Source organism: Pogoniulus pusillus, chromosome 16, assembly GCF_015220805.1.
Source record: "Pogoniulus pusillus isolate bPogPus1 chromosome 16, bPogPus1.pri, whole genome shotgun sequence".
Taxonomy (NCBI): Eukaryota; Metazoa; Chordata; class Aves; order Piciformes; family Lybiidae; genus Pogoniulus; species Pogoniulus pusillus.
The window spans coordinates 584,407-691,616 of NC_087279.1; the positions used below are offsets into that span (position 1 = coordinate 584,407).

Consider the following 107,210-nt stretch of genomic DNA (forward strand, 5'->3'; position numbering starts at 1 on the left):
AGCCTCTGCTGCCTCTGACGGAGCAAACATTGCCTCCTTTTTATCTAATTAACAAACAGTGACAATATTGAGGCGCAGCTCTGTCTGGGGCCAGAGCACTCCTGGGGATCGGGCCCTTTTCTGCTGCGGGGTCTCTGCCCTGCGCCCCATCCCCACTGCCTGGTCCCAGGGGCGCTGCGGTGTCTGTTTGCTGTCACTCTCCTTTCCCTGTCTGCTGGGCCTGCTCCCGGGGTTGTGAGTGCAGAAGCAAACTCCCCTTTGGTGCTCTGAGCAGCAGCTCTGGGTGCTGGGGCCCTGCAGATCTCCTCTGCAGCTCTAACAGAGGGTGCCAGGCAGAAGGCGTTAGGGCTCGAGCTGAGCAGCCTGGGAGCTCAGTGTGCCTTGCGCCCCTCCTGCCCTGTGATTGCGTTCAGACACCTCTTTGGCTGGCAAATTGCCTTTGTCTTGGTGAATCCGCTCCGGATGGAGTTAGGGACCAGAGGTGGGCAGGTGACGAGGACACAGGTGCCACAGAGTGAGGACATGCTGGGACATGGCCTGAAAGCTCCTTTCTCTTCCCTCAGGGGCTCCTCGCCTGGGTACCACAGGTGCCAGCTGCTTTATTGCCAATCTCAGGAGCACTGCGGTCGGAAGAGACCTTTCCGACCTCTCGTCCAAGCCTCATCCCAGCACTGCCAGGTCGCCACCCACCCACGTCCCTCAAAACAGGTCGGTGTGCCCCCGAAGGTGGCGCTCGGGACAGTGGCTGTTGGGGGTGAGGCTCTGCAGCCGTGGGGTGCCAGGGGCTACAGCCGCCAGGTTCTGCCAGCACCGTAGGCCGGGGACACGGCGGCTGGACTGCCGTTAGCGCGCCGGGGAGCGCGGACGGCCGTGCGCGGAGCTCAGCAGACCGGCTTCAGCAGACAGAGCCGCGGGGCACAGGACAGGCGAACGGCGAGGGCCGGGGGCTCCCTGCCTGCGCCTCCTTCCCGCCCTCCGCGGCACCGACCCCGCCCGCAGGGGCCCCGCCGGGGGCGGGACGGGGGAGGAGGGGCAGGGGCGCGAGGCGCTCGCCCCGCCCCTCACGGCGGCCCCGCCCCGCGCGCAACCTGAGCGCGGGAGCGGCGCCAGGGCCCCGCCTCGGCTGGCGGCAGGCAGCGGCTCGGCTGCGTTCGGCTCCGCTCGGCTGGGCTCGGTTCGGCGGCTCCCGCCGGGGCCCGGCCGCTGCGCCGTGCTCCCAGCGCCGCCAATGAAGGCAGACGCGAGCGGTGGCGGGGCCGTGGCCGGGTGAGACTGAGGCGGCGGGCCGGCGGTGCGGAGCGGCTGTCCCGTCCCGGCGCAGTCCGCGCCCTCCCGCACGATGTCATCGCAGGGCAAGTTCAAGAAGGACAAAGAGATCATCGCCGACTACGAGGCGCAGGTCAAAGGTGCGCAGCGGGGCCGCTGCAGTGCGGGCGAGCGGTGGGGCACAGCGGCGGTGCCGCCTTTGTGTGCGGGGCGCGGCGGGGCGGGGGCCGCGGCGGGGCCGCCGCTGGCTGCGGGAACTTGCGGCAGCCGCGGCCCCCAGCACCGACCCCTCCCCGCGGGCGCTGCGGCGGCGCCGGGTGTAAGCACCTCCCGGCCCTGAGTCTGCCGGAGGGACCGGCCGCGGCAGCCCCGGCTCTGCCCGCCCGGGCGTGGCGTGCGGACCCGCGGTAACCGCCAGCTGCCGATAACGACTGAAAAAATCCTTGAGAAACAGCTCCCTGCTGACGGGAGAAAGTGGTCCGTGACCCCCCGGGCTCCCGCGGCTCCGTGCCAGGCAGCCGTGGCTCCTGGAGCGTTCCCCGCCCGCACGGATGCAGGCTGGGGCTTGGGGGACCCGAGGCGAAACCCGGGTTTATTGCGGCGTTTTGGTAAAGAGCTGCCCGAGGCCTCCCCGGCAAGGAGGGACGTGGAGCTTGCAGGGCTTTATGTAAGGAACTTTGCCGTGCATCAGGCCCGGCGCTTTCAGGGGACATCATCATCATCATTATGCAAGTCCTGGTGTTACAGGATGGAAGCCTTTGGAGCAGGCTGCTCCGTTGGGAAGTAGAGGAGAAGAAGGTGATCAAAGGTGGTGTCTGCTGAAGCACCAAGCATCACACGCCGGGCTCCACCGGCATTTCCGCTGCAGTTAGACCTGGCACGGGAAAGTTGGTACCTGCGAAGGACTACAGATGGCTGCGGGCTGCCGAGGGTGTGTGGTCAAGAGAATGCAGAGCCTCTGCAGCCATCTCCCTCTGGCAGACGCGGGGCTTTTGGTGTCAGTAGCAGAACGCAGATTTCTTTGGATAACCTCAGTTTGTAAACCTGCTTGTTGCAGCCATTCCTAGTTCTGGTAGCTGATGGCAGCTCCTTCTCCCCTCTGCAGCCTAAGGACACTGAGCTCCTTGCCTTATGCCTTTGCACGAAGCTGCCCCCTTCCAGCCGCCTCTCACCTCAGAGGCACTCAGCTCTGCCTTTGGATGGGTGTTCGACGGAGGGATGTGGTCACCATTTTGTGATCTGCAAGTCTCTGGCTAAGGCAGAGCTGATTAAAAAGATAAACCAGCTTTGCTGCCAATTAACCCTGAGCGTGCTAACCAGCTCTCCTGCTGTCTCTGGAGGTCACTGTGCCTGGTGAGTCTTGAGCCCAGCTGAGTGCTGTCCCCTCTCCGCATCAGTGCATAGAGCAGAGGCTGCTGAGCTGCTGCAGCGTGGTGCCAGCTGGAGGGGGTTTGGGGTAGGGGCTGTCTCAGTTTCCTGCCATTGTTTACTTTCTTGCTTCTCAATCTTTTGTAGTTGGCTCCGAAGAGTGATGCAACAGTCACAACAAGCTCTGCTCAGTGCCAATTACCTTTCTGCTTGTGTGTAATTTGGGCAAATTGATGTTATTGCACCCTGCAGTTAAGCAGATGAAATCCTCCTCTAGCCTGTGTTATTGTTCTGTTCCACGGGAGGGGATTTGTGTTCCTTCGGAGCTTCTACCCCGTGCTGCTGTGGTCTTCTGGAAGGTGGCCTGGCCTAAGTGGCTTCTTCTTGAAGACTTGGGGCTGCAGAGGGGTACCTGGGAGCTGGCCCCATCAGGGCTGGGCTGTTCCAAAAGCTCTGCTGCAGGCATCTCCAGTGTTTGCTCTTGTTGCTGTTTGTAACTGCAATGTTGGTGTGCCGTGGTGGCTCCTGGCCTGGCCTCTCTAGCCTCATGGATTCCATATGTCAGCCAGTTAGTGCTGGGCGCTGCAGGAGGGGTTCGATTGCACCACGGCCATCGGGGCTGGGCTGCTGGGCTGGGCAGCTGTAATGCAGATGGAGCTGCCTGATGGGCTGGAATCGTTTCCCTGGGTCTGCTCTGCGCCCGATGTCACCTCCAGAAGTGGCAGATTCAGAGCACCCAGTCTGGGGTTTTGTCTCAGTAAAGGTGAATTTGGATGCGCCCGAAGCTGGGGCGAGGCAGCAAGAGCCAGAGCCCAGTATCCATGTGTGCTGCCTGCCTGCTGCCTTTGAGGTGGAGGCAGCTCCATCAGGTCCCTTACAGGACCAGTGTGGTCTCAGGCTGACCTCGGTAAGCTGAAGGGGCTCTTGAGCTCATGGCTGTGTCCCATCAGCTGTCCCTCTCACTGTCACCTGCCTGCAGGGACCTGGGTGGCTCTGTCCTTCTCACCTTGCTATCAAAAGAGAAACATCCAGCTCCAGAGGAATGATGTCAGAGGTGTCCTGTAGCCCATGTTGCCCCGTTCAGCAGGGGCAGTGGAAGGAGATGGAGCAGAACAGGAGGGTTTAGTGCAGAGTTGGTCCTTGGCCTGGGTGTCTGCAAGGCCCCAGGAGGACAGGGTGTAAGGATTCTCTGTGGAAGGAATGAGGCTTCTTTCTTGGGTAGCTGTGTGCCATGAGTGTGGGCACAACAGGTCTGTGTCGTTGGTGTCACAGCCCTGACACCAGCGAGGGTTTGCATCATCTAACCCTCCTCCGGCGGCTGTGACAGTGACCACAAGTGCCACTGCCGCTTCTGCTCCCCTCCCGCGAGGCCTCTTGGCTCTGCCTCGGGTTTCATGTGGGCCACCTCATTATCCCAGTTACCCCATTTGCTTCCCTCGGGGATTCAGTCATTGTGCTATTCATATCTAAACCCTGCTGCCCTGGGCAAGATGGATGCCCAGATCTCCAGAGACTGGAGTGGGAAGGAGACAAGCAGAAAGGGAGGCGTGGATGAGCTGCTGGCATGGCAGAGCTGCCACGGGAAGGTGGTAGAGGAGGAACCTCGAGAGAGGGGATGGCTTGCTTGGGAGGGTGAGGTCGACTGAACACAGCACAGGGCTGGTGTCCACTGCATGGTCAGTAAGGCAGCGGGAAGAAGGGTGGAAAGCCCTGCTTGAGAGCTCCAGGGAGTACACTGGCATGAGTGGAAGTGAAAGGGAGTCCACGGCACAGGGGCCTTTGGAAGAGCGGTGGCAGGGCTGGAAAAGCGGCTGGGCAGTGCTGAGGTGTCACCTGGGCTCTGCAAGGCAGTGGCCATCCAGCAGCGCCCGGGCTGTGGAAGCATCCTCGGCTGCTGGCGTGAGGGGCCCGGCAGGGGTGAGGCAGTGCGAGCAGCACGTTGCTGGGGCTGGCTTCTGGGCAAGGCTCGCTGAAAGCCCTCACGCTGGGTGCTGGGAAGCAGAGCAGAGGCCTTGGAGGGGCCAGCCTGTCAGTAATGGCAGCGAGGGACCCTGCCCTCTGGTCCTGGGAGGAGAGGAGGAATGGCTGAGGCCAGGCACTGCGTGGGGAGCAGGAGCGGCTGCGCGGGGTCTGGCTGGGCAGTAATCAGCCTGCGCAGGGCTCCCTATCTTCTGTCCCTCCCCGGAGACTCTGCCTGCTGCTCTCGGGTGCTCTGAAGAGATAGAAGGTGTGGGGGGCGTGCTGGGCTGTGAGAGTCCATCTGGTGCTGTGGAGGGGGCTGTGGGGTGCCCGAAGCTTTGGGGTGGGGCTGGCTGCCCTCGCAGCTCTGCAGCGTTTGCCATCTGCCCGTGCATGGGGACCTCTGTCTGTGACCTCCTCGGAGCACACAGCGCTGACAGCACCCTGCCATGCTGTGGCCTCTCCTGTCAGTCATCGCGCCTTGAGTCCGTCCTGTCCTGCTGCTGCTGCTGCTGTGCTGGGTCCTCCCTCAGCTGCCGGCAGAGAGGCTCAGGACCGGCGGTGCATGCCTGAGTGATGTTACTAGAAAGAGAATCCTCAGGACACTTTTTAGGAGGCAGATTTTCTTCTGTGCCTGCCTTCGCTCTGCAGGCAGGAGTGGCTGCAGTCAAAACAAACGCCAGCCAAGGCAGGCTGCACGCTCGCAGCTGCCTCAGCAGAGGTGCTGGCGGAATGCAGAGCCAGGAGAGAGACCCCTGAAGGCACAGCTGGAGCTGGGGCTTTCAGACCTGCCACCTGAACTGATCCGTCTGGCCAGAGAGACAAAGGAGCGTCCTGTGCTCACTGCTGCCGGGAGCGCGGTCTGTGGCTCTGAAGCAGCAGAAGGGACAGGTGTGCCCCCAGCTGTGCTGCAGCACTCTGGGCCCTGCAGCAGGATGGGCAGCGTCCCCGTGGGCTGCTGAAGTTCACCGGGCGTCCTGAAGCACTTCTTTAACCCTAGCAAGACTCGGGTCACTCTGGCCAGGGCTGGCAGTAAGGCTGCTGTGGGTCATTGGCATCTTAGCCTGGAGAAGAGGAGGCTCGGGGGGACCTTACTGCTCTCTACAACTACCTGAAAGGAGGTCTTGGTCGGGTGTGGTTGGTCTCTTCACCCGGGCAATCAGTGACAGAACAAGAGGACACAGCCTCATGCTGCACCTGAGCAAGTTCAGGGTGGATGTTAGGAAGCAGCTCTTTGCAGAAAGAATGATTGGCTCTGGAATGGGCTACCCAGTGAGGTGGTGGAGTTGCCGTCCCTGGAAGTGTTTAAAAAGAGACCTAATGTGGCACTTGGTGCCATGGTTTAGTTGATTAGATGGTGCTGGGGTGATGAGTTGGACTCGGCGATCTCAAAGTTCCAACCTGATTAATTCTGTGATCTTCTGCAGTCATGCAGCTGGCAGGTGAAGGGCATCCCTGATGATCCTCAGGAGCATGGCCTTCAAAGAGTGCACCTGGCTGCAGGATGGCAGAGGCAGGATTTCTTGTGCTGTTAGGACTTTGCTGCTGTGTAAATTGATACCAGAACTGGATCTTTGGTGGAGTGAGCATAGCAAAGCGTCATAAAGGCTTGCAAAGATGCTTGCAAAGCTGAGGCCAAAGGAAGCCTCTGCTGTTGGCTCACCCTGTGCAGGAGCTCTGCAGCTTAAGTTAATCTACTATTGCTTGTTAGCTTCACTTTACTGTTGTAGTCATTGCATCTCTTCTCTGTCTGTCCTTCCCTCCCTCTTGCTCTGTTTCCACTTTGCTCAAAGCATTGTGGAAGGTTCCCACAGCAGTTTGCTTTCTGAGATTATGGCTTGCTCAAGAGGGAATCTGGTTCCCAGCTGGAGGAGGCATCGAGACTTGAACCTCAACAGCCCATTGAACAAAACGGTGCTGTGCAGGAGGAGGAGAGTTCCAGCCCTCTGGGTGGGCTGCTAGGACACTGCTGAGCGTTCATCAGAGTCAGACGGAGTCTCCCCTGGTTACATTGTCTGGCTTGACAGGACGTGGGAAGGTGACCCGAGGGCAGCTGGCGAGCCCTGGCGTAGCTCTGGTGGCGTTGGTAGAGCTGTCTGCAGCAGGTTCTGATCAGTCTGGTTGAGTGTCTGCTGCGAGGCTGCAGAAGTGCACTGCTCGGATTCGCCGACGGGCACCTCCCAGGGACCTGCTGCTGGGCGGCTGGCAGACCTGCTACGGGGTGTCCCTGGCAGAGGGGCTCGGCCTGGGGGCTGGGAGGGCCAAGTGCAGAGAGCAGCAGAGAAGTGCAGATGTGGCTCCTGAGAAAGAGGAGTTGGCAGTCTGCGGTGGAAGCAGACCTGCAGAGAGGAATCCTGATAGGCTGGGGTGCTCCAGCTGAGCCAGGAGGCTCCTGCATGCTTGCCAGAGGTGCTGCTAGGCTCAGCCTCCTTGAAGAGCCTTGGCCTTGGGCCTCTGCTGCTGCTAGAAGCGTGTGTCCGTGTGTGCTTGGGGCTGTGCTGTGGGGCAGCCACAGCCAGGATGAGGCCCGGTGCTGTCGCTGCTAGCTCGGTGTGCCCGTGCACCAGGGGTGTGGGCACAGAGGCAGGCACTGCCTCGCTGGGGCTGGCTGGTTGGCCTCATAGTGCCAGTGCAGAGCAGAGAAGCAGCGTGTGCCAAGGAGCTGTGGTTGCTCGTTCTTGCCAAGACCTCGTGACACGCAGCGTGTGCATGGCCTCACTGAGGTGGGAGCTGCGTGGGCGCTGGGAGCTCTGCCTGCTGCTCTTCTGGCAGAGCCATGGGACCACAGCGTGGGGTGGGTTGGAAGGGCCCTCAGAGGGCATCTAGTTCAGCCTTAGGCAGGAACATCTGCTAGCAGGGAGGTGTCACCAGGTGTGTTTTCCTCACAAGACACAGCAGCTCCTTGGCCCCAGCAGAGTGGAGGTGCCCAGGCAGAACGTGCCGGGGCATTGCTTTCCTCCTGAGGTGCCAAGGGCAGCTGGGCTGCTCCTGCTGCCTGGGGAAGGGAAGCTGGAAGCTAGGGCTCTAGGTTAACACTCCTGAGTGGCCTGACCCTGGAACAGGGTAGGAGTCATATCCAGCATCTGCCCTTCTGCAGTGCTTGGGCTCCTGGGGGAACAGCCCTGTGGAGTGGAAGCCAACACTATTCCTGCAGCCCACAGCCCGGGCACAGCCTGTGCTTCCTATGGGAAGGGGCTTTGGGGCTGCTGCTCACACCTGGGTGACTTTCTTCTGATGCCTTACAGAAAGGAAATCCAGCTGGGACTGGAGGTGTGTGGGGGGAGGAGGCCTCCTCTGGGCATTGCTCTGCCTTGCAGGGCAGCTGGTGTCCCTGCACTCCTGCCCTGGCACTGGGCTCTGGCGTGTGTGTGGCTGGAGGGCACCAGGCTGTGTATCCTCAGTGGCTCCTCTGGTGGTGTGTGTAACAAGTGGGCTCTGCAGTGGGCAGTGCCTAGGGTCTCCAGCCTCTCCGTTCCCTTGTGCCTGTGGGCATGTGGTCAGCAGTGCTGGACAATAAGCCTGGCCCAGAGGTGCCAGCTTGTGCTCAGGAAAGGGTCTGCTGGTGTGCACGGCTGGGGGCCTGCAGGGCTCTGCCCACAGCTGATTTCAGCAGCGAAGGAGGGTTTGGGCTCTTGTAAGCCCAGCAGGTGCCGGATGCAGCCTGCCCTGGTAATGCTGCAGCCCTCTCGGGGCACAGCTGCTGGCCTGTAGCTGGCCCTGGTTCCAGCTGGGGGCTGGAGGTGCAGCAGCGCGGGGCTGCAGGCGCTCAGCAGCGCTCTAGGAGGCTCTGCGAGGTGCACTGTTTTCAGGTCTGTGTGCACAGCTGCAGCTCCTGTCGGGAGCAGGATTGACTCCCTGCTCTGGTGGCCTGCTGCGGGGGGGGGGGGAAGTCCTCCCCCTTCAGCTCTTAAATTTTCTGGTGCCTGACCTTGGCTTTGTTTCAGTGGCTGTTTGTCAAGCTCCCACCTATGGCAGTGGCCACTTCCTGAGATGCTTTTAGGACTTCAGAGGCACTGGTACTGCTGACAGGCACCTGGGCATGGAGGGCTGTGTGCAGGCAGTGCTGAGCTTGGTGCTGGGGCTGGAGAAGGGCATGGCGATGTGTGCAGTCATGTCCTTTGTACCACCCTCCAGCACCTCCCCCGTCTTGTAGCCTGGGTGACTCCTTAATCCCCAGAGTTGATTCATCCCAGGAGGCTCTCGCCCAGCTGCCAGTGAATCCTCCTCCTCAGAAGAGGCATTTCCTACTGGTGGCTGCCGTGTGCCCCACCTCTGTGCCCTGCTGGGTTGGAGGAGGACATGGCAGCCAGTGAGCAGCTAAGCCCAGGCAGTCACACTGCTGATGGTGGCTCCCTGGGACTCCCAGTGCTCACTGGTGCCCTGGCTCTGTGCTGCAGCTGTGCTCGAAGCTCTTCCCAGCTCCAGGAGCCTCGGCTGCACGCTGCTCTGAGCAGTGCCCCGAGACGCCTTCTTCTGGTGCCTCTTTCCTTACCTCCAGCAGCCAGCTGCGGTGGTTCGGGAGCAGGCAGCTGGCAGACAGCCTGGCACGGGGCAAGCACTGGGGAGGGGAAGGGGAGTGCTGGAATAGAACCACCGAGGGCTTTGCGTGCGCCTGGGCAGCCCTGGGCTGGCAGCGGGGGCTGCTCTGGGGCTGGCTCTGTGGGACTCTGACGAGTGGTCAGCAGCTTGGCTCCAGAGCTCGTGTGACAAATGGCACCAGCCACAGCCTGGCAGCCCCTGCCCGTCAGCTGGGGATGGATGGGCGCATTCTGCACCCAGTGCCGCCCTTACTCATGGCCGAGGGGGCAGCTGCTGGGATGCCACCCGTGGTGGGAGGCAGAGCTTTTCAAGAGCAGCCCCAGAGGGCAGCTGAGCAATGCTCAGCAAGAGACAAAAGAGCTGTGGGGGGCAAGAGGCTGGGGCCAGGCTCTGCTCAGTGCTGCCCAGGCACAGCACAAGGGGCAGTGGGCACAGACTGGAGCCCAGGAGGTTGCATGTGAGCAGGAGGAGAAAGTTGTTTGTTGTGAGGGTGCTGGAGGCCTGGAGCAGGCTGCCCAGAGAGGCTGTGGAGTGTCCTGGTGTGGAGAGCTGCCAAGCCCAGCTGGGCGCTGTTGGTTGTCGCAGCTGAGTAGGAAGGTGGTGCAGGAGCAGGTGCTGCCTGCTGCTGGGGACGTTGTTTGCTTATCACTGCTTGGCAGGGTCAGACTCTGCTGGGCATGGTCTGGGACCTTGTAGTGGGGTTTGGTTTGTGTTGTGGTTGTTCCTGCCTGGAGCTGGCAGACCTCAAAGGGCTGAATACTTTTACAGGCAGTCATGTGTGCAGGTGGGTATGCTGAGGGCAGCACTGTTGAATGTCGTGCTTCATGGTGGGGTGGGACTGCCAGAGAGCTCAAGCAGCTTCTGTCTCCATGCAGAGCATTGCACAGTGGCTGGGTACATTGCCCTGTCCCCTGCAGCATCACAGCAGTGCTCAGAGACAGACTGCAGTTTGAAGTGGCACTGGCACTGCTGTGAATACACCGCAAGAGCTACAGTATGGGCAAGGAATTAGTGGGTTCGTGCAGCAGCTCTCTGCTGCTCGGGCTGCTGGAGGGGTGCAGAAGCATGGAGACATAGGCAAGGGGACAGCAGTGAGGAGCAGGGGCAGGAGGCAGGTCCCTGAGCGCAGTCTGGCAGGAGGACCAAAGCCTGTGCCCTGCCCGTGTGCTGAGGGTCAGTGCCTGCTGAGCTGCCGCAGCTGGGTGCTGCGTGGCCCGGCCCTGCCCAGCTGTTGGAGGCTTGGCTCTTCGTGAGGTACGAAGTCCTCTGATCGGTGGTGGCAGGTCAGGCTGAGGTCCCTGGCAGCCTCTTGTCTGTCGGTTGGACTCGGTGCTGTGTGCAGATGAAGCTGTCGCCTCCGGCAGCTGCAGCGTTCCGCGGCGCAGGAATGGGTGCGGGGAGTGAGCAGCTCCGCGCTCCGAGATGCGCTGAGCTCGGCGGGGGAGCGAGCTGCGCTCCGAGCTCCCATCCCTCACGGGCAGCATAACGGAGCGGCGCGGGCGCTGCCGCTGCCACAGCTGCCCTCGCCCTGTGCTGGGAGCCACTTCCACATCTCGAGGGACCTGGGCTGTGTCCGCAGCAGGCAGGGGGAGCTGGGCAAGGTGTCCCTGCTGTGCAGGTTGCTGTGCCCTGGAGGGGTGGCGGTGACACAGCCTCAGCGCTGTGCCCGGCAGAAGCTGTGTGGCTGTGACACCCCAAACCTTTGGAGTGGCTGCAGGAGCCCTGTGCAGACGCTCCCCAGGACCTCCCTTTGCTCTGCCAGGTCTCCCTTAGCCACTCTTCCTCCCCGCGGAGTGCAGTCAGTGTTTTGCGGGTGCTTTTCTGTTGCCCTGTTCCTTTTTCACCTCCCAGGCGAGTGGGGGTTCTGCTGTTGTAATGACACCGAGCTGGAAAGCAGATCTCCATCAGCTGTGTCTCTTTGGGTGGCTCAGGAAGAACAGGAGGAGGGTGGCAAAATCTGAGCAGAAATAAAGAGAAGTGCTGAGCCAGTTGTAGCTTGGGGTGCACCAAGTGGGAAGCAGGTTCCCGGCAGCAGCTTCTTCCAAAGCATTCCTGCCCCTCTGGCTCCCCTGCCGCATGGCCTGCGAGTGCCTCGCGTCTGCCAGCAGCTTTTCCTGCACTGCCTCCGTGCTCTTGACCTGCTCCTGCTCGGATCCCTGCAGAAGCAAGGAGCAGACACTGAGCGAAAAGGTCACAACCTCTGGAAGGTTTAACTGTGACAAAAGTGCTGGTGGAGTGCTTGTCCTTGGAGGCTGCTTGCTGGAGACGCATGAGGCAGTTGTTGTGGCAGCAGTGGAAGAGGTCAGCTCAGAGCTGAGGGTGAGTGGGAGTAGGAAAAAAATCCAAACATGTTGTCTGCCTCCTGCTAATCACACAGTATCACACAGTATCACCAAGGTTGGAAGAGACCTCACAGATCATCAGGTCCAACCCTTTGCCACAGAGCTCAAGGCCAGACCATGGCACCAAGTGCCACGTCCAGTCCTGCCTTGAACAGCTCCAGGGACGGCGACTCCACCACCTCCCCAGGCAGCCCATTCCAGTGTCCAATGACTCTCTCAGGGAAGAACTTTCTCCTCACCTCCAGCCTAAATCTCCCCTGGCACAGCCTGAGGCTGTGTCCTCTCGTTCTGGTGCTGGCCACCTGAGAGAAGAGAGCAACCTCCTCCTGGCCACAACCACCCCTCAGGTAGCTGTAGACAGCAATAAGGTCTGCCCTGAGCCTCCTCTTCTCCAGGCTAACCAATCCCAGCTCCCTCAGCCTCTCCTCGTAGGGCTGTGCTCAAGGCCTCTCCCCAGCCTCGTCGCCCTTCTCTGGACACGCTCAAGCATCTCAATGTCCCTCCTAAACTGGGGGGCCCAGAACTGAACACAGGACTCAAGATGTGGTCTAACCAGTGCAGAGTACAGGGGCAGAATGACCTCTCTGCTCCTGCTGGCCACACCATTCCTGATGCAGGCCAGGATGCCACTGGCTCTCTTGGCCACCTGGGCACACTGCTGGCTCATGTTCAGGCAGGTATCAATCAGCACCCCCAGATCCCTCTCTGTCTGGCTGCTCTCCAGCCACTCCGACCCTAGCCTGTATCTCTCCATGGGGTTGTAGCCAAAGTGCAGCACCCTGCACTTGGAGCTATTGAACCCCATCCCATTGGACTCTGCCCATCTGTCCAGTAGCATGTCCTGCTGCATCTCCTGGGCTGGGCTGCTCTGAGGAGACCTCCTCACTCTGTAGCTCCTGGAGAGGAGGCTAGAGCCGGGGGGGAAATTCCTTTGCTGCAGGAGTGGTCAGGGACTGGCACAGGCTGCCCAGGGAGGTGGTGGAGTGCCCGTCCCTGGAGGTGTTCCAGCAATGCATGGCCATGATTTGGTCGCCATGGTTTGGTGGCCATTGTGGGGCTGTGTTGCTGGTTGAGCTGGATGATCTTGTAGGCCTTTTCCAACCCTAATGGTTCTGTGGGTCTGTGCTGCTGGCTGCTGCTCCGGGAGAGCTCTGGAATGTGGTGAGAAGCCAGCAGTGTCAGCTGGGAGAGGAGCATGCAGCAGATGGTGCAGCTGTCCTGAGGCACTGGGCAGGAGGAGGTCACTTTGCAGGTCACACAACCACAGAGCTTCTTCAGGACGAACTTCCACTGGGGATTGAAGAACACAATAACTGAAGAACCTTTCTTGGGAAGAGGTGGGTAGGCAGGGCCAGCTGTGTGCTGCTGGCCACCTGCAGAGCCAGATGTGATCCCAGGCACCTCAGCAGACAATGCTGGGGCTCTGGCAGCTCGTGGAACCTGTCCCTTTCCACTGCCGAGCTGGTGCCAGCCAGCCCTGTCTTGCTGCACCCAGACACATGGCCCTGGGTGCTGAGGCCCTGGGGGAGTGTGGGGAGCAGTGGGCATGCCTGGGGTAACTCCCTGAGCTTGGAGGATGTGACCAGGACCCAGGCCTGCACTCCTGAGCCCTGTGCCAGGCTTGAGAGCGGACTGGCACCGTTGCTGTGTGTGGTGGGGCTGCTTCTCACTGGAGCTCCTTCCCCTGGAGAGTGAGGCTGCTGCCTGCTTTGCCGTGGGTGACGCCGGGGTTGTTGTGAGGGCTGCTGAAGATGGCAGAGCAGTAGGACTGGTTCTTTGGCATGGGCCTGGTTTATCAGCCGTGGCAGGGTGTCCTTGTGGAAGGACCCAGCTGTGCTGGTGCCCAGCTCGCACAGAGCAGCAGGACAGGTGCCGTGAGAGGCCTTGGCCGTGGCAATGGTCACAGGGCTCCTTCCCAGCGCTATGAGGGCCGGGCGTGGCTCTGGGCTGCCCTGGTGCCCCCAGCACTTGGCATCTCGTTGCCATGCCAGGAACTCGTGCAGAGGCTTGGGCACGTTGTCAGCAGTGCTTGCTGCAGTGTCCTTGTGTGGAGTGCCGCATGGTGACAATGAGGACAGGGCCACCAAGCTAATTGCTGAGCCTGGGCAACGTCATGGTGGCAGTGTGCCTTTGGATGGCAGAGAGCAGTCCTGGGTGGCCTCTGCCTTTGCTTTCGAGGGGTCTTCACCAGACTGCTCGTGCCCAGAGCTCACTGCAGGAGCTCCCTTGCAGCATCTTCCTGTGAGGACTCGCAAGGCTCCCAGCAGCTGAAGTGTCCCTTGCCAGCCTGCCATGCAGCCGAGTTGCCAGGATGGAAGAACAGCTGGTCCCTGCAGGCTGCCTTCTCTGAAGGGGCTTGCAAGTGTTGGCACAGGCTGCCCAGGGCAGTGCTGGAGTCACCAATCCTGGAGGAGTTTTACTGTCATGTGGATGCGGTCCTCAGGACTGTGGTCTAGTGGTGACCTTGCAGTGCTGAACTGAAGGTTGGGTTGGATGATCTTGGAGGTCTCTTCCAACCAAAGCCATTCTGTGGTTCTGCTCTGCAGTGCCAAGGTGTTTGCTGCACCTCCAGTTGCAGCCTGAGTGGGCACCAGATGTCTAGGAGGTGAAAGAGGCTTTGCTTGCTTCTGGAGTCACCCTGACAGTGCTGCTGGGTTCTCACATTCTCCTGGGTGGCATCACTAGACTCATCTCAGGATGAAGCCATTCGTGTGCCCTTGGTAGCACTCACAGGATCCTGCCTTTGTGCCCCCCTGGTGCCCACTCGGTGCTGCCCGTCGCGGGAGCTCTGTGCTCTTTAATTGTTGCTTGGCATGGGGATTGCTTGTTCTAAACCCAATTACAGCTGACAGCAGTGAGCTGCTTATTTACAAACAGATCCATCTGCTGCTGGACTGCCTGAGATCGCTGCCAGAGAAGCACCAGGCCTGAGCTGCTGGGGGTGCCCGTGCTGGCATCCCTGGCTGCTGTGCCTGGCCTCCTCCTGGGGCTGCAGGGTTCACGTTCCTCTGGGGACACGATGGAGAGAGAACAGCAGAGGGCTGTGTGTTGGCACTGGCTGGCATGGAGCTGGGTGGGAAGCCAGGCCACTGGGAAGGGGCTGGTGGCAGACACTAAGGCCTTTGGGGAGCATTTGGTGCCTCTGGTGCCTGCAGCAGCTGCAGGGAGCAGGGCTGCTGCCCACCTGGGGAAGGGGCCGGTGGGGTCCTGGGCTTCCAGAAGCTTGTTGGATGCCTGAGGGCAGACTTTGTCCCTGTGCTCTTCTTAAGGGAGCCTGGGACCACTCAAACCATGGCAGGTGGGGTGAGATTCCTCCTGGGGAGTTGCAGCCTGCTGGTGGCCATGGTGGGCAGGAGGGGCAGGAGCAGCAGGTAGGCAGGCATCTGTGGTGCCAGGCTGCTGCTCCCCAGCGCTCCTGGGACCTTGAGCACCGGTGAGGGAGAGCTACAGGGTGAGGACATGGGCACTGGAGAGCCCTCACAGCTGCTGCAGGCTGTGGGCAGCTTTCTGTGAATGTTCAGCTGCAGCTTCCAAAAGGTCTGAGGGCAGTGAAGGAAAAGCCTCTGCTCTGTCCCTACCACGAGTGGTGTCCACAGGGAGAGAGCAGGACTCACAGGTGTGAACAAACCTGATGTGAGTGCAATGGGCACAGGGGCCCCCTCAGTTAAGCAGTTAAAATGGGCAGGGGCAGACTGCCTTGGAGGTGAGTGAATTGGTCCTGGTGGACAGCTGCAGGCCTGCTTTGGGTTGGACTCCCCCAGCACTGCTCTTTGGTGTCAGTAAATGGTCCCTGGGCTATGCAGGCTCCGGAGCTGCAGCTGTTTGGCTGGGCTGGAGGAGCAGGGCACTGCCCTGACATGGCAGCCTCTGCTTGCCCCAGGGCTTGGCTTCCCTCTTGCCACAGCAGCTGCAGCCTGCTGAGCTGGCCTGGCAGGGCAGCCTGGGCTGGGACACTTGGGGCTGAGCTGATGGAGTGGACTGTTGGGTGCCTGCCGGTGCCCTGGCATGGGCTGTGGCATCAGGGTGTGCAGTCAGGGGGGTGGAAGCACTGCACTGAGTTGAAGATCTGTTTGAAAAGCCATGTTCCTGCCACGGTGTTGTGGCAGAAATGCACTGCAGCATGCTCCAGGCTGGGCAGTGGCATCTGTGGAGCGGGTGGCTTGGCAGTTGCAGCTTCATGGTGCCCCTGGCTCTTCTCCTGGCATGGTGGCCCTGGTACACTCCATGCTCCCTGTCTTCTTAAGTAGTGGATCCTTGGTGGCTCTCCAAAGCGGTGAGAAGTGCCCTAAGCTATGAGCATCCTGGTGCTAGTCAGCAGCAGCCCGTGGCTCCAGGTCAGCAGTTCTGGTGACAGGTGTGCCCCACATGGGTAACAAGGATGAGGGACAATGGCTTTGAGCTGCAAGAGGGCAGATCTAGATTGGAGAATAAGAAGAAACCCTTGAGAGTGAGGGTGGTGAGACACTGGCACAGGCTGCCCAGGGAGGCTGTGGATGCCCCCACCCTGGAGGTGTTCAAGGCCAGCCTGGATGAGGCCTTGAGCAGCCTGTGCTGGTGGGAGGTGTCCCTGCTCATGGCAGGGGATTGGCACTGGATGATATTTGAAGTCCCTTCCAAGCCAAAGCACTCCAGGATTCCGTCAGGATGGTGCTGTCCACAGCAGAGCTCTCTGTCTTCCAGCACAGGACTGCAGCTGCAGGCAGCCGACTGGGCAGCGGTGGTGTGCAGGGGGGTGCAGGGGGCTCCTGCCGTGCTGTCTGGTGGGAGAGGGCAGAGCCTGTGCAGGTTTCGGTTCACTCGCTGCTGGCTGTGGCCGGAGTTACTGCGGTGTTTGCACATCTCAGCCTGGACAGGCACACAGGGATGGGCGACTCCCCGGGCACCTTTTGTTCTGCTTCAGGGTGGGTTTGAGTCCAAGGCTCCGAAGTTCAGGGATGTCTTCTGAGCTCCAGCGTTTGGGATTCCCCTGAATGGAATGGAGTGGCAGAACACAGGCTGGCACTGCTGCAGGGCAGTGCCCATCTGAACCCTCCCCTTCCTCAGCTGCTTTTGTCAGTTGACACTTTGAAGGCTTGCAGTGGGTGGATAAACCCTGCTCCTGAGATGAGTCCCCAGTGCTGTGAGCGGTCAGGGCTGTTTGTGGGGGTCTCAGCTGTTCCCTGTCATGCTCTCTGCCCAGCTGCACAGTCAGTCCCTGCTGCCAGCCTCAGCTCCAGCAGCTTTCCCATAATGAGTTCCCTGAAGGCCAGCTGGGGGACACCCCCGAAGGGTGGCAGCGCAAGGCCTTGAGAGCTCTGCCTGCTGGTCTGTGTGCTGGGCTGGATGAGCCCTGCCCCTCTGCCCAAGGTGCCTGCAGCTCTGGGGAGAAGCTTCACCTCTGTTCTGCTGGAATAAAGCTCTCTGCACTGACTCTTTGCAAGCTCTGTCCAGGCTTGCAGCTTCAGCTCCTTCTAGCAGTGTAGACACCCCTGTCAGATGCTCACCTGATCTGCTGCTCGGAGCCTGATGGGAGACCTGCCACCCTCCCTGCCTAGGCTGGGCACTGCTTCCTCCTGGTACTCGAGTGGCTTTTGTGAGCAGAAGCTGCCTGGAGCCGTGTGCTGCTGGATGCTGATCGAGAGCAGCCGCCCAACAGCAGCCCCTCCTGGTGGCAGGGCTGTGCCCATGGCTGCCTCCTGTCTTGCCCAGGCTGAGCAGAACGTCCCTCTGCCGAGGAAGACACCGAGCTGTGCTTCCTCCATTCCTCCTGTGCACAGCGGATCCAGGCTGAGCCTGCTGGAGCTCTCCTGTGGGTCAGGCTGGCATTTGTGCCATCCTGTGCTAGACCAAGGACCAGAGTCAGGTAGGCTGAAGTGTCCCTGCTTTGCTTAGAGGCTAGGAGGAAGCCAGCATCGCCCCTGGCACCCACTGCTGCTCTATGAATGCTTTTGCTGGCCTTGCTGGGTAGATGTTGGAGTGATGGCTGAAGGGTTCTGCACCTGCAACCTGCTCCTGGAGGTGCACAGATGGGCAGGCAGCAGTGCCAGGGCTGCCTGGCTCATGTGGTTGGCCTGGTGTCCAAGGCAGCCTCTTTGTGGCTGCTGTGGTGGCTGGGTCAGAACGGTGTGGCCTTGGGAGGCCACCTTGTGAAGGGAACCCATCAGCTCTTGGGCCAAGCCTGAGCCTGGGGGGGTGCAGCACAGGGGTACCAAGAGGAGAACTGCTCCAGGGAGGTCAAATGTTCCTTTGAGTGCAGTTGTGTGCCAGGTGAGAGGGGCAGCCACTGGCGCGGCCCTGCACCTGAAACCCCTGACCGAGGCTTTCAGGGCACTGTGGAGCGGCTGGCTGGCAGGCCAGGGGGCTGAGCTGCCCTGCAGGGGCACCTCACCAGGCTGCAGTGCTGGGCAGAAAGTCTTCCTGGAGAAGAATCACAGAATGGGTTGGGGTGGAAGGGACCTTAAAGCTCATCCAGTTCCAAGCTCCTGCCCTGGGCAGGGACACCTCCCACCAGCACAGGTTGCTGAAGGTCTCACCCAGCCTGGCTGTGGTGTCCTGCTGGGTGCTTTGGTTCTCCTTGAAGCAGTGTTCTGGCTTGGGTGGGTGTCAGCAGCCTCTGAGCAAGGTCAGCTTTGTGTCAGCAGGTAGCTGTGAGATGCTTTGATGAAGCTTGGTGTAGAGCTCGTGTTGTAAGAGGGAAACCCAAACCATCCCTCTGCTGAGAACAGCTTTTAAGATCATACAGGCAGGAACTTTAAATCTGAGCAGCTCTGAGCTGTGAGCTTGCTTGCACAGGTGATGGTGCCCAGGCAGGCTCTGCAGGCAGGCTCTGCAGGCAGGCAGCAGGCTGTGCTCCTGCCCACCACTGCCCATCAGCTGTGATTTCCTAGACAGCCACAGCCTGGGAACTGTGTGGGGTTGGTGTCCTGCTGCAGGGCCATAGCCTTTGGAGTGGGGATGCAGGTCCTGCTGCTGGGGTCCAGGCTGTGGCTCCCACCCTTGCAGGTCCGTGGCAGAAGCTATGTTTACAGGGCAGGATTTGGAAATCCATAGAATCAGAGAATGGGTTGGGTTGGGAGGGACCTCCAAAGCTCATCCAGTCCAGCCTCCTGCTATGAGCAGAGTCATCCTCCACTAGAGCAGGTTGCTCAGAGCCTTGAACAGGGCCAGGCACGGGGCCTGGAGTCGCTCCCTAGGCAGCCTGGTGAGTCAGTGGTGAGATCCTGCTGCAGGCCTGGGGCAGCAGCTCTGCTCTGTCCCCCTGCAGTGGGGATGCAGCTTCTTTGTCAGCCTTCAGTGGGTGAGCAAGAGCTGTCAGTGCTGCCAGAACCGAGCCTTGGGTGCTGCTTTGCCTTTATTAGCATGCACTAATTATTCACAGGAGTAATTACCCTGTACCAGCTCGCATCAATTGAGGTTGCTGCTGGGAGGCAGACAGGGGGAGCAGGGAATGGTGGATACCCCTCGGTGAGGCACAGCAGAACGTGGTGGGGCTGTGCAGGAGACGTCGAGCCACAGTCAGGTTTTGCCTCCATCCTGCATCTGTGTGGTTGCTGCCAAATGCCAACTGGTCAGTCTGCTGCTCACCTCAAGGGCGCATTCCTACTCTTCTTCTCAAGAAGAAACAGCCATCAGCTGAGGGGTGGAGAGGAAGATGTGCTATGTCACTGCCACCGGAGAGCTGCTGGCCTGTTCCTGCACACACAGGTTTAGATTCTCAAGTGCTTTTGTTACCAGGGAGTGCAGGAAACCTGTGAGGACAACAAGGTCTTGCTTGTCCCTGGCCACAGGGATGGGCACTGAGGTCCTCTGTCTCCATGGTTCTGATGGGGTGAAGGCTTTGATGGTACAGCTGGCCCTGGGTGCTGGCTTGGGTCACGTCTGTGCAGTGCTGCTCAGTGTTGCTGTCTCCAGATTGCCCTTGGCCTTGCCAGGCTTAGGACTCAGCAGTGGCGATGCAGAGCCTGGTGTCACATGAGGTATGTGGCCTCGGAATCCTTCCCCACTTGCTTTGCTCTGGGGTACAGCTGGGCAGAGGCTGCTCTGGAGGCCAGGCGTGATGTGATGAGATGAGAGTGCCTGGGCAGGCAAGGATCCTGAGTGAGTAATGTGTGCAGAAGGGCAGGAGAAGGCACAGTTAAGCTTAGGTCAGAGGACAGAGTGAGCAGTGGAGTGGAGATGGAGGCTTCCAGGCCACGTGCGTGTTGGAGGAGAAGAAAAGTGACCTTGTGCTGGTTTGGTGCTCGCTGAGCTTCGGCAGCTCCAGCCCCACCGTCTCGGCTTGCTGAGACAAAACTCCTCTGGCTCCCAGGGAGCGTGGAACAGCTCCGGTGCACCACTGCTGCCGGGCTGGGGCTCTGTGGGAGCAGCGCAGAACTCGGGGCAGAGCTGGCTGCGGGGAGGTGCTCTCGAGGTGCACAGTGTGGAGTTAGGTGGCTGCTCTCCTTTGGCTCCTCTGCGTAGCGATGGAAACGCAGAGCTGCTGACTCGGGCTTGGCTTCTGCAGGTGCTGGAGGGGACCTGCGGCCGGGTCCCCCCTCCGCGGGCTTCAGGGCCAGTCTGTGCTGCTGCGTTTCGGCACTGCTTGGGAGGAGAGCTCACAGCAGCAGCTGAGTCCTTAACGCAGCGGAGTTTTAAACCAGAAGATGTAGGATGAGTAGCTGTGGGTGCAGGGTTTGGGGCCTGAGCACCCTCAGGAGGCTCTCAGAGCCAGGGCAGCAGCAAGCAGCAGAGGTGCAGTTTGCTGTGGAACCAAGGAAGTGCCTGCAGGGTGGATCCCATTGAAGTCTTGCCCTAGTAAACAAAGTGGGACATGGAGTCTTGTAATGATTCCTGGCAGGCAGATGAGGGAAAACAGGAGAGGTGCTGGAGAAGACTCTGCTGGGCTCCAGTGAGTGTTGCTTGTTCAGCAGCACTCCTGCCGGGCCAGCAGTGCTTGCAGCAGGTCTGCTGGATGTTGGGAATGGGAGGGTTAAGGGCTTGCTCCCTCGATGCTGCCAGGCACAGAGCACCGGGGCTCCCGGGGGATGAAGGTGGCAGGGAGGGGTGACCGCCGCAGAGCCCCCAGCGTGCCCCGGCGGTGTGCTGCGGCTGGGCAGCCCAGTGGCACACGGGCACGGGAAGCCAAGCACCAAGGGGTGCTGAGGCAGGGAGAGGCCAGATGTGTGCAGGCAGCCTGGCCAGTGCGGCGGAGCAGAGGGAGGCAGCGTGCGGATGGGAGTATTTCTGGCCAGTCCCTCGGGCTGGGAATGTGTTTGCAGCCAGAGGCAGCGGGGGAGAAAGGAAGGGAGCTGTCTGGGCAAGCTGGGGGCTGGGGCTGAGCATGGCCCTGCCGGGCTGCGTTCTGCAGCTGCTCTGGGGGTGCAGCTGGGGAGGGACGAAGGCTGAGCTGTGCTGCGGCTGTGCTGTTCGTTAGGCTCTGCCAGCACCGCAGGGCTGCAGAGGCCAGGCAGCAGCAGGCTGCCTAGAGCTGGCTGGGATCAGGGCAGTGATGTTTCAGTGCCAGCTGCCCTGGCAAAGAGCTCGGGGGGGGGACGACGTGGAGAGTGCAGCTGGTGCAGGGGGCATGGTGTTTGTCTCCTTGGGTGCTTCCCTTCCTGAGAAGCTGCCTTTGGTGCCCCGTGGGCCTTTCTCTGTGGGCTTGGTCTTCTCTTGTTGCCTTTTCAGCAGCAAGGATGTTCACCAGAGCAGTGCCACTGGGCAGGGTGAGGGTTGGTGGCCTTGCAGGTAGGTCCTGCAAGCCCTGCCCTTGGCTGTGGAGGGGGCCTGAGGTTTGCAAGAACGTTTGACAGCTCCCCCATAGGCATGGGGTGGTGGCAGTGTCCACCTGCATGCCAACTGTGTGTCTTTGGGGAGACCTTCTAGTGGGCTTCTGCTACATGAAGGAACTCCAGGACAGCTGAGGAGGGCTTTTGACAAGGGCTGGGAGTGTCAGGACAAGGGACAATGGCTTTGAGTTGGCAGAGGGGAGACTGAGAGTGGAGAGGAGGAAGAAATTCTGGACAGTGAGGGTGGTGAGACACTGGCACAGGCTGCTCAGGGAGGCTGTAGATGTCCTCTCCCTGAGGGTGTTCAAGGCCAGGCTGGAAGTGGCCTTGAGCAGCCTGTGCTGGTGGGAGGTGTCCCTGCCCTTGGCAGGGGATGGAGCTGGATGAGCTTTCAGGTCCCTTCCAACCCATTTATGTGAACCTGTAACTTGGAAATAAAGAGTTCAGGAGCTTCACACTGGAGCTTCCCCTGCTCCCCCTGGCAGCCAGAGGGTAGCACCATGCAGTCTGGTGGGTGGGAAGGGTCCTGATCCTCCTGAACCAGGGAGCGGAGGAGCTGGTGCCAGAGCAGAGCAGGGGCAGCAGTGGTCATGGAGGGCTTGGGCTGAATGTGGGGATGGTCATGGGCACAGTGGATGGTTCAGAGACAGGAGGATGCTGAGGGGTATGGTGCAGCTCTGTGAGGAGCAAAGGCTGAGAGCCCTGGGGCTGAGAGCCTGCAGAAGAGAAGCCCAGAGGGCAGCTGAGCAATGCTGATCAATGTTTCAAGGGTGGGTGGCAGGAGACTTTGTTCAGTGGTGCCCAGGGACAGGACAAGGGGCAGTGGGCATGAACTGGACCATCAGAAGCTCATCTGAACATGAGGAGGAACTTCTTAGTTTAAGAGTGGAGTGCTGGAGGCCTGGAACAGGCTGCCCAGAGGGGCTGTGGAGACTCCATCTCTGGAGAGCTTCCAAACCCACCTGGATGTGCTCCTGTGTGACCTGCTCTAGGTGGCCCTGCCTTGGCAGGAGGGTTGGACTGGGTGATCTCCAGAGGTGTTTCCAGCACCTGCCCTGCTGCAGCTGCAGGGCGTTCTGCCGTGGAGGGTGTTCCTGGCATCGCTGAGTCTCCACACCGGGGTCACAGCTGAAGCCTGAGGGTGTGCAGTGGGGTGGCAGTGGCACGGTGAGGGCTGCCAGTGGCTGCCTTCTCCTGCATGCTCTGGGGCTGGGGCGGGCGATCCATCAGTCTGCACCATCCCCGCAGGCTGCAGCCAGAGCTTATTTTAGCAGAGCAGCAATCAGCAGCAATTAGCAATCTGCCGCGGGGGGAGGCTGCCAGGGAAGCAGGCAGCAGCCCTGCCGCATGCGCCGCGCATGGCACCCCCTGCCTGCGGCTCCCCCCTGCCTGCAGCCGGCACCACCGGGGCTGAGGGCACCCTCCTCAGCCTGGCACTAAGCTGCTGCTGCTGAAACAGAGCTGCTGCAGGTCACCAGCGTGGGGCGTCTGGGCTTCTTGTGAGGTGTCTGGGGTGCGAGGCACAGCCCCACAGGCTGGGCTGGGAGCAGGGCGATGCCAGCAGTGCTGTGCAGGGCACAGCCTGCTCAAGGATGTCCCACCATGCCCGGTGACCCTGGCCTTGGTGGGAATGCCAGAGCTGGGGTGGGCTAGGCAGTGGCTGGCACATTCCAGGTGGCACTGAGTAGGGGTTTGAATAGAGGTGAGATCTGCTATAGGAGAGTAGCAGTTCATAGACTCCAAGAATGGGTTGGAAGGGACCTCAAAGCTCATCCAGTTCCAACCTGCTGCCATAGGCAGCGACACCTCCCACTGGAGCAGGTTGCTCAAGACCTCAGATCTCGATTTGTGTCGCCCTGCCAGGGTGCTGTTGTTACTGCTTTAAACAGGTGGCTCTCTCTGGTTGGCACCTCAGCCAGCCTCCAGCCTCGTGATTTGCCCTGTCTGAAGGGGTGAGAATTCCAAGAGTCACAGTTCTCAGGTCTGAGTGGGAGCAGGAGGGGGGAAGGTGTTGGCTGTGTGAGGTGGTGCTCAGTAGCAGGATCTCTGTGCCCACCCTCCCGGCAGGCCGGCGGCAAGGCAGGGAGAGTCCTCCGGGAGCTCTGCAGGAGCTGTGGCTGTGTGCATGCCCGGGGAGTGCAGCTGGGGGCTGTGTTCTGGAGGACACCGGCAGAGAGCTGGGTTTGGGCAGAGCTGGCGCTGCAGGCAACGTTTTCTGCTCAGGTGCTTCGGGAAGAGGCCACAGCTCCTCGGTGCATATCAGCAGTGTCCCTGCTGCATCGCTTCCTCTGCAGCCCCACGGCCCTTGTGCTGGGGCGGGGCAGGGGCAGTGGCACTCGAGCAGGCTGGAGCTGTGTTTGCATTTGTGGTGTTTGTCTGTGTCTGGCCCACTGGTGAGCAGCTGTGACTGCTGGGGCAGCAGGCAGTGCCCTTTCTGGGGGCGAGGTATGCTCCGTGGCAGGGACTGGTGACTGAGGTGAGGCAAGCAGGGGGAGGGTCTGCCCCTCGTGCTGGCAGCTGCACCATCCAGTGATGGCAGCAGGATGTGTTCTGGCCTCGGCTTGAGCTGACTGCAGCCTGAAATGCGCTCCAGGTGCAGAGCAGCTGATGAGATGGGGATGGTTGTGAAGGACTTGGCTGGCTCCTGCCTGCTGCGGAAAGCCCTTCGCAGGCTGCCTCCCCTCAGCCGCTGCTTTCTTTGCCGGGTGCTGTTGACACAATCCCTCTGCAGGGCGGTGGGAAGGTGCAGCAGGCCCTGCTGCAGCCTGGCACTGAACTAGGTTAGACACAGATCAGCAAATGCTGAGGAGCTGAGCAGCTCCTGGCACCTCGCTGAGCTGTGAGACCTCTCCATGGCTGGACTAAGGAATGCAGGGTGCTGGGGAGGCCTTTTAACGATCCTCTGCTTTATCCCTGTCGGGGCTCAGGGTTGAGTCACAGTCCTGCTGCAGCCCTTTCTTCCTGCCTCTTTGAATGCCTTCTCCTTTGCATCTCAATGGTCCCAGCACGGAGCTCTGCTGACGCCAGCCAGGGGCATTCAGGGTGTCAAAGGCTTCTCCAGCGGCCCGGCAGACAAAGCCTCCTCTGAACTCCGGCCTCAAGCTGGAGGGAGCGGGGCTGGAGCCTCTGGAGCTGCTGCAGCCGGTGCCAGGAGAGCAGCCAGAGGATGGCTTTTCTCTGGGGCAGAACTCACCACCTGCTCGGGGAGGCTTCCTTTTGTCCTTCCCCGGCCGGCACACGGCAGACCTACCTGTCTCCCCCTCAGCGCTTTCATTGGCTCTTAGGGGCTGCTTTCTGCCGCCGGGGACAGAGGAGGAGCGAACCCACTGAGGCCAGCTCCTTCGCCTGCCTGTCCCTTTCCTGCCTGGAAAGCAGCCGGGGATGGAGTTCACCTGGGCAGGGTTCCTGGCTGTGAGGATGAGCTGCTGGTGCAGGCAGAGATGCCCCAAAGACATCCCCAAGGAGGATTGCCAGCAGTGTCTGGATGCTGGAGGCTTGGAATGGATCTCTTCAAAGTGTGCTTTGCTTCAAACCAGCCCAGACAGCCCCAGGTCTGTGTTGCTGTGTGCTTGGATTCCTCCCCCTCCAGTCCCCTCAGTTACCCCTCCCGGAGCATCAGCACAGTGCTGGGTGTGCTGGGCCGTGGAGATTTACAGGCAGCTGTGGGGACAGACGTGGCCAGTTCAGCCCAGGTGGAGCTTGGCCGTAGCTCAGCAGGCAGAGCTGGGCTGCTGAGGGTCCCTGGCTCACAGCATGCTTCATGCTTCTCCTCCCTTTGCTCTCAGCTGGCTGCCCAACCTCACAGAACCTAGGAAGAGGACTAAAGGACAGATTCACCCAAGCTGCTGCCCTCCCTCCTCTCTGCAGGAGGAGATACCTGTGTGCAGCCAGAGTCCAGATGTTCACCCACGCCCTCCCCAGGCGGGGAGCTGGCGATGTGGCTGACCTGCACTGCCAAGCTGTGGCTTACCGCACAGGTCACTGCTGCGGCCAGCCAAGCGCCGGGGGCTGAGATGAGGCAGCAGAAAAGCATCTTCTGATGTTTCCTTTGCTCTGCAGAGAGCAGCCAGCAGCAGTGCTGGCGTTCAGCAGGGTGCAGCAGCAAAGCTGCTGGGAGCAGACACGGCTCCAACGCCTGCCAAGCGAGGTGAGCCTACCTCTGAGCTCTGTGCCAAGGAGACAGAATAACCACCCCAGGTACAGCCACGTGTGGGGGCCTCACAGAAAAGGCCAGGGACACCCTCCAGGGCCTCCCCACCACAGCAGCCCTGTGACAGGCACAGAGAGGAAGGGAAGAGCAGCAGCTTGGGAGAACTTGTCAGGTCCCTGCAGTGCAGGGTGGGCAAAGCAAAGCTGCTGAGTGCCAGCAGTACCCCAGATGCCCGTGGGGAGGGTAGCTCAGAGAGTGCTGCTGTGTGGGCAGGGGAGCTCTGGGCTGTGCTGGGCACTGCTGTGTGCAGACAGGTTCCCGGTGCCCTCTGCCTGTGAGCTGGCTCTGGCTGGGTGCCTGCTGGCCAGGCAGGCTCCTGGGCTGGCCTGGGCACCACGTCCTGCAGTGCTGCCATCCGCACACAGCCCCGGGCTGGCTGCTGCCTCAGCTGAGCTGACTCCTTGTGGGCTTCCTGCCTGCCTGGCTCTGTCTGTAGAATCATGGAATGGCTCAGGCTGGAAGGGAGCTCAGAGCTCATCTCCAACCTCTGCCATGCCCAGGGACACCTCTCAGCCAGACTCAGCTGCTCCAGCCCTCATCCAGCATGGCCTTGAACACCCCCAGGCAAGAGACAGCCACAGCTTCCCTGGGCAGCCTGTGCCAGGCTCTCACCACCCTCACACTCAACAGCTTCTGCCTCAGCTCCACTCTCAGCCTGCTCTGCCTCAGCTCCAAACCATTGCCCTTGGCCTGGCTCAGACCCCCTCAGCACAAGTCCCTCTGCAGCCTTCCTGCAGGATCCCTTCAGCTCTTGGCAGCAGCTCTGAGATGCCTCTGGAGCCTTTTCCTCTGCAGGTTGCAGCCCCCCAGCTCCCTCAGCCTGTGCTCACAGCAGAGCTGCTCCAGCCCTGGCAGCATCTTTGTGGCTTCTCCTGGACCCAGTCTCACAGCTGTGTGTCCTCCTCCTGATGGGGCAGCAGCACTGGAGGCAGCAGCATCCCAGCTGCTGTGTGCTGCTTGCAGCCTGCTGCAGCCAGCAGTGTTTGAAGGGCTGTTACCAGGAGGTCTGGACACGTTCCTACTGCTGCACTGGCCTGGGGTCTGCCTTCAGTGGCCCTGGAGTCATCATGGGGGTGGTTTGGGGTGGACTCCATCCCTGCTTTCCTGAGCCTAGCTAAGTGGTGGGCGAGGGATTCAGGGCTCTCAACTACTCACTGTGACTTTGGGCTTCATTTTTGTTCTCCATGCTTCCTGCCCAAGCTGCTGCTGCTGGGGACCTCAGCTTTGGCACCTGGCTGCTGTGGATCTCTGCCTTCCTCATGCCCCCTCATCGCTGCTGGCCCTTGTGCTGCTGTGAGTTTTGCGTACAGCTGCTGTCTGAGGGGGGCTCTGGGGCACGGTCCCCCCTGCCTGTCCCTGCCATGTCCCAGCCCATGCCCCCGTGTGCAGCACCTGCACCTGAGGCCTGCCTTTGCTTATGGGTTTGTCTGGGTGGGGTTTGTCCACATCTGAATTCACTTCTCTGGTTGGGGAGGGACATTTTGAGTCAGTTTGGAAGTTGATTTAAGAGCTGATTTCCCTTTGCTGCTTTCCCTGGTCAGTGGGCAACATCAGAAGAGCTTTCTGGCTGTGGGAGCACAGCAGCCAAGGGTGCCTCTGCTACCTCTTGTACTCTCCAGCATGCTTCCAGGGCACAGCAGTCTCTTTTCCTGGTGGGGCTGAGCATCTCCAGCACCTTCCAGACAGGCTTAAATGGAGCAGCAGCCTTGCTGCTGGTGGAGTAGTCTCGTGATGGGCACCAGAGGCTGGTGTGGAGTTCTGCTGGGTTTGGAGGCTCCTTTCATCCTTCCAGCTGCAATGTGAAAGGGTTGGGGCAGGTCACCTCTGCTGCCAGCACCTGCTCTTCTCGGGGCAGTGCTCCTCTGCCCTGTGTTCTCACTGCACAAAAGCCACCACGGCAAACTCCGGCAAACTCTGGTTGCTTTGCTGCTCAGATTTGGTGACTTTCATTTGCATCTTGAATATTGCTGTGAAAGAGGACAAAGGGAGGAGTGCCGGAGCTACCCGAAGGGGAGGATGCCTCTGCTTGGCGACTGCTGCAAGTAGCCATCTGGAAATGGATTTTTTCTTCATGGCTTGGTTGCTTTTTTCCCTTCAGGCAGGGTGGGGAGCCCATGAGGAGCTCCAGGCTTGCAGGGGAGCCAGAGCTTGGCTACAGCCCCCAGGAGTGAGGGGTGAACGAGCAGGGATGGGGCAGGCTGCAGAAACCAGCTGGGTTAGCAGCAAGCCCAGCGTGGTGCTTTCCTGACCCTGCCTGCCCTGGTGAGTCAGGGCTTGCACAGTGCCTCCATGCGTCGCCTCCCCAGGGACGCTGCCCTCAGGGCCCCCCAGGCTTCCTCCAGGGCGGGGGGTTCTCGGGAGGGCAGGAGACACCCAGGTCAGGATCTGATCTCGTACTTGCAGTTCCCTTTCTCGTGGTTGTGAATTGAGAGGTTGTGTTACAGCCTGGGCAGCAACGACCGGGGGGGCTCTGAGGCAAAACTGGGGCTGCTTCCTGGCATTGCCTCTGGTCTGGCTGTGTTTGGGCTGGGCTGGCTCCCGAGGAGCTCCCCTGGGCTGGGATTAGAACTGAGCCCTCCTAGGCTGTGGATTAAAGGCACACAGGAGCTTCCCCTGAAAAGCAGCAGTGTCGCTGGGCTGCTCTCAGCCTGGCAGCAGCCTCCGCCTGCTCCGATGTCTCTCTTTGCCCTTGACCCCACCCCTCCCCGCGCAGAGCGGAGCTGTCCCTGTCTCTGCCTCCTGCTTGTGCCCAGGGAGGAGGACGACTCTAGAAGCTTTCATTCCGTTGCCAGAGAAACCTCTGCCTTTGTCTGTCACTGTCTGAGCAGCTGGAGCCGGGGGAGCTGGGGAGGGGGTGGTGTGCAGGACCCCCAGCGCCGTGAGGAGGGGGAGGGTTCTCATTTGTGGGGGGTCCAGCTGTGGACTAGCTGGTGGGGCTGGGCCATGTGGGGCTCCCAGCCCCACGGCTGTGCTGGCTGCAGCACTGCTGCATGCCCATTTAGGCTGTGCCCCTCCTGGCGCAGAGCTGGCTCCTGTGGTGCCTCACGCTGCAGCCTGAGCTCCGCAGGCTTCTCCCCCTGCCCTTCGGCACCGCTGGCCGGCTGGAGCGCACTGGCTTGCTCTAACAAAGCCCATCCTGAGCTCCTGGTGCCTTGTCCTTACGTGAGCTCTGCAGCCTGCCCAGGAGCTCGTCCTGCCCTGGCACAGTCACCCCTCTGCTGCGAGCTGGCTTTGCAGGGAGCCAGCTGAGCCACGTGGAGCTGCGGGGCTGGGAGCAGCCTGCTGAGGGGACAGCAGACGCAAGTGCCTCTGCTCCTCTCCGGTGCCACTTGGGCCTCGGGTGGCAGAGGCAGAAGCAGCAGCAGATGTAGTTGTGAACCATTTAGAGAGTCACAGAGTGGGCTGGGCAGAAGGGACCTTAAAGCTCATCCAGTTTTAACCCCTGCCTGGCCTGGAACACCTCCACTGCACCTTCTGCTGCTCAGCCTGGGGTTGTTCACTCTTAATGGTTCACAACTAGGCTTGGTTTAGATGTTTGCTGTTTGTAAGGAAAGGCATTTCCAGAGCAGCAGGATCGGCACTGCCCTGCTGCTGGGGGTGGTTTCCAGTGTGGCTGATGGAGCATGGCCCTTGCCAGCACCTGGGGACAGGAGCCTTGCAGCCCGGGGGTGCTGCAGAGAACTCACTTGCAGAGCAGCTCGCTCACTGCCAGAGGATGCAATCCCAGTGCCACCGGGGCTGGGGCAGTCCTGCCAGGCTCTCGGCTGGGCTGGGGCTTCCGCATGGAAATGCCTGGGATCCAGGGATTCTGCTGCCCTGCAGCATATGAACTGTGTGCAGACAGAGGGTCACAAACCCCACAGTAAGAGTGGGCAGCACAGGCAGGGCAGTCAGTACCGATCCCTGTTGGACTCTGCTGAATGCCCTCGGGCAAAGACTGTGGCACCTGTGGGTTGTCTGCCACAGCAGCTGAAGGGCCTAAAGCCTGAGGGGTGCTGTGAGCTGGAGTCTGCAAGGGCTGAAGGACCATAGAAGCCTTTGAGCCAAAGGCGAGTTTGATTTGCAGTTAGCCCAGCAGCGCTGGGGGTGACAGGAGTTGGCATTTCCAGGGCAGCTTCCCTCAGGTCATGGTCAGCCCTCGGTGAGTGCTCAGATGGCTGCTTGTCAGGGAAGGAGAGGCTGGGGGAACCCGAGGCAGCCAGGAGCTCCGTGCCAGGGTGGTAGCAGCAGCATTCTCCAGTTCCAGGAGGCAGTGGCACGGCTCCCAGGGCTGCTGTCTGTGCACTTATGCTGTGTGACCAAGAACCGGCTCCCGAGGTGAGTCAGGGCAGGAAATCCCCCGGCTCTGGTCTGGGGGAGGCATCCATCGGCTCTAGGCAGCCCGGGATGCCCCTGTGGGGCACGGGAGCCCACTCTGGTCGTGCCTGCCTGGAGGCCGGGAGGGGACAGCCCCCGTTGGGCACCGCCGCTGACCCTGTCCTTCCTGTGTGTGCCCGCAGAGATCCGCAGCCAGCTGGTGGAGCAGTTCAAATGCCTGGAGCAGCAGTCGGAGTCGCGGCTGCAGCTGCTGCAGGACCTGCAGGAGTTCTTCCGCAGGAAGGCGGAGATCGAGCTGGAGTACTCGCGCAGCCTGGAGAAGCTGGCCGAGCGCTTCTCCTCCAAGGTCCGCGGCTCCCGGGAGCACCACTTCAGGTGAGCTGCTGCCGCCAGCCGGGGCACACGGGCCTCCCTCGCCATGGGTGCCCCCTCCCTGCAGCTCTTAGCACCAGCCTGGAGGAGGCCCTGAGCAGCCTGAGCTGGTGGAGCTGTCCCTGCCCATGGCAGAGATTGGCACCGGATCACAGCTCACAGGATGTCAGGGATGGAAGGGACCCAAAGGGATCATCCTGCCCAACCCCCCTGCCAGAGCAGGACCTTACAGTCTGGCTCAGGGCACACAGGAACACATCCAGACAGGCCTGGAAAGGCTCCAGAGAAGGAGACTCCACAACCTCTCTGGGCAGCCTGTGCCAGGGCTCTGGGACCCTTCCAGTCAAGAAGTTCCCTCTTGTATTGAGCTGAACCTCCTGTGCTGCAGCTTCCATCCACTGATGCTTGTGCTATGCCAGGGAGCAGTGAGCAGAGCCTGTCCCCTCCTGACCCCCAGCCCTCAGATAGTTACAGACATTGATTCAATCCCCTCTCAGTCTTTAATAAATGGATGATCTTCAAGGTACCTTCCAACCCACTCCAGGAGTCTGTGAACCACCTGGCAATGCCTTATCCCAGGACTTCCACCCCACCAGCACTGACCTGTGCTGCCCAAATCAAGTGACCTCTCTGAGCAGTGCAAGCTGGACAGGAATCAGGGGCTGGAAAGGGGGCAGGCTCCCTGGGTCTATTTGAAGAGCCTCAACTCAGGCCCTGCCTCAGTGGCCCAGACAATGCTGGGTCCAGCTACAGGCCCTGGCTGCTTTAGGCAGCCCTGCCCTAAGCTCTCAGGGACTGCACACAGAGGCAGCCTGGGGCTTGGAAGCAGCCCCTGGAGGCCTCCTGGGCTGTAGGGTTTGCAGGGCTGTCTGTCTGCTTTCTCTGCACACAGCCCAGGGGTGCTGGAGCTTGGCACACACAGAGGGCAAATACTATGAAACAAAGCTTAGCAGGAGGCAGCAGGAGCTGGGTGGGGGAGCTGTGTGCAGCTCTGCCTGCTGCGGGCAGCTGTACAGCCCTGGCTGTGCGCAGGTGCTCCAGGGCAGCCTCTCTCCAGCCCAGCTGCGCTGCCAAGCAGGAGCAGTGGCAGGGAGCCGCCAGCTCCCTCTGGGTGCTGAGATGAGCATCCAGGGTAGCTGAGTTCCAACCAGCCGTGAAGTGTTTGCTGAAGCTTCCCTCAGAAGAGTTGCTCTGCTCAGCCTTGGCTTTCAGGCGAGTCAGGGGCTCGGGATGCCCCTTGATGGGGTGTCAATGGGCATGAGCTGGATCTGAGGATGCCCTGAGTCTTCTGGGGACTCTCCAAGTCACTCACCCCAGTGCCTGCTGCCTCTGCAGTGGGACTTGGGGGAAGGCTGTAGTGAGTGCCCATGGTGCACAGGGTGTCTGTGCTGTGCACAAGGCACCTCCTGGCCACTGTGGAACATGTTGTGCAGCACTCTTTGGTGGCACAGCAGTTGGCATGGCTCCTGAAAGGGGAGTGCAGCTCTTTGAGCAGTGCAGAGCTGGGAAAGCAGCAGAGCTGGCTGCCTGGGGAGCGTTGGGAGGGGTTGCCAGGGATGTAGAATTATTGAATCAGTCAGGGCTGGAAGGCACCACAAGGATCAGCCAGTTCCAACCCCCATGCCATGGCCAGGGACACTCTACCCTAGAGCAGGCTGCCCACAGCCTCATCCAGCCTGGCCTTAAACAGCTCCAGGGATGGGAACTCAACCACCTCCCTGGGCAACCCCTGCCAGGCTCTCACCACTCATGCTCAACAACTTCCTCCTCACCTCCAGGTTGACTCTCCCCACCTCCAGCTTTGCTCCATCCTCCCAGCCCTGTCACTCCCTGAGAGCCTAAAAAGTCCCTCCCAGCTTTTTTGTAGCCCCCTTCAGCTCCTGGAAGGATCTCTCTTCTCCTGTGCCATCTGCCAGTGGTCTGGGAGGGGTCCGGCTGGGGGTCCGCAGCAGCTGGCAGCGCGGAGGTGCTGCGGTGCCCTGCCCCGTGGACTCGCTGCCCTGACCTGCCCGCTTGCTGTCCCCCGTGCCCAGGAAGGAGCAGCAGCTGCTGTCCCCTGTCAACTGCTGGTACCTGGTGCTGACGCAGACGCGGCGCGAGAGCCGCGACCATGCCACGCTCAATGACATCCTGCTCAACAACGTCAGCGTGCGCCTGGCGCAGGTGGCCGACGACGTCGTCAGGCTCTTCAAGAAGGTGGGCAGGGGCCGGGGTCTGCTCCAGGCGGGGCACAGCCCTCCTGCTGGGCTTCGCATTAGTGTGCCCCCGGGGGCTTCACAGGCGCGCTAAAAGGCAGCGCTGGGACGTGGAGGAGGGGAGCAGGATGCCCTCTGGGCTTCCCCCACCACCCAGGGAGAGAAGAGAGGGCTCTGGGCTCTGGGCAGGGAGTGACACAGTAGGGCAGGCCGAGCTGCTCCCTGTGATTGCAGTCCTGCAGGGCCTGAGACCCACTTGGCAGACCCTACCTTGCATCACTCGGGTTATGGGCACACCTCGGGGGCAGCCTGCGTTTGGTAGCTCCTCTGTGCTGCCTTAGGGAGCTTTGGAGCCCAGCTTGTGAGTGCTGCTGCCTCCGGGAAGGGCGAGGGACTGGGGCTGCAGGTACTTGGCATCTTCTGCTAATTGGCATCTTCTTGGCACCTCACCCATGTAAGAATGGGAGCAGCACATCAGGTGGGGCTTTGGAATCATGGAGTCCTAGAATGGTTTGGGTTGGAAGGGACCCTAAAGCTCATCCAGTGCTAACCCCTGCCAAGGGCAGGGACACCTCCCACTAGCCCAGGCTGATCAAGGCCTCATCCAGCCTGGCATTGAACACCTCCAGGGAGGGAGCATCCAAGCCTCCCTGGGCAGCCTGTGCCAGTGTCTCCCCACCCTTCCTCTCAAGAATTTCTCCAGTCTAAGCTGGGCTCTTGCAGAGTGCCTGAGCCTGGCTCCCAGCTGACCCCTAGCCACTGGTGCTCGCTGGGCACAAGGTGCTGCTGCCCTGCGGTCCTGCTGCCCCCCCTGGCCTTTCACCTCTGACTTGTTCTGAGGCCGAACTTCAAGGCTGTGGTGCAGCTGCGCTGAGCAGAGTTGCCCGTGTGGTGCGCTGCTGCAGGCAGCCAGCCCAGCAGCTGCGGGACGTTGCCTTGCCTGTGTGCACGACCCGGGGAGCTATTTGTGGCAATGGGCAGGAAGTGCCCTGGGGTTGGTCTGGGGTTGCTGGCAGGGGGTGGTGCCTATACTTAGCTCAAAGGCTCCTCAGGCTGTAATCAGCACTTGCTGGGCCGGAGAGATTTGGGCTGTAGTTAGGGAGGCAGTGGCTGCACAGCTGCAGCAGCAGGCAGCTGCTGGGCTCCTGCAGGAGGTGATCGGTCTGCAGCCAGCCTCAGCTCTTAGCAGCTGCCCGAGACCTGCCGTGAGAGGTGGGCACCTGCCCTGGCTTCCTCCTGCCTGTCATCAGAAGAGGAAGCACCGAGTGGTGATGAGGGAGAGCAGGCAGGGTGCAGGGGGAGGGTGCCACGAGCTCCTGTGCTGGCAGAGCTTCCTCCTCGGGTGGGCAGCTGTGTTATGTAAGCAGTGAGGCTGTTTCGTAACCAGACCCTCCCTGGGGAGATGCTGCAGACCCCCGGGCCAGGGGGGTGAAACAGCTTCCATGGGGCAGTGTGGTGTCAGTAGAGCTCCTGGGGCACCTCTCGTCTCGGGGCTGTTCTGCTTTGAAAAACACCACCTGGGATGAATGTGTGCCTGGGGTTGGTCACTGCAGGGCACAGCAGTGCCAGTGTCCCACTTGGCAGCGGGCAAAGCTCTCAGGGGATGGAGGTGTTTGAGGTGGAGCCAGTTGGGCTATCAAGGTCCTCCTGCTCCACTGGCAGGAGAAGAACCCTGCAGGCAGGAGAGGGCTGGATTTGCTCTCAGGGAGGTGGGTGGGAAAGACTCCGTTGGGGGTCAGCAGCATTTGTGTGGGCACAGGGCTGGAGGGGCTGGGGCAAGGACTTTGCTTTGTCAGCATCAGGTTGGTCACTTGGGCTAAGGAAAGAGAAGACCTCTCTGCTTCCCTGTCCTACCACCTGCCCAGTGCCCCCAGACTGTGCCTTCTGCTGGTGCCATGCACTCTGGCAGCACTGGAGAGCTTCCATGGACCTTTGGTCAGCCACTTGGGAAGAATCTCATCACCTCTTCTGCTACCTGCAGTGCATGGAGGTGCTGCACTGTGACAGTCCCCACTCTGCTGCTTTTGTCTTGCAGAGCAAGGAGATTGGCCTGCAGATGCATGAAGAGCTCCTGAAGGTCACCAATGAGCTCTACACGGTGAGTAGGGAGCTGCCTCTGCCCAGCCTGCCAGGCCTTGGCTGCAGCAAAGTGTCTGCTGGGCTTGGGGGGCTCTGCTCCTCCTGCCTTTGCTGAGTGTCCCACTCCTCACCAATGTGCTGGCAGCAGAGGAGGAGCTCCCAGGGGCCTGCTGTGGACACCATGCCCTGGCAGTGCCTTGTGGCACAGAGCTGTACCACTTGGGTGTGAGTGGAGGTGGCTGAGGCATGGCCCAGGGCGTTCCCTGCTGTCCGTAATGCTCTCACCTGCTGGGCCTTCAGCACCACCTTGTCTTCAGACCCAGCTCAGCCTTCCCATGATTGCTGCTTTCTCCTAGGTGCTAAAAGCTCCAAAGTCATTCTTGCAGTTGGCAGTGCCAGTCTGTGAGTGAAACCTGGCTGGCTCACCTGAGCCTGGTGGCCTGGAGACAGTGGCAGAGCATGGCCCTGCTGGGGAGCACATTAAGCTTTTGGCTCTGGTGTGCTCAGCTGCTCCTGCCTGCTCCAAGGGCACCGTGGCTGGGGGCTGTTAGCAGGGCACAGGCTTTGCCAGCAGGGCAGCAGCAGCCTCTGCTCCTCCTGCCTTGGTTTAGCAGTCTGGGGTCTGTCCCGTGGTGGGGCACAGAGCCCAGGCAATTGCTCTGCTGCTGTCTCCTGCTGGTCAGGAAGGCTGCAGTGGGCTCAGCACCCCCAGCAGAGCAGCAGGGATACTGCTGGAAGATTCTGCCAGGCACCTTTCTCTGCCAGCTTTGGTTTGTGTGGGAGCTGCCCTGTGGGTGGACAGCCAGGGCGGGGCAAAGGGCCTGGGTGAGGTTTGGGTGTGCATCGCTGCTGGCTGAAGGTCACAGGCCGTGGGGGTGACTAATGAAGATTAATTACAGCAGCATGGGAGGTGCAAGACCAGAGAGCACTACCTGTGTGCTCCCAGGCCAGGCACAGCACCTCAGGGACACCTTAGGCCAGGCTGAGGATCAGAAGGGTGCTGAGGTCTCAAGTGCCTGTGGTGCCAAGCAGGAACATGCAGAGTAATTCTGCTCCCCACTGTGGGGGTGGGTGCTGGGGGAGCCTCTCTCGCTGCAGCCCAGCTGAACTGCATGACCTCTGCACCTTCTCTGAGGTGTTCACAACAAGATGGAGCAGGTGAGGATGAGGAGGGCTCAGCCAAGCCCTCTAGTGTCGTCTCCTTGGGGACCCCCCAGAAGCTGTCTGTTCTCTCTCTGTGTCCTGTGATGCTGGCTGCAGGAGCTGTAGGCTGAGCTGTGTGGCTCCAGCCTGTGCTGGATGTGCAGGGTGGTGAAGTGGAGCAGCTCAGAAGCCAGACTCCAGCCCCTGCTGTTCCCTGCAGTTGCCTCAGACTGTAGCTGCCAGGCTGGCACCTTGGTGCAGGCTGGTGGCACTGGGCTGCAGCTGACACTGGTGCCCGACAGGAGCAGGGGTCAGAGGTTCAGCCCAGCCTCATCCAGCTGAAGCACAGCCAGGAAAACTGCACTGCCTTCAGCAGGCTTGTGCAGAGCCTCTGCTCCCCGGGGCCCTGCTCTTCTAACTACTTGAGGCATGAACCCCCCCAGCCTGGCCTGGCCCCATTGCTGTGGTGCCAGAAGCTCTGCCTGAGACCTTCAGGTCTTCCTCAGGAGCTCTGCCTGAGATCTTCAGCATGATGTCAGGCATCTCCTGCCTTGTCAAGACAATGTGAAAGCAAACATCCAGAGCCTGAGGGCATATGATAGGAGGGGACAAGGTGACTAAAGGCATCAAGGGAGAAGAGCAGATGTGCTCTTCTTGCCAGCTCCCTCGAAGCCATCAGTGTGCCCTGGGGGTGTTGTATCTGAAGAGGAAGGCTGTGGCAGAAGCTGTGCCTGTGGAGGCTTTCCTGGCCCTGGCTCAGCATCCATTCAGAGCTTGGCTTTAAAGGCCGAGGTGTTGCTGCAGCCCACCCTGGCAGTGCCCGTGCCTGCCACAGCAGCAGGAGGAGCAGTGAGTGGTGGCAGGAGACAAACTCCCGCCTGGCAACCATAGCTCTCCTGCCGTCAAGATGGGCGCACTGCCAGGGTGGCAGAGCAGGGGTTAAGTTGCTGGGTCGGCTTAGCAAGTGCAAGCTTAAGGCTGGGTCAAAAGGGGCTTCGGGTTGCCTTTGGCCTCCTCCCAGTCTCTTGTCCTGCAGCCTCTTACCCCAGCTGCAGAGCACTGGGAGCCGTTTCTCATTTCTCTCACACATGGAGCTCTTTGGCCAGGGCATGCCAGAGGAGCCTCTCTGCCTGGCACTGGGTGAAAGGACAGCTCTAGAGCAGCCCTGTGCCAGGTGAGAACAGGGCCAGCGATGAGATCAGATTTATGGGCTCTAGTTTCTCCCTCTGTTGTCCCGAACGCCACCGTGGCCTCGGCCAGCCCTGGAGGGCTGCGGCTGCTGCAGGCTGCCACAGCGTAGCGCTGCTGCCCGAGCTGCCCGCGGGGCAGGCGACTCAGAGGCTGCTCCTTCCTCAGGTGATGAAGACCTACCACATGTACCATGCCGAGAGCATCAGCGCCGAGAGCAAGCTGAAGGAGGCGGAGAAGCAGGAGGAGAAGCAGTTCAACAAGGCAGGGGACATCAGCGTCAACCTGCTGCGGCACGAGGAGCGGCCCCAGCGCAGGAGCTCCGTCAAGAAGATTGAGAAGATGAAGGAGAAGGTGAGGGCAGGGCAGGGCAGCCAGGCTGGGGTCAAGCTCGGGAGGCTCTCTGTGTTCTGGGCCCTGCTGTTTGCCACCAGCTGCCGATTTGGCCAGAAGGGCACTTGGAGCACTGTGGCTGTCCTGAGGTCCCTGCCAGGGGCAGGCAAAGGGCTGGGTCTGCAGAGCAGCAGAGCTGCTGCCTGCACAGCCTGGTGGCTCCAGCCAGATGAAACACTCCAGTCCAGCTCCAGCACACCCTCCAGAGCTCTCCTCTTCGTTTTGGAGAGCAAGCAATAGCTTCCCCAGGCAGGACCTGCCTGCCGTGCTAAGCCAGCCTGGGCTAGCAGCAGCAGGAGTGGAAAGGGTTAACCTCCTGTGCTCACCCTTCGGGCCAAAGGCCCCAGGCCCCAGCACATCTGTTCTGCTGAAGCCTTCTGTGAGCCAGGTCCTGCTCTCCAGTTCACAGCCTGGGCCCCTGGGCCAGTTCTGCTTGGGTCCAGCTGTGTGGATCTGGTTCAGATCCAAATGTGTGTCAGCATTCCTGGGGGAGCATCTGGCCCTCTGAGGGGTGCCAGAACCTCCCAGGTGCACAGCTGGAGAGGGTGCAGCTGTGCACAACGATGGCTGATGGTCCCAGGAATGCTCTGATATCATCTCCAGCCTGGCGCAGGTACCCACAGCGATTTCACCACCACTGTGGTGCTGTGGGGCCCTGCTGCAAGGGCAGCTGTGAGAACAGCATCCCATCTTCTCCGGGGAGGAAGCCCTGTGCTTGGAGAGAGCTGAGCACTGGAACAGGTTGCCCAGGGAGGCTGTGGATGGCCCCTCCCTGGAGGTGTTCAAGGCCTTGAGCAAGCCGTGCTGGTGGGAGGTGTCCCTGCCCATCGCAGGGGTTGGCACTGGATGAGCTTTCAGTTCTCTTCCAGTCCAACCCATTCTGTGATTCTCTCAGTCTCTGAACCTTTGAAGGTCCCTTCCAGCCCCCTGTGGTCCCTTCAGCCTCTGCCCTGTGCCCCGACGCTGTGTTTTGCTTCCTCAGAGGCAGGCCAAGTACTCTGAGAACAAGCTGAAGTGCACCAAGGCCAGGAATGACTACCTGCTGAACCTGGCCGCTGCCAACGCCGCCGTCAGCAAGTACTACATCCACGACGTCTCCGACCTCATCGACGTGAGTGCCGCTGCCCTCCCCCGCTGCCCACCCCTGCTGCCCACCCCGCTGCCCTCCCCACTGCCCTCCCCGCTGAAGCTGTCTGTCTGTCCCTCCTGCTGGCACTTCTGCTAGTCCTGAGGGGAGGGAGCAGCTCTGCCCACTTCTGGGCAATGCCTGAAGGTCACTGCTGGAGTGTGGAGTGGTTTGAGCTCCTCTCTCTTCCACCTGGCTTTGTGTTAAACGTTTTCTGTCTCAGCCCACTGCTGTCCCCAAGTTGGGGTCACTGCGGTGGGTCACTGCGATGTGCTGGGGTCACTGCGGTGCGCTGGGGTCACTGTGCTGGGGTCACTGCGGTGCACTGGAGTCACTGTGATGTGCTGGGGTCACTGCAGTGTGCTGGGGTCGCTGTGCTGGGGTCACTGTGATGTGCTGGGGTCACTGCAGTGCACTGGGGTCAATACACTGGGGTCGCTGTGGTGTGCTGGGGTCACTGCAGTGCACTGGGGTCAATACACTGGAGTCGCTGTGGTGTGCTGGGGTCGCTGCGCTGGGGTCACTGCAGTGCACTGGGGTCAATACACTGGGGTCACTGTGGTGTGCTGGGGTCACTGCAGTGCACTGGAGTCGCTGTGCTGGGGTCACTGCAGTGCACTGGGGTCGCTGCGCTGGGGTCACTGCACTGGGTGTCCTGGCCAGCAGTGAGCTGCTGCAGCCCCAGCCCCTCCTCTGGGGCCGCCCTGCGGTGGGTGCTGTGCTGCAGACACGTCTGTGGCTGCCTGCATGGCGTTCTTGTGCCCAGCAGCCTGCTGGAGCTGCAGGGTGTGGGGCTGCTGCTGCAGCTGCCTGCAGCCCTTGCAGGGTGTTCCTAGCCCTGCCGAACTGACATCCAAGGCTTTGGCTCACCGGATGAAAGGGCAGGGGGGGCTGAGTGGGAGCTCTGATTTATTTGCCATCAAAGGGATGAGAGGGGTGAGAAAATGCCCTTGGGGCTGGAGCTGGCAGCAGGGGGGTGAAGGCTTTTGAGGTTTTGCTTTCTCTCGTTGCGTTTTCTTTTCCTCTCCTCCTTGTGTGTTCCTTATGGAATTTCATGGAGGTCTCTGTAGGTTTTGTAGTCAAGTGGCAATAATGGCCTGGAACTGTGCCAGGGGAGGCTTAGGCTGGAGGTCGCGAACAATTTCTGTGCTGCAGGAGTGGTCAAGGACTGGCACAGGCTGCCCAGGGAGGTGGTGGAGTCCCCATCCCTGGAGGTGTGCGAGGCTTTGGTTCCTGGAGCTGCAGGAGGAGGTTTTGTGTCCTGGCACAGCCCCACAGCTCTAGGGGGAGGTTTTGTGCCCTGGCACAGCCCCACAGCTCTAGGGGGAGGTTTTGCGCCCTGGCACAGCTCCATAGCTCTAGGGGGAGGTTTTGTGCCCTGGCACAGCCCCACAGCTCTGTGCCAGGCCCTGCTGCCTGCGTTTCCAGCAGGGCACCTGGTGGGCTGTGCCCATTCCATGGCTCCTGCAGAACCCCTCAGTGCTCCCTGGGTGCTTTCACTGCTGCAGAAGACAGGAGCAGGGGGCTCGGCTCTGTATCTGCCAGAGCAGAGCCTGTGGCAGGGTCACTGCTGCGTGCAGCCCAGCCCCAGCACAGCTCCCAGCCTGACTTGATCCGAGCTGAGAGTTGTCTCTTCAGGTTGGCAGGGAGCAGGAGATGGCTTCTGTGGTTGGGGCTCTCGTGGCAGTGGCTGAGGTTCCATCTTTCACCTCGAGTCCACCAGCACAGGGTCTGATGCAGATCCCTTCCCGTGCCCTGCTGCCTCAGCGTGGCGGTGCCTGGGGTGCTGCGGAGCCGCTGGAGGTGCCTCTGAAACGCCAGCCAGGCGTTCTGTTTGGGGCCCTCCAAGTGCCACCAGCAATCTTCTCTGCAGCTCTGTGCTGTGCTGCTGGTCCTGGCGGTGGTGCTGGTGGGACAGCACCGGGGTGGAAGCTGCCCCTGTGGTGTGGCTTTGGTTGCAGCTCAGGCGCTGGAGATTTCCCGCTCCCTCCTCCATCTGCGTGGCAGCAAAGCATCCAAAGGTGTGCGGTGTGAGATGAGTTCTGTGCCAGGCAGGGGTCTCACATGGTCCCTCTGGTTCTCCCCTGGAGGTATCCCTGTGACCCCCAGCCCTCTTTGCCTGGGACATCTCTGCCCATGATGTCTGAAGCCTTCAGACAGTGAGCTGGTGCAGGCCAGGGTGTGCCATGGCATGTCCATCCCCCAGCTGTACCCATGCTGCCTGGAGGGAGTGCCCTGGGGCTGTGGAGCTCCTCATAGAGGGTAAAGCCAGAGTCACAGAACCAGACAATCACTCTGATTGGAGGAGATCTTTGAGATCAGACATCCCTTACCCAGTGCTGCCAAGTCACCTCTAAGCATGGCCCTCAGCACCACATCACAGTTGTGACACCCCTCCAGGGATGGGGACCCCAGCACTGCCCTGGGCAGGGACACCTCCAGCTGGATCAGGCTGCCCAGGTGCCTTGGTGCCTCTCCTCCCTCGGCCCTCTTTCTCGTTGCCTTGAATGGCTCTGCCGAGCAGCGTCAGCTGCCCCTGGTGCTGCTCTGGACGCACAGCTCCTTGGGGTGCCTCTCGCCCCCCCTGCAGAACAAGGAAGGGCATGACCAGGCCCTTCCTCGGTGTCCCTCAGTGCTGTGACCTGGGCTTCCATGCCAGCCTGGCTCGGACCTTCCGGACCTACCTGTCGGCCGAGTACAACCTGGAGACATCTCGGCACGAGGGGCTGGACCTGCTGGAGAGCGCCGTGGACAGCCTGGACGCGCGCAGCGACAAGCACACGCTGATGGACCTCTGCAACCAGGTCTTCTGCCCCCCGCTCAAGTTCGAGTTCCAGCCCCACATGGGCGATGAGGTACTGGCTCACAGCCCCCTCGTGCCAGCCTGCCAGGTACCCCCGGGCTGCGCCGCCCCCAGCTCTCTAGGGCGTGCTGGCCTGGCACCCTGGCAAGGCATCGGTGACTGCAGCGTGGGGCACTCCACCACTGCCCCACGAGAGGATGCCATTGTATTGTACCCACCTTGGGGGGCTCCAGAGGTGCCTGGGCAGGCTCCCTCCTGCTCTTCAGCCCAGCCAAAGCAATTCTGAGCCCTTCCCCCTGTGCTGCCCTAGGCTGCTGGTGGCATTTCCTCTTTTAAGGGGGCACTGGGCTTGTGAGGGCTTCTCCCAGTCTGCCCTGCATCCCTCCCAGTCATGGATGCTGTGCCCTGGCTCTCAGGAGCTGTCCAGCAGGTCCGTGCTGTGGAGCTGGGGGGCTTCAGAGGGCAGCTGTCAGATGCTGGGTGGGGAAGGCCCTGTGCTGGCCTGGCTCCAGGGCTCTGCTCGTGGGAACCTGGGTGATGGAGCCTCCCTGGGGGCCGTGAGGGGCTCCTGGGTGCTGGAGGAGTCACTGAGGTGTTCCAGTGTGCCTGCGGTCAGTGCACAATCCACTGAGTCTCTCCTGTCTGCCCTGTGCCAGGTGTGCCAGGTCAGTGCCCAGCAGCCGGTGCAGACCGAACTGCTGATGCGGTACCACCAGCTGCAGTCGCGCCTCGCCACCCTCAAGATCGAGAATGAGGAGGTAAGAGGTGCCCTGGGCCTCATGTGTGGCCTCCTGGGCAGCGCTGCTGAGCCTGGCATCCATCACACATGGTCTCTGCCACTCTGCTCCTCAGGTGTGGAGTCATAGAATGGTTCAGAGAGTGGGTTGGGTTGGAAGGGACCTCACAGCTCATCCAGTGCCAACGCCCTGCCATGGGTAGGGACACCTCCCACCAGCCCAGCTTGCTCCAGGCCTCATCCAGCCTGGCCTTGGGCATCTGCACAGCCTCCCCGGGCAAGCTGCTCCAGTGTCCCCCCACCCTGTCTGTCAAGAATTTCTTCCTCATACCCAGCTTTTTCCTGCCCTCCTCCAGCTTCCTCTGCTGCCTCTGCCTCTCCTCGCTCCGCTGGCAGGCAGGCAGGCAGCGGCGCCGGTGCACGGGCAGCGCCCGCGGGCAGCATGGGGCAGGCTGGTGGCAGGGTGCGTGTGCCCGGCAGGTGCGGAAGACGCTGGACGCGACGCTGCAGACGCTGCAGGACATGCTGACCGTGGAGGACTTCGACGTGTCCGACGCCTTCCAGCACAGCCGCTCCACCGAGTCCCTGCGCGCCGCCGCCGACGCCTACATGAGCAAGGGCAGCCTGGCCAAGAGGAGAGCCAATCAGCAGGAGACGGAGGTCTTCTACTTCACCGTGAGTCTCACCCTGCCCGGCGGGGGCAGGAGCCAGCTCAGTCTCTGAGGGGGGCCGCAGGGCATTTCCTGGTGGCAGGACACTGCCAGTCCGGTGTCTGCCCTGCCCTTCTGTGGAAGGAGCAACTGTGGTGACAGCTGTGACCGGCGCACTGCCTTGGAGTGGGGCAGCAGACCCCTGCCAGCCTCGCAGCATGGCACCACCTTCTGGTGACCCAGGGAGTGTCACAATTAGAGCCACCAGCCAAGCTCAGACCTGCCCCTGCAACCTAAAAGGTCTGTCCCTCATGCATGGTGTTACTGGAGCCTGTGACACCTGGGCTTTGCCATGCTGGGCCTGGGCTTTGCCACGTTGGACTTTGTTGTGCCCGGCTGTTGTGTGCCTGGGGGCAGAGGCAGCTGTGCTGTGTTTGCCACCTTGGTCCCAGCCTTGACGCCCAGACAGGTTTAAGGTCCTCTGCAGCCCTTGCAGGCATCTGCAGCGGCCCCTGTGAAGCATGGCTGGCAGGCTGAGGTTGGCAGCATCCTGTGCCACATCCATGTGCACAGCACAGCTCCTGCTCTCCCTTGCAGTCACTCTGATGGTCCCTGCCAAGGGGACCTGGCATCTTTCGTTCTGAGGCGTGCTTGGGGATTTATTGAATGCTTCTTGCAAGAGCCTGATCTGTGCCATGCCTCTGCCTGACTCTGCAGAACTGCTTCCTCTGGACTGTTGCTGGTGCCAGGCAGCCCCAGGGTAACCGGGAGCTGTGCCGCACAGTCGTGTGCCCAGTGCACGTGGCCAGTCCCTGCCCTGGGCAGGTCTGAGATGCTGGGAGCTCTGGCACCGCTCTGGCACAGCTCCTGCCGGGCAGAGAGGGCCTCTTGGATGTGCCAGGCTGTTGCCAGCAGCCCCACACGGCGGCCCTGCTGTCAGCTCCTGCCCTTGCAGCTGTGCACTCCCAGGCAGGAGAGGCAGCACCAAGGAGAGCGCAGGGGCAGCCAAGCTCGGCCCTGCTCGGTCCCGCAGCACAGCTTAGGTGGGCTCTGTGCAGCCTGCCAGCCTCTGAGCCGCTCCAGCAGCCCCCCAGCTGGCAGCTGCCTTAACCTTCCTCATTTGCTTTGGTTTCACTGCCAGAAATTCAAGGAGTACCTGAACGGCAGCAACCTGATCACCAAGCTGCAGGCCAAGCACGACCTGCTGAAGCAGACCCTGGGAGAAGGTGAGTACTGGAACTGAGGGCTGGTTCCACAGTGGGCTCAGCTCTCAGCCCCAGCTGTGTCTGAGTGTCCCTGTGTGCTGGGCATTGTTTCCCTGCCGTGCTGCTCTTGTGCCACCTTTCTTTGGCACTGCACGCAGAGGAAGGTGTTTGGATCTTAGCATGCCCAAGTGCTGCACAGCAGCTCCAGCAGCAGAGACTCCTCCAGCTGCAACCTGCTGTCTTCTCCCTTCCTACCCCCTCCCTCCCCCCTAGTACAGCCCTGAGCACACAGATTCTCCTGTCCCTGGTGCTGTGCTCCAGGTTTGCCAGCAGCTTTTTGGGCACTGTAGCCGCCTTGTGCCCCTAAGCTGCACGTTTGTGACTTGCCCTGAGGCAGCTCTGTCAAGTTTGTTTAGCCTTCAAAATCTACCTCCTGGGCTGCAGCTGCCTTAACCTCTTCACACCCTGCAAAGAGGCCAGGGGTGGTGGGAGACTTGGTGGGGACTGGCAGGCAGTGCCCCCAGCTCCTGGCTCTGCTTCAGGCTTCAATGGAGTGTGAGTGGCACAGAGCTGGACCCTTGGAGGCTCTGCCCAGAGATCCTGGTGCAGCAGAGCTCTGCGCACTGCTAAGGCTCCCCTGGATCAGTGCAACAAGTGGCGAATCCCTTGCAGAGGAGTGGGCAGCACTCGGTGGCATGCTTAGGAAGAAGAGCCCAGGGTCAGGCATTTTAACTCTCTGGAGTGGTGCAGGAACAGCTGTGGAAGGTTTTCAGATGCCACCTCCTGCTCTGTAGGAGCCAGATGCTGCCTTCATGGTGAGCTGCTGCTCCCTGGGCAGGAGGCTGGGTGTGCCCCAGAGTGCTTCTCTTTGGCAGGGAGGAGCTGGCTGCCAGCTTTGCCTTCTGCAGGCACTGCAGCCGAAGCTCTCCTTCGTGTGCCTTAGAGAAAGGAGGCAAGAGCTCTGCTGGCTTGAGGGCACTGGCAGCAGGGGCAATGGCCTGAGGCTCCCCAGTGACTGATGGGTTAAAAACTGAGCAGGTCTCAGTGCTGAGATCCAAAACCACACGGAGGGAATGAGGATCCTGGCAGGCAGAGCAGAGGCTGCCAGAGGGTGCAGAGAGGGGCTGCCCCTGTCCTGCTGACTGTGGCCAGTCCTCAGCTAGAGAAGCACTCACTGCAGGGCCCTTGGAGTGCCTGGGGATGGACCTCATCTGCCCAGCCCTCGGTGGCAACTGGGGATGCCTTTCCTCTCCCTTGGCTTGGACTTGTAATGTCTTCTAGTGTTGGGGGCTGGTCTGGCAGCCAGCTCAGCACCGGCCCAGCTGCTGGGCGTGTCCAGCTTCCTTTTGCCAGCAGGCAGGAGCTGGGGCCTGGCAGCCCTGTGTGAGCGTGCTGGCTGGCGTGGAGAGGTGCTGCAGCCTTCTGTTTCTCCACAGGTGAAAGAGCCGAATGCGGAACAACCAGGTGAGCTGCTCCCTCTCTGCCCCTGGCAGCAGGGCCCGGCCCTGGCAGGCTGCTTGGTTTAACTATGGACACAGCTCACCGGGCTGCACATCTGCCCAGCTCCCAGCTGCCCGTGGTGGCAGGGGTAGTGCCCCCAGCTCCACATCGCTGCCCTGCTCCTGAAGTGTTAATCAGGGTGGTGACAGAGGAGCCCTTGGCTTGCTTTGCCACCTCCAGCACCCACTCCCTGCCACCTCCAGAACCCACCTCCGTTCTGAGGTGCGGTGCTAGCACCCACTCCCTGCCATCCCTGCTCGTCTGAGGACTCTGATGTGTCCCCACCAGCCCCCAGCCTCTGGATGGGAGTGCAGAGCAAGCCTGGGCTCTGCTTTCATCCCTCTGCAGCAGGAGATGGTGCTGGGGGGATGTCACAGGCAGGAGGCTTTGATCTGTGTCCAGTCCATAAAGCATCTCCAGAGTGCTGGTGGCTTGCTCTGAGCCTGCTGCTTCCTCAGCAGGGCCAGCAGAGCCTCCAGACATCTCCCAGGATCACAGAGTGCTGCAATGGTCTGAGTGGGAAGGGATCCCCAAAGCTCATCCACTTCAACCCCTGTCCCCAGCAGGGACAGCCCCAGCCAGAGCAGCTGCTCACAGCCCCAGGCACCCTGACCTGCAGTGCTGCCAGCTGAGGGGCAGCTCCCACCTCTCTGGGCAGCCTGGCACAGGCTCTCCCCACCCTCACTGCCAAACACTTCTCTCTTCTCAGAGTCCAAACCATCCCCCCCTGTCCTGTCACCACAGGCCCTGCTCACAACTCTGTCCCTGCATTTCTGCCTGTCCCCTTGGAGCACTGCAAGGCCACCAGAGGGTCTCTCTGGAGCTTCTCTCCTCCAGGGTGCACACTCCCAAGTCTCACAGCAGAGCCCTTTCAGCCCTGCCAGCACTGCTGTGGCCTGCTCTGGCCCTGCTCCACCAGGTCCCTGTCTGTGCTGTGCTAAGCAGGACTGGGCCATGTCAAGCTCCTCTCTATGCCCCCCTCTCCAGCCCTGCCTCAGTGGAGGATTTGCCATCCCAACAAAGCCTTTGTTCACTGCAGGAGATGCAGGAGCAGATGGTGGGGCCTGGGCTGCCTTCCCAGGCAGGAAGGAGGCTCCTGAGCAGAGGGCACAGGAGGGCAGGGTCCCTTCTCCCTCTCCTTCTGGTTAGAGGGGCTGTGCTGCTGGCACCAGGCTGGCTGGCATCAGGGCTGGGCATCCTCAGGACTGCAGCACGGGCAGTCAGGTGCCCTCTGTGTAAGGACAGGCTATGATCTTCACCTGGGCTTGCAGCCAGGGGTGCAGGGACCAGCTCTGGTGTGCTTCTGGGAGCTGCCTACACCTGGGCTCTGCTGCCTGCTCCTACCCTGGCCAGCTGCACCTGGGCTCAGCCTAGCCTCGGGCCCTGCAGCAGCGAGGCCACCACTGGCCCAGACTGACCTGGCTCCCCCTTGGCTGCTGGGGTGGGCAGCAGCAGGTCCCCAGGAGCCACAGGCCCTGTGCGTGGGCATGGAAGCACGGAACAGGGGTTGGAAAGGCTCTCTGAGGTCTAGCCCAGCACCACCACGGCCACTAGAACACGTCCCCGGGGGCCATCTGACACCTCTCTTGTGGAGGCTGTGGAGCTCTTGGCAGTCCCTGGGTGCTGGGGAGTGGAGTCCGTGGTGAGGATGCTGAGGCCGCAGCAGCTGCAGGTGCGAGGCCCTGGCAGAGGCTTGTCTGGTTGTGCCCTGCTCCCAGCCACCACCCTGCGAGCTGCCCTCTGCCATTGCATTGCTGCTGCTGACTGATTTTGTTCCGTTTTCTCCCAGGCCCCCCTGCCTGCCCCCTAAGCCACAGAAAATGAGGAGACCTAGGCCCCTCTCAGTCTATAACCATAAGCTCTTTAACGGCAATATGGAAGTCTTCATTCAGGTACTCGTGCCTGGAGGACCTGGTGAGCGCTCAGGGTGCAATGGTGGCCTGCTTCCCCTGCCCTGCCCTGCCCCTCCATTCCCTGCCCCTCCATTCCCTGCCCTGCCCTGCTGGTCGTCCCCGGGGAGCTCTGTGCTCCACCTGCACCCAGCCACTGTGAGCAGCAGAGGTTTACCTCGGTGAGGATTTCTCTCTCTGGCTCCTGGGTGCCTTGGAGCTGGGCTGAGCTCAGAGCAGCTCGGCACCAGTGCACCCCAGTGGAAGGAGGCACTTGGCCCTGCTCATCCCAGGGCATTACCCAGGAGGAGAAGGAAGAGCTGTGGGATTTGTCTCAGAGGAGACCTCCAGCTCTGGTGCTCCAGAAGGCAGCACTTGGGCTGCTGGAGGGCTTGCCAGAGGAGGTGCAGCTCTCCCAGCTGCTCAGGGAAATGAACCCTGAGTGGGAAAGCTGCAGTGAAAGCCTTGCGGTGACAAACCCTCGGATTAGATGCAGTGAGAGGCCCTGCCCAGCCCTGAGGCTCCTTGAGGGCAGTCCTGAGCCCCAGGGCAGGCATCAAGCAGCTGCTGCCGCAGGGACAGGCTGGGCAAAGCTGCTCAGGGCGTTAATTCTGGTGATTACTCCTCACTTAAATGGGGTTTAAGCAGGCAAAGCTCATTAGAGTGCAGCCTGAGCAGCTCTGCGCAGGGCAGTGATCTGCTGTGGGAATGCATCCAGCAGAAGGCTGCCTGTGCTGGGGGGAGCTCCTCAGGGGTGCTGCGGGGGCTGCCCCTCAGGCTGCAGACCCTGCACTGCCATGGGCAGCTCTCTCTGGAGCTGCACCAGCATGGAATCATAGAATGCTAGGGGATGGAAGGGACCTCTGGAGATAGCTACTCCAGCCCCCAGCAAGAGTAGCTGACCCAGAACAGGCTGCACAGGAGTGTGTCCAGTTGGGGTTTGAAATCTCCAGGCCTCCAGCACCCTCACAACAAACAACTTTCTCCTCCTGCTCACATGGAACCTCCTGGGCTCCAGTCTGTGCCCAGTGCCCCTTGTGCTGTGCCTGGGCAGCACTGAGCAGAGCCTGGCCCCAGCCTCTTGCCCCCCTCAGCTCCTTTCCCTCTTGCTGAGCATTGCTCAGCTGCCCTCTGGGGCTGCTCTTGTGCAGGCTCTCAGCCCCAGGGCTCTCAGCCTGTGCTGCTCCCAGAGCTGCTCCAGGCCCCTCAGCAGCTCTGCAGCCTGCCCTGGCCTCTCCAGCAGTTCCCTGCCTCTCTTGAGCTGGGCAGCCCAGAGCTGGGCACAACACTCTGGTGTGGTCTCACCAGGGAGTAGAGGGGGTGGAGACCCTCCCTTGACCTGCTGCCCACATTCCTGCTCCATGCACCTCCAGACACCATTGGTCCTGTCCACGAGGGCACGCTGCTGGCTCCTGGAGAACTTGTCCACCCGGGCAGGGTCTGGCCTTGTCCTCATGCTCCTGCAGGGGCAGGGAGAGGAGAAACCCAAGAGGCTCCTTCCGAAGTCACAGAGGCTGGGGTGCAGTGTGGCAGGGGGGCACACACTCCCTGCTGAGCTGCCATTGCACTTGAGCGTTCACGGCCTCCAGAAGGGCTCTCACCTCTGACTGGGCCTGTCCCTGCTTAACCTTCTCCTTTCTTCCCACTGCTGCTTTTCTGTGCCTCAGAGGAAGGAGGAATGCGCGCACCAGGAATCAGGTACCGGGGACCTGTCTGCTCGGGCTCGGGCAGCCAGAGAGTGCCACTGTGCTCTGCCAGGGCGAGCAACCACAGCCCCCGAGGGCAGCCAGCCACTGACTCCTTGGGCTGGACAAGCCATCTCAGGTCACTGAGCCCACCTGGTGACCTAACGCCGCCATGGCCACTAAAGCATGCCCCAGAGTGCCATGGCCACACGCTTGGGCAGCTGGGCACAGCTCCTGCTCCCCCCGGGGCTCCTTCCACGAGGGGCCTGCAGAGCAGCAGCTTTGACACGAGAGCCAAAGCTCCTCAGGGGTTCAGGCAGCTCATTCGTGTGCTGGGCTTGGGGTTCCAGCACGACTGCCAACAGCTCGTGCTGCTTGTGGTGAGCCATGGCACCGGGAGCTCATCTGCCAGACTGGCAGAGCACAGGCTTTGTCCTGGCTCAGCATGGCACCTGCCAGGCGCAGGAGCTGTCATCCCCTGGCTCCAGCAGACAGCAGTGGCCCTCACACCCCAGGGAGGCTGTTGGTGCCCAGCTGCTTGCACCACGTGTGCTCAGCTCCTGATGCCCTGCTGTGTGCAGCACCTCCTCCTGCCTCTGCTCTCACTAAACCTGGTGGCACTGATGTCCTGGCTCTGGGCTCACAGCCTCTAACCTCTGCTGGTTCACACTCTGCAGTCTCTGGGTCCTGCTCTCTGGTGCAGTCCCTTTCTGTGTCACCACACACCAGTAATTGCTGTGCTTCTCCCCTCTGTCCCACGAAGGACTCTGGCCAGGCCATTCCTCTGGTGGTGGAGAGCTGCATTCGTTACATCAACCTCTACGGTGAGTTGGCTTGCTGGCACCAGCAGGGGCTGTCTGCACAGGGCATGCCCACAGGTGCTCTTGCTGGGTGGGCTCCCTGGATGGGTGGTGAACGCTGAGGTCTTGTTAGCATTCCTCAGGTGAAGTAGTTTGCACAGACCCCAGGCCAGCAGGAGCCCTTTGCCTGGGGAAGATGAGCAGAAATGGCTTGTGGCAGCCTGGCCCCTTCCTGCCCTGGGGCTCTGCACCTGCTCCCAGTCCCTGCTGTTCTCCAGCAGACAGGGCTCTGACACCTTGTTTTCTTGCAGGCCTTCAGCAGCAGGGCATTTTCAGGGTCCCTGGCTCCCAGGTCGAAGTCAATGACATCAAGAATTCCTTCGAGAGAGGTAAGCAGCCAGGGCTGTGCAGCTGGGTCCCAGCACAGCTCCCGGCTGGACTGCCAGGCTGTGCTGCCTGCATCAGGCAGGGCAACGCCTGTGCTGAAGCTCTGCCTTCTGTGAGAGACACCATGGGTAGGTGGGTGGGGTCAGCCCTCTGCAACTGGCTCAGGCCTGCATCTCCAGCAGTGGTGAAGGGAACAGGATGAGAAGCAGGGGTGGATGCAGAGCTCTACCACAGTCGCTATGAGCATGAAAGCATCAAATGAGGCACAAACCAGTTTTCTGGGGGATCCATTTTCCTCCTTGCAGCCGTGTGCCAGGGCAGGAGCAGCATGGCCAGGGGTCCCTGGTGCAGTGGTGGTGGTGGAGCCAGCAGTGGTTCTGACCACACCGATGGTGCAAGGCAGTCTGCTGTCACCGAGTGAAGGGGAAGCTCTGGGACACTGAGCTCTGAGCAGCATCAGAAGGCTCAGGCAGCGAAGGAGGCAGAGGCTGGAGGATTTGCACACCCAGTTTAAGGGGAACCAGCCTCCAAATCCCTTCAGCACTGGCAACCTCTCATAGCTGCCAGCTTGTGCAGTGCCCTCCAGAGCCATGCCTGTGTCGTCCAGCCAAGCCCCTCTCTGGCTTTCACCCACCAGTGCCTGGATCTGCTCAGCTCCAAGCTGCTGCTGTCAGTGCAGAGCTGCGGAGGGCTGGAGGCTGTGGAGGAGCACCAGCTCCGACTAATAGCACCTTCAGGAGGTGTAAGATCTGCCCAGTAGCCTGGGCTTGTGCAGGGAGGGCTGGACCATGCCTCAGCAGGCTGCTGTGTCAGTTACCTCCTGCAAGTCCTCTCCTGCTGGCTCGGCATCACCAGGGCACACAGAGGAGATGCTGGGAGCTGTGGGGAGCTTTGGGTTCCCACTGAGCTGGGGAAAGCCTGCTGTGCTGGTCCAGCCTGCCAGCAGTGCTGCAGATGAGGCCTGTCCCCGGCAGGTGAAGACCCCCTGGCTGACGACCAGAATGAGAGGGACATCAATTCCGTGGCTGGGGTGCTGAAGCTGTACTTCCGGGGGCTGGAGAACCCTCTCTTCCCTAAGGAGAGGTTTCAGGATTTGCTCTCTACAATAAGTGAGTACCTGGGCAGAGCTGGGGGCACTGCAGCAGCAGTAAGTGGGGCAGGTGCCCCTCCGAGTTGCCCTGCTGTAAGAAGGGCTGTGGGGCTGCGGGGCAAGGTGTTGGGAAAGGATGTGAAGAGCATGGATGCAGGGCTGGAGGTGAGGGAGGGGTCGAACACTCTGCCATGGCTCCTTGGGGGTGCTGAGGATCGCCAGAGGGTCACCTCCAAGCTTAGGCTGCTGGGCTGCACACGCTGTGCCCTGCATGCAGCCCTGGCTTCTGGGACCTGCCGGGGGTCGCACTTCAGCTCAGTGTCTTCTGCTGACCGCACCGAAGGTCAGAAGCTTGGCTGCTGACAGAGCTACTCCAGCCCTTGATCTGCAGATGGGTTCAGCTTCACTCCTCAGCCAAGTTCTTGCTCTGCATTCCCATCCCAAAGAGAAGCAGAAGTGCTCTGGGATGTGAGTGGAGCCGAAGGGTTCTGCTTGCAGGCTCTGGACTTACATCGGGGAAAGGTTTTTGCTGTGTCCTGCACTCTGCTGCCAGCTCCTGCCAGCCCCAGGTGCCCCAGCTGGGCTGATTTCAAAGTGATTGTAGTGCTGCCATTGATTTATTGGCAAGGCCTAGAAATGCCTCCCCAGGGGGAGGGCAGAGGCCAGGCTGAGCGTGCTGCTGAGAGCTGGTGGGGCCCTGCTGCACGCTCGGCTGTAGGAGAGGTGTTAGGATCCTGTGGGCTTCAGGCTCTTGGCACCTGGGGAGCTCCAGCGGGACTGGCTGGTGAAGTCCTTCGTGTGGCTTTCACTGCTAATGGCTCCTTCCCCTCCTGTGTCGGTGGCCGGAGAGGCTTAGCAGTGTCAGGAGAGCCAGCTGATGCCCAGAGGGCAGTGGCACAGGGCTTGCTGTGAGGCAGCTCGGGGACAACTCCTCGGTCCTGCTCTGTGAAGCAGCACGGCACACCTGGAGCAGCAAACAGGAAGCATCCTGCCTGACTCTGGCTGCACCTTCAGTGCCAAGCCAGTGAAACACCTCTCTTCTCCTTGCTCAGCGGCTGCTAGCCCTGGAGCAAGACCCCCTGGTACCGTGTTGCCTGCTGCTGAGAAGGTTCAAAGGTCTGCTCTGTGTTCCAGAGATTGAGAATCCCACTGAGAGGGTGCACCAGATCCAGCAGATCATCATCACTCTGCCCCGGGCTGTCATCGTGGTCATGAGATACCTTTTTGCCTTCCTTAACCAGTGAGTCCTTTGGGTTTCCTCCATCCCCTCCTCTTTTGCCCTGTCTTTGTTGTAGGATCCTTTGTGGTGCTGCCATGGGGAGCTGAACTTTGCCATGGCTGTGTGCTCAGGGCTGTCCAGCAGTGGAGGCTGCTCCCTGGGTGCTGGGGGTCTCCTCCCTGAGCCTGCCCAGCCGCGGCTGTGTGCTCAGGGCTGTCCAGCAGTGGCTGCTCCCTGGGGCTAGGATGGTTGCTGGGACAGCTCTGAGTAGCCTGAGGGCGGCTGCCTCTGCTTGTGCCCGCAGCTTGTCGCAGTACAGCGATGAGAACATGATGGATCCCTACAACCTGGCCATCTGCTTCGGGCCCACTCTGATGCACATTCCAGACGGGCAGGATCCCGTGTCCTGCCAAGCCCATGTCAATGAGGTCATCAAAACCATCATCATTAACCACGAGGGCATCTTCCCCAGCCCCCGCGAGCTGGAGGGGCCTGTCTACGAGAAGTGCATGGCTGGAGGGGAGGAGTACTGGTGAGTGCTGCTGAGCACCGGGGCGGGGCTGCTCTGCCGCAGGCCCTCCAGCCTCATCCCCTCCTTGTCTTCTGGGTTCCCCAGCATTATCCTCTGGCACTGCCCACGAACCTGTGACAAAAGGCAGAGCTTTGGCTTGATTCCTGGCAGGCAGAGAGGTGGGCCCAGCTCACACCAGTGCCCCAGAAGGGATCAGAAGCAGACCCCCAAGAGGATGGGATTTGAGGAGAGCTTTAAAGAGGCTCAGCCTTAGCACTGAGGGCAGCTGAGCCCCGGCTGAGCAGGGGGCTGGGTGAGTCTGCCTTCTGCAGAAGGGGTTTTGCCTTTGTTCTAGTGAGAGGCGCTAAGCTAGCTGTGGCCTGGTGTGCAGCTGACCTGCTGGTGCCCTCACGCTGGCTCACAGTCCTGCTGCATGCCAGGCTGCATGGGTCTTGGGTCTCAGCACCTTCAGGAGAGCAGGAGAGCCTGCAGGGCTGCCTCATCAGTCCCTCCTTACATTGGTCATGTTTGCTGCAGCTCCTCTGAGCTCTTCTTCTCTCATGCTGTCTCAGCAGCACAGCCCTTAGTAGGAGCCTCAGGAGCCCTTTCCCAGTGTCGAGATTAATGTTGCTGCAGCTTCTTCCAGCTGCAGATTCACAGGAATGTGTTTGGAGCAGCCCAGGTCAAATCTAAGCAAGCAGCTCCTGGGCTGCAGTTCGTGAACAGAGTCCTGTAGCTCCTTCAGCATGTGCTGGGTGGGTGAACTCCCTTAGTTTGGAGTCAGCCTGGACCTTCCAGTTCCTTTTCTTTTGTCAGTGCTGGATACCAGAGGAGTTTGTCATGGGTGGGATCAGTGACTGCAGCTGGTGCACAGTGACCCTCCTTCATGTGCCCAGGATGGCAAACCTCCACAGCCCAGCTGCCAGAAATGTGAAGCTGTCACAAACTCATCTGGAGGGTGGTGGCATTCTGGAGCTCTGCTCAGCTCTGGGCTTTGCCAAAGCAGTGCTGGTAACAGGTCGCAGCTGGTGTGTGCCTGAGTCCTGAGCACTTCCGAGACCTGATCTTCCCTGGTGCTGGTCACCTGCCACCACCCTCATTGGCAGAGGCAGAGGACAAAGTGCTGAAGCTGGCTGTGGAGGAGGGACTGGAATGTTCTCGCTGAGCCTCACCTTGTGCTTGTGTTGCCAAGTACAGGTGAGACTCTTGGGGACAGCACAGGAGCTGGTGGGCTGGGCAGGGCGGTGGCAGTGTCTGCTGCTCTTGGAGCAGGTTCAGAGCCCTGCTGTGGCTTCAGGTGACCATCTCAGCCCCACCAGAGCCACAGGCCCGATGCTTTCTGGTGGCGCTGTGGCCAGTGCTTCCCAGCGGGTCCCGTGTGCCGGGCGCCGCGGAGCAGCCCCGCCTGTGACCTGACTGCTGCGCTCTGTTGCAGCGACAGCCCACACAGCGAGCCGGGCGCCATCGACGAGGGTGACCATGACAACGGCACGGAGCCACACACCAGTGACGATGGTGAGCAGCAGGCAGCTGGCCCCGTGTCTGAGGAGCTGTGCCCGCAGGGGAGCAGCGTGCTGGGGCTGCCTTTTGGGTGCTGAGTGCTGAACACCTCTAGTAACGAGTGCTGCGTGTGGTTAGGCACCGTGGGGTGTCCGTGCAGCTTCAGTGTCTCACTTGGTGGCCAGACACAGGATGGATGCTTGGAGCTGTTCTGTAAGGTTCCACTGATCCCAGGCAGGACTTCTCCTTCCATCTCCTTGCCCCCTGTGAGCATGCAGGGGCAGGTGGGGGCTGTTGCTGTGTGTGCTCTGGGTGCCTTGCTGGGGAAGCAGTGAATGGCTCCCTGTGAGGCCAGGGGGTCTTTAGCTGATCTCAGACCACCCCCCCTCTTACAGGAGATGTTTCTGCCCTCCAGGCAGGAACTAAAGTGCATGGTGTTCAAGTGAGCTGCAGCCTGGATTCCTCCACGGTCAGCTTTGTTTCAGTCCCTTTGGGCTGCTGCCAGGTCCATGGAGCTGGTTGGCTTCAGAGGGCAAAGCAGGAAGTGTTGGGAGTCAGGCCCCTGTGGATGGGTGCAGCTGGGGGCATCGCCAGCATTCGCTAAGGTTCTGGAGGAGGCTCAGCCCCAGATCTCTCTGAGCTGCCAAGGTCCCAGTCTGGAGAGTGCTAGGATGCTGTAGGGAGTGGGAGCGTGGGTGATAATGCCCACCCGGGGCAATGCCACTGCTCCCCAGCTGGGTGGTGGCTTTGTGTAAGTGCTGTCAGAAGCTCCGGGAGCGCAGACGAGCGAAGGCAGGGGACCGGCCCGAGAAGCAGGTGGTGTGAGAAGCGCTGCGGAGGGCTGGGCCAGTGCTGCTGTGCTGCGGCGCTGCCTCCAGCCGTGCCGGCGCCGTGCCCTGCCCGGCGCTGTGCCCTGCCTCTGCTTCTCCCCCTGCAGAAGTGGAGCAGATCGAGGCCATAGCCAAGTTCGACTACGTGGGGAGGTCCCCCCGAGAGCTGTCCTTCAAGAAAGGGGCCTCGCTGCTCCTCTACCACCGGGCATCGGAGGACTGGTGGGAGGGGAGGCACAACGGCGTGGATGGCCTCATCCCCCACCAGTACATCGTGGTGCAGGACATGTGAGTGCCGTGCTGCTGTCGGGCCGGGGGCAGTGCCACTCCAGCCACCTGCAGTGGGCGCTTGGATTCTCCCGGGTTTAGCGACCTGGGTGACAAACCTGCCCCTGTTCGCAGCTCTCTCTCCACCTGCTGGCTGAGATTGTTTCTCCTTCAGGCCAATAAAGCCAAGCACAAAGTCTTGTCCTTCAGGGTGCCCAGCCCCAGCTGTCACTGACCCCTCAGTGCCATGACTCAGCTTTAATCCTGGCCTTGCCTCCTTGTCTGGTGTTGGTCAGTGCCCACCTGGCCCCTAGGCAGACCGCAGGGTCCTTTGCAGGTGCCACTTCTGTTAGTGTGCCTGGATCAGAGCAGGTCCAGAGGAGGACACAAAGGTGATCCAAGGGCTGGAGCACCTCTGCCATAGGGACAGACTGAGAGTTGGGGCTGCTTAGCCTGGAGAAGGCTCCCGGGAGACCTCAGAGCAGCCTTCCAGTACCCAAAGGGGCTACAGGAGAGCTGAGGAGGGACTTGTGACAAGGGCTGGCAGTGCCAGGATGAGGGGTGGTAGCTCCAAACTGGAAGGAGCTGGGTTGAGATGAGACATGAGGAGGAAATTCTTCCCTGTGAGGGTGGTGAGGTGCCACAAAAGATTGCCCACAGAGGCTGTGGAGCTCTAAGCCTGGAGTTCTAGGCCAGGCTGGATGAGGCCTTGAGCAACCTTGAGCTAGCAGGAGGTGCCCCTACCCGTGGCAGGGGTTGGCACTGGATGATCTTCAAGGTCATCCACAACCCAGGCCACTCTGTGATTCGTTAGTGTGGCAGCTGCAGCACAGGGCAGGTGCAGAGGGGATGTTTTGCTTTGCCCAAGCTCCAGGTGCTGCTGGCAGTGGTGGCTTTGGTCCAGCCCTAAGGCAGCAAAGTCTGGAGCTGCTGGGGTGGTAATGCTCAGCTGCACCGTGTGGCAGGGCTCCTCTCTGCTGGGCAGGGCTCCGTGCCTGATGAGGGTCTGCTCTCCCTAGGGATGATGCCTTCTCTGACAGCCTGAGCCAGAAGGCGGACAGCGAGGCCAGCAGTGGGCCCCTGCTGGATGACAAAGGCTCCTCCAAGAACGACATCCAGTCCCCAACAGATCACCTCCTGGACTACAGCTTCGGGGGAGTGCTGGGCCGGTAAGGAGCCCTCGCTACTGCCAGGCGAGGGACAGACCAGGCTCAGGCAGCACCACAGGGCTGTGGGGACACGCAGGGGACTCCGTGTGCCTTGCTCGGGGAGGCCTTCACCCTTCCTGGCACCGCCTTGGCTCTCTGCCTGCCCTCTTGTCTTCTGAGCCGGGAGCTGCTCTGTCTGCACCCCTGAGCCGGGAGCTGCTCTATCTGCACCCCTGGGCTGGGAGCTGCTCTGTCTGCACCCCTGGGCTGGGAGCTGCTCTGTCTGCACCCCGGAGCCGGGAGCTGCTCTATCTGCACCCCTGGGCTGGGAGCTGCTCTGTCTGCACCCCTGAGCCGGGAGCTGCTCTATCTGCACCCCTGAGCCGGGAGCTGCTCTGTCTGCACCCCTGGGCTGGGAGCTGCTCTGTCTGCACCCCTGGGCTGGGAGCTGCTCTGTCTGCACCCCGGAGCCGGGAGCTGCTCTGTCTGCACCCCGGAGCCGGGAGCTGCTCTGTCTGCACCCCGGAGCCGGGAGCTGCTCTGTCTGCACCCCGAGCCAGGCGCTGCCCCGCAGCAGCAGCCGTGCCCCAGCCCGCGGAGGGTGACTGGCGCTGTGCTGCCTTCCCCGCAGGGTGCGGCTGCGCTCGGACGGCGCTGCCATCCCTCGGCGCCGCAGCGGGGGCGACACCCACAGCCCTCCCCGCGGGCTGGGCCCTGCCATCGACACTCCGCCGCGGGCCGCCGCCTGCCCCAGCAGCCCCCACAAGCTGCCCCTGGGCAGGGCCCGGCTGGAGAGCCCCGAGAAGCGCCGGCTGGGCACCTTCGGCAGCGCCGGCAGCATCAACTACCCCGACAGGAAGGCGCTGGGCGACGGGCACCCGCTGCGGCCTGCCTGCGCCGCCACCAGGCACAGCAGCCTCGGCGACCACAAATCCCTCGAGGCAGAGGCGCTGGCGGAGGTAAGAGGGCTGGAGGTGGCTCCTGCTGCCCAGCCCTGCGGAGGCTGAGCTGAGGGCAGTGGGGCAGTGCCACACAGCCCATCCCTCTCAGCACCCCCCGGAGGGACAGAGCTGCAGTGGCTGCTAAAGGCAGCCTGCGGCTTGCCTGCCTGCTCCTAGCTGCCAGCTGGGCCAGAGCCATGGCAGCATTAAGGCTGGAGAAACCCTCCAAGGTCATCCAGTCCCACCAGCACCCCGGCCCCACCACGGCACTCTGTGACATGGTCTGGTGGCCGTGTCCACACCTCTCTGGAGCACCTCCAGGCATGGGCATTCCACCACCTCCCTGAGCAGCCCCTGCCAGTCCCTGACCACTCGTGCAGCTCAGACATTTTTGCTACCCCTCCCCCCGGGGCAGTTCCAGGCCCCTTCCTCTCGTTCTCTAGCCATGCTTTCTCCTCTGCAGCACGCTGCCAGCTTCTCTGTCCACCGGGAGCTCGCCTTGGTGCAATCCGTGGGGCTGTAGTGCGGTGCCTGCCCTGAGCCACTGCTCCTGCTGGGGCACCACGACCATCTCTGGGTGGCACCGCAGCAGGAACAATGTCTCTGGGCCTGGCTGAGGGGCAGGAGTGTGGCACCGTGCAGTGGTGTCCAGGGACATTGTGGGGTGTGGGATGGGCAACTGCTGGGGATGGAGCTCGATGTGTACAACCCAACTTTGCTGGGGTTTGGGTTGGTTTTGATTCCCACCCAGCTGATGGGGATCAGTAGTGGCCTTGAGGGCTGCACGGCTGCTGGACTTGGTCGTGTGGAGGGACCCTGACCTGTCAGAGGTGTGGGCAGGCTGCTGCTCACCCCATCCCTCCTGGTGCTTGGGGTTGGCTTCCCCTGCAGCTAGTGACCCAGTCCTGCTGACCTGGCCGGCAGCACCTTTGTGCGGCCAGAGCCTGGGTCTTGCACCCCCTCCCCGGGCTCCTGCTTTGCCTGGAGGTCCTGTCTGAAGTCAGAGACGCAGGGGCTGGGGGCCTCTCCCTGGGGTGGGCGGCAGGGCAGTGCGGCAGGGCGCTGACACCGCCGTGTGGTGTTGGCAGGACATCGAGAAGACCATGAGCACGGCGCTGAACGAGCTGCGGGAGCTGGAGCGGCAGAACACGGCCAAGCAGGCCCCAGACGTGGTCCTGGACACGCTGGAGCCCATGAAGAACCCCCCGCTGGGCGCTGCCAACTCGGAGCCCGCCAGCCCCCTGCACACCATCCTGATCCGGGACCCCGAGGCGGCTCTGCGCCGCAGCAGCAGCTCCACGGCCGAGATGCTGACCACCTTCAAGCCGGCGCTGTCGGCTCGCCTGGCGGGCACCCAGCTGCGGCCCCCGCCCATGCGTCCGCTGCGCCCGGTGGTGCAGCACCGCTCCAGCAGCAGCAGCAGCTCGGGGGTGGGCAGCCCTGCCGTCACCCCCACCGAGAAGCTCTTCCCCGGCGGCTCGGCGGACAAATCGGGCACCATGTAGGGCCGGGCCGCGGGCAGTGCGGCGCCCGGGGCCGGGCCCGGCCGGCGGAGGGGCAAGCCCTGCCCCGCGGAACCTCTCCGGAAGGAGCCCAGGCTGTGCCCACCCGTGGGCGCCTCCCCAGCCTGCAGACACTGGCGGCGCAGCCCTGGCAGCAGCGGGGCCGGGGCGCTGGCACTGGCGGGCAGCTGCCCCAAGTGTACAGAACCCAGAGACTCCTCAAGCAGCAGATTTACCTCGGAACCTGGCTCTGCAGCGTCCTCTGGAGAGTGGCCTTGCTGTAGGGCTTGTTTGCAGGCACTCCGTGTGCTGTCAGGCAATAGGAGCCCACCCTTGCAGGTCGCCCTCTGCACTCCTTGGCATCTGACGTGAAGGAGAGGGGGAGATAGGGCTCGGTCACTGCTGGGCTGTGAAGAGCTGGAAGCTCAGTGGGTGCCAGCTGGCTGGGCTGTCTGCTCAAGCTGAGTCCTGAGATGCTGTAGCATGCACGGTGATGCCCAACCAGCAGCAGCTGGCAGCAGAACTGAGCTGTGCTCCATCAGCAGCAGGCAAGGAGAAGGACACAGCTGCTCCCCGGGGCATGGCACACCCTGCCTGCTGCACAGGGCCCAGGGCACGCCACGAAGATCTCCGATGGAAGGAGGAGCAGTGACCAAGCTCGGCAGAGCATGAGGACAGTAACCTGCACGGCTCTGAGAAGCTTCCTGTCCCTTCCCCACACACTTCTGGGTCTCTAACCCCAGCCTACGGACAGAGGAGACCGATGGGACGCAGAGGGCATGGCACAGCAGCGTCCCCTGGCTGGGGTCACCCAGCAGGGTGGCAGGGGCTCAGCTGGGGTCGTGCTGCCTTGCATGAGAGGCCTGAGCTGTACTTGCCATAGCAGACGCGGAGCTGGCCTGGGGGGACACTTTGAACTTTGTCCTGCACCCTGTGGTGCAGCAGCTCTGAGCTTATGCAACAGAACCTGTGCTGGGTTTGGCTCTGAGCGCTGACCCCAGAGGTAACCAACTTGCAGGAAGGGCTGGGGCATCTCTGCTCCCTGACTGCTCTCTGCTCACTCTGCTTCTCTGTTCCTTGACTGCTCTCTGCTTCTCTGTTCCTTGAGTGCTCTCTGCTCCCTCTGCTTCTCTGCTCCCTGACTGCTCTTTGCTCTCTCTGCTTCTCCTGCAGTTGCTTCCTTCTTGTGCGTATCTCCACGCAGTGACCCATGGCTTCATCTGGTCACTGTGGCCACCGACAGCCCCAGTGTGAGCCCCAAGCTCAGCTGCCCCAAAGAGCTGTGCTGATGATTCCCTGATGCCCACCCTTCTGCCAGCTCTGCTCCCTCTCTGGCCCTGCCTCATCCAGCAGCCTCCTGCCCCTGCCCATGGCTTGTCTTTGTTCCCCACTTCATTTTCCTCATCTCTGCAGTGCCACCGTAGGCCCCAGCTTGTATGCGGCCAGAGGAGCAGCTGGACTTCAGGAGGTCCTGTCTGCCCCCTGGTCCTGCCGTAGCTCCCACCTCATCCAGGAGCTCACCTGTGCTGTGCCACAGCCATGGGTACTTGCAGGTGCTAGGCATAGCTGCAGCGCCACACACCTAGGGGCCCAGCCTGGTGCTGGCCCTGTGCCCATGCATGTCCCTGTGCCCCTGCCCCTGTGTGTGGTGCTTGCCCTGCTCCAGCACTGGGCAGTGGCTGACGACATGTCCCCCGTAGAGGCCAGGCTGGGTCAGCTGGGAGCTGCTCCCCAGCCCCTGCACCTGGCTGGCAGCTGTACAAGTAAAGCCCAAAGCCATGGCGGCAGCCAGAGTGGCCAGGCCATGGGGAGCAGTTGTGTCCATGGTGGTACTGGCAGCATCCCTCTGGGCAGTGCTGGGGGGCAGTGGCTTTGTGCTGGTCTGCTGACACCGCTGCCATCTGTACTTGCCCCAGCTGCTGCCTCTGGCTGCTTGTTTCTCTAACATGGCTCTGTGTCACCTTCCCTACCCTGGGCAAACCCTGCGGGCTCGGCGTGATGGGCAGCAGATGTTCACCAGTCTGCCAGCCTGGGCTGGAGAGGAACCAGCACACGAGGGGCGGGGGGGAGGGGGGAAACCCATTTGGCACCAGAGCTGGGTGTTGATTGCCAGTAATTCCTTCTCCTTCTTGCCCTTGGTTCCTGGAGGATGTTCCCTTTGCCAGCCCTTTGGGGTTCCCTTCCCCAGCTGCCTTGCCAGCGGTTCAGGTTTCTCAGGGGCTCCCTGCTCCCGGGCAGGGCCCAGCTCCAGTCTCTTGCTGTTAAGTTATTGCCTCTCCTGTCCCTTGGTCCTGTTCCATTGTGGCTTTGTCCCAGTCCAGTTGTTTTCTCTTTAAGTGCCTTTTTGAGCACCAGAACAAAGGCCTGGGGTGGATGTCGTGGCGCTGGAGGCATCAGGCTTGCCTTGGCAGCGCTGCCTGGGCTGGAGGACGGCTTTGGAAGCTCTTTGTTGTGTTTTGCCCTTCAGGAGAAGCAAGCCAGGAGGTTCTGCTGAGAATAAACCACCCCTGTGTAACTCGGTACGCCCAGAGTGGCTGTAACTGCTGTCCAGCCAAGGGCAGAGAGATACTGTTCGGTAAGCTGCCCTGGCACCCACTGGCACCCACCCATGTAGACAGCCATCACTGGAACCTGCTCCTGGCTTGGGCCTGACCTCACCCCGAGCCTCCATTACCTCCAAAGGCATCAAGACTGTTGGCTTTGGAGAGCTCAGAGGGCTCTCCCTGGCACCTGGCCAGGCAGATGAGGAGAGGGGTTGCTGGGAGCACCCTGCCCAAGGGCCACCATGCTCCTGCCTCTGCCCACCCTGTGGGCAAGGCCTGGGCGTCCGGCACAGCCCCACATGGGGACGCGGTGTCTTCAGGGCATCGTTTCTCTGCCGTGCAGAGCAAGTGCCAGCTCCTAGCTTGGCTTCTGCAGACCCTGCTGAGTGCCCTTAGACCTGCTCAGTGTGCTCGGGGCAGCTGGGTGCTCACCTGCCCTCCCTGGGGCCTGGCGTCGCCTGGCTGGTGCTGACCCGAAGCCGTGGCACTGCAGACTCCTCAGCACTGTGCCAGGCATGCCGGTGCCCGGGGTGGTGGTGCCAGTGCACTTTCTCCTTAGGCTGCAGCTGCCCTGGCAGGTCGTTTTGTAGCCCTGGGCTGTGTTGCTCACCCAGCAGTGTTGTGGTCTGCGCCCGGCTCTGGTCTGCTGCGGCGTGGCTGGGCCGGGCGGTCTGCTGGGGCGGGTTTGGTTGTGCCAGGAAGCCCCGGGAAGCCCTGGCTGCCCTCCTCCTCCTCTTCCTCCTCTGGTGTTGTCTCTGTGCTGTGTGGTGAGCCGCCGTTCAGCTGGAGTGTCTGAGTGGGTCCTGCCGTGTGTGCTGCTGGTGCCATGTAGATGAAGCCTCTGGTTGGGTGTGGACTCATCCCCTTGAATAAAACTGCTTCACTTTTCTCAAGAGCACTGCCCTGTGCTTCACAGGGCACACAGCCCAGCCTGGGCACTGGGGGGCCTCTGGGCATCACCCAGGCTGAGCAGCAGGAGCAGCCCCCGCAGCTCGCCCAGGATCACAAGGGCTAGGGCGGGTTGGAAGCTCTGCAGACAAGGAGACTCCACAGCCTCTCTGGGCAAAAGTTCTCTGCCTGCAGGAACCACAGAGGCCTGCACCCTGCCTGCACCCTGCCTGCGGCTCCCCAGCCCTCGGCTGCTGGCCGTGGTGCTCTTCCATCCCTGGGTGTCTCCAGGCTGTGTCTCCTGGCTGCTGCTCCCTGCGGCCTCCGGCCGTCCCGGCTGGCAGCGCCGAGCTCACTGTGTTGGTTTGGTAGTGCCGCAGTGGGCACAGATGGGCTCTGCCCTCCCTGCCCTGGGCATATGGTGGACATCCGCAGGGAGGAGGCTGGAGGCCAGCAAAGATCCCAACCCCCTGCCTCCAGGAGGCTGTGAGTTTGCTCATTTCCAGCCCGTGCTGAGCTGTGCCAGCCAGGCTGCGTTCTGCCTGTCAGGGCTGGCCTGTCTGCTGCACCTCCTTCGGGATGCTTCCAGGGAAGGGAGCAAGGGAGACCTGCTGCCAGGGAAGGGAAGGGAGCAAGGGAGACCTGCTGCCAGGGAAGGGAAGGGAGCAAGGGAGACCTGCTGCCAGTGGTTCTCAACAGGTCTCGCTGCCCTGCAACCACCAAAGCAGGCTGAGGCAGGGGCCGCATGGTTCTGCTGGGCTCCTGCTGGGGATGAGCCACACTCTGCTTCCCCAGTCCCTGCTGCATGAGTCCCTCTCAGCCCCTGGAGCCTGCACCCAGCGTCAGACAGCTCCTGCCCTTTGTGAGCCTCAGCCGCAGCACCTCGGGGGGTTCACCACCTGCCCGCAGGGACTTGGGTGGGTGAGGATGGCAGCCGAGAGGCTGAGTCCCAGGTCTGCTCCAGAGGGACCTCGCCAGTGCTCCTGCGGCCCTGCTGTGTCAGCAGGGCTGGGGGGACGCCAAACGCGCAGCTGCTCTGTGGCGGTGCTGCTCCGCTACCAGCTCAGCTCTCCCAGTGCCCCTGCTGCTGGGCTCAGCCACTCTGCCTGCTGCTGGGCTCTCTGCTCAGAGGGTGCCCGTGGTGGTGCCGAGCCAAGCAAAACCTTGCTCTGAGGGTAGGTGTCACTGCTGGCAGGCATTGATCGCTGACTGCCAGCTGAGTCCCTGCTGGTGTGGAGCTGCTGCCCCTTTCTTCTGCCCACAAGGCTGCCAGTGCCAGAATGGGGACCTTGCGTGGGCACTGGCAGCTGTCTCACTCGACTCTGGCAGGAGCTGATCTCCAAGGCCAGGGCAGCTGCTGCCACCTCAGCACCACACAGCCCCAGCGTGTCCATCCCCAACGGCCGCGTTCTGGCCGCTCTTTGAGTAGCGAAGGGTGCAGAGTGGGTGAGGGAGCGAGGCCGTGCCCTGCGCTGGCAGCGGGGCAGAGGCCTCGTCGGAGGCCTGAAGGAAGCAGGCTGAGCGCCTGGCAGATGCCATTCCTGGAGTCCCCTCCCGGGCCGAGCGCTGCCACCGGCAGATGGCATCAGAGCCCGCGCCCTGCGCTGCCGGCGGCGCCCAGCCCTGCTGCGGCGCCTCCTCACCGGCGTGCGGGACCCGGCGCTGAGCTGCGCTGCTGGCCGGCAGCTGCGGCTGCCTCACCCAGGCTGTCCCTGGATTCCTGTGCGCTGTGCCCAGGGGAAGGAAGGGGCTGCGAGGGTTGGTAAGTGGCAGCTAGGGAGGCATCCACAGCCCTCTGGGCAGCTCTGCAACCGGCAGCTGGCGACGCTGCTCGGGCTCTGCTCTCGGGCAAGGTGCCCCTGAGGCTCTGCTCCGCTGGGTTGGGAACCTGCCCGGGAGCCAGCGGCTCGCAAGAGATGGAGCTGTCCCAGCTGGCGGCGCTGGCTCCTGCGGATGGAGGCCTTGGGGCTCTGGAGACAAAGCCTCGGGAGGTGAAGCCATGGCCCTGTGCTTTCCTTGCGGGTGGACAAGGGGGTCCTGCAGAGCCATGCCCGCCCTTGGTGGCACGGGTCACAGCCGCAGCTGGCAAATGCGCCCTGCCTGGGGACTCCTACCCTCCGGCAGAGGCTCCAGAGAACACTGCTTGTCCTCGGTGTGCTCCTCCGCTCCTCCTGCAGCCTCCGGCGGGAGGGGTGGCCAGGCCCACGGGCATGGGGGAGCAGGAGAGGTCGCAGACCCACATCTCCCTGATTTCTGTGTGGCACAGCACACCCTGGAGATGCCCCACCCCTCTGGAACCCTCTCGACGCTCTGCCTGATGCTTCCCTGCCACAGCAGCACCAAGAGCAGCGCCTTGCTGCTGCCCAGGGATGTCCCTTCCACCTGCTGGCGCTGGAGCAGAGCCTCAGCCCCTTGCCACCTTCCCAGGCACAGTCCTGCGGCCATGCCCTCCACACTGCCCAGTGCTTCCCTACCGGCCCCGATGGCACAGTTAGGCTGACTGCAGGGACTGACTAAGATACAAGAGCCAAGGCCAAGCACTGATGAAAGGCTGTGTCCACAGTGAGGGGCTTGGAGCTTTGGATCTAATTATCTCATTGCCAGCATTTTAATTTCGGGAAGTGTTTAATATCCTGCTGGTGTCATAGCAGTGCAGAATCCTGAGTGGGTTGGAGGGGACCTCAACACTTATCTAGTGCCATCCCCTGCCATGGGCAGAGACACCTCCCACTAGCTCAGGTTGCTCAGGGCCTCACCTGGAAGGTCCCTTGCCACTCAAACTATCCTGTGGCTCTGTTTCTGTGCCAGCCACCACATCAGTGCCCTCTGACATCAACTACCAGCTCAGGCAGCGCTGCTGTTGCCCTCCTTGCACACCCAGGGCTCAGCTGTGGGCTGTGGCACCTATGGGCTCTGGCACCAGGCCTCTGCTGCATTGCTGCAGGGTCTTGGACCAGGCCAGGCCAGAGGGGGTGAAGCTCTTTGGACAAGTGCTGGGTCCTGGCTACCTTCGGGGCCAAGCTCGCGTTGGTTAAGTCTGTTGGTCCAGGCACTCTGACGTTGTTCTGGTTGGCATGGTGAGCGTTCAGCCCAGCCTGCTTTGACAGGGGCTTTGTGCAGCCCTGTCTCAGGAGCTAAGGCTGCCTGGTGGGGTTTTGTTTTGCTCTAAATTTCTCCAGATCAGACTAAATTTAGGCATGAAGAAATCAGCAAATCACTGCCAGCTTTCAGGCGAGGGCAGGCTTAGGTCGCCGTGAGACGTTCCTGAGCAATCTCCCTGCTGGTGCTCAGGCTCCTCTGCAGCTGGCAATGACAGGACACGAAACTTTCCACTGCTCTAAATGCTAAGGAATCTCTGAGAACATCCAGCAGCGATCAGCGCAGGCCGTGCCTGGGCCGGCGCCGGTCAGCACAGCCTGCTCTGCGGCGCGGCCGCCCCACAGCCCTGCCCGCGCTGCGCCTCCGCGCCCGCCCCGCCGCGTCCAGCCACACGCAGGTGCGAGGCGAGGTCTCGCTGGGCTGGCACTGAGAGCAGCCTGCCAGGGGCAGCTCATGGGCAGCAGCGTCTGTCACTGCAGGGGCCAAGCACTGCCCTGCCGAGGGCACAGCTGCGCTGCTTGGGCCAGTTAAGAGGGACTGGAAACTGCTGGGGAGGGTCCAGTGGGGGCTGTGGGGGCGCTGGAAGAGCGGGGGCAGGCCCGCCCGGGGCAGGCTGCCTGGGGCGGCGGTGCAGCCTGCCGAGCCGTGCTCCCGGGTAACCTGCCGCAGGGGCTGCTGCTCCGGGCTGGCGCTGAGCGCCCCGCGCCGCGGGCAGCCGTGAGCAGCCCTGGCCCGGCCCGGCCCCGCCGCCAGCCGCCAGCCACCGGCCCCGGCCCGGCCCGGCCCCGCCGCCAGCCACCGGCCCCGGCCCGGCCCGGCCCCGCCGCCAGCCACCGGCCCCGGCCCGCGGCTCCCGGCAGCCCCCGCGACGGCGGAAGTGCGGCCCGGGCGCGGCGCGCAGGGCTCCGCGCGGGGGATTCGGACTCGCTGCCGGCCGGGCCGAGCCGTGCGGGGCCGTGCCGAGCCGTGCGGGGCCGTGCGGGGCCGTGCCGAGCCGTGCGGGGCCGTGCCGAGCCGTGCCGAGCCGGGCTGTGCCGAGCCGGGGAGGGAGCGAAGCGGGGCCCGAGGCAGGCCGAGCCGAGCCGCCATGGCCCTGGAGCTGCCGCTGGCCGAGCCGCCGTGGCCGCAGAGCCTGTCTCCGCTGAAGGTGCGTGAGGAGGCGGCCGGGGCGATGGCGGCCGGCGGACAGCAGCCCCCGGCGCTGCCCGGCCTCGGCTGGAGCCGCAGCGGCCGCCGCTGGGGGGGGGGAGGGAAGCAGGGCAAGGAGGGTCCCCCGGCGGCTCTCCGCGGCGGTGGGAGCAGGGCCCGGCCCGCCCCAGCGCTGTACAGAGCCGGCGGCTGCGGTGCCGGTGCCGGTCCCGCCGTGAGCTCTGTGTGAGCCCAGCTTTCTGTCGCAGGAGGTTGATGACTTGCTGCGGTGTGGGATATGCTTCGACTACTTCAGCATTGCCATGATCATCCCCCAGTGCTCGCACAACTGTAAGTACAGCCCGCGGGAGCTCGGCCGCCGCTGCCGTCCTGCCTGGGGGGCTGCGGCTGCGGCAGGGCTGGGGGTGAGGGCTCCTCCTCTGCTCTGCCAGCTCCCCGGGCACTAACTCCCCAGGGATCCGCACGCAGCTCGCCTCTCGGTGGCTGTCGGTCTGCCTGCTGTCCTGCGGTCGCTGCGCTCCGTGCAGAGTGCCCTGGACACTGCTGTGGCACTGGGTTACGTTTAGCCCAGCTCAAGCAGAGCTGGCACAGAGGCAGTGCCCTTGTACCAGCAGCTGCTCCCGCAGCAGCCAGGCAAGCAGGGTGTTTGTGGCAGGTCATAAAGGGCTGCTGAGGTTGTTCCCTCTGCCCTGGGACTTTGTGGAGCTGAGAACTGAGTGTGCCTCATCACACATCCCAGGGACTACAGGGGTGGCTGTGGTGGGGACATGTCGTGGCCCTCTGACTCCTTTTAAGGCTGACTCCATCAGTCTGCTGGCAGATGAAGGCAGACAGGCAGGGCTGAAGTTTTGAGGGGGTGGTTAGGTCCTCATGCAGCTTTCCTGGGAGACAAGAGACTGGAGGATGACTGTATAGAATCTGAGTTGTTTGGGTTGGAAAAGACCTCCAAGGTCACAGAGTCCAACCATCGACCGTGGCCATTGAACCACGTGCCCAGGTGGCCCATGGGCCACGGTGGCTGACAGAATCCTCTTGCATTTAGGCTGAGCAACAGAAAACTGGGGGAAAACATCTTCAAAAAGAGTTTTGTGTTGCAGTTTCAGAGACAAGTCCTCATTTGACTGCTCGCTGCGTGGGGCAGAGGTTACTCATCCTTCCTTCATCAGCCACAGAATCACTTGGCTTGGAAAGATCTTCAAGGTCACAGAGGGTTAGATCACAGGTCCAGCCATCACCTGGAGCTAACCCACGTCCCTCAGCACCACATTCCTGCCTCTTTTACACACCTCCACAGATGGGGGTTCAGCCACCTCCCTGGACATAGAATCAGTCAGGTTGGAACAGACCTCTAAGGTCATAAAGTCCAACCTTGTACCCAGCACCTCCTGCTCAAGGTTTAGCCAGCGAAGAGGTCTGCCTCTGTGGAGTGGTCTGGGGAAAGGCTGTGAAGCCACCTTTCCTCCTGCTCCCTTCTGACAGCACCAGCACCCCTCTGGCTGAATGCCCTTCGACCCCACCTGTTCCTGCCGTTCTTCGCTGAGATGCCTGTCATAACGCAGCAGGGGGCTGTGTGGCAGGAGCTGTTCTGAGCTCAGGTCAGTGCCGCTCTGCCTGCCCAGGGGTTAATAGCTGCCAGAATGTGGCAGCCCAGCAGCTTGCCCTTAGTCAGGTTAGGGGAGGTGCTCATGTTAAAATAAAGCTTCTCATTGTTTTGTCCCAAATCCATAGCACTTTCTTGCAGGGAGGAGGATGTTGTAGTTTGGCAATGGAATTGAGTTTAGCTTGGCGGAACTGTGGCCACTGAAAGCAGGAGCACTGCAGATCCTCCGCAGGTGCTGCTGTTGCAGCCTGCCCCTGGCACAGCCATGCTCAGGAGCCCTTCCCTTGGGAAAGAGCCTTCTGCTTTTTAGCATCTGGCATGTTTCATTTCCCAGTAGCCCAAATGTGGCCAATAAATCGATCCAGGGCTCTTGGAGTGTTTCTAGCTGACAGACAGGCTGCATGCCTGGAGCACAGAGCCCTGTGCTGTGCAGGAGGGGCTCTTTGTGCAGAGGTGAAAAAGAGATGCAGTTGCTGCCAAGAGAGGTTGCTTCTGTTTCTCTTCATGACCTGTTTCAGGGCTTCTAGACACCTCCATAATCTGTTTGCACCTACAGCCACTTAAAATTCCTCCTCTGCCCCTTCTTGGGTGACTGGTAGCCTTCAGCAGCTCTCCTGACAGCAGCTGTTTAACCTCCACAGTGCTTTGGGTTGCACCTTCAGTGGCTGGGCAGATTTGCCTAAGTAAAGCCCTTGCAGATGGATGCCTGCTGCCAACACCTGGCAGGGCCGAGGGAGCTGTGGCTTGCAGGTCTCTGGTGCCTTGGGTCTGAGAGGACAAACTCAGGTGATGTGAGAGATTGTCTGCTTCTGGTAGGCATGAGCACCAGTGTTCAAAAGTGCTGCCCTCCAGCAGGGGATGGAGCTGGTTTGGCACCAGCTGCCAGCCTCCTGAGTCAGCAGCATGCCCGGGTTGGAGCCTTTGTCCCCAGCTCAGCTCCAGGGAGTGCAGCGCTGGCCTGGTGCAGTGTGGAAGGTGGGCAGGGAGCCTGGGTCTGTTTGGTGTGTTCCCACAGGAGTGGCTCTTTTGTCACCCAGGGTTTCCCTTTCTTTAAGCCTGTCTTGACAGCTCTGCTGTGCTTCCAGCTGAGCAGCTGCACAGCTCCTGCCTCACCTCAGCACTTGTGGCCTTTGGTATCTGCACCTTGTGCTGCCACCGACGTCTCTCCTTTTGTTCCTCCTGCATCTCACAGCCTTCTTGCCTGCAGGCTGGGCACTTGCCTGCAGTGCACAAGTGACTGTTTGCTGGCAGTCACTTGTGCACTGACCTCCTGTCGCTGTCATTAGGCACCCGGTGATGTCTGTCAGCTCCGTGTCACCTGCTGGGGCTCTCCTCTCTGTGCTGAAGCAGAATGCTGCAGCAGAGCCCTGTGACTGCTTTGTGGGTGTGGGTTCACAGGGGGCTTGGGCTGGCAGTGCAGATGGCAGTGAACCTGGGGGCACCACTTAGGTCTTAGTGTCTGTGCTGTCTGTAGGAGGCAGAGACCTGCTTGGTCACCCCAGGATTGGCAGGCTGAAACCTGGGCCGTGGTGGGACTGCTTCTCCTGTAGGAAAAGGAGGGGAGTGGGAGAGAAGCAAAAGTAAGCTGCTGCCTTTGACAGAGGTCTGGGCTTGTCTCTTGAAGGGTGCTTGCCTAAAGCACAGAGGGTTTAAGCCCGTGGGAAAGCAGTGCCCTGCAGCACTGGGGTGCTGTGGGCTGGGCTGCACACGGGCTGCAGGCTGAGCGCTCAGCAGCAGGGCTGCTGGAGGGCTGCTGCCTGACGCCGACCTCTGTCCCCCTGCAGACTGCTCCCTCTGCATTCGCAAGTTCCTGTCCTACAAGACCCAGTGCCCAACCTGCTCTGTGGTAAGTGCTTGGCTTTTCCTCACCTGGCTTTTCTCTTTGGTCTGTGCTGAGTAGCCGACCCCAGTCCTGCCTTCCCACCCTTCCTTTTGGGGAGTGAGGGCAAAGCATGGTGCCCGCAGTGCCATTCCTTCAGTGGGGGGCAGCTGAGGCACTGATCAGCGAAGAAGTGACTGAGCACTGACAGGCTTTCTGGGGCCTTGTCTTCTCTGCTGTTGACTGTTTCCCCCTTTGTTTACCCTTTTCTTTCTATTTAATAGGCAACCTCAGAATCTGACCTGAAAAATAACCGGACCTTAGATGAGCTGGTGAAGAGCTTTCAGTCTGCAAGGTACCCTCTGGTTGTCTGGACACTCTGCCTGCTTTGGCAGCTGCAGAGGGAGGTGTGACAGTGTGACCAGCCCAGGAGGCCTTCTAGAGGAGCAGTGTGAGGTCTGAGAAGCAAAGGCAGTGGTGTCACAGAGAGATTGTCAAAGACAAATGTTTGTGCTGCTGCAAAGCTCCTGCAGCCTCCTGGCTGAAGGCTGCTGTGCACTCAGGAGATGTGTGCAGGTTGGGCAGCCTTGGGTTGGGTTTGCTTCTGGCTTGCTGCTCTGCAAGTTCCACTCCCTTCCACATGCAGGAAGTCAAGGGAAGTCAGGATTCTACTAGGAGAATAATCAGAGAATCCTAGAATGGTTTGGGTGGGAAGGGACCTCCAAAACTCACCCAGTCCCAGCCCTCTACAGTCAGCAGGGACACCCCCAGCTAGGGCAGCTTGTTCAGAGCCCTGTCCAGCCAGGGACGAGGCCTCAGCTCCCTCCCTGGGCAACCTGCTGCCAGTGTTCCAGCAGCCTCCTGGTGCAGAACTTGTTCCTCACATCCCATCTCCATCTGCTCTGCTCTGATTTCAAGCCATTGCCCTCATCCTGTCCCTGCAGACTTTTTCCTCTAGAATCCTTCTTAAGTGTGCAGGGCAAATTCTGCCCAGGAGGCTTTTGTCTGTCCCAAGGGTCAGCTCACAAGGGAGTTCTCCTGGTGAAGTCAGTGGGTGGAAGGAAATCAACCATCGAGGGCCCAGAGGTGTGAGCTTGCCTGGCTGAGGGAAGCAGTGGAGCCTCGTGCTTCTGGCTGGGCTGAGGTCAGGAGTGAGTTAACAGCAGGCAGCAGGGAGGTTAAAAGCCCTTTGAAAGACAGGAGCAGCAGGGTGAGCACCCCTTGGTGGGCACCAGTGCAGAGAGAGGTTGCCTGCATTCTCTCTCTGTTTTCTGCTGCCCAGAAGCAGCTCAGTCATTTGCTAGGGTGTTTGAAGGTGTTGCTGTGTCCGAGGGAGGCAAAGTCAATCTTCTTTTCCTCTGCCGTGGAGCTTGAAGTCAGTAAGGTCCTTGACTTTGTCAGTGGTAGGAAGCTTGGTTCTGCTTCTGGCTTTGTTCCTGGAGAGGCCTCCTCTGTGCTGAGGATCTGCTCTGTGTGACCACCACTTACCTGAATTGATTTGCTTTGAAGGATTGGGATTCCACAGCTCCATCATTTCAGCCTGAGCTCTGCCTTTGGGGGGTTCCTGTGATAAATAGGTCACTCCAGCTCTTGGTGAGGTCTCACTTTGTATGGAACAAGCAGTGCTGACTTGGTTCCATTAGGATATTGAATCCTAAACCTTCATCTATTTTTATTTCATATTTTTTGAGTGCTTTAATGGCTCAGTATCAATCTTAGCAGAGGAGTTTCATCAACTTGCCTGTTGTGACTTGGACTTCAGTCAATTGCTCCACACCAAAGTTAGATCAATAAGACACACAGCTTGTAGTGGCCCTGCTCTGCCCTGAGTGGCAGGGAGCCAACAACAATCAGCTTGCTGAGGGGAGCTGCTTTGAAAAGGCAGAGGAGCCCTCTCTGCTCTCACAGCACCAGACAATGGCATGGGTTGGAAGGGACCTCAGAGATCACCTAGCTCCAGTCCCCTGTCTCACTGAGGCAGATGACCTTTTTGAGGTCCCTTCCAACCTCAGTGAGACAGGGGACTGGAGCTAGGTGATCTTTCTGAGGTCCCAACCTCAGTGAGACAGGGGATTGGAGCTAGGTGATCTTTCTGGGGTCCCTTTGATCCAAAATCATTCCATAAATCTGTCACTGGGAAAGCACAGGATTCCCACTGGAATCTGTGAGTCTTGCAGCTCTGGAAAAAAGACATTTCCTAAGCTGTTTATCCAGTTCTTAAAAGCTGGCAGGGGCAGAGTGCTGTGTGCAGCCTGAAAATAGATATCTTTAGGCAATCCAAGGTGGAATTCCCTGGCCTAGCTGAAGCAGGGATTGAAGAGGATGGCTCCAGGGGAGGGGTTGGGTAGAGGCATGTCAGAACTCATCACTGACACCTTGAAGCTTCATCTTCCAGCCTTTAAAGGCTGCTGCTGCTGCTCTGAGGCTGCAGCACGTTTAGTGGCTGTGGGCGTGGAAGGCAAACCTGTGCCTGCTGAAAGCTCCCAGGGTGGCTGAGCTGTGTTAAGTCCTGCACTGGGAACAGAAGTGCAAAGTGAGTGCAGAAAGCAGAGCTGCCTGAAAACAGAGTGGTCTGGGCTTTGGCAGGTGTCTAGGTGAGCTGGGCAGGCTGCAGCCGGCAGTGGAGGGCTCTGCTGTCCCTCTGAGAGTGCTGACTGAGCCTGGGGTGCAGTCCTGCCCCTCCACATCCCCCAGCAGCAGCCAGCAGGATGCCGTGGGTCAGGAGGACCTGGGGTGGTTTGCTCTGCTGCTGAGGGAGTGGCAGCTGGCAGAGCTCTTGTCAGAGAGCCCTGGGCTGTGGTGCTCTGGGGGGCTTTGGTCTTGAGGCCACTGGATTTGGGGTGGTAGAGCCACTAGATGTCATCACACAGCCAGGGAAGGCTCCGCGGCCTGGGAGCCGCCCCGGGAGCAGCCCTGCGGGGGCCGTGCTCTCCTGAGGGCAGGGCAGCACTGCTGCAGTTCCCCAGCAAAGGGAAGGGCAGCAGAGGGCTCTTGGCTGCTCCATGCTCTCCTGGTGCCCCTTCAGGGCTCCTGGCTGCTCCATCCTCTGCTGGTGCCCCTTCAGGGCTCCTGGCTGCTCCATGCTCTCCTGGTGCCCCTTCAGGGCTTCTGGCTGCTCCATCCTCTGCTGGTGCCCCTTCAGGGCTTCTGGCTGCTCCATCCTCTGCTGGTGCCCCTTCAGGGCTTCTGGCTGCTCCATCCTCTGCTGGTGCCCCTTCAGGGCTTCTGGCTGCTCCATCCTCTGCTGGTGCCCCTTCAGGGATTCTGTGCTACCTCAGACACTGATCCTAAGATGTTGTGCTGTGGTCCAAGGCAGAGGTCTGCCAACATTTGAAGGCCAATGGTGCAGTTCAGGCAGCCTTTGGTGCCCAGTGCCTGCTGGGGTCTGGGCTGGTCTGCCAGCTTCTCTCTCTGTTTCATGCTGGTCTCAGCTGAGCCAGCTGCTCTGGAACCTGACTGTGCTGTGCAGAAGGGCTCTGCTCTGGCTGCCTCCATGCAGATGTGCCCTCCTTGTACTGGAAGTGAGGTGGTCTCCTGTCTGTCTCTCCTGTCAGCTCCAGAGGTCAGCAGCCTGTCCTGTGCAGGACAGGTTGGAGGGTGCTGAGCTTTGCACTCTGAGCCTGCTGCTGTGCCCACTGCTGGCCAAGGAGCTGCCTTCCTCCAGCCTTCCAGGGCATTGCTCGGCTGCCCCTGGCTTGGCTTTGCAGTCTGCTGGGCTCCAGGCCCACCCCCAGCACCTGCCTTGGCCTGGGAGCCTTTCTGAGGGACAGGTCAGACCTCTACAGGCTGTGCCTGAGAGCACCTGGGGTGCTGTGAGCTGTGCTGCTGTGGCCCCTCCTGGGCAGCAGGCAGCCTGGAGCCCTGTGGGGAGCTGGAGGGTGCGAGGCAGTGCCGGCAGCGCTGTCAGCTGGGCCCAGCCTCTGGGAGCGGAGCCTGAGCTGCTGGGTGAGTGTTGTGGAAAAATAAACAGAGGTAGCTGGTGGATACCAGGAGCAGAGCGTGGCCTGGGCAGGAGGGGCAGCCCCAGAAGGAAGTGCACTGAGGAGATGAGGGAGATGAGCTGTGTCCTCCAGATGAAGGCAAGGAACATCAGCAGCTGCCTCGCTCAGCTCCCTGTGCTCTGGGGGCTGACCTGGGCTTTGCTTTATGGGAAAGCTACACTGACAGATGCCAGTTTGTGCCCCTGTGCTATGTGCTCTGAGCCAGGCAGGCTTCAGCTCTGGCTTGAGGGTCAAGGTGGTCACCTGCAGCCAGCAGAATGGGCTGTTGTGGCTGGGAGAGGAGAGCTTGAGACTGGAGATGAGGAAGAAATTCTGGACAGGGAGGGTGAGCAGACACTGGCACAGGCTGCCCAGGGAGGCTGTGGATGTCCCCTCCCTGGAGGTGTTCCAGGCCAGGCTGGATGAGGCCCTAAGCAAGCTGTGCTGCTGGGAGGTGTTGGCACTAGATGAGCTTTCAGGTCCCTTCCAACCCAACCCTGTGAACCTCTAACCTCCTGTGATGTGACAAAGTCTTCCTGGGCTGGCCTCTGCCACCTGGAGGTGTGTTGCAGACACAGCCCTGAATTCATCTGCAGCAGGCTGCCCGGGGAGGTGGTGGAGTGCCCGTGGAGAGGTCCCAGACCCGTGTGGCCATGGCACTGGGGCCAGGGTGGGGCTGGGCTGGATGATCTCAGAGGACTTTTTCCAACCCAACCAATTCCATGGTGCTATGAAACATCTCCTGTGGGGGGTGGGACAGGGCTCTGTGAGGCTTCTGGGTGAAACAAGCCCAAGACCAGGAGTGGGACAGGCACTCTGTTTGTGTTCCCAGGACCTGGCATCTGGTGCCCCATGGAGCTGGTGCCATGCCAGCAGTTGCCAGCCTGCTGTGTCTGTGTCAGCCAGGCCCTGACCTCCTGCCGGCTTCCAGTCCATTTCTAGGCATGAGCAGCCAGAGCAGCAGGGCTGTGCTGCCAGCCTCACTGCCCCTGTTTGCACTGCAGCTGGGCAACCAGGCTGGGGCAGCTGTGGGTTACCTCTGGCAGCTGTGCCCACGACCTCCCAGAACCAGGCTCCTGCATCTGGCTTCTGTGGAAGCCTGCAGCGGGTTGGGGATGCTGAGCTGGGTGTGTGGAGGGCCACGAGAGCCTGCTTCAGCTGCTGCCCCTGGGGGGTCCCTGGTGGCTTGCAGGGACCACTAGATGGACGTTGGCTCACCTGAGGCTGCCTCTCAGGACCTGGGGAGGGTGCAGTCATCTCACTGCTGGCTGGGCTAGGGGCAAGGGTGGTACTGCCAACCCCGGAGGTGTTCAGAGCCAGGCTGGGTGGGGCCTTGAGCAGCCCGGGCTAGTGAAGGGCATCTGCCCTCTTCAGGGCAGGGGAGGTCTTCCTCTTCCTCACCTGCTCCCTGGGATGTTTGGAGAGGGATTTTGCGGTTTAGTGGTGGACTTGGCAGTGCTGGGTGAGCCCTTGGCTCCTGGGTCCTGGAGCTCTTCTGTAGCCTCTGGCTCTGTGGTCCTGGAGCTCTTCTGCAGCCTCAGAAATGCCAAATGCATTCCTTGTGTTTGGAGATGAAGAAGGTGGCCCTTAGGGTCTGTGGAGCATGGTGGGCTCAGCTGGCCTGCCCCTGCCCCGTGTGCCCTGTGTGCCCCGCTCCTGCTCCTGCCCCGTGTGCCCTGTGTGCCCTGCTCCTGCCCCTGCCCTGTGTGCCCTGCTCCTGCCCCTGCCCTGTGTGCCCTGCTCCTGCCCCTGCCCTGTGTGCCCCAAGCCTGCACCCCAGTGCTGCATGCGAGCAAGGGGGAAGGGAGGCCTGAGGGCAGAGCTCTACCTGGTTCCATTCTGCTCTCAAGCAGAGGCTGCTGCTGGCCTTGCTGCTGTCTGCTGCAGCTCACTGCAGTTGTCTCTGGCTGCTTGCAGGCAGCAGCTGGTGCAGCTGCTCTCGGGGTCCTCCCTGCTCCCATCTCTGCTGGCCTGCAGCAGGCCTTCAGCTGGCAGCAGCCACGTGGAGAGTGCTGGTGCAGAGGTGCCAGCGGTTGCCAGCATTGTGAAGAAGGAAGAAGTCTGCACCCCACCAAAGGCAGGGGGCCTGGCGGCAGCACAGCACCAGGGTCTGCAGCCTGAGGGACAGCCCAAGCTCCACAGCAGCTCTGCAGAGCTCCGCGCTAAAGCCAGCCAGGAGGCAGCACCAGGGAGCCCTGAGGGCAGCAAAGGCCACGAGAAGCCTTCCACGTCTGCGGTGAAGGCAGCCAAGAAAGGTGAGATGCTTCTCGTGGGGCTTTGTGCTGGTCTCTTCCCCGGGGCTGTGTGCATTTGAGCACCTCAGGACGTGCACCCCTGGTGCCCCTGCCCGCGGCTGCTGCTGGGGGACAGCTCCAGGCATGGTCCTCAGGAGGAGGCTTGGGCTGCTGCCAGGTCATTAGCTGGAGTTCAGTGCTCACAGATTCCTTTGCTTTGAGTAAGAGCCCTCACAAACAAGGCTTGCACAACACTTGCTCAGTGCAGAATGAAGTCATTTTCTCTTCCCTTTCCCTTATGACTGCACAGACAATCTCAGCATTCATCCTGCTCCCCTGGCCTGAAGGAGCCAGAGCAAGGTGTTCTGGCATGCCTTTGGGACTGGGGGCTGGAGCCACCCTCACAGTGCTCGAGCCTTCAGCTCTGTCAGGATTGCTGTTCAGAGGCTCTCCAGAAGGGAGGCCTCTCCTTTGCCTAGCAGCCTTCCAGGAGAGCTGGGGGGGGCTCCCTTACAAAGGCCTGCAGTGACAGGCTGAGGGGTGATGGCTTCAGACTGGAAGGAGCTGGACTGAGATGAGACATGAGGAAGAAATTCTCCCCCAGGAGGGTGCTGAGGACTGGAACAGGCTGCCCAGAGAAGCTGTGGAGGCTCCAAGGACAGGCTGGCTGAGGCCTTAAGCAGCCTGGGCTAGCAGGTGGTGTCCTTGCTCATGCCAGGGGGGCTGGAACTGGTGACCTTTGAGGTCCCTCCCAACTCGGAGCATTGGAGGACTCTGTGGTTCTTCTGCAGTCCCACAGGGTAAGGCTGGATCAGCTGTGAGAGCGGAGATGCCCTTTGGCACCGAGCAGCTGCAGTAGAAGAACAGAGCCACAGCTTCACAGCTTGCAGGGGCTTGGAAAGGACCCTGCTGAGGAGCAGGAGTGAGGCACGGCTGGGCCTGGGGTCCCTGTGGGGCTGTGGCACCTCCTGTGCTGACAGCCCCAGCCTGGGAGCATGGTGCCAAGTGTGAGCGAAGCTGCGCTGTGGAGCAGCTCCTGAGTGGGGGCAGCAGCCCCAGCAGGGAGCTGTGCTGCTGTGTGGCCTCGCCGCTGGCCTCTGCGTGGCGGTGCTGCTGTCCTCCTGTGCAGGAGAGGCTTCACTGCAGCTGCCTGCAGGGCAGAGCCGTGCTGACAGCCCCTGGAGAGAGCCTCCGTGCTCTGGGGTGAGCAGGGCAGCTGGCAAGGGGGTGCTGGCCAGTTCCTTTGAAAAAGAAGTCTGCCCTCCTGGAGTCTCCTTCCCTGCTCCCCTTTCAGAGGGCAGCAGCATCAGCAGAGCGCTCTGCTTGCTTTCAGTGGAGTGTCCTGTCTGCGAGGTGGCTGTTCCTGAGCAGTACATAAACCAGCACCTGGACAGCTGCCTGACCAGAGACGAGAAGAAGGACAGCCTCAGGAGGTGAGAAACAGCCTGGGCAGCAGGGCTGCGAGGGGCTGGGCTGGCACAGAGAGGGCACTGGGTTTGCTTCCTGGCTCCCTGGGGGGGCAGTGGGTTTGCCCTCTGGAGAAGTCAGCCCCGGTTCTTTTGGTGAGAAGCAGGCACTGGGCAGTGTTCTGGGAGCTCAGCACAGGGAGTGGAAGGGCCTGAACATCGCTGGGCTCACGTTTCTGCCGCCTGGCATTGCAGTTTTGCTGAGGGAGCACTCCCTGCCACTTCTCAGCTGGTGAGTGAGCTGTTCCCTGCCTCCCGATGGGCCAGGAGACGGCTCCAGAGCTGTGCAGGTCAGACACAGGCAGCAGCCTGCTCTGCTCGCCAGGGGGCTCCTGAGCTGCCCCAGCCGAGCTGTTTCTGTAGGGTGGGATGGATGCCTGTGCCCCAGCATCTGCCAGGGCTGCCACACTGCCCTCAGAGAAGGCCCTCACTGTCCTGCTTGCTGGCCTCACTGTGGCTCATTGCTGTCATTTCTGACTGCTCAGGCTGCAGGACTGGAAGGGACTCTCACTGCCTGCTTCCATCTCCAGCTCCTTGGAACCTGGGCTTGGGAAGTGCTTTTCTCCTCAAGCTGCTTTTGCCCAGTCATGTTGGAGGGCATTCTGTGAGGGGTGAGGGCAAGGCCAAGCAGCACTGCAGTGTGCTGGGGCATTTGCATTGCATCTGGGGTGGCCTTACTGAGGAGTCAAAGCCAGCCCCTCTTCAGCTGCCCACTAAACCTCAGCCTTCTGCTCATCCTCTCTGGGCTGCTGGCATCTTGAGAAGGTATCACAGAATGTTGGAGCTTGGAAGTGACCTCTGGAGATCATCAGGTCCAACCACTCTGCCAAGGCAGGGTCACCTCAGGCAGGTCACACAGGAACGCATCCAGGTGGGGACTCCTCTGCCTCACCTCTGGAGAACACTGGCTGGTGGCTGCTGAATCCTGGCCTGCCTGGGTGTGTTCCTGGGTGCCCCTGCTCTGGCAGGGGTTTGGACTGGCTGATCTCCAGCCCTGCCATGCTGTGGTTCACACACAGCTCTGTTGGCACCTTCAAAGGGCTCCCTGGCATTTTGGTATTTCCCCAGATGCTGTTGCTGAGGAGCTCTGCAGTGCCTCTTGGTACATCCAGCTGTGCCCCAGGCCTGTTTGAGAGTGAAGGGCAAGGTCCTGCAGCTGGGTCAGGCCAGCCCTGGGCACCAATCCAGGCTGGCTGCAGAGGAGGCTGAGAGCAGCCCTGAAGAAAGAGCCCTGGGGGTGTTGGGTGCTGAGCAGCTGCACAGGAGCTAGCAGTGCCCTTCTGCAGCCCAGCTGGCAGAGCTGGGGCTGAGGAGCTGACTGCAGCCAGAGCAGCGTGGGCAGAGGGCAAGAGAGGGCATTGTGCCAGTTGGCAGCCTGGCGTCTCGGGCTGCCAGCAGGGTTTGTCTGTCCCCCTGCAGCTCTGGGCACAAGAGGAAGCCCCTGGCCAAGGTTGTGTACAACCTGCTGTCTGAGCGGGACCTGAAGAGGAAGCTGAAGGCGCAGGGGCTGTCCGCCCGCGGCAGCAGGCAGCAGCTCATCAGGAGGCACCAGGAGTTCACACACATGTACAACGCCCAGTGTGACTCCCTGCACCCCAAACCAGGTGAGCTGGGGCTGGCACCCTCTGACACTGCTGCTCTGCAGCTCTGCTCTTCCTCTGCAGGCTGGCAGAGAGGCTGGGCTGAGGAGCTGGCAGAGCTGGAGCTGAGGAGCTGGCAGAGCTGGAGCTGCAGGAGTTTGTCTGCCATGCATCAGGGCAAGCAGAAAGGTCCTGGTGTGTTCTGGGAGTGCCCAGCACCACAGACACTGCCTTGGAATTCTTTCACCCTTCCTGCTTTACCAGCCCTGCTCTGAGAAATGTTCTCTGTCTGCAGTGACTAGGTGCAGTGGGGGCCTCCAGGCTCCAGTGGGGCTCCAGGCTAGACTGAGGCATATAGTGGAAGGCAAGGGGAAGCCCAAGGCTGCGGCTGGTTGATGCCTCCGTTTGCAGTGGTTCCCTCCCTCCTGTGCCCTGAGCTGTGGCTGTTTCCGTGGGATTTGGTTTCCAGATGAGGTTTCCAGGGGAGAGAGCAGGCCCGGGTGGGATGGGCTGCTGCTGAGTGCAGGTAGGTGTTTGTGGCAGTTCAGTGCACCCGAGCTGAGCCTGTCGCTCCTGCCGCCTGCCGTTGCGGGCGCTGTGGCCAGCCGCAGTCGCTGCAGAGCTCGTGTGAGCTGGGGGCAGGATGGTCCCAGCTCCTCTCCCTGCAGCCTGGGAGCACACACTGCATCTAGGGGTGGGTCCTTGGCCCCCTCCCAGCTCGGTGCCGCAAGGAGCAGCACAAGCAGCCAGCCCCAGCAGCTTCAGAGCTGGCCGAGGTTTGGTGAGGAGCTCAGGGCACAGAGCCCCTTTGAAGCTCCCATTCTGCTGCTGCCCTCCTGGGAGCCGCACAGCCAGCAGCGTCCCGCAGAGTCTCAGCCTGCCGGGGCCGGGGTCAGGCTGTGGCTCTGCCTGCTGGCTCTGCAGCACAGGCCAGCCCTGCTGCTCTCAGAGCTAGAGGGATGCTGTGAGCTCCAGCTGCGTGGCTGGACTTGGTGATCTCAGAGGCCTCTGCCAGCCTCGCCAGTTCTGTGGCTCCATGGTTCTGCGGCTCTGTGCTGGTCACTCAGCCTGGCTGAACGGGGCGCTCCAGCAGCTGTTGCAAGCAGCTTCAGCTGCCGAGACGCTGCAGCAGGTTGCTGTGGACATCCCCTCCCTGGAGGTGTCCGAGGCCAGGCTGGATGAGGTTTCAGAGCAGTGGAGATGTGGTGCTGAGGGCTGTGGGTCGGTGGTGCCCTGGCAGTGGTGGGGCAAGGTTGGACTCCGTGAGCCCCAAGGTCCCTCCCAAGCCAGGGGCTCAGTGGTGTCTCAGGCTCCAGTGCTGCTGACCCCTTCCTTCTCTTGCCCAAGTTGCAGAGATCGTCCGGGAGCTGGAGAAGAATGAGAAGATCAGGCTGCAGCTGGAGCTGAGCAAACCCACTGACAATGTAAGGGGGGCACTGGGCAGGGGCTGGCAGGGTGGGCCCTGGACCTGCTGGCTGTCCCCTGAGTGGGGCAGGCCCTAGGCTGTACCTTGGGATCCTCACCCAACACCTCCCAACCACCCCATTTGCTCCCACCACTCCCTTTGCTGCCATGTTCCCCGTGGGCTGTGGAGGGATCTGACCCTCTGTGGCCGTGTGGGGAGTGCTTTGCTTCCTGGAGTTCTGCAGGGCCTCACTTCTGTGCCAGCAGCAGTGCCTGCTCCCTTCCCGTGGCACAGGAGGCTCTGGGGCCTCCTGCAGCTCCTGCAGGGTAGGAGCTGCTCTGGCCCACACACGCTGGGGGTCCTGGGCTGGCCTGGCTGAGTCCTGCGTGTGAGAGCAGGGCAAGGCAGCCGCTGGCTGTGCTGCAGACCTGGCTGCTGCTCCTGCCGCTTCTGGGGCTGGCTTTAAAGGGCAGCTTCAGCAGCTTCTGGTTGCTGTCAGTACCATTTGTGTGCTTTCTCTAGAGCTTGACCTTCACCAAGGACCAGACAGAGGAGGAGATCGATGAGATCCACTCTGGCTATCGTGAGTAGCAGACTCCTCTGCCCCTGTGCAGAGTTGTGTGACTTAGGGCAGGAGCTGTCCCCCTGCACCCTGCACTGCTGAGCCCACACCTGCAGTACTGGGTGCAGTTTTGGGCCCTTGCTCCAGGAAGGACATTGAGGGGCTGGAGCAGGTCCAGAGAAGGGCAAGGAAGCTGGGGCAGGGTCTGGAGAGCAGGGCTGGGGGGGAGCAGCTGAGGGAGCTGGGGGTGTGCAGCCTGGAGCAGAGGAGGCTGAGGGCAGAGCTTGATGGAACCACCCAGTTTTCTGGAGGGTCGAGGAGCAGGTGTGCAGGCTCCAAGCAGCATCCCTTGGTGCTTCACTGCCTGCTGGGGTTCTGGGTGTGCTGGGGCTGACTCTGCCTCTGCAGCACAGGCATGTCCCTGTGCCTCCTCTGGGCACAGAATTTACTCCATAATGCAGCTGGATTTAGCCTTGTTGACTTTCCTTGGGTTCCTGTCAAGGCTAAATAAGGACCTAAACCTTCAGCAGTTTTCCCCTCTCTTTCTGTGGCTGTTCTGAGGCTGCTCTCTGGAGCATGTGTGCGGAGCTGCTCTCATCTGAGGCACTCTGCTGCCAAGCAGCTGGGCAGTCAGCATCCTGCAGGCCTGCAGGGAGCTCCTGCCGGCAGATGGAAGCGAGGGGACCCTGCAGAGACACAAAACACTCCACAGAGAGTTCATCCCGAGGTGGGAATTCTGCCCCAGGAGCCCTCAGCAGCTCCGTAAAGAGCAAGTCCAAGGGCTGCAGGAGCTCCTGGAGCACAGCAGGTGCCATAGGAGCAACCTTCTGGGGCCAGCTGGGGCTTGGGCTCTGCTCTTTTAGGGTGCTGCAGTCACAGAGCAGCTGCCACAGGGGCCCAGCAGTGCCCTGAGCTGTGCCCCCTGAGCGTGGCTCCCCACGGAGCTGGCCCCTGGCTGTGCCCAGCCCCGCACACAGGCGGCAGGAGCCAGTGGTTGCTGCGGGCAGTGTCCTGGGGACTGGCACTGCTGCTCCCCCGTGCAGCTGTCTGCTGTGTTTGAGACCCAGAAGCCTCCAGGTGCTGCCTCAGTTTGCCCAGCCCAGGAGTTGCACTGAGCTGCTGCTGCTCAGGGCTGTGGCTCCAAGGGCTGCCAGAGCCCCGTGGCAGCTTTGCACAGGAAAAACAGGGGAAGGGGGAAGCAGAGAAATGTTTGTAATGGAATCACAGGGCCTGAAAACTAGTGAGAGTGATGGCCAGGGGGGAGAGGCTAACTGGAGGCAGCAGTTTAGCTGCCAGTGAAGCAATGGGCAAGGAAGGAGCATGGCAGAAGAATTGTTCATTAAGGCAGAGGCCAGGCAGGGCTGGGCAGGCCTCTCCTGCAGGACTGCTCCTCCCGGCAGCACAGATGGACTCTCTAAGCTTTATTGCACAATGAAAGGGCTTTTTTTACCCTTTTAATTGACAACATTTGCACCCCAGGCCCTCAATTCACAGCCAAATCAGTGAATTAATTAACTGGCAGAAGTTCTGAGTCAAACACCTCAGCCTTATTCTCTTGGTTCTGTATCTCCATGTGGAGCAGCTCCCTGGAGCTGAGAGCTGTGCTGAAAGGAGAGACAAAGCAGCTCTAAAAGATTTCTTTCTCTTCTCTCCTTTGCAGTGCCCTGGGCTCCTGGCACAGTGCAAACTGCCCTCTGGGGGCTGGGTTTGGGCTTTCCTTTGCTGGTGGTTTGGGTTTTTAATTAATCTTTGTTCATTTTTGGTGCTTTTCCTTCTTCCTGCCTGAGGTTTGGGAAATCTCAGTGACCATTATGGTGATGAACCCGAGGCTGCTCGGGGTGCTGGCTGGGGGCTCTCCTTGAGCAGCCACTGCAGCTGTTCACTGCATCAGCACAGAAATCCCAGCCTGGCTCAGGCTGGAAGGGAGCTCAGAGCTCATCTCCTCCAACCCCTGCCATGCCCACGGACACCTCTCAGCCACACTCAGCTGCTCAAGGCCTCATCCAGCCTGGCTTTGAACACCCCCAGGCAGGAGGCAGCCACAGCCTCCCTGGGCAGCCTGTGCCAGGCTCTCACCACCCTCACACTCAACAGCTTCTTCCTCAGCTCCACTCTCAGCCTGCTCTGCCTCAGCTCCAAACCATCGCCCTTGGCTTGGCTCAGACACCCTCAGCACAAGTCCCTCTGCAGCCTTCCTGCAGGCTCCCTTCAGCTCTTGGCAGCAGCTCTGAGGTGCCTCTGGAGCCTTCTCCTCTGCAGGCTGCACCCCCCAGCTCCCTCAGCCTGTGCTCACAGCAGAGCTGCTCCTGCCCTGGCAGCATCTTTGTGGCCTCCTCTGGTCTCTATTCAGCAGAACTGTGTCCTCGTGTTGGGGACACTGGAGGCAGGACTGGGGGTGAGGTCTGAGCAGAGCCAAGGGGCACAATGCCCTCTTGCCCTCTGCCCACGCTGCTCTGGCTGCAGCCAGCACTTGGCTGCCTGCTGGGCTGCACCATCCCCTGCAGCAGCTTCCCCCTGCTCCTCAGGGGCTCCGTGGCAGCCTCAGCTCCTCTCAGCTGTTTCCATACAGCAAACCCTCTGCTTTTTGAGAGGTAAAACCCTCCAGCAACAGAAACACTTCTGTCAGCTTCGTCTTGCTCTGTCACAGCCAAGGCTCCCGTCCGAGTTACAAACCCTCCAGAGCAGGAAACATTGATCAAGAGCTGCTCCCAGCCCTCTAAGTTCCCGGTGCTGGCAGAGCCTCCCCCTGGTGCTTTGGCTCTTTGTGCTGCTCTCGGTGGCTGTTTCAGTGCCCTGTGCCCAAGGCAGGGTGGTGGCAGGGCCCTGCAGCACAGCCGTGATTTACAGTGCAGCCCAGCACTGCCTGCTGCTGCCAGCACCTTGCTGCTCGCCTGGGAAGGCTTTGGGCTTGCACTGAAAAGCACAAGAGTGGTGGGCAGGAGAGGAGGGGGATGGAAGACATTCAGAGCCAGGTTTGATGGGGCCCTGAGCAGCCTGCTCTAGCTGGGGGGGTCCTTTCTGAGTGCAGGGGGTCCCTTCGCAGGCAGTGCAGCCTGTGAAGCTGTGGTTTGCTGGAGCCCAGGCGGGGCTGCAGCTGCAGGGAAGGTCGGGGCGGCTCCTGCCCTCCCCACCCCGCACAGCAACTTACAACGGAAAGCAGCAAACAAACAGCCCAGGGCGGTGCCGAGGGAGGGTTTTGTCTCAGCTGAGCTCCAAGCTGGCTTCCGAGGCCCTTGCTTCGCAGCACATCTGTTTGCTGTTCCCAGTTAGCCAGGCCAGGCAGCACAGAAGCACTCAGCAGCAGCAGAGTCAGAGCCTGAGGCTGCTTTGGGTTGGGGGGACTTGGAAAGCTCCTCCAGTCCTACCCCCTGCAGTCAGCAGGGACATCCCCAGCTACTGCAGGTCCCTTACAGCCCCTTCAATGGTTCCAGGCCTGAGGCATCCACCTCACTTGTCCTGAGGAGGCCTGGTTGTGATTCTGCCCGTTCCAGTTTGTGCCCATTGTCCCTTGTCCCGTTGCTGGGCACCACTGAAAAGAGCCTGGCCCCTTCCTCTGGGCACAGATGTTGTCTGGTGATTGCAGTACTGCAGCTTGGAAAGAGCAAGGAGGATAATGGGGAGCAAAAAGGATGATGGGGAGAAGCAGCTCCCCCAGCTGTGCACAGGTCCCCTTTCCAGCTGTGCAGGTGCTGCTGGGGAGCTCAGCCAAACACAGCCACAGGTCTGGGGCACGCAGCTGGGCTGCCTGTGCAGCACCAAGCCTGCTGCCTTACAGCTGTGCTTTGTGCTTGGTGCTGGGCACTGACACCCTCTGCCTTGCAGGGAGCAAGCACAGGAAGGAGTTCCAGCTCCTGGTGGATCAGGTCAGTAAGCGGTGGAAGAGAGGTGGCAAGAGGACAGCAGAGAGTGCCCTGGACACAGCAGAGAGAGCTCCAGGCAAAGAAGATGCTGCCAGAGAGCTGCCAGCAGGCACAGGTGGGTGGTGTGTAACACAGACCCCTCCTGAGCCAGACTGCTGAGGGGGGGTCCCAAGGCAGTGTTCTCCTGCAGCCCTTACAGGAGAAAGGGGAAGCGAATCAGAGAGCCCCCAGAGGGGCCGGAGTGGGCACAGCAGCACTCAGCAGGACCTGACTGCTCTGCTTGGACTGGCACAGTGCAGTAGAGAGGAGTTTGTGGGGTGGGTGCTTAGTTGGAGTTCTGCTTCAGTCGGATGGCTGGAAGGGGCTGTTGGGCTCCAGGGCAGAGCTGCTGAAGCTGCTGAGCATGGGCAGGTGCCAGTGTGCAGGTCTGAGCTGCAGGTGCTCCCAGGTGTTGCTGGCTGGTTGCAGCTTGTCTGTGTCACCAGTGGGGCAGGGAGGGGCAGAGGGGTTGGTGTGGACTGGAACAAGGCTTTCTCAGTCCTGGGGCTGGGACAGGGGAATCCCTGGGCTGCTTTTTGAGTGTTTCTGCAGCATTTGGCCTCTCTTTTTGAGCTCTGTGCTGCTGTAGCTCAGCATGGGGAGGTCTAGGGGTGCACAGCTGCACTGCTCAGCTCCCCCCGAGGCAGGAAGGACATCTCCCCTCTGCCTGCTCTCCTCCCTGTGCCTGCTTTGAGCTCCTTCTGGGCTGCGTCAGCCTCACTCGTGGGTGCTGCTGGCTGCTTTGGCAGTGTCCCTCTGCCCTTGGATGTGTGATTTGGATTCCTCAGGCTACTGCAACTGTGGAGCTGGGATCTGTGCAGGATCCTGGATTCCTTTGAGCAGAACTGGATGTGCTGTTGGCTGCATCCTTGGGAGAATGAGGCAGTTCAGTTTGTCCTGGCCCTCACAGATCCTGCTCTCAGCTAGGCTGAACTCTCTGGCTGTCTCCTGGGCTGTCTCCTCCAGGAGAGCTCTCAGGAATAAAACCAAGTTCCAGTGGCAGTGTAATAGCAGGAATTGTGTGCTCAGCACTCCCTGCAGGCCTGGGTGCAGGGCATATGAAGGAGCTTGAGGGGGAAGGCACAGAGCTGCTGCTCCTGTGTGGCAGGCAGCAGTGAGCAGTCACTGCGAGCTCCTTTTCCAGCTGTGCCCTGGCCAGAGGCTGTGCCTGCTCTGGGCTCCTGTGCGAGCTCCTTCTCTGTCACCTCAGCTGGCTTGAGCCAGTTGGGTTGGCCACGAGAGTGCCCAGGTAGAGAATCCCAGACAGCAGGAGTGCCAGCCTGGCCTGGCACCACCTCCCCTGCTTCTGCCAGCCCTGCAGACCTTCCTTTACCCTCTTTCCGCACTGAGCTTTCAGTCATCTTTGGTGTGTCAGTGCCTGCCCTGCGGCCAGGTTGCTGCAGCTGGCTGACTGCAAACCACTGCAAACCAAAGCAAACCAAGAGGATAGACCCAAAGCCCCAGGCCCACAGGATCCTTTAGCCTGGGAAAGCCTTTTAGGGTCTTCTAGTCCAGCCCTTAGCCCAACACTGCCAAGCCCAGCCCTGACCCAAGTCCCTCGGCAGCACAGCTGCAGAGGGCTGCTGTGAGGGGAGGCAGCAGGTGCCTGCAGGCTTTCCTCAGTGTTCATCATTAACAGAATTGCTGCCTTATTAGACTGCAAACTGCAGCAGGGAAGGGCCCCAGCACTGGGCTGTGACGTGCAAAGACAGGTCAGGGCAGCCCTCGGTGCCAGCTCAGCCGGGGGGGGATGAGAGTGAGAGCAGCCCTGCAGAGCAGGGCCTGGGGGTGCTGGGGGGAGGAGAAGCTGGGCAGGAGCCAGAAGTGGGCACTGCCAGCCCAGAAGGCCAAGGGCAGCCTGGGCTGCCTCCAGAGCAGCCTGGGCAGAGATGGAGAGAGGGATCCTGCCCCTCAGCTTTGCTCTGGGGAGTCCTCAGCTGCAGCTGTGTCCAGCTGTGGGACCCCAACACAAGTAGGACCTGGAGCTGATGGAGAGGGTCCAAAGGAGGCCACCCGGATCCTCATAGCCTGGAGAACCTCTGCCTTGGGGACAGGCTGGGAGAGTTGGGGCTATGCAGCCTGGAGAAGGCTCCAGGGAGACCTCAGAGCTGCATTTCAGTATCTGCAGGGGCACCTGCAGGCAGCTGGGCAGGGGCTGCTCAGCCGGGCTGTGGGGACAGGCTGAGGGCAATGGTTTGGAACTGGAGCAGGGCAGAGGTAGGTTGGGCAGCAGGAGGAAGCTGTGCACAGTGAGGGTGGGCAGAGGCTGGCACAGGCTGCCCAGGGCTGTGCTCGAGGCCCCATCCCTGCAGACATTCAAGGTCAGGCTGGATGTGTCCCTGAGCAGCCTGCTCTAGCTGGGGGTGTCCCCTGCTACTGCAGGGGCTGACCAGGGTGACCTTTGGGGTCCCTTCCAACCTGATTGAAGCTGTGACTGTGAAATCTGTGCCCCTTGCAGGCCTAACTGGAGCAGAGAGCTGAAGCTTGGCACCATCCTTACCCACTCTGGCTCTGCTGGCATGGTGCTCTGACACCTGCCCTCTGCTGCAGTGCTGGCTGCTTCAGCCTCTCTGCTTTCAGTGCTGCTTTCATTCCTCTTCCTGAGCCACATCACCTTCTGCAGCCCTCTGCCTAAACCAGTCCCTTCCCAGCCCTTATGCCTCGTAGGTGCAGGCCTTTGCCTTGCCCGAGGGGAGGCACTGGAAGTGGCAGTGGCACAGACACCTCTGCTAGCTGCTGTGCTGCACGGGGCCTTGGCTGTTCTCACCCTGCCCGTTGCCCACTCCCCTTCACTGCTGGCACCACCGCCTCGCTGGGAGCTGCTGCTGGCTGGCAGCACAGCTGATGCCTCTGAGGCCAAATGAGACAGTGTAGGGGAAGGGAGAGGGCAGGCTGGAGCTGAATTCAGAGGTTGTGGAGCTCCTCCACACTCCAGTTGCAGTTCAGTGGGGCCATTTCTGTCAGAGCCATTTCCAGAGGGCTGGAAAAGTCCAAGCTCCATTTTGCCTGGGATCTGCCCTCAGGCTGCAGAGGTTTAAACAAGAGTGTTAGGCTGGGGCATTGGTGCTGATCTCTGTCCTTCTGCTTGCCAGGACACAGGGAAGAGCATCAGGCAGCTGCTGGCCCTGGAAAGGCCCAGACCCTCCAGAGAGAAACTCCTGATGGCAGAAGTGAGCCATGCTCCCTGGAGGAGGTGCAGAGGTCAGCCTCTCCCGAGCTCTCACCCTCCTCTGGTTCAACAAGCAGGTGAGTGGAGTTTTCTGGAGGCTTCTGTCCCTGGCTTGTCCCAGGTTAGACCAAACATGGCAGAACTTTGCCAGCAACTTCAGGCTCTTCCCATCCTGCTTCCCAGGATGGGCTCTTGCTTTGTTCTGCTTTCTGCTCCTGAGGGCTGCAGCTGGAGGTGACTGAGCAGCTCTGCAGTGCCTGGGTAGAGGGTGCTGGGGTGAAGGTTGCTGGCCCAGGAGGGCTGCTGCTCTTTCTCTTCCTTTGCTTCATCTCCCTTCTCTTTGAACCTCGGTGTGGTGCTGCCCTTCGTGCTCGGACCTGCTGAGGTGCTTTGCTTCAGGCATCCCCTGGAGTGGGGTCAGTGCTGCTCAGCATCCTGCTCAGCCACGTGGGCATTGCCACTGAGGCACCCTCGGCAGGTCTGCTGGTGACACCAGGCTGTGTGGTGCTGGGGGCTCATCCAGAAGGGTAGTGACAGGCTTGAGAAGTGGCCAGTGCCAGCTGCAGGAGGTTCAGCAAGGCACAGGGCAAGGTCCTGCAGCTGGCTCAGGCCAGCCCTGGGCACCAATCCAGGCTGTCTGCAGAGGAGGCTGAGAGCAGCCCTGAAGAAAGAGCCCTGGGAGTGCTGGTGCTGAGCAACTGCCCAGGAGCCAGCAGTGCCCTCCTGCAGCCCAGCTGGCAGCCAGGGGCTGGCTGCAGCCAGAGCAATGTGGACAGAGGGCAAGAGAGGGCATTGTGCCCCTTGGCTCTGCTCAGACCTCACCCCCAGTCCTGCCTCCAGTGCTGGGGTCCCCAGCAGAAGGTCACAGAGCTGCTGGAGAGAGGCCAGAGGAGGCCACAAAGATGCTGCCAGGGCTGGAGCAGCTCTGCTGTGAGCACAGGCTGAGGGAGCTGGGGAGTCTGGAGAGGGCTGAGAGGGGATCTGATCAATGTGTACAGATAACTGAGGGTGGGGGGTGAGAAGGGGCCAGGCTTTTGACACAGGACAAGGGGCACTGGACACAAACTGGAACCCAGGAGGTTCCACCCCAACATGAGGAGGAGCTTGTTTGGTGTGAGGGTGCTGGAGGCCTGGAGCAGGCTGCCCAGAGAGGCTGTGGAGACTTCCAAGCCCACCTGGATGTGTTGCTGTGTGCCCTGCTCTGGCAGGGGTTGGACTGGATGCTCTCTGGAGGTCCCTCCCTGCCTGAGCCATCCTCTGGTTTAGTCTTTCATTCATCCATTTGAGGTCAGAAGGAGATTTCAGCAGCCAGCCTGGGTCTTGGGGGTGCTGCTGCAGGCAGGGACAGACACCCGAAGGAAGGGCTGGGAAGGCCAAGGAAAGAGGAGCTCAGCTTGGGAGCTGGAGGGCGTCAGGTGTGAGGGTCTTTGTGCTCTGCTTGCCCTTCCCTGGGCTAAGCACCTCCCTGCCTGCACACAGCAGAGTGCTGCTGGGGCAGGATGGGCCTCTGCTGGTGTCCCACGGTGGCAGCACTCTTCTGCTTGGCTTCAGCCTGGCACTGGGTACCAGGCAGGGTGCTCCTCTGCCGCTGCCCCTTCCCCCCTGCCGTGTGCTTTTCTGCCTGGGTTGTTGCTGTGGCATTAGCAGAAGTGGCCTATCCGAGGTGAATTGATTGCTGTTTAATGTGTAACAGCCCCAGGAGCCTGCTGCTGCTCCTCACTGTTTGATCAGAGCTCTTCCCCCCGCCTGCAGATAGCTTATCTCAGCCTCCTCTCCAGCGCTCTGGGCTCCCGAGGAGTGCCTGCTGCTGCTGCAGCCTCATCCGTGCTGCTCTGCAGACCCTCTGCAGCCCTCCTGCAGCTCTGGGGTGCCCCTGGAGCCTTCTCTTCTCCAGGCTGAGCCCCCCTGCTCTTCAGAGCAGCAGGACTCTGAAGCAGAGGGCAGGCTGCCCAGGCCCTCGCCCAGCCTGGCTTTGGTACCTGCAGGGATGAGGCCGTGCCCAGTCTGGGCAGCCTGCTGTGGCACTGGGCCCCTCGCACCAGCAAGGCTTTTCCTTGCTTCTGAGGCAGTTCCACTTTGTGCCTCCTGTCTCTCCTGTGGCTGGGCACCACCTGGGCCAGGCTGGCAGCTCTGCTCCCCGCCCTCAGGTTTGCTGCTCAGAAGAGAGAGCCTCTGGAGCCTTCTCTGCTGAAGGCCAAATGGTCACAGCCCCCTCAGCCTCTGCTCTTGGCTCTTGGGGAGGGTGTCAGGAGTGGCCCTGTGTGGAGCAGCTCACTGAGAGCTGGGTCACAGGGGCTGTGGTTGGAAAAGCCCTCTGAGATCATGGAGCCAAACCATTCCCTGCCTCTGCCAAGCCTGGGGCTCAGCTGTGGCCCTCAGCACCACAGCTCTGCCTGAAACCACTCAGGGCTGGGGGTTCAGCTCCTCCCTGGGAGCCTGTGCCAGCCTTTGAGAACCTTTTCAGTCAGTTTCTTCTCGTGTCCAACCTGAACCTCTCCCGCTGCAACCTGAGGCCATCTCTCATCCTGTCCCCTGTTCCTAGGGAGAGGAGCCCTGCCTCCAGCTGGCTCCCCGCTCCTATCAGGGAGCTGTGGAGAGCAGCTGGCACCACAGGTCAGTGTCTGGAGGTGCCCTCTGGGCAGTGTGCAGGAGCTGGAGCAGCAGCAGAGCTCTCCCAGCCGGAGCAGCCTTGCTCTGCAGCCCTGCAGCCCTGCTATGGGGACCAGCAGCTCCTGGGGGGCTCTTGCAGGCTTGCTGTGCCCTGGGCTGTGTCTCCTCAAAGGGCAGGATGTGGCTCTGTGGCTGTGTGCCAGAGGCTGGGTCACTGCCTGCAGCCTCAGCTTGCCAGTCTGCAGCTGGGCAGCCCTGGGCAAGCAGAGGGCAGCAGATGCTGAGGTTTGTTTAGTGTGGTGCTGGGCAGGGGCTGTGCCCAGGGGCTGATGCTGGGCCAGCTCCTGCAGCTTTGCAGGAGGTGCCAGCCTGGGCAGGTGCCCAGCTGATGGATGGGGCTGCTGCCACCGCCTTCCCCCCCCCCCCCCCGCCTCCCCCTCCTCCCCCTCCTCCTCGTGCTGCCCTGCAGCTCTGCTGTTATTTTAGCTCCACAGATGAGTGCCTTCAGCCTGCCCCCTCACCAGCATTTCAACTTCCCCTTCTCCCATATTTCACTGGCCTTTTTTTCTCTCGATTGCAAATTAACCTCTTGACATCACAGACCTTGGGGAAACCTGGGGTCTGAATCTTGGAGAGCGAGTTCCTGGGAGGTAGAAAGGGCTTGGATTAGCTCCTCTGAGGTGCCAGCAGAGCCTGTGTCGCTGCCAGCTCGCGGGGCAAAGGCTCTTGTGACAATTCTCCTCCTGTCCCTGCACACCCCAGGCAGGATTTGATTTTGTCAGCAGCCTTCTGCTGTCTGAGGGACTTCTGAGGCTGTCTGAGCCAGGCCAGGGGGAATGGTTTGGAGCTGAGGCAGAGCAGGGTTAGAGTGGATCTGAGGAAGAAGTTGTTGAGTGTGAGGGTGGTGAGAGCCTGGCACAGGCTGCCCAGGGAGGCTGTGGCTGCCTCCTGCCTGGGGGTGTTCAAATGGATGAGGCCTTGAGCAGCTGAGTGTTGGGGGTTGGGCTCTGCTGCCAGGCAGCCAGCAGCAGCAGAAGGGGACACAGCCTCAAGCTGTGCCAGGGCAGGTCTGGGCTGGATGTTAGGAGGAAGTTGTTGTCAGAGAGAGTGATTGGCACTGGAATGGGCTGCCCAGGGAGGTGGTGGAGTGGCTGTGGCTGGAGGTGTTGCAGCCAAGCCTGGCTGGGGCACTTAGTGCCATGGTCTGGTTGGTTGGGCAGGGCTGGGTGCTGGGTTGGGCTGGAGGAATTTGGGGCTCTCTGCCAGCCTGTGTTGATTCTCTGATTCTGTGGGTGTCTGTGGGCATGGCAGGGGTTGGAGGAGATGAGCTCTGAGGTCCCTTCCAGCCCAGACCAGTCTGTGGTTCCATGGTGTGAAGGAAGCATATGTGTTGGGTCCCTCCCTGGCCACCCTGGGGTTAAGGTTGAGGTAAGAGCAGTGAGATAAGCCCAGGAGAAGTCCCCAGGGAATGGTGTGGGCTCTGGGGCTGCAGCAGCACTGTGAGAATCAGAGGATATCCTCTGGGGAGGGCCAAGGCTCTGCACATTGAAATGTCAAATCTGAAATGTGTTTGGAGGTCCTTCCTGCAGCCAGGGCTTGGTGTGGCCCCTTGGCTTGGGCCAGGCTGTGCCATGGCTGCAGCCAGCTCTGGGCAGGGGTTTGAAAGGAGATGTTGGCTGTGAGGAGCAGGTCACACCCCACCTGCAGCCCTGGGGGCAGTTCTGCAGCCCCCAGCACAAGCAGCACATGGAAGTGTTGGAGCCAGTGCAGAGGAGGCCACCAAGATGCTGAGAGGGCTGCAGCAGCTCTGCTCTGAGCACAGGCTGGGAGAGTTGGGGCTGTGCAGCCTGGAGAGGAGAAGGCTTCCAGGAGAGCTTGGAGTGGCCTTGCAGGGTCTGCAGGGGGCTGCAGGAGGGCTGGGGAGGGACTAGTGACAAGGTCTGGGAATGAGAGGAGGAGGAGGAGGAGGAGGAATGGGTTTGAAGTGGCAGAGGGGAGATGGAAACTGGATGTGAGGAAGAAGTGAGGGGGGGTGAGACACTGGTACAGGTTGAGGGTGGTGAGACACTGGCAAAGGTTGCCCAGGGAGGTTGTGGAGCACAGAAGCACTGAACAGAAGCACTGAAGATCACATTGGGTGCTTCTGTGCTCCACAACCTCCCTGGAGGTGTTCAGGACCAGGCTGGATGAGGCCTTGAGTGACCTGTTCCAGTGGGAGGTGTCCCTGCCTGTGGAACTGGATGAGCTTTGAGCTCCCTTCCAACCTAAGCCTTTCCATGACTCTGCACCAGGAGGCTGCTGCAACACTGCACCTGGTTGCCCCAGGGAGGGAGCTGAGGTCCCAGCTCTGGAGATGTTCAAGGTGAGGCTGGACAAGGCTGTGAGCAACCTGTTCTAGCTGGGGGTGGCCCTGCTGAGTGCAGGGGCTGGAGTGGATGAGCTTTGGAGGTCTCTTCTGTGCCCTGGTTGAGCAGGTGCCAGTTTGACACCTGCTGGGCAGCAGACAGAGGGCAGCAGACAGAGGCCGTGGTGGAGGTCACAGCCTTGCCCCAGGCCTGCTCTCCTCCCAGCTCGGTGACCTCAGCCAGGCAGCAGAGTGTGCCTGGCAGATAGAGCCTGAAACAAAGGCAGGAGCTGTAAGGGCTCATTTTTCAGAGCCCTGGAGTCAGTCTGCAGCCTGCAGACAGCTTTAGGGCTCCAGCCCAGCAGTCCCCCTGCGGCCAAGCCTGCTGCAACAATGGGAGAAGGAGACCGGAGAGGAGGGGCAGTGATAAGGAGCTTGGTGCAGCCCGGGGAGGGAGGAGGCCATTGGCAGGGCCTGTGCTTTGCAAGGGATTGTTCCTCTGTGGGGCAGGGGCTTAGGAGGAGAGGTTGGCTCCTGGTGACCACGGGGGCAGCCTGGCAGCAGCAGCCAGTGGGGGGCTGTTGGGCTGCTCTGAGCAGTCATCGAGGCTGGAAAGGAGCTCCAAGATCGTGGCACTGGCCCAGCTGCTGCCGAGCTCCCGAGGAAGGTGGTGCAGGTAGCTCCAGCAGATCTGAGCCCCTTCTGAAGGCCTCAGAGGCATGCTCCGAGCTGCAGAGGAGGCCATGGAAAGCCAAAGAGCCCTGAGCAGAGTGGAGCAGGGAGGCAGTGGTGCCCGCCTGGAGCTGTGGCAGAGGTGAGGTTTAGCAGAGATGAGAGCCCTGCCCGGGCTGGCCACTGCTGTGCTCCCAGGGCAGCAAGCTGGAGCCATGCTCAGTGGTGCCAGGGTGCCAGGGACGTGCTGGGAAGCCAGGAGGACTTGGTAGTGAGCAGCAGAGAGCCACAGAGTGGGTGGGGCTGGAAGGGACCTTAAGGCTTATCCAGTGCCAACCCCTGCCGTGGGCAGGGACACCTCCCAGCAGCCCAGGTGGCTCCAGGCCTCATCCAGCCTGGCCTCGGACACCTCCAGGGAGGGGGCATCCCCAGCCTCCCTGGGCAGCCTATGCCAGTGTCTCACCACCCTCCCTGTTCAGAATGTCTTCCTCCTCCCCAGCCTCAGTCTCCCCTCTGCCAACTCAAAGCCACTATCCCTCATCCTGGCACTCCCAGCCCTTGTCCAAAGCCTTTGCCAAGCTCAGCCACACAGCTTTGCCAGGCAGGCAGGCACTCCGTGGCACAAGCCCAAGCTGTCTCTCACAGGCAGGTGGAGGTGGGAGCAGGGTCCCAAGGTGGAGGAAACCATTTTCCCTCAGCCTCTGGTCTGGGCACTGGCCTGCAGCTGCTGCCAGTGGAAGCCAAGAGGGCAGGGCTCGATCCTGCTGCCAGGGCAGAGTGCAGAATGCCTGTGCCAGGGCACAAGCACAGCTCGAGGGACTGACTGGAGGGCACTGGCTGCTTGTGGGAGCCAGGGAGCAATTTAATCTGCCTGGAAATAAACTCCAGGGGGCATTTGCTGCTTCTCCTGGCAGCAGCAGAGGTGTCCTGCACACTCAGCTCCGTGCCCGCCCTCCCCCGCAAGGTGCTGCTCAAACAGGAGGTGGTGGAATCACACCCGAGTGATGGGCACGGAAAGAGGTCACTGCCTGGGGCTCCACTTCTCTCTCCACTGGGGACAGGAGTCCAGGCCATGAGGCCTCTTCACACCCTGGCACCTTGGCTGGCAGCCTGCTGCATCCTGAGTAGGCAAAGTTCACAGCTTCAGTGGGTTTGCTCTAAGGATTTACTCCTCTGGAACTGTGAGGGAGGTGCCCTGTGTCAGGGAAAGCCTCTGCTGGGAACCTCCTGGAGTCTGGGTCAGGTCTGCAGATGTCTGACCCTGGTAGGTGGTCAGAAAATAGAATCACACAGTGGCTTGGAAAATAGAATCACACAGTGGCTTGGAAGGGACCTGAAAGCTCCTCCAGTGCCAACCCCTGCCATGGGCAGGGACACCTCCCACCAGCCCAGGCTGCTCCAGGCCTCACCCAGCCTGGCCTGGAACACCTCCAGGGAGGGACATCCACAGCCTCCCTGGGCAGGGTACTGAAGAAATGCCCAAACCTTTTTGGGCAGGCTGAAGTGGAAGGAGACAGCACAGAACACTTCTGCTTGGAGGAGACCTCCAAGCTGACCCAGCCCAAGCCTTGGCCCCAGGCTCCAGGTCCACAGGCTGCTTGGACACCCCCAGGGATGGAGCCTCCAGCACTGCCCTGGGCAGCCTGCTCCAGTGTTGGAGATGCCTTCAGTGGAGGAATATTCCCTGCTCTGCAGCCTGGCCCAGCCCTGGCCCAGTGTGTAAATGAGGCAGCTTCTCACCAGTTAATTTTTGCAGGCCAAGGGCTGCTCTCTTAATGGCAGAAGGGCTTGGGTGAGGGAACAGAGGGATTTTAGCAGATGAGTGCTGCTGCTGGCCAGAATTGCTTTTCCTTGGTTGGAAATGGCTCTTTGCTGGTTGTTTTTCAGCTCTCTGGCAGATTCGAGGAGGTTTTTCTCCATGGGAGCAGTTTTTTGTCCTGTGTGTGGAGGAGAGGTGCAGGATGAGCTCAGCTCAACCACGACCTGCTCAGGCTTCCTGAAAGTTGGATAGGGGAGAGACCAGGAGCAGGCAGCTGGGTGGTGGCTGGGAACTGGGGGCTGCTGGAAGAAATTGGGGTGCATCAAGAAGAATGTGGCCAGCATGTCAGGGGAGGTTCTCCTCCCCCTCTGCCCTGGTGAGGCCACAGCTGCAGTGTTCTGTCCAGGTCTGGGCTCCCCAGTTCAAGAAAGACAGGGAACTGCTGGAGAGAGTCCATCAGGGGCTGTGAGGATGCTGAAGGGCCTGCAACATCTGTGTGAAGAGAGAGGACAGGCTGAGAGCCCTGGGGCTGAGAGCCTGGAGAGGAGAGGGCTGAGAGGAGACCTCATTGATGTCTACAAATTTCTGAGGGGTGAGAGGCAAGAAGAAGGTGCCAGAGTGCCAGACTCTGGTGGTGCCCTGTGACAGGACAAGGGACAGTGGGCACAAACTGGAGCCCAACATGAGCAGACACTCCTTGACTGTGAGGGTGCTGGAGGCCTGGAGCAGGCTGCCCAGAGAAGCTGTGGAATCTCCTCCCTGCCCTGGGTGACCTTTCCTGTCCAGAGCAGGGCAGCAAGGCTGGGGAGGGGCCTGGAGCACAGCCCTGTGAGGAGAGGCTGAGGGAGCTGGGGGGGTGCAGCCTGCAGCAGAGGAGGCTCAGGGCAGAGCTCATTGCTGTCTGCAGCTGCCTGCAGGGAGGCTGTAGCCAGGTGGGGTTGGGCTCTGCTGCCAGGCAGCCAGCACCAGAACAAGGGGACACAGCCTGAAGCTGTGCCAGGGCAGGTCTAGGCTGGATGTTGTTAGGAAGTTGTTGTCAGAGAGAGTGATTGGCACTGGAATGGGCTGCCCAGGGAGGTGGTGGAGTGGCCGTGGCTGGAGATGTTTAAGAGCAGGCTGGAGAAGGCACTTGGTGCCAGGGCTTGGTTCATTGGAAGGTGTTAGGGAATAGGTTGGACTCGATCTCAGAGGTCTTTCCCAGCCTGGTTCATTCTGTGATGCTGTGGCAGGGCCTTGGGCTGGATGATCTCCAGAAGTCCCTTCCAGTCTCTACCATTCTGTCATGCTGTGAAAGCTTTTTGGCTTCAGCTGGAGAGTTCAGCACCCAGCCCCTTGGTTTTGTACCCTTAGGTATCTGCACCCTCAGCCCCCGGGCAGTGGCAGCCCCCGGGCAGTGGCAGCCCCAGAGCTCTTCCTGCCCAGGGCACTGCGGAGGCTCTGGAGCTGCTGACCCTTCCCATCCTGACGTGTGGGCCGAGGTGGGGCTGGCTGGAGAAGGTTCTGTGCTTGCTCTTACAAGGCTCTGCTGGGCACAGGCTGTCAGAGGGGCAGAGGGTGAGCTCCCAGCACTCTGCACTGCTGTGTGGTGGCAGAGCCAGCCGGTGACAAACGGTCCAGAAACCAGACCTGTGCTGCTGCTGCTGCTTCAGGGCCCCAAGCACACAAGCAGCCTCCTGTCCTCTCCTCTGCTGCTCACCCGCTGGGGTTCAGCAGAATGCCAGCAGCTCCTTCCCTGGGGTCCCGGCTGGGTCCCCAGCCCGGCAGCCCTGCTCTGGCCTCTGCTGGCCTGGCCTGCAGCTCAGCATCTCGCAGTGGAGCACGGAATGGAAACGTGTCCTGAGCTCGGGCTGCAGGCAGGAGGCAGAGCCACGGCTGGGGCAGGGCCAGCAGACAGCTGCAGCACCCACCCAGCCCTGCTCGGCTCAGCAGCTGAGGCACCCTCTGCCTTCCAGCCGCTCTGTCCCAGGCCTCCTTCACGGTCGGAGCCGGGGAGGGACCCCGAGGCTCGCCTGCTGCAGCCTCTCTGGGGGATGGTGCAGTGGCAGTGCGCTGGCCCTGACAAGAGGAGGCTTCAAACCCCACTCCAGGGGAACCCACCTCTCCCCCTGGGAGATTGCCCTGCTGCTGCAGTGTGCCCAGAGCAGGGCAGCCAAGCAGGGGAGGCTCTGGAGAGCAGGGCTGGGGAGCAGCAGCTGAGGGAGCTGAGGAGATTCAGCCTGGAGAAGAGGAGGCTGAGGGCAGAGCTCATTGCTCTCTGCAGCTCCCTGAGGGGAGGCTGCAGCCAGCTGGGGTTGGGCTCTGCTCCCTAGGATCAGGCGATAGGAGAGGAAAAGGCCTGGAGTTGTGCCAGGGGAGGGTTAGGTTGGAGCTGAGGAACAGTTTATTTGCTGCAAGAGTGGTGAGGGACTGGCAGAGGCTGCCCAGGGGGGTGGTGGAGTGCCCACCCCTGGAGGTGTTCCAGAAAGCTGTTGCAGTTACCAAGGAGCAGACGTGGGCAGGGAGTTGTCTTGTGTGGTGAGCACTGCCAGGGCAGCCCACGGTGCCTGGGAGGGATGCAGTGCAGGACACAGCTTCTGCCCTGTGCTGCTGCTTGGCAGTGTCTTGGTGGCAGTGCAGTGTGGAGGGCTCCATGCCACACACGGACCTGCTGCCTTTGGCAGGCAGAGCCCTGCTCTGTTGCAGGTGCTGCCACAGTAACTTACAGCTAATTCTGTTCCCCTGCAGCTCCTCCTCAGACATTCTGAGAGACCCACAAGAGCCTGAGACATGTTCAGCCTGCACTGACAGGTGAGCAGAACCCAGGAGTGCTGCACTCAGAGTGCTGGAATGGGCTGGGTTGGAAGGGACCTGAAAGCTCCTCCATGGGCAGGGACACCTCCCACCAGCAGGGCTTGCTCAAGGCCTCATCCAGCCTAGCCCTGAACAGCTCCAGGGAGAGGCATCCATAGCCTCCCCGGGCAACCTGTGCCAGTGTCTGCCCAGCCTCCCTGTGCTCAGTAACATCTGAGGTTGGCCAGAGGAACAGTGAGAGTGGCAAGGAGCTGCCACAGCCAGAAGCCACCCAGCAGACATGCCTCTGAGTCACTGCAGTCAGACTAAGAACTGTTGTGTGGTGCCAGGCTTGGACCTGCTGGCCCATGGCACGGTGCCACCCAGCTGCAGAGCCAGAGCAAAGGGAGGGACATGCAGGTGTCAGCACTGGGGCACAGCCTCCCACAGCTCCTCTGCACTGCTGGGCTGTGCTTGCCCAGGGGCTGCTCAGGGGCCACTTGCCCATCCCCACTGGGGCCAGCTGCTGGCAGAGGGACACCCCTGGCACCCTGCCTCGCCTTGGGGAGGAGTTCTTGGGTCTCACAGCCCTGCTTTGAGGCAGCAGGGCCCTTGCACTGTGGCAGGGCCCACTTCTTTGCTGTCCTTTCTCTCCCTTTTCAGTTGTTCCTTTACATGACAGTCACAGGGGAAGTCCCTGGAATCACAGAGCCACAGAGCTGGTTGGGCTGGAAAGGCTCTCCAGGATCATCCAGTCCAACCACCTGCAAATCCATACCTGGAACTGGGGGATCTTTAAGGTCCCCACCAACCCAAACCATTCTGTGGTTCTGGGATTTGGGAGCTCTGTGACTCTGGAATTCTGTGACTCTTTCCTTTGTGTGGTTTTTGGTGTTTGTTTCTCAGCAGCAGCTTCCTGGCTCTGGGAGGTAACAAGAGAAAGTCTCATCAATCCCACACGCCGAAGAGCAAGAGGAAGAAGAGCTAAAGCTGTGCTGGTGCCAGGCCCCAAGCCCTGCCAGAGGCTCTGCCAGCTTCCAGTGGATCTGGGCACCTCATAGCCTGCTGCACTTCCATGTACCTGCCACCCAAACTGCCTTAAAATCCCCTGGTTGGTGTGCTGCCATGGCCCCCCTGCCCTGAGCTGGCACATGGGGTGCTGGGGTCCTGCTGCAGCCTGGGCTGGCTCTGCTCTGCAGCGTCCAGCTGCACTGCTGTGCTGTGCCCTTGCTAGTGAAGGGCACTGGGCCACTGTTCCTGCTTCCATCCCAGGAAGCAGCCACTGACCTGGGCAGATGCTGGTGCTGCAGATCCCTGGATCAGCCCGGGGAGAGGCAGGGAGGGAGCCGAGGGCTGGGGTGAGCTTTGCTCTGCAGCAGGCTGCTTCCTCCGGGGTCCTGTCTGGGTGACACTGCCCCAGGGCACAGCCATGGCTGCTGAGGGTGCTTGGGCCTGAAGGGTTCTGGCTCTGGAAGGTCCTGGCTGCCCTGGGGAGATCTGTCATGAAATAAAGCAGTGGCACAAAGCGAAACCTGAGCAGCAGGGGAGCTCTGTGACAGCGGAACACAACCCCTGGGGTCTTCCCAGCCAGCACTGGAGGTCTGGCCCTGGCCCTTCAGTGGGGACTCTGCACGGGAGGCACAGAAGCTGCTTGAGTCTGAGGGTAGGGTAACAAAGCTGGGGAAGGGTCCGGAGGGCAGTGCTGGGGAGCAGCAGCTGAGGGAGCTGGGGGTGTGCAGCCTGGAGCAGAGCATGCTGAGGGCAGAGCTCTTTGCTGTCTGCAGCTCCTGAGAGGAGGCTGCAGTGAGCTGGGGGTTGGGCTCCGTAGCAGCAAGTGGCAGCAGTGCTGCTGGGGAGTGCTGGGCTCACAGAGCCCGGGGCCAGCAGCCTTGCCCTGCTGGAGCTGCTGTCCTGGGCAGACAAGACTCCTGCTCAGAGAGCTTTCCCACGCCGCTGGGGCATCCAGCGAGCCCCGGACCTGCCGGCTGCAGAGGCTGCTGTGCTGCTGGTGCTCTGCCGCGCACATCCAGCGCTTCCTGACTCCCTGCCCTGCGCTGGGGGGCAAACCCTGCAAGCTGCTGTGCCGGAGGAGCGGCTCCTGCCCGCGCTGGGGGCAGCCCAGCTGACTGCTGGGGTGGCTGGCCAGGCTGTAGGTGTGCAGGGCTGCGGCAGGTCAGCAGTTCTGCAGCAGCCCTGGCCAGCGAAAGCTGCAGGCTAATTGGGGCGTTAAGGTAATGAGGCCATTGCTCGGTGTGGGGGAGGAGGGAGCTGGCAGCTCTGGCACCTGCAGTGCCCACACCAGTCGAACTGCTGGGCTGCCAAAACCTCTCCAGGGTCAGGGGTTTGGCTCAGTGCTTGCTGAAGCCACCAGTCAGAGTGTGAAATGGGTCCCTTGGCTGGAGAGGGAGGGCTGTGGCCACCTGAGCACAGAGGGACAGGATCCCTCTGCCTGGGAGAGACCCTGGAGGAATGTGCCTGTGGTGAGCATCCTCACTGACCTCCCACAGGCCTCTGGGACAGGGAGGTGCTGTGACACCTCTCAGGGGCATCACATCACCTCCTTCCCTGGCTTTGTGTGAGACCCTGCAGGGCTGGTGCCACTGGAGGCGTGGGGCAGGGGCAGCCGTGGGGCAGAGCCATGGTCCCGCACTGCTGCGTGCTGGTGAGGAGCAGAGCTCAGTGGGGGCTGATGGGGTCCTTCCTGCCTGTGCCTGGGATGGACCTGAGCAGAGCTGGGCGTGGGAAGTGGCTGTGGGGCTGGTGGAGGCTGAGGATAACCTCGTGGATTTGGTGTCCTGCTGGCTCTCACTCTTGTGCCCACGGAGCACGGCACCCGGGCAGGGGCTGTGGCCAGCGCTGAGAGCTGTGGTGGCCCTGGCTGGTGCTGCTGGTGACAGCGCTGGGGCCAGCCCTAGCCGGGTCCTGCCTCTGCCGTGGGTGTTTGCTGGTCCCCTGGGTGCTGCACATCCCTCCCCAGCCCTAAGCTCCCAGAAACCGGACAGCGTCAGGGAAAAAACAACAGCGGCGGAGACACAGCGTCCTCAGCACCGCATCGCCCCCGGCAGCCGCCCCTGGCTGGCCCCTGGGGCGCCTCTGCTCCGCAGGCAGGGACCTGCGAGCAGCCTGGCTGGGGACATGAGTCTGAACAGGGACTGCGAGCAGCCTGGCTGGGGACAGGAGTCGCAGCAGGGACCTGTGAGCAGCCTGGCTGGGGGCAGGAGTCGCAGCAGGGACCTGTGAGCAGCCTGGCTGGGGACAGGAGTCTGAACAGGGACTGCGAGCAGCCTGGCTGGGGACAGGAGTCTGAACAGGGACTGCGAGCAGCCTGGCTGGGGACAGGAGTCGCAGCAGGGACCTGTGAGCAGCCTGGCTGGGGACAAGAGTCGCAGCAGGGACTTCTGTCCGGGCTGTGTCCCAGCCCTCGGCCAGAGCTGAGGTGGGCAAGGCAGGAGGAGCCCAACTGTGCTTTGGGAGCGAGCGACCCTCCAGTGTCTGCTGCCTTCTCCTGCCCCCTGCCCCGGGGCTGACTGAAGGGCATTAAACAGGGCTTGTGAACACCCACGGCCACTGCCTCTGCTGGGCTGACTGGCGCAGGGGGAGATGTGGGGTCCTGGGCACTCTCCAGCCTGTCCTGCTGCAGATCCAGACCCCGTCCCGGGTCAGCAGATCCCAAGGCTCAGAGTCAGCCCCCACGCTCAGGCTGAAGGATCCTGATGCGGAGCCAGGGGCTCTGCTGCTGGGCAGCCTGCTGCTGGCAGCCTGGCTGGGGGAGATGCTGGGTTCCATGGAGGGTGGTGGCCAGAAGCCTTGGGAACGGCTGCCTGAGGCAGAAAAATGCATCCAGGAGGAAATGAATTTAGTCACGGAGCTGTTCTCAGGCCAGGGCAGGAGAGCAAACCCTGAACCAAAATAATCAGAGACAGGAAAATGTCCCTGTGCAGGCTGTCCCCGGGCTGCAGAGGCAGTGGGGCTGGGGAGCAGCAGGGCAGGGGCTGCAGAGGCAGTGGGGCTGGGGAGAGAGAAATGCTCCAGTGCCAGCTGAGCTGGGGGAAGCTGGGGGGGGGTGTTGGAAGGGCAGGTCCTGGGGACAAGGACTTGAGGGTGTTGGGTGGTGGAGACTTGGGGGAGTGGAGACTCTTCATGAGCCTGCAGCCGCTGTGGCAGCTCAGGAGAACCAGCCTGGGTCTTGAGGGACCTGCCACGAGTGAGGCTTTCTGTGGGCAGCCAAGCCTGGGTCTGTCCCTCCAGACAGGGTCCCAGTTGCTGGCTTGGCTGCTCCTCATCCCCTCTGCTCTGGAAGCCTTTGGCAGGGCACTGCCACAGGCTGGGCTCCTGTTTGCACTTAGTGACAATTAATTAACGAGCTGGCTGATTGCCTGTTCCCTCGATAATGGGCAGCCAATGCCAGCCTGGCTGCCCGATCTGCTCATTAATTGCTCTCTTTGTTCGGGTTTCGTTCCTGCCTATTAAAGCCATCTTCAGCTGCTGCCTCCTTCTGCCAGCCATGGATTCACCTGAGGACAAGCCCATCGATGCCCCCGGTGCGATTTCCAAGCCAGCTGAAGATGTCTTAGGTGGGTAAGGAATAATCAGTATGGAAGATACGGTTTGGAGCCTGCATGGGGGAGTTTGCTGTGCAGGTGGCTGCAGCGAGCTTCAGAGAAGTCACTGCTGCCCTCTGCCCCTGTGTGGACTTCAGAAGCCATGGGCACGCCTGGAAAGAGGTCATCTGGGGGTGAAAACCAACATCAAACACATCAAACAGTGGAGAAATGAGCGGTGGGAAGCACCGGAGGGAGCAGCCCCCTTGCTCTGTACCAGCTCTGCCCCAGCTTGCCCAGCAGCACAGTGCCCAGCTGGCCTTGGCAGCTCTCCACACCAGGACACTCCACAGCCTCTCTGGGCAGCCTGCTCCAGGCCTCCAGCACCCTCACAGCAAACAACTTTCTCCTTCTGTGCCCCTTGCCCCTTGTGCTGTGCCTGGGCAGCACTGAGCAGAGCCTGGCCCCAGCCTCCTGTGGCTGTGGACTCACCAGGGCAGAGCAGAGTGGGAGGAGAGCCTCCCTCGACCAGGACAGCTCCAATCCTACCCCAGGACAGCTCCAGCCCTACCCCGGGACAGCTCTACACCAACTAACCCATCTCTGGAACAACTCAACACCAGGATAACCCCACCCCAGGACAGCCCAGCCTGGGTCTCTCTGGGGGAGAGGAGCCAAGGCAGCAGGAAGCAGCATCTGCACCTGGCTGCTCAGGAGCTGTTGCTCTTCAGCCCTGAGGGGCTCGATCCGGGTGGGGTGCTGATGGAGTGTGCATCACAGCCCTGGCCAAAGCCACCTCAGTGTCCCTGCCCAGCCAGGCTGACCTGGAGGCTGGAGGGGACAGGCAGGCAGGGTGGTAGGCGTCACACAGGTTCCCCCCAACAGCTGTGAGGTCTGCAGACAAAGGCTCTCACAGGGCCACGCAGCTCCTCACAGGACCTGAACCTGCCTGGCCGTGGGCTTTGCAGGAGGCTTCACAAGGACCTGGGTCGTGCTGCAGTGCTCCTTGCCTCATTCCCTTGTGGCCTCCAAGCCCATAAAAGCCACTGGAGCCTGCAGAGACCCTGGGAACAGGCTGGGCTGACACGGGCTGGTGCAGCTCCAGACACGTCTGGGCTTTAGCACAGAGCCTCCAGCTGCTGGCTGAGAGCAGAATTTCACGTCTCTGTCTGTTGTCCCCCTGCTTCTGTGCAGGCTGACACCCCCCACCCCACTGCTGGCTGCTCAAGGACAGGCAAAAGCCAAGCAAATGGAGACAGACCCAGTGTGCATCCCCTGAGGGATCCCAGCTCCGAGGCACAGCCAGGGGACAGAGTTGGTCTCCGTGGCAAGAGAGACAGGGAACTGCTGGGCACAGCCCAGGGCAGGCTGCAGAGCTGCTGAGGGGCCTGGAGCTGCTCTGGGAGCAGCCAAGGCGGAGAGCCCTGGGGCTGAGAGCCTGCAGAAGAGCAGCCCCAGAGGGCAGCTGAGCAATGCTCAGCAAGAGACAAAGGAGCTGTGGGGGGCAAGAGGCTGGGGCCAGGCTCTGCTCAGTGCTGCCCAGGCACAGCACAAGGGGCACTGGGCACAGGCTGGAGCCCAGGAGGTTGCATGTGAGCAGCAGGAGAAAGTTGTTTGGTGTGAGGGTGCTGGAGGCCTGGAGCAGGCTGCCCAGAGAGGCTGTGGAGCATCCTTGTGTGGAGATCTTCCAAGCCCAGCTGGATGTGCTCCTCTGTGACCTTCTCTGGGTGCCCCTGGCCTGGCGTGGAGCATCTCCAGAGGTCCTTTCCAACCCCTCCACTCTCTGGCTCCCTGTGCCTGTGGGACTGCACTTCTTGGTATTTTTAGGGCCTGTCCCAGAGCTGGAGCTCTTCAGACCAAGTGCAGGGGTGAGAGCTAGCAGCAAGGTCTTGGCTGAGGACAGCTTCCCATGCAGAAGCAGCCGGCCCCAGTGCCCTGCCCTGCTGCCTCACTCAGCGCCTGGGCCACAGCCGCGCAGGAGGCTTCTGGAGTGGCTGCAGCAACCTCCATAAACCAGTGGCCTGCACTTGATGTCTTGCCAGGCCTCCTGTGTCATGGGGGCTGTAAAGTTGGGATTCAGGAGAGATCCCGGGGAAAAAAGAGCTATTTTGGAGCATCAGCAAAGCAGAGGGCAGTACATTTGGCCCCACACAGTGCTCATGCTTTGGATTGCTCCAAAGTGGGTATTTTTAAACCCAAAATGTTTCCAACTCCGTGGCAGCACTGGAGGGTCTGAGCTGGAGGGAGCTGGGGGGGCACTTGGAAACCCTTTTGTTCTCACAGGGCTCTTGGCTGGGCACCACCTGGGCTGGGTTGGTAGCCATGGGGCAGCTTTGCCTGTGTAAGGACCAATGCTGAGAGCATCTTCCGCTGCTGTGTGGCCATGGACGTCTCTTGTGGGGCCACAAGCTCTTGCCAGCACCTGGGAACAGGACCAGGAGACAACCCACACGTGTCTCAGGTGACAACTTGCACACATCCCTGTGCCACTTCCAGCTCAGTCCTGGGATCTGGGGTGGCCAAGCAGGGCAGAGGCTGCTGGAGCTGGGCTGGCAGTGCCGTGGCGCAGCCTGCGTGGCCGTGCTGCTGGAGCTGGGCTGGCAGTGCTGATTCATGCATCTAGAGAATGGTTTGAGTTGGAAAGGACCTTCAAGATCATCTGGTTGTAGATGTCCCTGCCCTGGAGGTGTTCCATGCCAGGCTGGATGAGGCCTTGAGCAAGCTGTGCTGGTGGGAGGTGTCCCTGCCTATGGCAGGGGTTGGCACTGGATGAGCTTTAAGGTCCCTTCCAACCCAAGCCAGACTAGGACTGTCTGGCCCATGTTAGGGCACAGAGGAGCTGCTCTGTGTCACCTGAGGTGAGTGTCTCACCAGCACTGTCCCACAGCAGTCACCTGCTCGTGGCGTCCTGCAGGATGCCAAAGGAGCTGTGCAGAAGCCAGGGGCAAACTCTCCTCGGCTCCACTGGAGCAAAGTGGACATCAGGAGGAAGTTGTTTACAATGAGAGTGGTGAGACACTGGCACAGGCTGCCCAGGGCTGTGGTTGAGGCTTTGTCCCTGCAGGCATCCCAGATCAGCCTGGATGTGTCCCCAGTCAGCCTGCTCTGGCTGGAGGTGTCCCTGCTGCTGCAGGGGCTTGGACAAGATGCCCTTGGAGGGCCCAACCTGATGCAAACTGAATCTGTGGAAGGTTTCATCCTAGGTCAGTGCTGAAAGGAGCAGAGCCCGGTGGGATTGTCCCAGCAATTCCCACAGCCACTTTATGGCTGAGAAGAGCAGGAACAGGGACCCTGGAGGGGAGAACTTGCCAAAGCATCCAACATTTCCACATCCTGCCTGGAGCTGAGGGCTCCCAAAACCCTTAAAAATAACCATGGAGATGTTTGCTCAAGGCTGAGCCTGGGATGTGGGCAGGCAGCAGCCGCCCCTGGGCTGTGCAGGGAGCTGAGGAGGCTTTGGTGGGAGCTGTGGGGGCTTTGCAGATGGGTGGGTTCTGCTGGAGCCACCAGTTTGAGCTGAAGGCCTGGGAGTGACCCAGTGCCTGCTGCTGCTGGGCTCAGGGACAGGACCCAGCTGGGGCCAGAGGCTCTTCTGAGCTCTTGGGTCCCTGCTTCCCTTTTAGCAGGTCTGGGCCAGGGAAGAGCAGTGGAGAGTCCTGCCCAGCACTTGGCACTGGTGGCAGCTGGGGTCACACATGGGCATCTCCTGCGGAATCGGCTTCAGAGTGCCCGAGCAGAGCCCTCAGCCCCGAGCGGCTTGAGCGGAGCCCTGCGCTCCCCGTGGGGCACCCCGCGGGTACCGGGCTCTCGGTGCCCGGGGCTCCGTCGTTCTCCCCGGGTCTCCCGCAGCCCAGCCCGGCTCGGAGCGGCCCCGCCAGCCACCGCCCATCACCGTGGGACCCGCCGGGGCCGGCGCCTCCGGTCTCGCCGCTCCCTCTCGCGGTGGCCGCTCCGAGCGCAGGCGGCTGCAGGCGGCAGGACCCGGCCGCGGGACCCGCACCCCCGGCAGGGCAGGACCCGGCCGCGGGACCCGCACCCCTGGCAGGGCAGGACCCGGCCCCTGCCCAGGGGCTGCTGCCGGGTGGGGCCGCAGGTAGGACAGGACCTGAGCGCTGCCTCGGGGACCCCCCTCAGGACCCGCCGCGGGTGGGATGCCCACGGGGTGGGGAGAAGATGCCGGATCGGGGTCTGGGCGGGGGAGCTGGGGGATCCGCGGGGC

At 61.4% G+C, this 107,210-nt stretch overlaps 2 protein-coding genes and 1 long non-coding RNA gene across 9 annotated transcripts; all 3 read left to right on the forward strand.

The window, feature by feature from the left end:
• Positions 1–1,110: 1,110 nt before the first annotated feature.
• SRGAP3 (SLIT-ROBO Rho GTPase activating protein 3) lies at positions 1,111–62,334 on the forward strand. 6 transcript variants are annotated; one of them, XM_064156130.1, is made up of 22 exons: positions 1,111–1,406; positions 29,927–30,119; positions 32,150–32,312; positions 34,347–34,409; positions 36,890–37,075; positions 38,097–38,225; positions 40,874–41,095; positions 41,700–41,801; positions 42,260–42,454; positions 43,571–43,655; positions 45,071–45,098; positions 46,924–47,026; positions 49,472–49,532; positions 49,820–49,897; positions 50,870–51,004; positions 52,120–52,225; positions 52,509–52,736; positions 54,151–54,230; positions 55,153–55,333; positions 56,332–56,481; positions 57,092–57,419; positions 58,490–62,334. In XM_064156130.1, exons 1-22 carry the CDS (start codon positions 1,340–1,342, stop codon positions 58,904–58,906), a joined length of 3,300 nt encoding a protein of 1,099 aa, XP_064012200.1. In that variant the 5' UTR covers positions 1,111–1,339; the 3' UTR covers positions 58,907–62,334. The 6 variants fall into 6 exon arrangements, 4 of the variants coding, with proteins under 4 accessions (XP_064012200.1, XP_064012201.1, XP_064012202.1 ...); XM_064156131.1 differs by lacking the exon at positions 46,924–47,026 and adding an exon at positions 48,691–48,721; XM_064156132.1 differs by lacking the exon at positions 32,150–32,312.
• LOC135182183 (uncharacterized) lies at positions 1,521–2,910 on the forward strand. The gene is made up of 2 exons (XR_010305074.1): positions 1,521–2,619; positions 2,782–2,910. It is a non-coding gene; the product is annotated as an uncharacterized LOC135182183 (long non-coding RNA).
• A 4,112-nt stretch (positions 62,335–66,446) lies between the features above and the next one.
• Positions 66,447–99,981, forward strand: RAD18 (RAD18 E3 ubiquitin protein ligase). 2 transcript variants are annotated; one of them, XM_064156135.1, is made up of 13 exons: positions 66,447–66,580; positions 66,831–66,912; positions 69,967–70,028; positions 70,286–70,356; positions 75,899–76,236; positions 77,549–77,648; positions 79,101–79,285; positions 80,609–80,685; positions 81,189–81,249; positions 85,051–85,203; positions 88,220–88,373; positions 98,406–98,468; positions 99,357–99,981. In XM_064156135.1, exons 1-13 carry the CDS (start codon positions 66,521–66,523, stop codon positions 99,436–99,438), a joined length of 1,488 nt encoding a protein of 495 aa, XP_064012205.1. In that variant the 5' UTR covers positions 66,447–66,520; the 3' UTR covers positions 99,439–99,981. The 2 variants fall into 2 exon arrangements, with proteins under 2 accessions (XP_064012205.1, XP_064012206.1); XM_064156136.1 differs by having other exon boundaries at positions 99,360–99,981.
• The last annotated feature ends 7,229 nt before the right edge of the window (positions 99,982–107,210 follow it).

Bases quoted from the DNA above. Each gene is read 5' to 3' on its own strand.
- SRGAP3 (XM_064156130.1), top strand. From the start codon at position 1,340: ATGTCATCGCAGGGCAAGTTCAAGAAGGACAAAGAGATCATCGCCGAC. The intron at 38,226-40,873 runs GTGAGTGCCGCT...GGTGTCCCTCAG, and splicing joins ACGTCTCCGACCTCATCGAC to TGCTGTGACCTGGGCTTCCA. The intron at 49,898-50,869 runs GTAAGCAGCCAG...TGTCCCCGGCAG, and splicing joins CAAGAATTCCTTCGAGAGAG to GTGAAGACCCCCTGGCTGAC.
- RAD18 (XM_064156135.1), top strand. From the start codon at position 66,521: ATGGCCCTGGAGCTGCCGCTGGCCGAGCCGCCGTGGCCGCAGAGCCTG. The intron at 79,286-80,608 runs GTGAGCTGGGGC...CTCTTGCCCAAG, and splicing joins CTCCCTGCACCCCAAACCAG to TTGCAGAGATCGTCCGGGAG. The intron at 80,686-81,188 runs GTAAGGGGGGCA...TGCTTTCTCTAG, and splicing joins TGAGCAAACCCACTGACAAT to AGCTTGACCTTCACCAAGGA.